Here is a 121,490-nt window from a genome sequence, read left to right on the forward strand (position 1 = left end):
GTTACTGATATTTAATGGGTTAAGTCCAGGGATGCTGCTAAACATCTTATAATGTACTAGACAGCCCCCTACAACCAAGAATTATCTGGCCCAAAATGTTAATAGTGCTGAGTTTGAGAAACCCTGCAATAGAGATTTTCAAAGCTATATTTGTAGGACTTTTTACATAGACCCTTAATTTTACGTTGCTTGCTTTATAAGCCCCCCTTTTTAGACAGCTAGTACACCTGGGAGTTTACTGGCTCACAAAGGCACCCAGTGGGACTCAATGATCAGAGAGAATCAGGGAAGCTCTATCTCAGGGGTTAAGGGTTCAAACCACAGTAAAAACAATTTTTTGAGCTAACTCAGAAAACTAATCTTTACTTATAACTTAGAAAAAATACTTGCTAAGCATTAATCTTGGAGTGAACTTTTGGAGTTCACTGCCTGGCTTGTGTTTCTCATTGCAGATCGTGGGATAACATTTGTGTCTGTATGGTTCAACTTCATGCTCCTCAGCTCCTGGAAATCTTAAAGAATAGGCATTGCCAGTAGGACCTTTTGTTAAAAGAGTACAAAGTACCACAGAGTGGTAGTAAGATGATGGACTTTGGATTCAAGTGTCATCATTTTTGGATGTGTGGTCTTCTTTAATGTAATCTTCAGGACGCTCATATGAAGATATCAATCTTAACACACTTCGTCAAATAATATGAAATGGCTCATCCATATCATATGCTCTCCAATGCCTGGCATACAGTATATGTTCAATTAATGCCAATTGTCTTCTCCCTGCTTATCTCTCTTAGGTAGAACTCTTCCCTTCCTTTCCTAGTTCATAAAAATAAAACTTGGACTCTTTTGCAAGTATTCGGAAGGGAAGTTCTGGCCTTACTTCCAGCTATGATATTCCTCTACAAGGGAGTAGAAAAGATTTGATTGGTGAGATTTGGGGAAAAGAGCCCCATGAGTTCACATGGAGCTTTTGTACAGATGACACAAAAGGGCTCCCTCTGGGTGGACACAGCCCTCTGTCCACATGGCTTGATGGACAGATGGTATCTTTATGTAACATAGATTCAAACCAGTGAGTATAGCTTAGCTAGTGAAATGTGTGCTGGATTTCAATCCCTACCTGCTCCTTGGCTGGCACCCTGTGCAGGCAACAACCCACATTGACATAGGCATTCTCATTTTCAGAACTGCCCTGCCTGCAAAGGGCATATTTTTTCCTCTGTTCCTGATTCTATGGGGTAATCACACCTGGATCAAGATCCAATGACAGGCTTCCAGAGGCAGGCTTGTTTTTTATTCCATGCTAGTAGGTATGAGGCAGGTAGCTGTCTGCCTAGTGGGAAGGTGGTTGCTGAGCAAATCTTAGCTGATTTACAGGGTCAAGAAATCTAAACCTTGGGGAAGGAATAGGAAGCTTGGTCTTGCCTGAAGGTCCATGTAGCAAGAAAAAGGTCTTTTTCTTTCTTTCTTTTTTTGAGATGGAGTCTTGCTCTATCACCCAGACTGGAGTGCAGTGGTGTGCTCTCAGCTCACTGCAAACTCCTCCTCCCAGGTTCAAGTGATTCTCATGCCTCAGCCTCCTGAGTAGTTGGGATTACAGGTGTCTGCCACCACGTCCAGCTAATTTTTGTATTTTTAGTAGAGATGGGGTTTCACCGTGATGGCCAGGCTGATCTCAAACTCCTGACCTCAAGTGATCCTCCTGCCTCAGCCTCCCAAAGTGCTGGAATTACAGGCATGAGCCATCTCACCCAGCCCATGTAGCATTCTTCATATCATTCCTGACTGTTGTTCAATTGGTTCAGAATCTATAGAGGAAAGGGGTGAGATGAACATTTAAGAAACTCCAAGCCAGGCACTATGACACACGCCTGTAATGCCAGTGCTTGGGGAAGCCGAAGTAGGAGGACTGGAGGCCAGGAGTTTGAGACCTGCCTGGGCAAAGTAGTGAGATCCTGTTGCTACAAAAAAATTTTTTTTACATAATTAGCGGGGAGTAGTAACACACTCCTATAGTCCCAGCTGCTGGGAAGGCTGACCTGGGAGAATGGCTTGAACCCAGGAGTTCCAGGCTGCAGTGAATTATGATGAGGCCACTGCACTCCAGCCCAGCGACACAGCAAGACCCTGTCTCTAAAAAATAAATAACAAATACATAAATACAGCTAAAATAAAACAAAAGAAACTCCAATACGTTTATGTGGTCATTGATTCATTTATACTACAAATGCTTTCCAGCATTTTCATGTGACAGGTACAATGGTATAACTTAGGGATAAAACTTTGGATCACATATAATTCTATGCTCTAAAAGTACTTACAGCCCAGTGGGAAAGAGAAACAAGTCACAACAACATGGTGTAACTAGCTGTCTAATAGACATATATATGGGGCGCTTGGGAACATGAGAGTAGAACAAGAACTTAGTCTGTGAGGGGCAAAGAAATCCAGAACTCCTCTCCCAAGAGAGGTGACACCTGAACTGTCTTGAAGACAGAGGAGACGTTTTGCAAGCATATATGGAGGTGAGTGGGAACATGGAATCTAGGGTGATGCTCAAACTTATGGCTTGGGCAACCACGTGAATAGTGGGGGTAGTCATTAGGGATGAAGAGGTAGAGAGAGAGTTTTGGATGTGCAGCTTGGAAATGATGGCCTGTGTGTGTCACCTGGAGTTGTGTAGTAGCCATATATGGCAGATACTGTATTAAATGATTTCTATGTTTTATTTCATTTACTTTTTCCCAAACTGTATGAATTATATACAATTATCTCCACCTTACAGATAAGGAAAGCAAGGCTTTTCTCAAGGCCATACAGTGGCAGAGCTGCAATTTGAATGCAGGTGTGTCTATGCCAAAGCCCATATTCTTTCCAGGATCTGAAGCTGCTTCTGGACTAGATAATAGAGGTCAGGGCTGAAGAATCTGGTTTGGCGATACTTAAGCCAGAAATGATGGGTCACTCTGCATTTGCATTTACCTTGTTACAATTGCGTCTAGATGTTCTTGTCATAGTAATTTACATAACATAATTTAATTTATACTATTCTTTCTTCTTTTTTTTGTAATATAAGAGCTAATTGTACAGTGGTATCTTTTTATTATTGTTTATTTTTTCTTACTTTATAAGTCAAAATTCAAGCCATAATTCAGTCAGTTTTAATGCTATTAACAGTTTGCTGGCTGACTCCCAACCAACCACAATTTAATCTGCTTTGATAGGAGCATACCATTTTCACAGGCAGAAGAACTGATCATTGTAGTCAACCCAGCTCACAGCTTAAATGTGGTCTCAAGAAGATAAAAAGTTTATCCCATGAGCTAGAACTAGCATATGCATTATAAAAACTGCAGCTGGTGATGCCACAAAGAAAGCATTTGTTTGAGTTTATTTTTTGAAGCTGCCAAAGTAGAAAAACAGTCTGCTTTCACTCTGACCAGAACTGACCCTCTCTTCTATATCTCTCTCTCTAGCTTTTCCTCATCTCTATCTCCATCTCTTGGTCTCTCTGACTCTGTCTTTTCCTTCTTTGTTAACACGTTGGAATTTATTGTTTAAACTTATAATTCTCAAAACTAGAAAATCAAGGCCTCTTTTGGAAGAGGAAAATGTTATCTGACCAGATTAATAGGCATAGGGGAATATCCAAACAGCTGGAATGTCCTGGTTTTCATGTACCTTTCATTGAAATTAAGAATAAACATCCAAAATTCTTCGTAAATCATGTTGTACGCAACTATTGAGTAATAAATACAAATCATCCAGTAGAGGGCGATGCTGACTTATTTATGGGTGCCTTCAGTAGAAAATGCAAATTAAGTAATAAAAGACTTTTCTAGATGTAAATTGTTCAACCCATATGCAGATCAGATTATTCTTAATGCAGTAAAATCATCTTAATTAACATTTAATTGAATCAGATCTTGTGATAATTTGCTCAAAGACTAAATTAAATAATAGTTTTTAAAAGCCCTGGGCTGAGAATTAATGAATCCGCTTTCACTTTTCCTCTAAACCTGGGGCTCTGTGGCCTTTAGATAGCCTTTTAAGCTCTCCGAGCCTCATTTTTCTCACCTAGAAAATGACACATTTGGCCCAGATAGAGGGTAAATTCCCTTTTGCTTTAAGAAGCACTTATTCTATGAACCAGTATGTTAAATATATTAATTCTGTAAAAGAGATTTTCTGGGGAAGTTTGAAGGGGTAATTTCCAATCCTCACTCATCATCAGAATCACTGAAGTAGTCTCATTCCAAAGCCTTTGCAGGACTTTCCAGGAAATAAAGAGGACTAGATTGTAAGTGGTGTGAGAGAACGCACATATCACTGGCTCTCCTGAGACTTCAACCTTTATATACTTATGAAGAAGTTCTGACATCATACCAAGAAAGCAGTTTGAGTTCAAGATAGACACTTGATGTACATCAGGACATCAGAGGGCAAAAATTATCTAGTGCTCATGTAGCTCATCTAGTTACGAGTGCTCATGGAGCTGGTTCTTCCCTCCTTACTGAGTCATGGAAGACTATACCTGCCAGCCTCCTTGCTTGCATTCTCACACAGAACTTTTTCTGTAAAAATCCAGATAGTAAATATATTATTCTTTGTGAATCATATGGTCCCTGTCACAATAATCAACTCTAGTGTTGTCGTGCAAAAACAACTGTATCATTTTTCTATATCTTGTAACAATTTATGCAAAATTTAGTGGCTTAAAACAGTACACATTTATTATCCCAGTTTCTGTGGGACAAAATCCTGGCATAAACTCACAGGGTTCTCTGCTTCATGGTCTCTCGCAAGGCTATAATCAAGGTGTAGGCCAGCGGTATGGTCTCTTACAGAGGCTCAACTGGGAGAAGATCTGATTTGAAGCTCACTTACGTGGTTGTTGATTGGATTCATAGAGCGTTTGACTGAGAGCCTTGATTCCTTGTTGGCAGAGGCCACTTTCAGTTCCTTGCCTGTGGGCCTTGCACACATGGCAGCTTGCTGCATCCATGCTTGCAAGCTGAGAAGGCGAGAGTGAGAGAATAATAGCAAGAAGAGGTCACAGTCTTTCCAAATTGAACCACAGAAATGACACTCCATCATTTTTTTTTCCTAGATGGGGTCTTGTTATGTTTCCCAGGCTGAAGTGTAGTGGCTATTCAGTGGTGTTATCATAGTGCACTATAGCCTCGAACTACCTGGCTCAAGAAATCCTCCCACCTCAGCCTCCTCAGCAACTGGGACTATAGATGCATGCAGCAATATCCAGTTTCCCATCACTTTTGCTCTATTGTATTTGTTAGAAGCAAGTGACTAGATCCAGCCCCCATTCAAACAGGAGAATTGCATAAGGATGTAAATATTAAGGGAGAGCGATCCATGTCAGGAGATACCTGACACAGCAGCCATGGACAGTATAACAATAAGTGGGCAAAGATGTGTTCCTATAAAACGTTATTTATAGAAAAAAGGCAGATAGAGTAATGTCAGCAAAAATGGTAGAGTAGGTAGCTCCCAGAGCATGTCTCTCCACAGAAAAATCAAAAACTCAAGCAAAAACTCTCAGAATCAACTTTGTGAGAATTCCTTAAAACAAACAAAACAATGTACAGCTCCAAAAGTGAATACTGAATGAAGAAAAAGGGAACTAAAAGTGGTAAGTTATCAAAGAGAGTAAAAATGTAACCAGCAAATGGAAGAAAATATTTGCAAATCATATATCTGATAATGGATTAATATTCAAAATATATAATTATTATAACTTCACAAGAGCAAAACAACAACAACAAGAGTACACATACAAAACAGCTCAAATACGGGCAAAGGACTTGAAACAGCATTTCTTCAAAGCAGATGTAGAAATGGGCAATAAACACATGAAAAGATGCTCAACATCACTAACTATTAGGAAAATGCAAATCAAAACCATAATGAGATACCATGTTATATCCGTTAGGATGGTTACTATCAAAACCTAGACAATAACAAGTGTGGCTAATAATGTAGAGAAATTGAAACCCTTATGTGTTGCTCATGGGGATGTGAAATGCTACAGCCACTGTGAAATACGACATAACAGTTCTTTAAAAAGTTAAGCATAGAATTTTAATATAATTACAGTAATTACACTTCTGGGTCTATACCCAAAAGAATTGAAAGCAGGAACTTACACAAATATTTTTCCTTTTTAGTTGACATGTAGTAATTTTACATATTTATGGGACACAGAGTAATATTTTGATACACGTATGCGACGTGCATTGATCAAATCAGGGTAATTAATATATCCATCACCTCAAACATTTATATTTTGTGTGTGTGGGGAATATTCGAAATCCTCTCTTCTAGCTTTTTGAATAATTAATACATTATTATTAACTATATTCGGACTGTAGTTCTTACAGTACTATAGAGTCTGATAATTTATTCCTCCTATCTAGCTGTAATTTTGTGCCTGTTAACTGACCTTTCTCTATCCTTCTCTTGCCCCTACCCTCCCCAGTCTCTAAGAACCGTAATTCTACTCTCTACTCCTATGAGCTTACGTTTTGACTCCCACATATGACTAAGAGTATACAATATTTATCTTTCTCTCACACAAATATTCACCAATATTCATAGTATTATTCATTAAAAGGTGGAAATCACCCAGATTTCTATTGACAAAAGAATGGATAAACAAAATGTAGCATATACATACAGAGGAATATTATTCAGCCTTTAAAAAGCAATGAAATTCCAAAACATGCTATGACATGGATGAACCTCGAGGATATTATGCTAAATGAAATAAGCTAGACATCAAAGGACAAATATTATATGATTTCATATATATGAGGTACCTGGAATACTCAAATTCATAGAGAAAGAAAGTAGAATAGTGGTTACCAGGGCCAGGGGAAAAGGATAGGGAGTTATTGTTTAATGGATACAGTGTTTCAGTTTGAGATAATGAAAAAATGTTTGCAAATTTGGATCACATTGGCACAACAATTTGATTATACTTAAGGCCATTGCATTGTATATTTAAAAATAGTTAAAATGGTAAATTTTATTATGCATATTTTACCATGATAAAGAATAAATGGAAAAAAAGAGTAATCTCTAGCTACAGAGATGAAATACAGCACAGTGACAAAAATCACAGATTCTAGAGTTCCACCTCCTACAAATCCCGGCCATGCCATTTACTAGCTGCATGACATTAACTTCTCTATCCCTCAGTTTTCTCACTTGTAAAATGAACATAATAATAACACTATCTCAAAGGGTTGTTCAGAAGATGAAATTATTTCATATTCGTAAAACATTCAGAAAAATACCTGGCTATATAAGAGTTTATTAAATAAACATTATAATACTGTTCTTTATCTTGCTTTTAAGTTTCAATTTTTGACAAAAAATTATAAAGCATGCCAAGAAACAAGAAAGTATGGCCCATTCACAGAAGAAATGAACAAAAACTATCTCTGAGAAAGCACAGACATTGGACTACCTAGTGAAACTGTCTCAAATATGCTCAAAGAGCTAATGGAAACCGTGGACAAAATGTGAGAGAAAATCAGGAAAATGATAACTGAATAGAAAATATCAATAAAAAATATAAATTATAAAAAGAAACCAGACAGAAATTTTGTACCTAAAAAGTAGAGTAACTGAAATAAAAATTTCTCTAGAGAATTTTAATAGCATATTTGAGCATGGTGATAGAAAGATTAGCAAACATGATGATAGGTCCATTGAAATTATTCAGTCAAGGAATGCAGAAAAACAAACAGTGCCTGAGAGACCCATGGGATGCCATTAAGCAAACCAAATACACATATTGTGAATCCCAGAAGGAGAGGAGAGTACAAAGTGGTCAGAAAAAAATATTTGAACAAATAATGGCTAAAAATTTCCTGAATTTGATTTTTTAAAATTAAAACATGAATCTAAACATTTAAGGAGCTCAATGAACTCCAAAAAGGATAAATGCAAAAAGAATCATGCCAGGACACATAATCAAATTATCAAAAGACAAAGATGGGGAAGCAACTCATCATGTACAAGTGATCTTTAGTAAGACTGATGGTGGGTTCCTCATTAGAAATCATAGAGGCCAGAAAGCAGTTGGGTAATATTTTTAATTTTTAAGATTATCTTGTTATTGTTTCTGTTTTGTCTTTTACAAGATGAAAATTTAATAAAAATTGTTCAGTGGGTATGTGTAATCCACAGGGCTATATAGTTACATGGGATTGTGATAGGAATTTAAAATAGAATAGATGCTGGAGTAAATGTTACATATTATCATCATCTGATTTGTCTTCTTCATTCAAAGATTCTTTAGCATATTTATCTGCTTATTCCCTTATACCTTTTGAAACAATTTCATGTCTTCCTTTAGTTAAACCACTAACCCCGCTGAGTTCTTAAGCTTTATCCTTAACTTCATCAGGTACTATGTAAATTACTTGAGCAACTTCTTTAACAGTGTCATAGCAGGTCATTGCTTTCATTGGAAGCTTTTCTATTTCTGTTTTACAGCTTGCCTGGCTTTGCCCATGGCACAGCCCCAATAACCATATAAAACACATGATGAGTCCATCATGGAAAATTGTGCACTGTCATTCATACTGTAAGACCCTAACATGAAACTGAAGGCAAAAGATCTAACGGCACTATAGAGTGTATATGCATGTATATACATGTCCACTGTGTTTGCAAGATGTTTTAGTGGAGTGTTATAGCCAAAGTTAGATTTAAAGTTGGAAACTTCTTCTCTTGCTATGTCTGCTAAAGAGCAAGCAACTTCCAACAAACCTGCTGCCAGCATTCCAACATTCCAATCCAATGTGCTGATCAACATTAATAAGTCATTTGTTGGAAACTCCTTCACAAAGTTTTGAAAGCACTAATTTTTTTAGACCCCAAAAGCAATGCTATGTTTATATATGATTCCAATCACTATACTATTTCCCACAGCTTTCATAGCATATTCAACTTGAAAAGCTCTTTCACCAGAAGAGAATGTAGAGGGTGACAGGTCATACTTAGGGCCTGATGGGAGGTGATTGGATCATGAAGGTGGATTTCTCATGAATGGTTTAGCACCATCCCCTTGATGCTGTTCCTGTGATAGTGGGTGAATTGTTGCAAAATCTGGTTATTTGAAAGTATGTAGCACCTCCTCTCCCCTCTTGCTCTCTCTCGCTCCTGCTCAGGCCATGTGACATACCTACTCTTCCTTTGCCTCCTGCCATGATTGTAAGTTTCCTGAGGCCTCCCCAGAAGCCAACCAGATGCCAGCATCCAATGCTTCCTTCACTCTCTGTCCCGCAGGAGAGACTAGGCAATTACCCATTTTATAACTTCAAGTCAACATGGTATTAGAAATTCCTGACAGTGCGCAAAAAAAAAAAAAAAAGAAATTAAGACATAAGAATTGGGAAAAAGAAATTAGACTATAATTATATTATAAATAATAGGTTTAATTATATAGAAAACATATAGAATTTAAAAATAGGAGAATTTAAAAATAGTAGAATTTAGCACAGTGCCTTGTTATAGAAGCAATTTATAATAGTTAATTTCATATTCATATACCAGCAGCAAGCAACTAGAAAACATAATTTAAAAGAACATAAAATTTGAAATAGCATGAAGCAATATTGAGTACAAAGGAACAAATACAGCCATGTGTTGCTTAATGATGGGAATACATTCTGAGAAATGGGTTGTTAGGTGATTCTGTCATTGTGGGAACATCATAGAGTATACTTACACAAACCTAGATGGTATAGCTTACTATACATCTAGGATAGATACTATACCCTAGGCTACAAACCTGTGTAGCATGCTACTGTACTGAATACTGTAGGCAATTATAACACAATGGTAAGTATTTGTGTATCTAAACATATCTAAATATAGTCTTAATTTAGCAATTTTACTCTTAGGAATTCATCTCATAGAAATTCAGCTCATAGAAGTAACAGCATCAGTATAGAAGGAACACACATACACAAGGATATAAACCATTGGTTGTAGTTATTTAATACAAAAAGGAAAGAGTTTTAATGCCCATCAGTAATGGATGTGATTGAATAATTGTGATATATCTATTCAATGAGGCAGTGGATAGTGATTAAAAAGAAAGTGCCAAATCTATTGAATCTATCTGGAGGGATGTTCATGATATTGGTAAACTGGAAAGGCAAGTCTCAGTGTGAAGCGTATAATACAATACTGTTTTTATAAGTTCAACCAAAAAACCATAGGGATATTGCTGATATTTGATCACTTTTAAATCTACGAAAATGGAAAGTTCGTATAATTCATTATAATATTTGAGAATGTTTATATGAGAAAGGGAATGTTGTAGGAAGGCTCATCCCAGGCGCTGAGCTATGGTTAGCCTACTGTGGTAGGTGAGAGTTCACACAGGGAAGATCATCTACTTTTCCTTAAGCCTTCCTGCATCATTTATTTACATGGATTGCAATAAAGTTTTGCTATTTTTGAAATTTTTAAAAAATCTATTAAGGTTAATTTATAAAAATGAAAAAGTTTTTTATTTGAAATCTTTTTTTTTTTTTTTGAGACAGAGTCTCGCTCTGTCGCCCAGGCTGGAGTACAGTGGCCTGATCTCTGCTCACTGCAAGCTCCGCCTCCCGGGTTCACGCCGTTCTCCTGCCTCAGCCTCCCAAGTAGCTGGGACTACAGGCGCCCGCCACCGTGACTGGCTAATTTTTTGTATTTTTAGTAGAGACAGGGTTTCACCGTGTTAGCCAGGATGGTCTCTATCTCCTGACCCCATGATCCGCCCGCCTTGGCCTCCCAAAGTGCTGGGATTACAGGTGTGAGCCATCGTGCCCAGCTGAAATCTTATTTTCATCATTTCAAAGCAAGTGTTTCATTATACTGGCAACTGACTTCTGAAAAGGTAAGTTTCAGAATGTAATATGCACTTCCTAATTTACTGCCTAATGGATAACTAAATGAATAAATGAGTGATAGCATTTTGATGACTTTCCCCCCCACATGCATACTTCACAGCATTATTTTAATCTAATCATTAAAGTAAAAGGCTCATTCACCAGAATGTAAGTTCCATCAGGGAAGGAATTTTTGTCTGTTCTATCCATTGTTGTATTTACAGCTCATAAGCTGGTATATAGTGAGTGCAATTGTTTTTAAATGAATAAATGAATGCTTTGGTGGGAGTGAAAAGGAAGACGAAAATTCTCCAGTAGTTTGTGTGATTCTGTGAGATGGTAGACAACGGTAATGATGGTTTTGTATCAACTTGGGTGAGATAAGGAAATTGGTACTTTTACAATATGGCACAAATTTTTCTGTACCTAATCAACAAAATGCAACAATATTTTTCTTTTCCTATTTGAATTAGATTTCTCTTTAATTACTCATCACTGTTGATTAATATAATAGGTTACTGATACTCTACAGAAATACAACACACCAGCTGCTGCTCCCTTTGGCAAAGTTCAGGGGTTTTGTTTGTTTGTTGGGAACAGGATCTTGCTCTGTCGCTCAGGCTGGAGTGCAGTGGCCCCATCAAGGCTCACTGCAGCCTCGATCTCCTGGGCTCAAGTGATCCTCCTGCCTCAGCCTTCTGAGTAGCTGGGACTACAGTTGCATGCCATCACATCTGCCTAATTTTTTACCGTTTTGTAGAGACAGTGTCTCACCATGTTGCCCAGGCTGGTCTCTAACTCGTGGGTTCAAGTGATACTCCCACCTTAACCTCCCAAAGTGTTGGGATTACAGGTGTGGGCCACCATGTCCGGTGAAAGTTTAGGTTTCATTCCAAATATTTTGAGTAGGTAACTGACTTAGGCTTTTAAAAGAGAACTCTAGCCATTGAGTAGAAAATAGACATGGGGGAGGAGGAGTGGAGAGTGACAGTCGTGGGTCCAGTGAGGAGGCCATCGCAGTGATTAAGTGAAGAGGTGATGTTAGCTTGGACCAGGATAATGGCAGGATTTGAGATGTAGTCAATTAGAAGAGAAGCCTATTTAGAGCTAGAAATAGTAACTGGCTTATTTGACCATTTCAATCCCACAGGGGTATACATTTGAAACAGTTTTATTCTAGTTACTATTAAATCTTCCTTTCTTGTCCCTTTACAGTATTTCTGATAGGTGGCACAGTTATCTGATCATGTGCAAGCATTATAATGCCTGATCTAGCCTATTTCAATGTAAAACTTTATCTCAATTTTAATTTCATGTTCATCTCTTCTCTACCCGCTACCCACACATGCTCACTCCCCATCTCCCATTGCTACCCATGCAGGCCAATTTTGGAATGGGAGAGGGGAGATGAAAAGGGACAAGTCACTTTTTTTTTCCTTTTTCAGATGAAGTCTCACTTTGTCGGCCAGGCTAGAGTACAGTGGTAAGATCATAACGCACTGCAGCCTCAATCTCCTGGGCTGAAGCCATCCTCATGCCTCTCCAGTGTCTGGGACTACAGGCACACACCACCTTGCTGGGCTAAGTTTTAAATTTTTTTGTACAGATGGGGACTTGCCATGTTGCCCAGGCTGGTCTCAAACTCCTAGGCTCAAGCAATCCTCCCAGCTTGGCTTCCCAAAGTGCTGGGATTGCAAGCGTGAGCTGCCGCGTCTGGCCTTCACTTTTATTTAAGTGGTTGTGCGATTAATTGCAAACCTCTCCACTTTGTTGATGCCTTCTGTGCAGCGGACATCCAAGTTCTTTGGTCTTTTGAGTGGTCATATGCAGGCTGTCAGAATGATTCCAATGAGACCTCCCTCTGCCTAGTTTTCTGCCAGGGTAGATCGGACCTCTTCTAATCCAACCTCTTCTAATCTCTCAGCTCCATCCCCATGGTCTTACTGTCTGGTTCCCTTTGTCATGCTGCCAGTCCCCTGATGTGGTGACATAAGTCTTGTTACCTCCCATCACTTTGGTCTCAGGGAGTTCTAGAGTCCTTGCCACACCCAGTAATGGTCTTACAGGCAGCCCCACTGTGGTCCCTCTCTCTGCTCTGCCATCTCACTTCTCCCTTCTCTTTTCCCTGTTGAAGTCTGTTGCCTGAGCAAGAGCTAATATCAGTCTCCTTTCTCAACAGTCTCCGTTCTCTCGGGTATCCCAATTCCTGTGAGCTTCCCTCCTTTGCATGAGGAAGGAGGAAAAAGCCACGGCCCTTCTCTGAGGCTGTTGACTCACTGCCTCATTTCCCATGACTCTTTCTGACATTTCCTTCTGGGACAGGTTAAAAATGGGAGAGGGAATCACTGGGGCCATGTTTAGGAGTGGCATGACAGGTTCTTTTCCTATGAATAAGTCTGAGGAGGTGTCTGGCTGTTTTTAGAATATGGATTGTGCAAGATGTATCTTTTTTCTCAGAGCTGGATTCTACTGGCCAATTCTGAGGCCACAAGAAAATTTCCACTCAACATCTTATTAGGGATGATTCTGAGGTTTGGGGCTGCACAAATAGAGTATCATCTACTGAGGTGGGAGAACACTGCAGGTAGAAACAGTTTGGAGGTAGGAATCATGAGTTCTGTTTTAGATATTTTAAGATTAGATGAGGATTAGGCAACTAGTCAGGATGTGAGTTTGGACCTGAGGGGAGAGGTCAGTGCCAGAAACACACTTTTGGGACTCAGGAGAGTACAGAGAATGCCAGCATATACGAATAGATAGAGGAGAAAGAGAAGGTCAAAGACTGTCCTGCGGTACTCCAAATTCAAAGGCCAGGAAAAGGAAAAGGAGAACCCAACAATGCAGACTAAGAAGGAACCAGCACCTATGAGCTAATGAAGTAGCATCGCTGTCTGGGGTACACACCTGGGGTTCATTGTCTCACGCCAAGGAAATCAAGGACACCGACACAAGAAGTGGGTTTAGGAGCTGAGGTTTAACAGGCAAAAGAAAGAGAAAGAACAGCTCTGCCTCTTGCAAGAGAGAGGGACACCTGAATCAGACTTCCAGCCCACAGCTCAGTGCACCAGATTTTATAGACAGGCTGATTTACATAGGGCCCACAGATTGGTTGGACCAGATGTGACATTCACATAACACATGGGGAAGCTGGCTACTCCACCCTAATCTTACTATGCAAATGGGGTCTTCACCTGGCTGGTGCCATGTTTTCTCCTCCTTACTGTACACGTGGTTTGGCAAAGAGAAGGGAAGATGGAGCCGTCATTTTGATCATACCTAGTCCCAAGTCGCCTTTTCCTATTGACAGAACTGCTGGCATTCACCCATGCAGGCTTCCAGCTTGCTTGTCTATATCTGCAGCTCGATTTTACAGGCTGCTCTTTGTTAGAAAAGAAAATGATTTGGTGGCTGCTTTTCATTAAAAGGAAAACCTTACCGAGGACTTCCTTACCCTATCTGCCTAAATAATTTCTTTTTAACCTCTATATCAGTAAGAGGGACATCACTGGAAATGAAGTAAAAAAAAGGGGTTTGAAAAATGGAAAATGGAAAATGGAAAAAGGAAATGACCAACTGTGTCGAATGCTGTTGAGAGGCTGAGTAAGATGAAGACTGACCACTGATCATTTAATATATCAAGATGGGGATCACTGGTGACAATAAGAAGAGTGGTTTCAGTGGAATAGTGGGGACAAAAGCCTGACAGGTGTAAGTTGAAGAGAGAATGAAGATGATGAATTGGAAACAGTGCACATAGAAAACTCTTGAATTTCAATTTAAAGGGGCACAGAGAAAAATGAAACAATAACTGGAGGAGAATGTGGGGGATCAAAGAAATGTTTTTTCTTTAAGATGGAACATATTGTGCCTGTTTTATACTGATGCAAATTTATAGAGGAAAAAATTTATGATGGAGGAGAGAAAATAACATGAGTAAAATTGCAATTATAATTAAGGTCAAAATTGTAATAAAGCCATAATTATGATGATCTTTATAAAAGTAAAAAGCACTATATCATGTAGGACTCTTGGTTGCAAGTAATAGAAATTGAATTCAAACTAGTTGAAAAAAAAATCAGTTGAGTTAAAAAAAAAAGGAAAGAATTTATTGACACAAATATCAATTGGGAGAATACAGAATGGGTCATAAAACTAGGGGAGAAGCCTCAAAAACTAGGGATTTAACAGTGACCAAGCTCTCCTCATTCATCTTTCATGTCTGTTTCTGCTTTTCTTTGCATGTTGTTCTCATTCTTTCATAGTTCAAATGTGCCTCTTCCACCTGGTCAGTGAGTTTGGTCACATTTTCCCAAAGCAACAGAAAAATCTTCCTCAACAGCACTAGCCAGTGAGTCCTTGGAGGGATGCTGAATGGTTGGCTGGGCTCATGTGTCCATCCCAGAACTCATCGGTTAGACTAGGGGGATGAGCATTCTTTGGCCAGGTGTGGGTGACATATGCAGCCACTGGCTGACTAGTGCTTACACACTTACTTCTTCCCTTGCATTTTTTAAAGTGCCCCTTACTGACAAATGCAACTCTTCTGTATATAGTCCATGCATTGCTTCCCAAAGAAAGACAACCTGAAGTCACTGGCATTCACCTTCAAGTCTGGTACCTCTTGTTGATGTACATTCCTTTGATGCAGATGTGGTCCAAACATATTTAAATATATTAAATAATACCTGTAAGAACCTCCAACACACACAATATCCAATGTTAGAGGGAAAGACAACTACAATGAGACCTCTCACTGATCCATGGCATAGTCATGTCTTGCGCTGCAGAGACAGGAAGGCCTCACTCCTTGACAGCAAATTGCCAATCCGGTTATGGTAAGCTCTGTACACCAGAAGGAACAAAGGTAAGGATTTGTCTTCCCTTCCCTGCACTGTTATTGGAGCCAGTGAGGGATATAAGAACTGCCTCAGCAACTGTGCCATGTAGGCCCGAAGTTCTCTGACAACACAACTCTCTTACCAGGCAGTCCACTCTGTTTCCTGGGAACCCTGTGATTGGTGAGGGATGCTGATGAGGGAAAGAGTGCAGACCTGGCCTAGCTAAGGGAGTGTTTCCTGGAGACACAGGGGGAGACATTACACAGCGGGCACAGCCTGTCATGTGTGCTTTTCAGCAAAACTCCATTAAAAAAAAACAATTTTTTTTTTATTCCCTCAATCCATCTTCCCAAGGACAACTATCCAGGACATCCTCTTTGCTACATGCCAGGTAATGAGTTTATCCACAGATTGTGTGAACAAGATGTATTGTTTCCTGGCTGCTTATACTTTCATCTCTCTCTTTACCCTTTTAAATAATGCTTTGCTTTTTTTTACTTGAATCTTCTCTTTCATATATATAAGTAAGCTGAAGAACTGTAGTTACTTGAGTGAGAATAACTAACTCTTTCTGAAGTATTATTTTTTGAGACAGGCTCTTGCTCTGTTTCCCAGGCTAGAGTGCAGTGGCACAATCGTAGCTCACCACAGCCTCAACCTCCTGGGCTCCTGTGATCCTCCTGCCTCAGCCTCCAGAGTAGCTGGGACTACACATGTGTGCTACCATGCCTGGCTAATTTTTTTGATTTTTAATAGAGATGAGATCTTGCCATGTTGTCCAGGCTGGTCTCAAATTTATGAGCTCAAGTGATCCTCCCACGTCTGCCTCCCAAAGTGCTGGGATTAGAGGTGTGAGCCACCATGCCCAACTTAAGTATTATTTTTGACACTAGTGAAAACTTTTAAAAGTTCCCACACTCCTAGGAAAGATTTACAGCCAGTATACAAGATCAACCACCAGAAATGATTTTAAATCTACTTAATCAGTCAACAACTCACCTCTGCAAGCATGCTTCTGGAAGCCATCCCAGCAGCGACAACCCCTTGCTTGTGAAAGCAAACCAGCTGGGAATGGACTGCTTCAATGAACATACCACTGAGTGCCAACGAATCTACTAAAGTCTCACTCAAGTAACTACAGTTCTTCAGCTGACACTGACCTACTCTGCCAGTCACCAAACTCCATGCTTCTGCAGAACCGTATTAAGATCAGTTCCCTGACCTGCTTAGAGAGACTGGGCCTGGTCAGCATAGCTCTCCCTTATATAACCAAGCAATAAATTCAGCTTTATTTTTTGTTTATTGTGATGGTCTGAATGGTGTTCCCCTGAAATTAGTATGTTGAAGTTTTAACTCCTAGTACCTCAGAATGAGACTGTATTTGGGGATGAGGTTGTTAAAGAGGTGGTTAAGGTAAAACAAGGTCATGTCAGTGGGCCGTGATCCAATATGATTGATGATGCCCTTATAAGAAGAGGAGATTAGGACACAGATGCACACAGATAAAAGACTATAAGAAGACAGGAGGAAGACGGCCATCTGCTATAGCAGGACGAGCCACAGACAAAACTCCTTAGATATTGGGTTAAAGAAGGAAGGAGCTTTATTCGGCCGGGAGCTTCCGCAGACTTGTGTCTCAAAAGCCAAGCTCCCTGAGACAGAAATTCCTGCCCCTTTTAAGGGCTTACAACTCTAAGGGGGTCTATGTGAGGATCATGATCGATTGAGCAAGCATGGGGTACAGGACTGGGGCTGCATGCACTGGTAATCAAGACAGAACAGGACAGAACAGAACAGAACAGAAAATTTTGCAATGCTTCTTCACACAATGCCTGGAATCTATGGATGATACAAGCAGCTAGGTCAGGGGTTGATTTTTAACACCAGGATGGAGGTGCTGCGCTGGGCTATCTGACTATTGATCTTATTTTTGCCTTTCTGTAACTTTTGCTTCCTCTTTCTTTTTCTGAGGTATGACACAAGGAGAGAGGGGTGGTCTTCCTTACTTCAAGTCAAGGAGGAGGACCTTAGAGGAAACCAGCCCTGTCAGCTCCTTGACCTTGAACTTCTAGCCTCCAGCACTGTGAGAAAATAAATTTCTGCTGTTTAAGCCACCCAGTCTGTGATACTTTGTTATGGCGGCCCTAGCAAATTAATATAGTAATGTTTATTTTGGATATTGAGGTCTCTAGACACTAGAAATCAACATCAAAATTCTTACCGAATGAGGGTAATGACCCTGGGCTTTGCTTGAGCACTTCTGTCTCCAAGTAACAGGCCTCATTGCTGTGCTCGGGTTCCTGGCCCTCAGGTTAGTGGTTTTCACTTGGACCTCAGGGTGGGGGCAGAGGCAGGCCACATCCTTAGGGTACGGGGTTTACCTATGGAGGCACCAATACATTCCTTAATATTTCTCGTAAGCTAATTTGAGTGGGTCTCTGCCATTTGCAGTTGAGAGTACCGACTGATTAAGATATTAGTACCCAGAAGTAGAGTGCTAGAAATGAAAGATCCTAAAATGTGAACTGTTGTGTCAAGGTGGGGTAGGAGGCAGTGAGGCTCTCTCCATCTCCCTCCATCCCTGGGTGGGAAGTGGGCAGTCTTTATGATATGGTAATGAAGCAGCTAATTAAGATGTTATTGTAGTTTCTTTGGGATTCAGACCTGTACCTACTAAGGTGGAAGCTTCAGGGAATCCAGCAGAACAAAGTTAGGCTGCTCTGGTGTGAGAGGCAGTATCATATGGTGGTTTAAGAGCAAAGACTGAAATTGGACTACCTGGGTTCAAAGACCCTATCTCCTAGCTGTGTGACCTAGGGCAAGTTACTTAATCACAATTAAGCTTCCTCATCAGGGAAATGGGAATTAAAATAGTACCTAACTAACTGGATTATTGTGAGGATTAAGGGATTTAATATATATGAAGCACTTAGAATAGGCCTGGCACTTAGAAAGCATATGGACAGGTTAACTCCTGTTGTGTTGGTTACTTCTTGTGGCTCCTGCCAAGATCCTACTAGAAAGAGATGAGCCTTGGTCTTAGCTGGGAACAGCATACAGCTTTGTTAAAACAGATCATGCTCCTCACTGCTCTCATGCACCATCTCAGCAGACAGCAATCCAAGACTGCTTAGGGTTCGGAATTACAAAATCAAACTCCCCACTAAGGCTAAATTTGGTCTGAACAAAAGTAAGGGCAAGGCAAAGAGAATAGACATTAGACAGGGACCTGAAAGGATCCAGAAATGGGACTTTACATCCCACAGAGGAAACAGGTAAGGTGCTTCCATACAGTGACAGAGAATAGACCAGTGGCTGCCTAGGGAAAAGGTAGAGGAGGGGTGGATTTCAAAGGGTCACCCCATTTGGGGGTGACGGAAATGTTTACCTTGATTGTGGTGATGGTTTCACAGGTGTATATATTTGACAAACTCATCAAATTGTATACCTTAAATATGTGCAGTTTCTTGTACTCGAATCATACTTTAGTAAAGGTATAAACAAGAGAGAGCCAGAGGTAGAAGCTGCAATATCTTCTGTGACCTATCCTTGGGAGTCACACACTCATCATTTCTGCAGCATTCTACTGGTTGCAGTGACCAACCCTGATACAACATGGGAGGGAAATACATGGTGGTTTGCACACAGGAGGTGAGCATTCGTGGATCCATCTGGGGGATTTCTGGCCATCCCTCTATGTAGAGAGAACAATATGTACAAGGCCTTGAGGTGGGCTGGCATTCCAGAAAGCCTTAACTGATTACTCACCTCTGCTGAAAAGTTGACTGTTACTTGGTGCAATGGCTTTTTTGTTTCTTGGTTTTGTTTGTTTGTTTGTTTGTTTTGTTTTGTTTTTTTGAGACAGGGTCTTGCTCTGTTGCCTAGGCTGGAGTGCAGTGGCACCGTCAGTCTCGGCTCACTGCAACCTCTGCCTTCCAGGCAGTCTCAAGCGATCCTCCCACTTCAGCCTCTGTGCAATGTATTTTAACACATCATCTGTCACATCTTCCAAAATTTGAGTCCCAGGTTCTCCAGAACCTCAAGGGGTTAGTTAGACTAACCACTTTCAATGCCTAAGTCTTCTAATATGTCAAGTTCTCCTCTGACCTTACGCTTTGGTTTATGAAGAGTGAAATTATGAGAAGTGTCAGCATGTTTGCAAGTTGATGGGATGGAGTATGATTTAAGAAGCAAGAAAGAATCTTGTTTTCCTTAAATCTGAGAGCATAAATTTCTGTTCACTCTGCTTATCTCCAAGGCTGGTTCTGGCTGGAGAGGGGAGAAAAAAGAGAAAGAGAGAAAAGCATCGAGCAGTTTTAGAATTTTAAGAAAATATTCGCATATTTTAAGAAATTTAACCTAATTTTTTTAACTTTTTACTTTAAAATGATTATAGATTCACAGGAAGTTGCCAAGATGGAACAGATGTGTACCCTGTACCCCGTTCCCCCCACTAGTAATTTTACATAATTTTAAAACAATAACAGAACCAGGGGATTGGTATTGGCAAAATCCACAGACCTCATTCAAATTTCACCAGCTTTGCATGTACTCATGTGTGTATGAGTGTTCGAAGTTCTAGATTCGAATAACCACCACCACTACTAAATCATATACCAAGATATATAAAGGGAAGTTTGAAACATGGCATTTAAGGGAGAGAGAGAGTGAGAGCCATAAACTGCTTATGTTTAAGAGTCTCAAGATACTGTGGAAATTGGCTAATCTAAACAAGCAATCGATGCACTGATATGGGGAACTGCTTGTGGTGAATAGTGGAGTGAGATATTCTTATTGAGGGATCCCATGAGATTACTAAAGATAAGAAAATAACTTATATTTTCTTGTAAATAAGACTCTAGGTAAGACCTTGTCTGCCTGAAGAATATCAGAAAACTAGACAATGACCTGAATGCTTGTACCTGGGGTATAGCCAGGCAGGTGTAAGCCAGAGCGTGTGGTGGGAGGCAGCTAATAGATTGCAGAGCTCCTCTCCACTGTGGCCAGCCAGGTTGCAGGATTTCTGAGTAAGGGTGCTGTGAGTTTTTGGGGCAGGGCAATTCTTTGTTGGGTATGTCTTTACATAGTGCCCAGACCTTTAGCACTCTGATGGCACCCTGGCTAGCTGGCACTATGGCAACTGTTCATCCAATACATTTCCAAAAGCATCTAAGGTATGTGAAAACACCCTCAATCAAAAACCACAAACCCCTTCTTGTTCTTGAGGAAAAATATTCCCTCCCTAGACTTCCTCGGTTCCTGTTTCCACTCACAGCTTCCACTCACTTTTTCTTTTTCCCCCGCCCAGGGACTGCCGATCTTGGAGGATCTGGATTTTTAAAGTTATTTTTGTGTAATTCTTTTGTTATGGAAGGTGGCAATTGCTTACGCACAGCTGCCTTCATCTTAGCTGACCTGAATGGGCCTTAGCTGCCATGAATGGGCCTGAGCCCAGACCATCAAAAGTGGCCATTACTAAAAGGAGGGAAGGGAGGGTACCATTCTATTACACCTGCAATTAAAAATGAAGGTTACCAGTTATAGAAAGACTTTAGGACCCCTTGGTTGTGACTTTATTCAAAGCATTTTAATAATACTCAGAGAAGACTGACATATTTAATGCTAGCAACTCTTATTTTAACATTGACTTCGGAACTTCAAGGAGGTTTTAAAAAATTGAATTTTAATTTTTAATTTTTGTGGGTACATAGTAGGTCTATATATTTATGGAGTATATGAGATACTTTGATACAGGTATACAATGTGTAATAATCACTCATGGTAAATGGGGTATCCATCCCTTCAAGCATTTATCCTTTGTGTTACAAGCAATCTAATTTTACTCTTCTGGTTATTTTAAAACATACAACTAAATTATTATTGACTATAGGCACCCCATTGTGCTATCAAATACTAGGTCTTATTCATTCTTTCTAACTATAATTGTACCCATTAACCATCTCCACTTTCCCCCAACCCTCTCACTACTCTTCTTAGCCTCTGGTAACTATCCTTCTACTCTCTCTGAAGGAGGTTTAAATTTCAAGGAAAAGGAGAATTCAATCAATGTGGGCTTATTGTTTCTCATGTCAACACTAAGCTATGTATTGCAGACTCTTCAAAAGGAGCATCAGATTTGCTACTCTATTTCAAGGATTCTAAAGTTCTATTGCAACAATAATATATTAACCCCAAAAATAATTAAAAAACAATATCAGACATAGTTCAGAAGTAATTGTGGAAAGAGCTGAGATTTGGGTAGAGATGACTGTGAGTCCAGATAACTCCAAAAAGCTTTTTAGAGAAGGATGAGGGTGGGGAGGTTTATAATAGGATTAAAAAAAGAGAAGGAAGAGCTGTTTAAGGAAATTCGATTACTGCAAGTAACATTCTTCAAAACATTTGAAGAAAAACAAAAGTTTGGCACGCAAGACTGGAAAAAGAAAACAACATTGGGGAAGGAAGTCACTGCTTCTTTTATTTCCATGACTGTTTTAAAGTCATATTTAGTTTCAGCCAAGGAACAGCCTTTGACATCAGAGCATACAAGGTATTCTAGGACATAAAGAGGATGAAAGTTCTACTGCATCAACGTCCAGAACTTTCTCCATTTGGTCACAGGTCGTTCTCATACATGGCCTAGTATCTATGCACTCTAACTGGGTCCCTCTGAGGCTTGTGAATGGAAAGCCCTCTTGCTTTCAAATGCTTGAAAACAAGAAAGATGCTACTGTTAATGCCTTAAACACATGTAGGTATTTAGTGGGAAGTAATGAAATGTTTTGAAGCTCATTTCAAACGGAAATTAATCAAGAACAGTAGTTTACTCTTTTGTGTATTAGAGTAGGCAAGACCTTGGTATTTTCATTACGTTCTCTGTTTTTATTTGCTGTTTATATTAGGATGTGAATCATGGCTTGGGTAAGGGGAGGATTTGGTACCAAGCTAGGCTTTGGTTGCCAAACAGCCACTTTAGCTGAGAGTAAGTTTGTGTGTGGTCAGAATCAGGTTGTAAGGTGCCAACACAGCACATGGCTTCAGTCTTTTTTTCTCTAATTGTAAAAGGTCCTTGTCCCCATGGGGGGACCATTGCCTTGACTTGTGGGGTCTTGAGTGATAGCCACACTCTTCGGCACTCTCTCGACCTCATGAAAAGATACTGAAACTTGAAAAGGGAATGTTCTTTCTGAATAGGAATGGAGAAGAGGGGCCAGGCAAGAATGATTCTTTGTCTCCTGGCTGTTGCTAGTTTTCCTGTACAGAAAGGAAATAATGTAGTATATAATATGTAGCTTCTGTTTGAATCAGCTTTTTAAAAAATACTGGAATTTTATTTGTTTATTTTTGGTAGAGACAGGGTTTCCCAATGTTGCCCAGGCTGGTCTTGGAAACCTGAATTCAAGCAATCTGCCTGCCCCGCTGGGTGTGGCGCAAGAGGGCGCGGGCAGCCCCAGGGAGGCGAGTGCGGCCGCGAGTGCTGAGCCCGGGGCGCCCGAGCGGCTCCTCCTCCCGGCCTGCTCCCTGGGCAGAGCCGGGGCGGTGCCGCTCTGGGCTGGCCGAAAGGGTGGCGCTGCGATCCCGCAGGGCAGCGACGCGACTCTGGTGCGGGCTGTCTTCTTCCCCCGGAGCTGGGCGTGGGCGGCCGCGATGAACTGGGAGCTGCTGCTCTGGCTGCTGGCGCTGTGCGCGTTGCTCCTGCTCGTGGTGCAGCTGCTGCGCTTCCTGCGGGCTGACGGCGACCTGACGCTACTATGGGCCGAGTGGCAGGGACGACGCCCAGGTGAGGAACGGCCAAAGCCGCTCCCGACTGGGAGGCCGGGCTCGGAGCTGCCGAGGCGTGTCCGGGTCTCCGGGGGTTCCGCGGTGATCCCGGGTCCTTTGCGGGTTGCGTGGAGCTTCCCGAAGGCCTGGCTGCGCCTTACGCTGGGCTGCGGGTTGGGGAGGAGGACGCGAGGGCTGAAAAGCCCCTTTGTCTTCTGTCCTGGTCGGAAGATGGCACGGACTTGCCATTCAGGCTAGGAAACCTCTCCAGGGAGTGCCAAACTATAAGAGAGCACTGGAGTCGGCGGGGCCTCTGAGGACTCTGACATCCTACTCAGGATTCAAAGGATTCTAGTGTTGCCTCAGAGGACGATACTTTGAGAACAGTGAGCGTCCCCCTGCGTTTGTAAGGGAACCTCCTTTGTAAGTACTGGAAGCCCCGTCATTCTACTACCTGAAGTTGTCTAGCCTCCACTTCTCACTCCTGCTGTTTTGAAATAAAATCTGAGATAATCCGAAGTCACTCACCTACCTACTTATTGGGATGAAAGTTGAACACTAGAAAGAATTGAAATGGCAGTTTGCTGGAGTGAGATCATTGTTGGCATACTGCCCATCTCACTTTATCTGTGTCTTGCTTCGTATTTGACATTGTGTTTGTTTGCTATATGTAGGCTGTGTGCTCAGCGCTTTATACCCATAACCTTTAACGTTTCCAACTCTTACAAGGTAGGCATTATTAGTCTTATTTTCCAGATAGGGAAACTGATGTTCAGAAAAATTAAATGACCTACCAAAAGCTAGGCTTTGGATCCTTAAGGACTTGGGGAAGTGGGGTTTCCCTAGACCAAGTTTCTGGTATAAAAATACTCAAAGCATGTTACAAAGTTTGCTTGGAAAAGATAGTAGCTCAAAAGATAGACTATGTTGTGGGGGCACTATGAGTTGGGCGTTGAGGGGGGTGATATTTATCCCAAGGTGAGAATTGGTTCTTGTGGACCAAAAAAAAAAAAAAAAAATCTGATACAGTGGGTTGTGCCCCTCCAAAGCTTAACCCCACCCGAGAAAATGTTATTCCTTAGTATTTCATTTTTCTGGTTGGGTTTTCTTGGGTATAGCCTGTGCAGCACTGACATTGAGTTCACGAAAAATACACAACATAGACGCGAGAGCAGTGCTAAGAAACTATGGCAAGTGATTGGGCTTTCTCCTTTTAAAGCCGGAATCCCAAATACTGCACAACTTCATTAACCAAGGGCTTTCTCTTGATTGATTGTTCCATCCCAGTGGGGGAATATGTGTGCCTATTGGCTGCCATTGGCTGCCTTGCAGACGTTGTTTGTGTTTGATCCTTAGTGCTTTTGTGTTCACTTGGACTTGGAGAATTAAATGAAAATAGATTATATTTTATAATTTAATCCTACAAAAAATATTCAACCCATCAAATTATGTCAAGTGCTAAAAAGGAAAATTGTTGACAACATCTGAATGAATATCTCTAAGCTACTAAAAGTTATTTTCTTATATTAAGGAAAAGTTAAAAGTTAAGATCACTGACAATTTTAAGAAATTCATTTAATATTTTCGGTTATCTTTTGCTGGAAAAGAACAGTTTGAAGGATTTTAAATTTAATTACATTGTTATTAGGTAGTTATATAATTTGCAAATTTGCACATGTAGTTTGATAAATTGCTATTTATCTAAGTAAATAAGTTACATAAAAGTTATTTAGCAAAAATCTGGTGTGGAGGCATGTACCTGCAATCCCAACTACTCTGGAGGCTAAGGTGGGAGGGTCATTTGAGTCCAGGAGTTCAAGACCAGCCTGGGCAGCATAGTGAGACACTGTGTCAAAAACCATAAAAATGTTTTTCAGCAAATACAGTTATAAAGTTAGGTGTTAATAACTTTTAAATTTTAATTTAACGTTTAACTTAATCTTAAAATTTAGTCATATGCTTATTAACCAAAGAGTAAGCTTTTTTTCTTTTTCTTTTTTTTTGAGACACAGTCTTGCTCTGTTGGCCAGGCTGGAGTGTAGTGGTGTGATCTTGGCTCACTGCAACCTCTGTCTCCTGAGTTCAAGTGATTCTCCTGCTTCAGCCTCCCTAGTAGCTGGGATTACAGGTACATACCACCACGTCTGGCTAAGTTTTGTATTTTTAGTAGAGCTGGGTTTTCGCCATGTTGGCCAGGCTGGTCTGAAACCCCTGACCTCAGGTGATCCACCCCATTCAGCCTCCCAAAGTGTTGGGAACACAGGCATTAGCCACCATGCCTGGCAGAAGTAAACTTTACAGAACTCCTTTTATGTATAAAGCACAGATATATGTACAGTACATAAATGATATACCGTATATCTGTGGAATTAACATTTCACAGGAGAGTTTTAGGGAAAAAAAATGTCTAAAAAGATTCCTGGTGGAGGTAGGGAGTGAGAAAGAAGAAAAGATTAAAGGAAAATTGAAATAGACTCAGATTCCCAAAACAGCTCAGACTGGAGAGATGGGCAGACTCTATCAAGATGGAAAAAGAAAAAAAAAATTATCCTTCTTGACTTTTCTGTAGGTTTATTATTTTTTGTCCCTTAAAAAAATAGCACACTTGGCCGGGCGCGGTGGCTCAAGCCTGTAATCCCAGCACTTTGGGAGGCCGAGACGGGCGGATCACGAGGTCAGGAGATCGAGACCATCCTGGCTAACACGGTGAAACCCCGTCTCTACTAAAAAATACAAAAACTAGCCGGGTGAGGTGGCGGGCGCCTGTAGTCCCAGCTACTCGGGAGGCTGAGGCAGGAGAATGGCGGGAACCCGGGGGGCGGAGCTTGTAGTGAGCCGAGATGGGGCCACTGCACTCCAGCCTGGGCGACAGAGCGAGACTCCGTCTCAAAAAAAAAAAAAAAAAATAGCACACTTACGTAATACAAAAGTAAAAAATACAAAAAGATATATAGTAAAAAGTAAAGAGCTTTCTCTGACCCTTGTGCCCTAGCCACCTAGTATGCCTCTCTAGAGGCAGCCACCATTTCCTGCCTCTGCTGTATTAGTCTAGAGAAATTCTGTGCATTTCCAAGCATGTATCTCACATGGTGATATATATATTTTTTAATAGAGAGACAAGGTCTTGCTTTGTCACCCAGCCTGAAGTGCTGTGGCATGATCATAGCTCACTGCAGCCTCAAACTCCTGGGATCAGGCAATCCTCCCACCTCAGCCTCCCCAGTAGCTAGGACTACAGGTACAAACTACCACACCTGGATATTTTTAAACTTTTTGTAGAAACAGGCTCTCACTATGTTCCAGGCTGGTCTTGAACTCCTGGCCTCAAGTGATCCTTCTGCCTTGGCCTCTCAAAGTGCTAGGATAACAGGTGTGAACCATCAAGCCCAGCCACACATGGCGAAATTTAAGGGTGACTAATTTTAGACATTAAAATGGTCCAGAAAAATCCATGGCAGAAGTCTAGAGGAGGAAAAATTTCAGCAGCAGCACATGTGAGCAAAACTTGTTTTTGTTAACAGTAACCTCAATAGGAGTCAGCTGTGAAGTGGCTGCCAGAAAAGATTAGGCAACCTTGGGTTGCACTTGTAGGCTTCAGTGTCTGAAGCAACAGCTGCAAACAACAGAAGTCTCCTGACTAGCTGCTTGTATGTGCCGGCCTCTGTGCTGGGCACTGGGGACACTGCAGTGACTGAATCAGCCACAGTCCAGGCCCTCATAGACCCTACCTTCTGGGGGACAAGGGAAGTGATTTTTGTCATCTCATCCTGCTCTGCGCTGTCCAGACCCTACCAAATCATGTGTCCTGCCCTAGCCAGTACCCTTTAATAAACAGGAACATTGACCAACTAGCATTGGTGCAGGTGGGCGTGAGCAGAAGAGCGAGGAAACCTGATACCATGTCATGTAAGGGAAGGTGGAGAAATTGGATAGGTTTATTTAGCCTTAGAGGAGTAAGAGATGAAAGGACTTAGGGAAGACATAATGGTTGTCTTCCCTAACAACTGTGAGGGATTGTTATTTGGAAGACAGGTTTGATTTCTTTTCTTTTCTTCCCTAAAGAGCTTTTTGTAAAACAAGACAGCAGAATTGCAACACAATTTAAGTGTCTGTGTAGGTCACAAAAGAGATGCAAAATGTTTGCAGTATGATTAATATGTATTCATATAGTGAGTCATTCTTACACCTATACGTAAGATACTTCCATAAATTAAAAGTAGCCCAGCTCTAATAACCATAAGCTATATTAGTGGATCCCTTTTCCTAATATAACATTTAAGTATTCCTTCTGATATTGATTCCTTTAACAAATGGAGTCTACAAACTGAATTTTTAAAAGTTGTTAAAGGTGACAAACTCTTTAAACGGAGTCGTTCAGTTTACAGAAAATTCTGGGAGAACAAGCAGGATAAAACTGAGCAAGATTTTCAATAAGTATGCATCTGAAACTCTCCCATTTTTCACAATTCTGATACTAATACATTCTTAAGGAATTTTGCAAAAGTTAATCTGCTGACGAGAAATAAACCTTAAGACCAAACTCTTTGTAACTGTTCTCTTCCAGATGTGGTATATTAAGATTAGTCAAAGTTGGCCAGGTGTGGTGGCTCACGCTTGTAATCCCAGCACTTTGGGAGGCTGAGGTGGGCAAATCGCTAGAGCTCACAAGTTCGAGATCAGCCTGGGCAACCTGGCAAAACCCCATATCTACAAAAAAATACACACAAAAAAATTAGCCAGGCGTGATGGTGCACGCCTGTAGTCCCAGCTACTTGGGAGGCTGAGGTGGGACGTTGGCTTGAGCCTGAGCCGTGGAGGTTGCAGGGAGCCAAGATCATGCCACTGCACTCCAGCTTGGGTGACAGAGCCAGACCTTGTCCCCTCCCCACCTCCCCCCCACGCCCCCCAACCCCCGCCAAAAAAAAAGCTTAGTTGAGCTTAATCTACTCTCATGTATTTCCCAAAAGATCTACTCTGTGCCAGAGATAACACAAATCTGGAGTGAAAATATTTGGAGTTGGTTACTAGTATTTTACCAAGTACTTTCCTACCCTATTTCTATTTTCCCTTAAGCTTTTCTATTTTAAACACACACGACCATAATTTATATCTTTTCAGATACCAAGTAGGTAATTTTGTAAAGAAAAGATTTTTTTTTTTTTTTTTTTTAAGATAGAGTCTTGCTTTGTTGCCCAGGCTGGAGTGCAGTGGCACTATCTCGGCTCACTGCAACCTCCACCTCCTAGAGGTTCAAGCAATTCTCCCTGCCTCAGCCTCCCAAGTAGCTGGGATTATAGGCGCCCACCACCATGCCCAGCTAATTTTTGTATTTTTAGTAGAGACGGGGTTTCGCCATGTTGGCCAGGCTGGTCTTGAACTCCTGACCTCAGGTGATCCTCCTGCCTCGGCCTGCCAATGTGCTGGGATTACAGGCGTGAGCCACTGCACCCGGCCAAAAAGAAGTTTTTGACAACAAAAAATTATCTTCCCAGATTGACAATTCAGTTTCAATGAAAAATCTTCATTTTTATAGCCTCTTTTTGTTTTCAATAGATTAAAGAGAAACCAGCAATTCTATCTTAGTATTAAATATCACAAATGAGAAGCCCTAGCTGAGAAAATGTCTTCATTTGGTTAAGTTTCAACAATTAAAGTTCAGGTTACTCTCAGAGATGATTAAGTATTAAAATTGCTTTTACAAATGTGAAACCAATTTTTCCCTAGGGGAGGGGAGATAGGAAGGAAGAAGCCAGTGGAGAAGGGGCCCAAGAAGACGGATAGGGTACATGAAGCTGTACAGTCAGTACCTGATTTGGGTCACTTTTTCAGTGTGATGGTTATTTTCTTGTATATCTTACTAAGCCTGTAATAAAAGACAGGGCTAAACCCACAAATCAGGGCAAATTTTAAAAACATTCATCTTTAAGTTTCATAAATGTGTGCTATTCTAAATCACGTCTCCAATACATCTGCACATTCTCATAGACTAACAGAATACACAAACTTATGGAAGTCTCCCGTTATGCTATGAATGTTGCCTACATCTGACATTAGCTTTATAAATATTCAATGGAACCACAAACAAAGGTACTATCACTTTTGAAATCTGTCCAATATATAAAGAAAGATCAGCCGCAATTCCATAAAACAGAAGGGCTTCAATTCTATATTTCTTTTGCTTTTTGTGTCAGTTGTTTGAAAAACACTAGAAGCTGACATGAAATTTTCTGTGTATTGTCCAAGAACTTGGTTTTCTGATGTTAGCTTGAGATTTTCTTCCATAACTGCATCTCCTCTGACAGAGAGATCTTCAAGTGTATGTTGGAGTTCCAACACTTCATTAATAAGCTGTGTTTTTTCCTCCAGTTCCAATTGATTTTCAGCATCAACTGCATCCATGTCAATATTCGTCATCTTGGGTAACAAACTTCTGGGCCTTGGATACAAAATCCTTGATGAATGTTTGAGGTGCTGGGAGAGGGAGGGATGGAGAGGATGCCTCAGGCCGGACACTTGGACCCACCGACACCAGAAGTTTGACTTCTTCTTTGTCAAACCACAAGGCAGGATTACTGCACACTGCTACCAGTTGATAGCATTTACAAGCTTATCACATTAGTATAAAATAGATCCCTTGAATGATTAGACTTCCCCAAAAAAGGAGCTGAAGCTTCAGAGATAATTAGCTTCCTCATCCTGTGAGGGAATTAGAGATGGGTCAAGGGCTTGAGAAGAGAATTCTCAAACTGGAGTGGGAGTTGCACTGTCACTTTCCTTTCAACTCTAAGAATCTACTTTCAGGGGCTCCTAAAGGGAGACCATTATGTATACCAGATTCTGTGGAATCGGGAAACAAATGGTGCTAAATAAAAAAGTTTCTTTAGGGTGGGAGGAAGAGGCCAGAACTGTGATTGCATTAAAGGTTTACACCATCAGCTTTAAATATTTGCTTAGTTGTGTACACATCAAGAAGTCTTTGTTAGCTCAAGGCTGGTTAGTAAATCCTGTGTCTAAAACAAATGATATTCACTTTAGAGTCTGATGATTGCAGAACTTGGGAACAACAAGTAGTCAATAAATGAATAAATGATTATCTGAATAGATGTTATATTGTTCTTCATAAAGTCCTATAGGAAGGTTGCCCAATTGTGCCTTTTACGAAAGCACATTATATGACAGGAAAGCATTGTAGCCCAGACATAGTATTTGGGATGTTTCCATCCTTTGTTTTTTTTTTTTTTTTTTTTTTTTGAGACAGAGTCTCACTCTGTCACCCATGCTGGAGTGCAGTGGAGCAATCTTGGCTCACTGCAACATCTGCCTCCCAGGTTCAAGTGATTCTCACACCTCAGTCTCCTGAGTAGTTGGGATTACAGGGATGCGTCACCACACCTGGCTAATTTTTGTATTTTTTGTAGAGAACAGGTTTCATCATGTTGGCCAGGCTGGTCTCGAACTCCTGGCCTCAAGTGATCTGCCTTCCTTGGCCTCCAGGCAAGTGCTGGGATTACAGGTGTGAGCCAACGTACCTGGCCTTAGTTGAGATATTTACATGAAACCTTTTTCCTAAGGACAAGTGGTATTTTCTTGAATGTCTAAGAAACAGTTGGGCTTTAAATTATTGATCATATTTAAACGTATATCATGAAATAGTGGACAGTGTGGGCTTTGGAGCTAGATATACCTGGGCTTATATCCCGGCTCTGCCAGGATTCTTGGGTGTTTGTTTATTCAGTAGTTATTTATGGAGCCTTTTCAATATTCCAGTCCTTGTTAGGCACTGAGGCCACACCAATGAACAAGGAAGACAAGGTCCTACCCTTAATGGAATCTACTGACTAGTGGGGACAAATTAATCTCTGTAAACCTCAGTTACCTTTTCTGTAAAACTGAGATAATAATACATTTTCATACAGTTCTGGTGAGGCTTTTAATAGATAATGTGTTAAGTACATAGGAAGTAATGTAAAATGTTAAGCCATTAGAATTTGTAACCCCGTTTCCCTGGCTGGAGAAGTTAGGAGACATAGGTTATTAAGTGACTGTTCTATGTTTTGCTGTAGCGAAGTCCATCTATTAAAAAACTTGAGCAATAATTATAATTGATGTTTATTAAACACTGAGTATGTACTGGATATATCCTGCCCTGAGTGCTTTCTATGTTTTAACTCATTTCTCAACAATCACGTGAAGGATGTGTTCTTATTCATTACATTTTCAGTTGTGGAAAATTAAGGCACCGAGTTCTCACCTGGGAACATTTCAGTGCTGTGTGTGTTGGAGCTGGCATTTGAACCCTGGCAGTCTCCAGGGATGGTACTGTTAACATCACAGTTAGGATTTAGAGCTGTTTAAAACACTACAATCATTTCCTGATTTTAACTTTTCTGATCTAAAATCAGAAATGTGATGTTAAGTGATACCTTGTTTAATATTTTTGATAAATAACATCTATTTTATTAAATAAGGTACACAGGAACTTTGCATAACAGTGACTTTACGAGTTCAGAGAGACACTGAATATCATCTCCTGCAGTGCTAACAAGTTTTTCATTGGAGAAAAGAATAAACCATTTGTCATTGCTTTAGTACTGTAACATTTTTAGTTGTTAAGAGGAACATAATTAGAGAAGCAGAGTACAATATTTCATCTCTCTGTAATATGCATTTGTTCTTGGGTGAATTACTATATTCTCCTAAGATGAAAGCTCAGGCATCGGGGGAGCATTTTTACAAAATGACCTTGAGCTGATAGGCATCAGGCATGATTGGCAAATGGGGAAAATATTACTTTAAAAATCTAGGATGTTTCCATCAACAGCACAGAACTTGGTATATTTAGATTCTTCATCAACCTCCATTGCAAAATATTAGAATAATATAATTAAAAACTGGATGGGACCTTCAGCCATCATCTAATCTGAATGGCTCATTTAATGGCTAAGGAAAGTGAGTCCAGGCAGTGATTTCCTGTTTAGTTAGCCTGTTTATCTTATCTATCATATTTATCTTATCTGTTTGTCATAAATAGAGCCTTGGGGTGAAAACATGGGGTTACAAGGCTTACCTTGAAGTAAAGTCTGGAAAAGTCATGGAGGTTCTGTAGTCTAGGAATACTATGTTGATAACTGTTATTATATGATTTGTATTAATGCTTTTTTTTTAGTTAAGGAGATGCTTTCTTAGAATAGTTCAAATTTTAAGCTCCATACATCATGCCTTCATATTTAGTGGTATTGTTTAAGGCTTTCTTTTCTTTTCTTTTTTCTAATCTTTGATTTATGATTGTAATTCATTGCTTATTTTCTTCCTTCCATTGTCATTCCTTCCATAGAATGGGAGCTGACTGATATGGTGGTGTGGGTGACTGGAGCCTCGAGTGGAATTGGTGAGGAGCTGGCTTACCAGTTGTCTAAACTAGGAGTTTCTCTTGTGCTGTCAGCCAGAAGAGTGCACGAGCTGGAAAGGGTGAAAAGAAGATGTCTAGGTAAGCAGATCTGAAATAGCAGCGGTGCTTCCTAGAAATAAATCAGAATCTAAACTCAAATACAGTTTTGGGACTTTCAGAGAAGAGTGAGATTTCCCCCTGGCTCCAAATGCTCTAAGTGCTTCGTCTCAGATCCTCTCCTTTTTGTCTTAATTGGCTGCCCTTGCCTTTTCTTCTTTTCTGCCACGTTTCTGTGCTTTTTTTGCACTGACTCTTGGCATTAGGGAGTGACCAACAATTGTATCAGATGCTGGTGGATTTTTAGTGACCAAGTGACTTAGATTTTTGTCTTAGAGAAAAAACAGTTGCGTTCTTATCCATGACATACATGTATCTGATCATAGAAAGTAGGAAGAATCCTTACTCATTTTATTAATGTATCAGATATTAAAATCATATGGGATAAGACTTTTATTATATAGGATAAAAGAACAGGAATGGAATTAGGTTTAAAAAATACAACTTGAGGTAATACTTTCATGTTCACATAAAGGGCAACAGTGTTAATATTTTTGTTTGAGTTTTGGTGTAGTTATGTTCACTTTTTTCTTTTTGAGATGGAGTCTCACTTTGTTGCCCAGGCTGTAGTACAATGGTGTGATCTTGGCTCATTGCAGCTTCCGCCTCGCAGGTTCAAGTGTTTCTTGTGTCTCAGCCTCCTAAGTAGTTGGGACCACAGATGTGCACCACCACACCCAGCTAATTTTTGTATTTTTAGTGGAGATGGGGTTTCGCCATGTTGGCCATGCTTGTCTCGACCTCCTAACCTCAGGTGATCTGCCTGCCTCGGCCTCCCAAAATGCTGGGATCACAGGTGTGAGCCACCGTGCCCAGCCATTATGTTCACATTGAAAGCAACCTCAAGTTATTATTTTTCATGCAACATTTATTAATAGTACCTAAGTTATTTTTTTCATAGAACAGGAAAGTTATTATTTTTCATGGACCATTTATTAATAGTACCTAAACTGAGATAATTTTGAATTTTCCAACAGACCATTTTTTGGGCCATCTCTCTACCTGTCATTCTTTTAAATATTTAACTTTGCTGATCAAGCTAATCACCCAGAAATGAGAGTTAGTTGCCACAGTAGTGCTCAGCAGGGCCATGGGCCTCTTTCATGATACTTCTTTCAAAGGCCTCTTGTGTTTTTGCACTGGGCCACTTCTTTTAGTAGTTGTTCCTCTGCTGCTGTGACTTGCAAGTCCTGTACTGGTGGAGTAGATGAACCAGGTCAGCATTTCTTACCTGGCACAGGCTGTTTCCTTTTATCTTGCAGATCTGTAGTGCCCACTTTCTCATTTAATACGGTTGATGTTTCACAATTAACTCTTTTGCCCATGAAGTCTTTTTACCTCTTGTATTTTCTATATTTGCTTGTTTTTCTTACTGATGTTACTTGTATTTCAAGGTTAGAGTCCAGGAAAATTAGTTTCAGTTGTTCTTTTCATGAACAGAAAGAGCCAATCACAACTCAGCAGCATGTTTCTTGGATGGGAATTTCAGGCATGTGTCCTTTTCCCTGTTTACTTCCAGGAATCCTTAGCCTCTGGAGAGAAGCTTCTATATGTCATTTGACTGTAGGACTCTAAGCTTCTTACTGATTTTAAGCACAAATAGCTGTTTTGGGTGTAGAAGAGCAACTCATCTTTGTGAGCCTATTACAAAACAAAGGTACCTCTGTACTTCTAAAGAAATTGCTCCAAAATTTTTGCTCTTTTCTAGTTTGTAGTTTGTAGTATAATCTTGATTTCTGCCAGAAATCAAGTTGTAAAGTTAGACTGCATATTCAAGTTGCCATTCTACTTCCTGTGAGGCCAGCCAGCATTTTGTCTGGTAAGACATCATCATTTAACCACTAGTCCTCTTCCTGACCACTGAGAGGAACTCTCACAGGGTCACCCGGAAATGAGTTTGTTGCCAACTCCTTTTGCAGGGTGGATGTTAGTGGGAGTAGCAAGGAGCTTGATTGAACTATGGCATGACTTCCACACAAATTTTTGTCTTTATTTAGAGAATGGCAATTTAAAAGAAAAAGATATACTTGTTTTGCCCCTTGACCTGACCGACACCGGTTCCCATGAAGCGGCTACCGAAGCTGTTCTCCAGGAGTTTGGTAGAGTAAGTAGCATCTTATATTGATACAGTCTTGCTTTGAAGTAACTGCAGAAGAGATTCCCATCCATGGTGCTGTCATACAAAGGGCTTTAGGCAAGTGGGGTCCATGCAGTGAGATAGGACCCATGAGTTGGGCCCCTTAATCTCTGAGTCTTTGGCGTTATGGAATTAGTACTTTTCATGTCTTAACAAGTACAAATTCCTCCATGTAGAACAAAAGAAGCTAAAAATTTACAGCTGCTTTTATTTATTTATTTATTTTGAGATGAAGTCTTGCTCTGTCGCCCAGGCTGGACTGCAGTAGTGTGATATTGACTCACTGCAATCTCCTCCTCCCGGGTTTAAGTGATTCTCCTGCCTCAGCCTCCTGAGTAGCTGGGATTGCAGGCGTGCACCATCACGCCCAGCTAATTTTGTTATTTTTTAGTAGAGACAGGGTTTTCCCATGTTGGTCAGGCTGGTCTTGAACTCCTGACCTCATGATCCACCCTCCTTGGCCTCCCAAAGTGCAGGGATTACAGGCTACTGCGCCTGGCTGGCTGCTTTTATTTTTATGACAATTATTAACTTTCATAAAAAGTCACCTAAAATGGGAATTTAATTCCACAGGTAAATTCGGGGTTTTATCTTTTTAATTTCTGACTTCTGGAAATATACCATTGTTCCATTGATTCTTCAAGTTAACAATATAACCAACCATCTATAGGAATTCCATCAGTCTATCCACAGGACATCCCCCAAACACCCCTTTTCTGATTTTATTTAACTAGATCGACATTCTGGTCAACAATGGTGGAATATCCCAGCGTTCTTTGTGCATGGATACCAGCTTGGATGTCTACAGAAAGCTAATAGAGCTTAACTACTTAGGGACGGTGTCCTTGACAAAATGTGTTCTGCCTCACATGATCGAGAGGAAGCAAGGAAAGATTGTTACTGTGAATAGCATCCTCGGTATCATATCTGCACCTCTTTCCACTGGATACTGTGCTAGCAAGCATGCTCTCCGGGTAAGGCTGCTCAAACTCAACTCTGATAGAACTGACTTAAATGTGTATGTGGGGGATATGGCCATCACTGTGTGAGGTCCTTGGAGCTGGGAAGTGATGTGGGGAGACAGAGAGACCCAAGGAGACCTTTGGTAGAGGACACCCCCAGTAGATGCTAAAAAAGACTTGATCCACACATGCCTCTAACTTGTTGAACAAATAAATATGTATCAAGCACTGCATTGTGCCATGCAGTACAACAGACCCTGGGGATATAAAGATAGTAAGATGGGGTCTCTGCCCTGAAAAAGTGTATCATCTAGTTAACATGTCACTCTTCACCTTGTCCTTATTCCTACCACATCTTCATGGAAAATTGGGGGTCCACTTCTCCTTTCGTCTACATACACTTCAGGATGTACTTTTTCCTCCCCATTTCTGTGACTTCTTTTCTTTGCCCCTTGTAGTTGGTGTGTGTTTTGCCTGGTCTAATTATATACGCATGTCAGAAATAGGTACTTTCCACAGGATGATTAGTCCTGGTCTCATATCCTTACTGGGAAAAATTTTGACTGTATTCACTCTGGTTTCATTGGAAGAAGAAAATCTAGTCAAGGCAGAGGCAAGGAGAAAAGCTTGATTTGGACTGCGTAAGTTATAAGGTATAAATATTAGAAATGGATGAATTTTTAATGGTGGCTTAAGACTGGATATAAAGAAATTATAAGGCCAATAGGAAAAGAATGATTAAAGAAGACACAAAATTTATATTTAATGCTGTTGAAGTCAGTTTAAGTAGAATGTTTCACTGTTGGAATAATGAGATGCAATAGCTACATGGTTATCATGGTTTCATGAAAATTTGAAGCTTTGATTCTTTAGGACATCTTTTTTTCTGCTGCAAAGTGCAGACAACTGCAGACAGTGATGAAGCAGAATGCTACACTGATGATTTCCTCATATTTAGTAACAGGCATCAGTCACTTCCTGGAGAGCAGTTGGGCAAGCCTTAGGCAGGCAGATGGGGGAGGGCGGCCACCCATCTGTTTGGCACCATGTATCTCATAAGATATGCCGGATGCTTTCAGTAAACACAGATGAGCTGTCTGGCCTGCCCTGCAAGACTCATTATTTTATTACTGGATTTGATCCTATGATAAAATGTGGCAGGTTGAGACTGTAGTTACCAGGAAACTCTTTTTGAAGAGCACATTTCCTTCTCAGATTCTCAGTAAGCTACAGAATTAACTTGTTTATCATTGAAAAGTTTACACACAATGCTAGATGTGATTTCAAACAAGGAGAGGTTTTAGTGTTTGATGTATTGGCTTGCTTGGTGTCCTCTCTCCTCTTTTGCTACAGAGAGGCAGAAGGTTAAAGTTATGGGAGTTTTCCATTAATTTACCAAGGGTTTTTTTTTGTTTTGTTTTGTTTTTTGGTTCATCTCTGAGTCAGGCACTGTATTGGTCTCTGATCATAAACCCTCATAGCCCCTCTGTTTGTTGGGGTCAGCATTCAGGGCTGATAGCGTTTTAACATTTTTGGATCATATACAGATGTACTGTGGGTTAGCTGTTTAGGCTTTTCAATAGATAACCCAGCCTTATAACAATGTAGTCTTGGAACATTTCCTAATTTAGGAAGAGATGAGAGGCAGTAGATTTCTGTTTACTCCCCATTGGTTTAGAAATGGTCAGTATCTTTAAGTCTAGAAGGTCTAGTCTGTTTTACACAAGTCATTCAGTAGGCAATCATATTACATTTTTAATTAGCCATGTACCCTCTTATTACCCCAAAAGATAAATGTTTGCTGAAATGAATTCATTCTGTTAAATTAGCAATATACATGGGAAAAGTGGAAATCATTCTTTGTGATAGTTTCTGCGAAGTACTACTCCCATCTTCCTCACCTTTGTCCCAAACATTTGCACTTTAGACTACTTTGGGGAATAAACAGAAACCTGACCTAAGTGATTCTCAGTGAAGGACATACACCCCTTTTGGAGTGGGGAGAGGAGGACTGGTATGAAGAGGGTATATCAGAATCTTCAGGGATAGTTTTTTTTACCTATCCAGTGCATGCCTACCATAAAAATCATTGATGGCAAGACCCATCACTATCAAAGGGGGTGAACCATTTATACCTGGAAAGAGCTGAGAATGTCTGTTCTAGATTGCCTCCAGTCTACGGTTAAAAGTGCCTAATAAGCTTGCATGATTACACTCCCTGTTCTTTACTCACACATTTTAGAACATATTTTGATAAGTCATGAGATACGTGTCTGTATTTATTTGCCTTCTTTTCCTCCTTTTTTTTTTTTTTGCCTGTTAGGGTTTTTTTAATGGCCTTCGAACAGAACTTGCCGCATACCCAGGTATAATAGTTTCTAACATTTGCCCAGGACCAGTGCAATCAAATATTGTGCAGAATTCCCTAGCTGGAGAAGTCACAAAGGTAAAAATTTCTGGTTGGGAATAATTTGAATGTTTACTAGTTACATATTGGCATTATATATTGGTGTTGTATCACTGTATATCAGAGTTTTTGTCTTAGAACTGCTTTTGTGTGAATTATTCACAAAACAACTTCTGCCATTATGAAAATTGTTTATGGAATTTCATTTGCTAAATGCATTGTCTTAATAGTTTGATTTTTATTACAAAAGTAGTAATTGTCTTTAAGCACATTAGGGTGATGCAATTCTAATTAAAAGCAAAGAATCTTCACCTTTTAGTTAGCCTGCGCTGTATTATCTAGTAAGCATATGGTTTCTGTTGGGCTTTTTGAAATATTACAAATAGTTTATAAACTCCCATTAGTACTTATGGAGACTCCTAAGGGGCATGAAGCTCCACTAAAGGAACCACTCAACTAGATGGCATTTGAGTCCTTTCCAGCTTAAATTTCTGTGAAATTGCTTGGATAAATTCACTTAATTTTTAAATTTTCTTAGACTATAGCCAATAATGGAGACCAGTCCCACAAGATGACAACCAGTCGTTGTGTGCGGCTGATGTTAATCAGCATGGCCAATGATTTGAAAGAAGTTTGGATCTCACAACAACCTTTCTTGTTAGTAACATATTTGTGGCAATACATGCCAACCTGGGCCTGGTGGATAACCAGCAAGATGGGGAAGAAAAGGATTGAGAACTTTAAGAGTGGTGTGGTAAGACCAATTTCTAAGTTTCTTAATAATATGTATCGATCTTGCAGGAAGGTACAGAATTTTCCAGTGGTTAAAAAACTTTCTGGCTGGGTACAGTGGCTCATGTCTGTAATCCCAGCACTTTGGGAGGCCAAGGCAGATCACTTGAGGCCAGGAGTTCAAGACCAGCCTGGCCAACATAGCAAAACCCCGTCTCTACTAAAAATACAAAAAGTAGCCGGGCATGGTGGTGCTCACCTGTAATGCCAGCTACTCGGGAGGCTGAGGCATGAGAATTGCTTGAACCCGGGAGGCAGAGGTTGCAGTGAGCCAGGATGGTGCCACTGCACTCCAGCCCGGGTGATAGAGTGAGACTCTGTTTCAAAAACAAAAAAACCTTTCTAGCCTTCCACCAATCTCATGATATAAAGAAAAATAAATAAAAAATATTTTATCACCATGCTTATCTTTTGGTTTAGTATAAATTATTACTAGTCTTGGAGAAAGAAGTTTTTTTACAAGGTAAAATCAAATCAAAGACTGCCATTTTTTTCTTCTGTACATACTGTTTGGCCCGTGTGTGTGTCAAAATGTTCTTTCCCTACTGTTTCTCCCCACCAACTCCTACCCATCCTACCAGTCTCAACTCCCATGTTACCTCCTTGGAATGGTACCTGGCCTTCCCTCCCACTTCTCCCCAGGACCAGGTGCACCTCAGCCCCTGTGCTTTCCTGTCAAAGCACTTACTGCATTGTTAAAACAGACGCATGTGCTTTTACCTCATTCCTGAAGTACTCAGCACATCTAAGATGTGCCTATTCCCCTGTCTAAGGAAAATGCTGGTGATCATTCTTTCAGCACTCATTCTTTATAGCAATTAGTCGGGGAATACTATTAACCATTTCTGAGAAATTGTGACCCTCAAAAGAATTTAATTTATAGACAGTATAGGAAATGTAATGAAGTAAACAAAAAATTATAGATGATTATGCAGCAAAAGATTATTGCTGAGGATAGTTTTTATTGTTAGCCTTTGATATACTTTGTTACCACCTTCTTTTAGAAATGAATCAATAGGGTTTGATAGATAAAAAAAGAATTATAAAACAGGATCATACTATACATACCTGCAAATATTTAAGTAATCCACTAATTGTTAGACATTTAATTTATTCCAACTCTTTGCAGGACAGTGAAAATGAATTAGGGGGTAAAAAGTTACAAACACAACAAAATGCTTAAGAGACATAAAAGGTTATCAGACTGGGTCATGACACACTAAAATGTCCAGAGTGTGAACAATCACAAAGGAGCTTTTCATTTTCTACCAAGTAGTAATGTGGAACAGTTTGCTTTGGGCCAAATCGCTTATGAGTGTTTTGGTATTGTTGGGACTTGGTAGTGTGGGTAGAAGCTCTAAAGGTAAAGTTTCATCAAAGATTAAACCTGAGTTTTAAACATGGAGGACAGCTGATGCAGTAGCTTTGTGCCCAGTGATGGAAAGAGTTGAGAGGGACTACAGAGGAAGCACAGTCTCCTGGCAAAGAGCATGCAGCCTGGTGCTAGGCTACCTGGGTTCAAATCCCAGCTGTGCCCCACGCTCTTAAAGCAGGTTACTTCTCTATCACTCAGTCTCCCCATCTATTAATATAAGATGGAGATTAGTGATAATAGTGCCCAGTCACAGGATCGTATGGGAATTACATGAATTTAATATATGAAAAGCACTTAAAACACAACTTGGAGTGTTCTAAGTGTTAGCTATTGTGCTTTTTTTCCCCTTCTCATCTTGAGTTAGATATAGCAGGATATTCAGCTTCCTTAATGATCAAAGATTTTCATTATAATTGACACATAAAATTATATATATTTAAGGTATACATTGTGATGATCTAATACACTGTAAAATGATTACCATGACCAAACTAATTAACACATCTGTCACCCACAGTTACCTTTTTTTTGTTGTGGTGAGAACACTTAAAATCTACTTTTTTAGCAAATTTCAAATATGCAATACAGTATTATTAACTATAGTCACCATACTATATATTAGATCCTTAGAATTTGTAAGTTATAATAACATAAGTTATTTATCTTATAACTGAAAATTTCTAATTTTTTTTTCTTTGAGACAGGGTCTCGCCCAGTTGCCCAGGCTGGAGTCTGCAGTGGCGTGATCGTGGCTCACTGCAATCTCCACCTCCCAGGCTCAAGCAATCCTCCCACCCTAGCCTCCTGAGTAGCTGAGGCTACAGGCACACACCACCATGCGTGGCTAGGTTTTGTAGTTTTGGTAGAGATGGGTTTTTGCCATGTTGCCCAGGCTAGTCTTGAACTCCTGGGCTCAGGCGATCCACCTGCCTTGGCCTCCCAAAGTGTTGGGATCATAGGTGTGAGTCACTGTGCCTGGCCAAAATGTGTACCTTTTGACCAAGATCTCCCCATTTCCCCCATTTTTCTGGCTCCTAGCAACCATCAATGTACTCTGCCTTTCAGTACGACTTTTTAGATTCCACATAAGTGAAATCACACAGTACTTGTTTTTCTGTATCTTGCTTCTATCACTTAGCATTAATGTCCATTATCCATGTTTTCACAAATGCCAGGAATTCCATCGTTTTATGGCTGAAAAATATTCCATTGTGGAATAGTATTCCATACACACACGCACACACACACTACGTTTTCTTTATCCATTCATTCACTAATGGACACTTAGGTTGTTTCCATATCCTGGCTATTATAAGTAATGCTAAAATGAACATGGGAGTGTAGATATCACTTCAAGGTACTGATTTCACTTCCTTTAGATTTATATCCATAAATGGAATTGCTGGATCAGATGGTAATTCTATTTTTAATTTTTTGAGGAATTTCCATATTTTCCATAATGAGTGTACTGGTTCACATCCTCAATTTAAATAATAGGGCAGATAAAGAATATATTATAGAAGTGATTTTTTCAGAGGAAAGAGGGACCAGGGACTAGAGAATTTCAGTCCCACTGTAATAGTATTTTCAGAAATGTCCATATGAAGGGTATTTTGTTTTGTTTAGAGAACATCTAACTGTAAAATATAAACATCATTTAGCAAATCTCACATGTTTTTTACACCTAGGCTTTTCTAAAAAAAAAATGACAGCCTTTTTCTTCCTACCACCATCTTTGAAATATTGCTTATTATATAGTCTTACTACTTTGTTGCTCTTTATTATGATAAGCTGGGCATTCTGTCATCTCCCAAAGCAATTTGTAGGACATAATACCTCATTCTTTATAGTCTGTACTGTTCCTCTCTCCCATTATTTTATATTTTACATATATGTGTGTATATGTATTTTCTTATTGATAAGCATCTAAGAAAATGCTAGTATAACTTATTTCAAGCTAATAGTACTTGTTAACTAGAATTTGCTTCTTTAGTCTAAGAACATTATGTCTGGAATTTTGTTTTTAATGAATCTTTATTATTTTTAGGGATCAAGAACAGTGGCTGCACTGACTTTTGTATTATCATTATTATTATTTTGTCTTTCTTAGTGCAAAGTTTTGGAAGTAGTAAATGCATTTCTTCCCAAAAGAAACATCACATCTTGGGGATTATCAAGTTGCCTTGTTTTATTCCTTAAGCAATATACAAAAAGTTCACAAATAATTTTTTTTTTCTTTTTTCTTTTTTTTTTGAGACAGAGTCTCCCTCTTGTTGGCCAGGCTGGAGTTCAATGGCGCTGTCTCAGCTCACTGCAACCTCCGCTTCCCGGGTTCAAGCAATTCTCCTGCCTCAGCCTCCCGAGTAGCTGGGATTACAGGCACACACCACCACGCCCAGCTGATTTCTTATTTTTAGTAGAGATGGAGTTTCACCATGTTGGCCAGGTTGGTCTCAAACTCCTGACCTCAGGTGATCCGCCCACCTTGGCCTCCCAAGGTGCTGGGATTACAAGCTGCGCCACAGTGCCTGCCTGGCCACAAATAATTTTAAAGCGTTATCTCCCATATATTTCAGTTCTACATAATCTGACTTATTGTTTTTATTTATTAGGGCAAAGCAGTGTAGGTATGATATGCTGATCCATAGAAGTCATTATAGAGAATTTAGCATTACAGTCCCATGCTATTTATGCCTCCTCTAAACCAGAGATGATGCTCAACACATTAGAGGTACTTTTGTGTGCATCTAAAATTTTGGCTATGATTTTTTAATTCTAATTTAAGCGGTTTCTCAAATTTTGTGAAGATTCTTAATAGTGAACCATAATGATATAGCTCCTCAAAACAGAAGGACTTAAAATGTTAAAAACTGGGGTAAATAGGAGTAGTTACTGATTCATGTTTCTGTCCCTCTTTTACAGGATGCAGACTCTTCTTATTTTAAAATCTTTAAGACAAAACGTGACTGAAAAGAGCTCCTGTACTTTTCAAGCCACTGGAGGGAGAAATGGAAAACATGAAAACAGCAATCTTCTTATGCTTCTGAATAATCAAAGACTAATTTGTGATTTTACTTTTTAATAGATATGATTTTGTTTTCAACATGTAATGAAATAAAAAATAAATAATAAAAGATTGCCATGAATCTTGCAAAAAAGATATTAATTCATACTATATTCTTGGATAAAATAACCTTTTAAAATACTTTAGCACATATGCTTAAAATCTGAGTTAACAGATTTGTCTTAGTCCGTTTGTGCTGCTATAACAAAATACCACAGATTTGGTAGTTTATAAACAATAGAAAAATCTGTTTCTCATGGCTCTTGAGGCTGGGAATTCCAAGACCAAGGCACCAGCAGAATTAGTGTCTGGTGAAGGCTAATCTCTGCTTCCAAGATGGCACCTCATTGCTGCATCCTCCACAGTGGAGGAATGCGTGTCCTCACATGGTGGAAGGGACAGAAGGGAAAGAGGGCAAAAATGCATTTAAAAGATCATTTAATCCCATTCATTACTCAGTCACCTCTTAAAAGCCACATCCTTTTATACTGTTGCATTGGGTATTAATTTTCAACATGAATTTTGGAGGGGACAAAAACATCCAAACCATAGCAACATAAATGTATAGAATATTTCACACACAGCAGAGTGCTGGGTAATGAGCAGATATAAAGAAGTATTTGAAATGACCTTACCTCCAGGATGCTTATATTCTTAGAAAAGTTGACAGGTATAGATGGCTGTAATTTGAAGCAGTAGGTAGGATTCATTGTACCTATTATTTATTAAACACCTGTTGTATGTCTTCTGCTGTACTGGAGTGCTTAGTATTAGTTAATTAATTCATTCCTCATAACGGCCCACTAAGATGGATGGTATTATCTACCTTTATAGATGAAGAAAGAGCAACAAGGTTTTATTTTTCCAAGGTCAAGGTCACAAAGCTAGTAAGGGGTAAAGCCATGATTAGATTCAGCTCAGGAAGATTCCACTGGCAACTCCTTACTTCTATAATTAGTTTTACTTTAATGTTTACCACCTTACAGCAGAAAACATGCACAGGCACTAATAGAAAATCAGCAGGAGTAACAGGTAAAGAAAAACATGGTCCTTATCTACAAGCAGTTCACAACTGAGCTGGAGCCAAAGTAACATACATAAAATAACTAGAATAGTTGTTGGGCAAGTCGGAAGTCACCCAAGTAGCTGTCCTTGGAAAAGAGGGAAGATGACATGTGGTAGAGGGACGACATGTGGTAGAGGTACACCATGAGGTATAGCGGGTAGAAGCAATGGAATAAATGCATACATAACAACATGGATATGTACTAGAGGCATAGTAAAGAGTGAAGACATAGAGAAGCAATGCTAACACAATACTGTTGACATACACAAATATATATGCATAGAAGATAGTGCTCGTTTTGCAAGAAAACATACAACCTAATTAGATACATATTTAGGTATTGTAATGGTTACTTAGGATGGGGAGGAAACTGGGGGTGCACTATGGGGACAAAATATAATGAAGAGAGGACTCTTGCGTGACCAGTGATGAAAATTGGAATAACAACATTATTTATTGAATACAACACACCAGTTATAAAAATGAAGAGATTGGAATAATTCTAGAATGCCACAAAATAACATATGTCATGTGGCCTGGTACATACTATAAGCATAATAGCTCAGAAAAGGGAGATTTGCAGATAGAATAGTGTGGAAGCTCTTTCTGATGGTGTCACTTGCACTGGGCCTTGAAAGAAAGGAATTTAGACAGATGAAGAGAAGCTTCAGGAAGCCAGGTTTCAGGTCAGTTTTGTTTTATTCATCACTGAATCTCCGGTGCCTGCCTAGCATTGTGCCTGCTGATGTCTGTTCAACTACCACAGTCAATGCATGGTAGAAGAGGTATATATAAATTAAAATCTTTAAAGATTCATCTGTATAGCTTTTTTTTTTTTTTTTTTTTTTTTGGAGATGGAGTACAGTGGCACCATCTCAGCTCACCGCAATCTCTGCCTCCCGGGTTCAAGCGATTCTCCTACCTCAACCTCCCAAGTAGCTGGGACTGCAGGTGTGCACCACCATGCCCGGTTAAGTTTTGTATTTTTAGTAGAGATGGGGTTTCCCCATGTTGGCCAGGCTGGTCTCAAACTCCTGACCTCAAATGATCCACCCGCCCTGGCCTCCCAAAGTGCCACCACCCCTGGCCTGTGTATGGTATTTTTTTTTTTTTTTTGAGGCGGAGTCTCGCTCTGTCGCCCAGGCTGGAGTGCAGTGGCCGGATCTCGGCTCACTGCAAGCTCCGCCTCCCGGGTTTACGCCATTCTCCTGCCTCAGCCTCCTGAATAGCTGGGACTACAGGCGCCCGCCACCTCGCCCGGCTAGTTTTTTGTATTTTTTTTTTTTTTTAGTAGAGACGGGGTTTCCCCGTGTTAGCCAGGATGGTCTCGATCTCCTGACCTCGTGATCCGCCCGTCTCGGCCTCCCAAAGTGCTGGGATTACAGGCTTGAGCCACCGCGCGTTTTCTGTACACACCCTCTTTCCTTCTTAGGCTTTTTTGTCAACAGCCCAAGATGGAAAAGGCAGCTTTATGTCAAGGTTTGTCAAAGACAGTCAAGAGCTATGAAAGCCAAATGTTCACATTTAACTTTTTTGAAAGTATTTATTATTCACCATCGATGTATTTCTTAATCATTATCCTGAGTGGTCTTTTTAAGTAGGAAGAAAATGGTGTGTTCATTAGTCCAAAGCTGAAACACAGTTGGGGTTGTGTAAGGTGACAGTAGGTGAGTTGGTAAAAGAGTTAGCAGAAGTGACAGCTTTAGTCTGCTCAGCTACTGGATTCACCAGTAAGCCACATGAGACCTCGGTCACAATCAGTAACTCAAAGGCAGATTTAAATATAAATATCCTGTTACTTCTGACACCTTCTGAGGTATAATTGATATATGATAAATGGCACATATTTAAAGTGTACAATTTGGTAAGTTTTGTCATATGGCTACACTTGTGAACCATAACCACAATCAAGAGAGTAAACACAGGTATCAGCCCCAGAAGTTTCCCTTTGCCCTTTTGTAATCATTTCCCCTCACCCACCCCATTCCAGGCAACCAATGATGTGCTTGCATTATTACGGATTAGTTTGCATTTTATAGTTTTACATAAATGTAATTACAGACTTTGCACACATAAACTGCTGGCAGGAATGTCAAATGGTACAATCAATTTGAAAAAGACTTTTAGCAGTTCCTTAAACATTTAAATATACACTTATCATATGATTTAGCCAGCCCAGTCCTAGGTATTTGCCCAAGAGAAATGAAAGCTTATGGCCACATAAAGACTTGTAAATGAATGCTCATAGCAGCTTTATATAATAGCCCAAAACTGGAACCAACAAATGTCCACCAACAGGTGAATGGTATAAACAAACTGTGTTACATTCTATACAGTGCAGCACTACTCAGCAATAAAAATAATGAATGATTGATACATGCAACAACATGGAAGAACCTCAAAGAAGCCAGGGCATCTGGGTCTGGAGATTTCTTTTATCAGGAGATTTTAAATTATGAATTTAATTCTTTAATGGTTATAGGATATTCAGATTATTTCATCTTGGTTGAGTTTTAGTAGTTTGCGGTTTTCAAGAATCAGATTATTTATTCTAAGTTGTCAAGTGTATAAGCTGAAAGTTACAGTATTTTCTCATTATCTTTTTAATGACTGCCTGATTTGTAGTGATATTTGCCATTTCATTCTTGATGATTTGCGTTCTTTTCGTCAGTCTTTCTACAGCTTTATGGATTTTCTTGATGTTTTTTCGAAGAACCAGTTTTTTGTTTATGTATTTTTCTATTTTCAGTTTCATAGATTTCTGCTGTTTGTTATTTCCTTTCTTTTGCCTGCTTTGGGTTTATTTTGCTATTCTTTTTCTTGTTTCTTGTGGTGGGAACTTAGGTTATTGTGCTGAGATCTTTCCTCATTTCTAATATGCTATCTTCCTAGGGATGTAGGAGACAGCTCTAGGAGACACATGGGGCTGGCTATCTGGCTTTTGGAGAGACTTTGTCTACCACAAGACTAGAGTAAAAGGAGACCCTTTCAGGCAGGGAAGAGGACAGCTGCCTCTTTCGTCTTTATAAGCAGGGAAAATTAATTTTCCCTGTCCCTTGCCTAGGCAGTATTTGGCCACTTACACAGCCAAAATCCCATAAGTTCTTATCAGGTTGCTCTGGGGGATATGGACTAGTGTGAAGGTGGGCAGGTGCACTTATTTACCCTGAGTAATAAGAAATCTATCTCAGACCCAGAACATCTTATGTGCATACTCAGGATAAGAATAATAAAGATGAATATTAAAAAGCAAACTTTTTATGAGTGGATACTGGTTTATCAAATACTTTTTCTGGATCTACTGAAATATTATTTTTCTCCTTTCATTCTGTTAATGTGTTGAATTATATTGATTGATTTGCAACCATCACACCAACTTCACTTTTTCAGGAAGAAACCCAACTTGAGTGTGATTTATTATTCCGTGTGTGTAGGTGTGTGTGTATGTGTGTAGTTTAGTTTGCTAATATTTTGTTCGGGATTTTTGCATTGATGTTGGGGGGAATGAAATAGGTCTCTTTCTCAGGAAGTCTCTGCCAGGTTTTGGTATCTAGGTTTTCTGGCATCATAAAATGAGTTGGGGAGGGTTCCTGCATTTCTGCTGCTCTTTGTAAGAATTTAAGATTGTTTTTCCATTGATGAATCAGTCCATCTAGGCTTGTTGTTTCACTATGGAAAAGCAAATAAAGTAACTATAGGTTCCATTTCTTTAACAGATAGGGAACTACTCAAATTTTCTATTTTTTCATTTGTCAATTTTGGCTCTTCCATATTTTAAAAAATTTGTTCACTTCATTTAAAATTTCCAATTTATTGGCTTGAAGTCATGCACATATTTTGTCAAATGACCGTAGGATTTGTAATATCCTTTCATTCCTGATATTGGTTGTTTCTTCCTTTTTCAGTCTACCAGACACTTATCAATTATCCTTTCAAAGAATCAACTTTTGGTTTAGTTGATCCAACTTTATCTTCATTTTCCACTCTATTAATTCTTGTTCTTTATTATCTTATTTCCTTTATTTTCTTCAGGTTTAATTTGCTATTCTTAGAATTTTTTGAGATAACTACTAGGTTCATTTTCAATCTTTTTAAATGTGCATTTAAGACTATACATTTCCTTCTAAGCATGGCTTTAGGTGTCTACCATAAGTTTTGACATGTAGCACTTTTACTATTCAGTTCAAATATATTCTAATTTTCATTGTAATTTATTGTCTGATCCATGAGTTATTTAGAAGTGTATTTCTTAATTAATGGACTTAATAGAATTTTTCTGTTTTTGAAATTATTATTGATTTCTAAGTGAATGAACATGACCAAAGAATATATTCCATCTCTATGACTTAGAATATGGTCAGTTTTGATAAATATTCCACCTGCATTTGAAAATAATGTGTATTTTGCAGTTGTTGGGGGGTATTGTTTTATATATGCCAAGTAGGTTAAGTTTTAAAATATTCCAATCTTTACATATTTACATATTTTTGCATGGCTGCTGTTCTGTTACTGAGTATATTAAAACCTGGGAATGCAGATTTGTCTTTTCTTATTTTAGTTCTGTTCATTTAAGCTTATATATTTGAGGTTATATTGTTAAATCATTAAAATATTAGACCTGTTGAAACTTTCTGGTGAATCAAATCTTTTATCATTACAAATTGTCTCTCTTTACAATACTTTTCACCTTAAGGTCAACATTAAATAATCTTGCAATAGCCACCATACCTCCTGCCCTATCGTTTTTGTTTCTGTATTTCATACGATAACTTTTTCCATTCTTGTTTACTTCCAACCCTTGTACTCCTATACTTAAGGCATCTCTTGCATAAAGGTACTTTGTGGGTTTTCTTTCTTTTCACTTTGATAATCTTTGCATTTAATTGGTACACTGTCTATTCATATAAACGTTGTAACTGATATTTAGGTTTAAACCTCCTAATCTATTTGATTTCTATTTGTCCTATTTGTTCTATATTTTCTCTCCCTTTTCGATTATTCCACTTTCGCCCTGTATTAGCTTTGTAGTTATATGATTTATTTTGCTTTTTGCTGTTCTTTTAGTGGTTACCCTATAGATGACACAGCAGTCTAATATTACTTATAATCTTTCTGATAACTGTAAGGACCTTAGAATTCCTGGACCAAATGTATATATTATTGTCACGTTTTAACATTATTTATTTTAACCTTGAAGACTATTTTATATAGTTAATATTCCTTAAACTGTATATTATTTTTTAAAATTACTGTTCATTCCTACCTTTATCCATAACCCTTTTCTGGGATCATTTTCCTTCTGTCTGAAGAATCCCCTTTACTATTACCTTTAATGACAATCTGCTATTAAATTTGTTGTGTTTGAACGTGTCTTTGCCTTCATTCTTCAAGAACTGTTTTTGGGGAAAGGCTGGGTATTGAATTCTAAAATTGTAGATATTTTCTTTCAGTAACTTGAAAATATCATTCCATTGATTTCTGGTTCCCATATTTTCTGTTGAGAAGTTAGCTGTCAGTTTAATAAAACTGTGGCTCCTTTAAAAGTAATGTCTTTTATCACTGTCTGGCTCCTTTAATGATTTTCTTTTTGTGTTTTATTTTTTCTTAGGATGTGCTAAGGTGTAATTTTGTTTTTATTTATCATGCTTTGATCTTGCAAGTCTTCATGTCTTTTAAAAATTTGGAGAATTCTCAGTCATTATCTCCTCACAGGTTGCTTCTGTCATATTCTCTCTTCTCCTTCTGGAAATCCAGTTATGTGTATGTTAGATCTCCTCATGTTAAGTCTCTTATTCTCTCTACTGTATCTTCCATTCTTTTGTGTCTTAGTTTTTCATATCTGGTATTTACTTCTGACATAACTTTTAGTTCACGAATTCTTACTTCACTGTATCCAGTTTCTATCAAATCTATTCACTGAATCCTTTTATTTATTTATTTTGAGTCTTGCTCTGTCACCCAGGCTGGAGTGCAGTGGCATGATCTTGGCTCACTGCAACCTCCACCTCCTGGGTTCAAGTGATTCTCCTGCCTCAGCCTCCTGAGTAGCTGGGACTATAAGCACCTGCCACCACGCTCGGCTTTTTTTTTTTTTTTTTTTTTTTTTTTGTATAGATGGGGTTTCACTGTGTTAGCCAGGATGGTCTTGATCTCCTGACCTCGTGATCCACCCACCTCAGCCTCCCAAAGTGCTGGGATTACAGGCATGAGACACCGCGCCCGGCCTATTCACTGAATTCTTAAACTTGATTAAAGTACTTTTAAGTTGGGGACTTGATTGATTCTTCTATATAGTTTCTGATTTTCTGCTGAAATTCTCAATCTTGTGTTTTAGATCTTTAAACACACTAAAGATAGTAATGTTAGACCCTGTGTTGTGTAGCTCATTATCTGGGTCCCCTGTGGCTCGGTCCTATCATCCGTTGCTTCTTTCGGATTTTGATCACGTTGCCTTGTTTCCTCAGATACCTTAAATAACTTTCCAATACTAAACGTGAAAAGTTATAAAAATAACTCAAAAGATCAGAGAGGATTTACATTTGCTCTGGGTAGCGGACAAAGGGTCACCTTAATCCAGTTTTGGGAAGTGAGAAGATCCTAACTGCATCTGGTTTTTCCTCACCCTTACGATTTGGATATGGTCCTTGGGGACACAACCCAATGTATGGTCAGTTAACTAGGGTTCCTTTCCCCTTCCCTACTTCCTTGGAGAGCCTTGGTCTCCAGTTTTTGTCCCTCTAACTCAGCAGCAAGGCTGTCATAAGTGTTACTTAGTGTCTCAGACTCACAACCACCTTATCCTGAATTGGCATATCTCCTACAAGAAAAGCAGCCCAAATGCTGAGCTCAGGTATCTAAGTTTCATTCTGTCTTAGATCTTAGTGATGTTATTCTTCACTGTCTTTTGGTTTTCTAATGTCTTTAAGCAGATTTTAAAATACTATTTTGCTTGGCTTTTCTAGCTCTCTGAAATAGTTGGTATGAATGCACCAGTAAAGTTGGAAGTAGAAAAGGTTTGGCCGGGCGCGGTGGCTCAAGCCTGTAATCCCAGCACTTTGGGAGGCCGAGGTGGGTGGAGAATGAGGTCAGGAGTTCGAGACCATCCTGGCCAACATGGTGAAACCCCATGTCTACTAAAAATTCAAAAATTAGCCAGCATGGTGGCGCGTGCCTTTAATCCCAGCTACTCAGGAGGCTGAGCCAGGAGAATTGCTTGAACCAGGGAGGCGGAGGTTGCAGTGAGCCGAGATCGTGCCACTGCACTCCAGCCTGGGCGACAGAGTGAGACTGTCTCGAAAAAAAAAAAAAAGGTGATAATTACAAAGTACTTTTAATGACATGAGAAAATATTTCTACATGACAAAGATATAAAGGTATACAGCTAGTAAATCTCAATCATGTAAATTAAATCATAAGTCTGAGATGTGAACTCAAGAGTAATATAAAATCTTATCTTAGTAACTGTACTATATTACCTCCAAAAAAAAGATAAACATACAAATCTCTTGAATTCATTAACTGAAAATTGGTCCAAAAAGTTATCCTTTAACATTGTTAGAGTGAACTGGTCCACATACTAAATAAATGGAATATTAATAGCAGCTTAACTGGTACATTTCATATAATTTGAATGATTTCTAAAGAGAATACATTATTATAAATCTAGGGGGCTCCTACCGATTTCATTGGAAATTAAGTAAGAAGTAGAGGAAACTGATCTCTCAACTGATGTGGATTCATTGTTAATTCCCCTTACATGTATCTGTAAAACGTTCCTAAGCAAGAAGAGAATGAAAATAAAATTCAGATCATATTATAAAAATTTTCTTCCCATCTCCTCTTTAGTTCATATACCTTAAGACATTAGTAACTGGTAGTCCTGTTGAGTGAATCGTTTTTCAGAAGCAGTAAATTCATTTGAAAGAAATATATGAGTCAGATCTATGCTTTAGTAGTCATATGCAGATTACCCTAACATTGCTCTTCCTGTGAATATTCACATGATGAATGGGATGAACCCTGCTTCTTTCACATATATCAAAAGGATATTTGAAAAGGAAAGAAAATATCTTATTAAAAGTTTTTTAAAGTTTGTGAATTGAAGTCTATGAAAACAAACTATATAAAAACATTCAGATAATATTAGGTGTTAAAACAGCACATTTGAAAATACTATAAATTATATTAACCTTCAACAGGATCCATTATCACTACTTAGAACACTGATATGTCTATCTTAAGTATGTAAAAATTACATAGCTGTTAACTTTATATGGCAATTCACCTATTACACATTTAAGAAAGCATTACAAAATTCATTATATAATAATTACACAAATGTTTTCTCATATTTACCAAAGTCTACTAAAGTCCAGAGGGCACAAGTATTGGCCAAATAGTTCTAACTTTTACATTAGACAAAAAGATGTTTTTGTTGTTTTTTAAAACCATTAAGATGGCTAAGAGAACCAATTTTATGGAGCTTAGCTGTTCTCAGGCATCTGAATGAGGGTGGGGAGAAGACCTGAAGTTACAAGAATCAGTTACTTTTTTAAGATGAGAAAATAAAAACATTGCATTTGATGACATTACAGTCAAAATGAGCTCTAATACAAATGTATATGGAGAGGTTTTGAAGAATAAATCGGATACCCCAGGGGAGGATCTGCTGCTTGTACTGTAAGATTTCTTAAAAGTAGTGGATGAGCTTGTATACTATAACGTTCTTCATCATCGTTTGTGGCATAAAGTAATTCCCACGAAAGATTGGCCCACTGACCTCTAACAGCTTCAGCATTCAACTTTCCCACTTGGATCAATAATTCTTGAAGGCTAAGTACTCTTCCAGTGTAAATTCCCTTTACAGTAAAAATGGTAGGAGGAGAAAAAGAAAAGAGATTACATTTAGGTCTTCATATTTTATTTATAAACTTATAGAAAAATTGCATTGTAATTAAGCAAACTTTTCCCAAGTTCAAAAAACAGAAAGTTTTAAAAATGTACACAATGAGTTGCTTGTATTCAGAATCAAGAATTACCTCTACTTCCTTTGTTCTTTAATAAAAGAAAGTTTCCTGGCAGCCATCTCAATCACCATTAGGCAAAATCTTAGTCACTTCTCTCTGTCTTCCTTCTCTGATCTGTTGCCTCAGCGACGCATAGTCATAAATACTATTTGGTGGTGAATGATACAATAGGCTCTTTTTAAAGAAACAGCTTTGTTGAGGTATAATTCACATTCCATACAATCTATTTATTTACTGTATGCAATTCAATGGTTTTTATTATAGTCGCAGATACGTGCAACCATTACCACAGTTAAGTTTTAAAATACCATAACCTCAAGAAGTATCCTTGTGCTCTTTAGTTATCACCATCCTATCTCCTCATTGACCCTTCCCTAAGTAACCACTAACATATTTTCTATCTTTATAGACTTGCCTCTTCTGTAAATTTCACTTGTATGTGGTCTTTTGTGACCGATTTCTTTCACTTAGCATATTTTCAAGGTTCATCTATGTTGTACATGTATCAGTACCTTATTCCTTTTTATGGCAGAATAATATTCCATCATATGGATATACTAAAATTTGTTTTCAGCAATTGATGTACAGTTGGTTTGTTTCCACCTTATAGCAATTAAGAATAATGTTGCTATAAACATTCATGTACAAGGTTTCATGTGGATTTATGTTCTTATTTCTCTTAGGTATATGTACTTAGGGATAGAACTGCTAGGTCGTATGTTAACTCTATGCTTAACTATTTGAGAAACTGCCAGAATGTTTTCCAAAGTGGCTGTACCATTTTACATTCCCAAGAGCAGAAGAGGGTTCCAATTTCTCCACATCTTGTTAACACTTATTTTCAGACCTTTTGATTTTAGCCATCCCGTGTGTGTGAAGTGTTATTTTACTGTAGTTTTGATTTGCACTTCCCTGATGACTAATTATACGGAGCACTTCTCATGAACTTACTGGCAACTTGTACATCCTCTTTAAAGAAATGTCTATATAGATCCTTTGTCCACATTAAAATCTATTTACCTTTTTATTATAGAGTTGTAAGAGTTCTTTTATATATTCTAGTAACAGTCCCTTAACAGATAAGTGCAAATATTTTTCCCATTCTGTGAGTTGTCTACTTTTTTGATGGTGTGCTTTGAGGAACAAAAGTTTTTACTTTTGATGAAGTCATATTTATCTATTTTTCTTTTGTTTCTCATGCTTTTGGTGTCATATCTAAGAATCTATTGCCAAGTTTAAGGTCATGAAGATTTACCCTTATGTTTCCTTCTAACATTTTTATGGCACTTATGTTTAGGTCTTTGATGTATTTTGGAGTTGTTTTAAAAATATGGTATATAAAGTAAGGTCTGTAGTGGGTTGAATAGCATCTCTTTGAAGTTACCTGTGAATGTGACCTTATTTGGAATGGGTACTTTGCAGATGTAATTAAAAATTTAGAGATGAGATCATCCTGGATTTAGGTGGGTCTTAAAGCCAGTGACTGACATCCTTATAAAAGAAAGTAGTAGGAGAATTAACAGAAGAGTATAGAGAATAAGGCCACGTACATATGGAGATAGAGACCGGAGTTACTCAGCCATAGCCAAGGAATGTTAAGGGCCACCAGAAGCTGGAAGAGGCCAGGAAAGATTCTTTCCTAGAGCCGTTAGAGGAAGCGTGGCTCTACTGGCACCTTGACTTCAGCCTTCTAACCTTTAAAACTATGATGACAGAATACATTTCCATTTTTTAAAAAGTCACCCAGTTTGTGGTAATTGCTACAACAGCCCTGGGAAACTAATACTAGTAATCCAACATTATTCTTTTGAATGTTGCTACCAAAAGATGATTTCCCCAGTGAATGGTCTTGGCATCCTTGTTGAAAATTAGTTGGCTAAAGACCCATGGATTTATTTCTGGATCCTCAATTCAATTCCACTGATTTATATGTCTATCATTATGCCCGTACCATACTGTTTTGATTATTGTTTCATATACGTTTTGAAATTTGGAAGTATGAGTCAGCCAATTTTCTTTTTCAAGATTGTTCTGGCTATTCAGGGTCTCTTGAAATTCCATATTAATTTTAGAAAATCAGCTTGTTCAATTTCCACAAAGAAGCTAACTGGAATTCTGAAAAGGACTGTGCTAATCTGTAGATAAATTTGGAGAGTATTGCCATCTTAACAATGTTATCTTGATTTATGAACACTAGATGTTTATTTATTTAGATATTTAACTTTCTCTTTTAACAATGTTTTGTAGTTTTCAGAGTATAGGCTCTGTACTACTACTGTTCCATTTTCCCTAAGTATTTTATTATTTTTGATGTTATTTTAAGTGGGATTTCCTTAACTTCATTTTTGGTTTGTTCGTTGCTAGTGTATAGAAATTCACCAGATTTTTTAATGTTGATCTTATATCTTGCAACCATCCTGAATTTGTTAATCAGTTCTAAGCTTTTTAGTTGATTCCTTAGATATTCTATACATCATCAAGATCATGTCATCTGTGAATAGAGATAATTTTACTTCTTCCTAATCTGAATGCCTTTTATTTCTTTTTCTTGCCTAATTACTCTGGTGTCTTAGCTTAGGCTGCTATAACTAAATACCATAGACTAGGTGACTTAAAGAAGAGACATTTATTTCTCATGGTTCTGGAGGCTGGGAAGTCCAAGATCGGGGTGGTTTCATGTCTGGGTTCTGATGAGGGCTATCCTCCTGGCTCATGGATAGCCATCTTCTTATTCTGCTCTATGGCAAAACAACAGGAAGCTCTGGGTGTCTCTTCCTCTTCCTATAAGGGTACTAATCCCACCACAGGGCTCCATGCTCATGATCTCATCTAACCATAATTACCTCCCAAAGGCCCCACCTCCTACTACCATCACATTGGTGGTTAGGCTTCAACATGTACATTTGGGGTGTAAACATTCAGTCCATACCACCTGGCTAGAAGTTCTAGTACAATGGTTAATAAAAGTGGTAAGAGTAGACATTTTTATCTTCTTGATCTTAGGGGTAAGCATCCAATCTTTCACCAATAATTATGATGTTCACTGTGAGTTTTTCATAGATGTTCAGGTTGAAGAAGTTCCCTTCTTTCCTAGTTTGTTTTTACTATGAAAGGGTGAGGGATTTTGTTAGTTTTTTTATATCTACTGAGATGATCATATGGTTTGTGTCTTTTATTTATATATTTTATATATTACATATTTATATTAATAAAATATTATATAGTTTATATATCCCTTCCTGTGCTCAAGCAATCTTCCCACCTCAGCCTCCAGAGTAGCTGGGACTACAGGAACACACCACCATGTATGGATAATTTTGTTTATTTTTTTTTTTAGAGACAAGGTCTCACTGTGTTGCCCAGGCTGGTCTTGAACTCCTGGACTTAAGTGATTCACCTGTCTTGGCCTCCGAAAGTGCTGGGATTACAAGCATTTTCTTAAATCCAGTCTGATAATCTCTGCCTTTCATCTGGATTATTTAATCCATTCCCGTTAATTTTATTACTGAAATAGCTGAATTTTGTCTGTCATTTTCCTTTCTGTTTTGTCTCATATCTTTTTTTTTCCTTTTTTTTTTTTTGAGATAGAGTCTTGCTCTGTCGCCCAGGCTGGAGTGCAGTGGCGCGATCTCGGCTCACTGCAAGCTCCGCCTCCCGGGTTTACGCCATTCTCCTGCCTCAGCCTCCCGTCTCATATCTTTTTTATCCCTCTATTCTTTCTTGACTTTCTCTTGTCAAGAAAGTGACTATTTTGCAATATGCCATTTAAATTTCTTTAATGACGGTTTTCACTTTTTTCCTCAGTTATTTCCTCAGTGGTTGACTAAAGCTTACTATCTCTGTGTTACAAGAGTCAGTCTTAGATTTATACTAATTGTGGTGAAGCAGAAATATTACTCTTACAAAGTTCTAGTCCCTTTTCTTCCCTTCTGTGGTACCGTTATACATATCACATTACAAATGTTACAAATCCAACAGTACATTGTTTTAATTATCACTTTATATAATTTTATGCCTTTAAAAGAAGGTAAGAGAAAAGGGAGCAAGTATGCATTTATTGTGTTATATTAATTATTTTTATTTTTTTAGAGACAGGGTCTTGCTCCATCACCTAGGATAGAGTGCAGTGGTGCAATCATAGCTCACTATAACCTGAACACCTGGCTCAAGTAATCCTCCCACCTCAGCCTCTCAAGTGGTAGCTAGGACTACAAATGCACACCACCACACCTGGCTAATTTTTATTTTTTGTAGAGATAGGATTTGCTATGTTGGCCAGGCTGGTCTCAAACTCCTGGTCTCAAAGCAATCCTCCTGCCTTGGCCTCCCAACTTGCTGGGATTATAGTCCTAAATTACCATGCCCAGCATTGTTATGTTACCTTTTTTTTTTTTTTTTTTTGAGATGGAGTCTGGCGCTGTGGCCCAGGCTGGAGTGCAGCGGCCGGATCTCAGCTCACTGCAAGCTCTACCTCCCGGGTTTGCGCCATTCTCCTGCCTCAGCCTCCCGAGTAGCTGGGACTACAGGCGCCCGCCACCTCGCCTGGCTAGTTTTTTGTATTTTTTAGTAGAGACGGGGTTTCACTGTGTTAGCCAGGATGGTCTCGATCTCCTGACCTCGTGATCCGCCCGTCTCGGCCTCCCAAAGTGCTAGGATTACAGGCTTGAGCCACCGCGCCCGGCACCCTTTTTTTTTTTTTTGAGATGGAGTCTCACTCTTGTTGCCCAGGCTGGAGTGCAGTGGTGCGATCTCGGCTCACTGCAATCTCCGCCTCCTGGGTTCAAGTGATTCTCCTGCTTCAGCCTCCCAAGTAGCTGGGATTACAGGTGCCCAAGTAGCTGGGATTACAGGCACCCACCACCACACCCAGCTAATTTTTTTGTAGTTTTAGTAGAGACAGGGTTTCACCATGTTGGCCAGGCTGGTCTCGAACTCCTGACCTCAGATGATCCGCCTGCTTCGGCCTCCCAAAATGCTGGGATTACAGGCGTGAACCACTGCACCCAGCCTTATGTTACCCTTTAAAAAAATGCTATTTCTCTATCTTCCTGTAGATTCAAGAATCCAGAAATGAATCATCTGGATTCACTTCCTTTATCCAGTACAGCTTTGCCCCTACTGGCTTCCTCTGTGCAATTATTAGCAAATTACATTCCTATATATTACAGGCCCAATAATACATGAATACATTTTATAGAATTGCTTTTCAAATCAGTTAAGAGAAGAAATATGCCTTTTTACTCTTTTTTATCATTACACAGTTACTTTTATTGGTGCTCTTTGTTTTTGTGTGTGAATCTGAATTATTGTCTGTGGTCACTTACTTTCAGTCTGAAGAACTCTAGTGTTTCTTGTAAGGTGGGTCTGGTAGCAACAAATTCTGTTTTTGTTTATCTGGAATTTCTTTATTTTGCTTTCATTTTTGAAAGATCCCTTTGTCAGATACAGGGTCCTTGGTTAAGCTTTCTGTTTTGGGGTTAAGGGGGCACTTTGACTATGTCATTCCATGCTTCTGGCCTCCATTGTTTCTGATGACAAATCAGTTGTTAATTTTATATGACTTTCCTTAAAATGTACAAGTAGTTTTTACTTGGTGCTTTCAAGGTTTTCTCCTGGTCTTTGGATTTCCACATTTTTACCATGATGTTATTTGCCTGCGGATCTCTTTGCATTTATTATAAAGTTCACTGAAGTTCCTGGATGTGTAGATTAATGTTTTACAATAAATTTAAGAAGTTTCAGCCAATACTTCACCAAATAATTTTTTTATCCCTTCTCTCTCCTTCTGGTATTAAGTATATGTTGGAGCAGTTAATGGTGTCCTACATTTCTCTGAAGCTCTCTTTCTTTTTATTCATTCTTTTCTCTTCTTTGGATTGCATAATCTCTATTGATCTAGAATCTTCAAGTTCACTAATTATTTCTTCTGCCAGTTCAAATCTATTGTTGAGCTCCTCTAGTGAATTTTTCATTTGGTTCTTTTTTATAATTTCTTTTTTTTTTTTTTTTGAGGCGGAGTCTCGCTCTGTCGCCCGGGCTGGAGTGCAGTGGCCGGATCTCAGCTCACTGCAAGCTCCGCCTCCCAGGTTCACGCCATTCTCCTGCCTCAGCCTCCCGAGTAGCTGAGACTACAGGCGCCCGCCACCTCGCCCGGCTAGTTTTTTGTATTTTTAAAGTAGAGACGGGGTTTCACCGTGTTAGCCAGGATGGTCTCGATCTCCTGAACTCGTGATCCGCCCGTCTTGGCCTCCCAAAGTGCTGGGATTACAGGCTTGAGCCACCGCGCCCGGCCTTCTTTTTTATAATTTCTATCTCTACATACATTCTCTATTTGATGTGAGATTGTCACCATACTGTCCTTTATATCTTCAACCATAGTTTCCTTTGGTTCTCTGGATATATTTATAATGACTACTATGAAATCTTTATTAAATCTGACATCTCTTCCCTCTTACAGGCAAGCCCGGTTGTCTACTTTTTCCCCCCTGGTATATGGGTTAGATTTTCCCATTTCTTTGCATATCTCAACTTTTTGTTGAAAATCAGATATTGCAGGTAACACTGTAGAAATTCTGGGTGCTGGTCCTCTTCATTCCTAACTCCAGGGCTTGTTATTATGATGTACTTGTTTAGTGATTGGCTGGCTTACTGTAGTGAAGTCAATCCCTGTCTGCTCCCTACCATCCCCCGCCCAGTTTGAAGTCTCAGATACGGCCTCTCATAGAGTACAGTCGAACTGAATGCATACAATTACCTTGGGATGGTTTTGGCAGGGTTATCTTGTCTGTTAAGTGTTCATACCCAGCTATTAAGCTCCACTGATTGCCAGCTGATTACTCTGCTTTCAACAAAGACCTGAGGCATACATTGCTCCACAGACTGATCCAATTAAATGTGAACTCCTTCAAAGGAATAGCTTTTCATGTGTTTGATCCCAGGAAGGCTCTTTGCTGTTTCTTCCCCTGAAAAAAATCTAGCCAGTTTACCGTTTAGCTTAATGAACCTACCAGTCTCCTAGAAATTAGTTCTCACCACGACCTCCATTGTTTATGTTGTTTTCTTTTTTTGACACTATCATAAAACAGGAAGTCCTCCACTGTTTTTAAGAACATTTTGGGCTTCAATGTGTCTACACTCTGTTGCAGATAAATCAGTTCCTCTGGGAAGAAGAGATTCAGAGCTTTTGTTGCTGTCAGTAATAATTTGCTTCTTCCACTGGGCAAAGTCTCTGAGCCAGAGTTCTGGGTGATAGCATGCTTCTCTCTTGAGTGACCCTTCTGCTTTAGGAGATAAGCACTTGGTGGAGGGAAGGAGTAGCCTCATGTCTTTCCAGCTTGCCTCTCCCAGCATAGGATCTCCACATTATGAGCGGGCAAGAGTGAGCAAGGCCCCAGTATTTTCAGTGGCACCACACCCAAGATAAAGTCTCCATCCCATAAGTGCAGTGGGCCAGAAGGGAATCTTTGCTTGGACTTCACATGCCTGGAATGTAGCCTCAGCAACAGGTAGCTGGGACAGGATTAAAAATGTTGAACTCCTGCCGTTCCTAGGAAAACAGTCCTCCAACTGGGAGTTGACAGAGAAGAGAGCCTATATTCTGGGTTGTACCAGTCTGAGGGGAGGTTCCATCTTGCTGAGGTTCAGGTAGGGTAGGTTTTGGTTCAAATACTGCAGTCTCTTACTATTCTCACTGGGTTTTAGCAGATTTTTTAAAATAAATTTATGTTCATTTGCTGTATGCCCATAGGAGACTTTCTAAGACTTTAAGTGGTTATTTTAAAAAAATATAATTTTCATCAGTTTCGCTGGGGAGTGCATTTGCAGAGCTCCTCAAACCATAATGCCAGACAGACAAAAGCACGATAAGCTCATAACATTGAATCTTTCATATTGTGTAGACTTGATGACATTTTAAATGTGATAAGAACAAGTACTAAATCTTAAAGAGTCATCCCCTATTTTAAGTCTCTGGATTTTCACAGGTTAGGTTTGCTTCAATACAGTATAAATGTCAGCAAAATACTTTGCCACTTACAAATAACTTTTTCTAGGAGTCAAATCCAAGTGATAATTCATACATTGAACATAGGAATACAATCCATTTAGTCAAATATGTTATAGCATACTACACATACTTGGCTCTCTTATAGGTCAGGTATTGCACTATGGCTACACATTTTTAATTGGCTCCTCTTCAGTTGGCAAAGGAGAGAAATCAGCTAGAGTTCGTCTAGCTTCGCCATAAAGTCATGATTATAAATGCCTTAAAACTGTATCACAACTATAATGTTATATCATTTATCACTTAGTTCAAATACTTTATAACTGACATCCATTCTCTAAGGTTAGTATATATATGCTTAAAAATTTTTTAACCTTACCATATTAGAATCATACCCCAGAGAAAACAAGTATGGCTTTTCTTGTAAAATTGCTTCCTTCCACTTTTCATCAGATACCAAACCAATGTACCAGTCACATTCATATTCTTCAAGGTACTTAATCAGTTCTCTGAAGTCTTCTATTGGACCTAAACTTGCTTTATCAATCATTAGTTTCAGAGTATACCTAAAAAATGGAGAACCGAAGAATTTTAGAATATTTGTTGTCAACTTTATGGATCAAATAGATTTTGTTAAATCAATATTTTAAGACATTGAACTGAAATCGTATCTATCTCAGCTAAAAAGTGGAGGGAGAAATGATGCAGTTAAGGTGAAGAAATCAGTAAGCCATAAAAAAAAATAGATTTTCCAGATTAACAAAACCAAAGGAAGCACAAATTAAAGCGTACTCTTGATATAATCACACTACACATGAAACTTTTTTTTCATTTTGAAGAAAGTAAATTTTAAAAAACTAGAAACAACTGTCTTCTTGTACGTGATTTAGAAAAATCAATATTTTTCCGCCAATGTTATATCTTACATATGATCTAAATGGATTACCTGAATGCTTTCAGTGCTAGTTGAAACAGCTCTGGCTTTTCTGTGAGCCAGTCCAAAGCAACAGACCAAGGCAAAACACCACTGTAAACCCTCAATATATGACCAGGACTAGGAGCCATATTGTCTATTCCAAAAAAACTAAAATAACAAGTCATTACTGTATGAACATAAAAGTCTTTTAAAACTTTGTCGTTGGCAATTTCTTCCAATACATTTGAGGCCTTTTCTTCTGAATGAAAACATTCCAATTGCCTTAAAACAAATTGGTACCAGTCTTCTGGAAATAACGAGCTCAACTCCTTCATTTTGGAATTGGGCATACAGCTAGTCCTCCACTCTGCAGGTAAGCATACTAAGTGAGAATGTGAACAACTGAATTCCATGAGAGGAATATATGGCATGTCCTCTTGTTTTCCTTTGTCAACAGCAGGGTATCCTAATAGAACTGCTTTGTAAAGATCGTTTTCAGGAACAGTGCCTGTAGAATGATCACCAACCCTCTGTGATTCTACTGATCCTGGAATAAATGAGTTTGTACCTGGCAAATCTTTCAACTGTTTTTCTTCTATTACTTTTTTGATAGTTGGCTCATCATCAAAAATATTGTCATCAGACCAGTCATCAAAAGTTTCTGAATTTAAACTATCTATGTCTTCTGGGGATTTGGGAGGTGGCGAAGTGTTCGAAGCAGGCAAGATTAGAGGTGCTTTCCCTTTATTTTCAGTGTTGTGAACATTCTCTTTCATGCCAGGCCTTTTGGAGCAGTATTGAACAAGTATCCACACAAGTACTTTAACGAGGTCACCTTTAAATTCTTTTAAGTTTTCATGAGAATCAATTATGCCTGATAGAACATTCCTGGCATCAGAATACAATTTCACAGGCAAAACAGTACAGGGTGTCAAGACATTTCCAAAGTGTTCATTAAGGGAACATACTCCTGTGTATTCTTGCTCAAAAGCATCTTCAAAAACTTCATCAACTCTGCGAGCTTCTGCAGTATGACAGGATGTTTCCTGCAATTCTAACCCCTAAAGAAGAAATAAAAAATACTTGTTTATAATCATTTATTACACAGAATACAGCAACTAGTCTTGAAAATGCCCATAGATTCTCATCACAAAAATATGGAAAGTGACAAAAACAATTTCTTTAACTCAAGAGCAACATCCTGACTTAAAGTTAACGGCACTTAACACATTTGATTCTGGATAGGATTAAAAATAATGCTACTATTTTTTTGAAAATATTATGGAAATTCTACTAGAAATTGGGCAAATTTATTAGGTATGAATATAATTTTAAAAGACTATATCCATAGTTAAGAGTGAGCCACACAGTAAAAACTTTCAAATTATAATCCTGGAGGAGAAAAAAGCAAAATTAGAATTCTACAGTATATACAGTAGTATTATATCCTTTCCATCTCACTTTATGAGACTAACAGCATTATTCAATGTATGGATGTGCCAGAATTTATCATTCTCCTGTTCCAGATTTCTAACATCATAATGCAGATTTACTTCTTTGATTACTTTGGTTACTGCTATGTCAGTAGTGCCTAAACCAGTATCTGGTACACAGTGGGTATGCAATAAATATATGCTGAGTGAATGAATATTATCAATATATCCTTACATAAATTTTAAACACATTTTGATTACCTTCTTAGAAGGAATCACTTGAAAAGGATGTATCAGGTCACTATTTACTATTATAATTGCTATTGCTAATTTATATATTTTTACAAAGCTGTCAGTGCCTTCAGAACTTGTTTTTAAGTCACAGTTCTACCAGGTGGCTGGCCCACAACTTGAGCAGGTCACCTACCCTCTGTGAGATTCCTTTTTCCTCTGTTTCAAAGGAAAATAATCCTAGTGCATATGGTTGTGACGGTTGCATGCTTTGTAAATTTTAAAGTATTAATTGTTAATAGATGGCATGGCCTAACCCAGCTTGCATCAAAAAAAGACAGAAAAAAAGAGTACCATCAAAAAGTATATTTTTAAACCACATATGTCACAGAGCACAAAGGATCAATCAACATTATTAGGTATTATTAAACCATATCATTTTTAAATAGAATAAAAATAAGTAATCAAAATGTCCTCAATATTTTTTGTCTTCTCGTATGGGTTAGACTAGAACAGAGGTTCTCAATCTGTAGGTGAGTCAGCATCACTTGAGAGTGCTCTTTGAAATACAGATTTGCTGAGCCCACTCCCAAAGTTTCTAACTTAGCAAGTTCAGGGTAGGGCTCAAGAATTTCCACTTCTAACAAGTTCTCAGGAAGTATTACTAATACTAGTCTGGGCACTGCATTTTGAGAATCACTGGACTAGAGAGACAGCTTTTTAGTCACTAGTGATTTTATCCAATCTGTGCTAGTACAAGAAATTAACTTATAATTCATTAAAAAAAAAATTTTTTTTTGTTAAAGGCCTATTGTGTGCCAGGCACTGTTTTGGGGGCTTAGGATGTATTCCTGAATAAAAACAAGAGATCCCTGTGCTTGTGATACTTATAAAGTGAGGGACATGGGTAATCAACAGTAAAACTAATAAGTAAATTATATAGTTTGTGAGAAGGTATAAGTACTATAAAAATAAGGAAAAAGTAAAGAAAGGCAAGGGGGATTGGGAGTGCTGGGATAAGAGTGGGAGTGTAACTTTAAATATGATGGCCATAGGAGAAGTCACTGAGGAGGTGACATTTGAGCAAAAACCTGAAAGTGGTGAGGGAGTTAGATGATTATCTGAAAGCAGAGTGTTTCAGGCAGAGGGAATAGCCAGTAGGCTGGAATAGAGTGAGAGGGTTAAAGTAATAGAGAAGGCCAAAGAGGGAATAGGAAGTCTGGCCATTTAGAGCCTGGCTTTTACTCTGAATGAAAGAAGAGATCCACTGCAAGGTTTTGAGTACAGAAGTGACATGGTTTGACTTAGATTTTAAAGATCATTCTGGTTGACAGTATACTGTAGGGGCACACAGGTGGAAGCAGGACAACCAATTAGGAGGTTATTTCAATTATCCAGGTAAGGGATCAAGGTGGCTGGGACCAAGGTGGTAAAAAGAGATGGGATACAGAATATGGTTTAAAGGCGGAGCCCACAGGATTTCTTGTTGGACTGGGTGTGGAAGTATACAAGTAAAAAAGGAGTCAAACACGACTCTAGTATTTTTGGCCTGAACAACCAGAAGGACAGAGTTGTCATCAAGGACTGCTAGGCTCTGGGACACACTGGTGTTAAAAGGTCAAAGAAAAGAGAAGGAACCACAAAGTAGAGAAGTAACCCACGAAACAAGTGAAGAGAAGAGAACAGCTGTGTAAAATGCTGCTGATGGTTCAAATAAGACTCGTTCTGAGAGTTGATCACTGGAGTTAGCAATGTGCCAGTGACTAGCGACCTTGACAAGAGCAGGTTGGGTGGAGTAGCAGGGTCAAAAACCTACAGTAAGTTGAAGACAGAATGGAAGAAATTAAATTGGAGATACAACTATAAGCAGCTCTAATAAGGCCATTTGCTCTTCAAGGAAGGAGAGAAATATAGTATAGCAGGTAGGGGCAGTAGGATTAGAATACAGTTTTTATTGAGAATGCTTAAATGATATAGGAGTTAAAAAACGTTACTGATTCACACTTTTGAGATGCTCAGCTAGAGAGAGGTGACAAGAATAGGACCGGAAGGAATGGAAGCAGGTATATTTTGTTATCATGCTCTATTATACAACTAACAGTCCACCCATCAACATATGCTTATTGAAATATACTTTAAAAATCGCTAGGTGTTTTCACAGGTAATTGAAAAGATATTCTTCTTTGAAACTGAGTGTTTGATGTGAACATAACAAGTAAAATTTTACACATGAACTATAAAAATACTAGAAATGTTTTAAATGCACACTGACCTTAATGTTAATACAGCAGTAAGTATAGCCACATTCCAGAATCATTATCCATATTAAACGATCCTGAAAACGGCCCAAGTAATGAGATCCAGGTAGGAGGAGACCTGCAACAAATTAGAAAAAAAAGAAAATCATTTTTCAAGCTTCTTTTATTTTTGCCATGTGAATCTTCAAAACTGAAAAGACATCTAGAACTGATTCACGACTCCTACCCTATCATTAGGTCATGAACAGAAATAACTACTCACTGCGTATCAAGAGGCATTAAATTAACTCTTTACAAGAGCAGCTGGAACAGACAATCTGCAGGTGATAATACATAAAAATTCAAGGATTTTCCAGAAAAACAAATTAGAAGTTGTTGTATAAAATCTTAAATACGTGTCAATTATATTAGGAAAAGTATTGAGTTTATAAAAGTCAGCTTGACAGTCATGACTTAAAATATCTTTGACATTTTTATATACATGCATATGAACATATAAAAGTATTTTATGGTTTAAAAAATGTACATAAAATGCTACCACACTGTATACTTTTTAAATTTAGTTTTTCTCTTTTATTAATGAAATTCGCCCACATCTATGGCAAACAGCTAAAATTTATTATAACTGCTGTCGAAAATACACTGTATCAATTTAATTGAATTTGAGTATTCATTTCCTCATTGATAAACTTTTCAGATGTTTCCAACTTTTCACTATAATAAGTAATGTTGCAGAAATTATCTTTGTGCAAGTCTGCTTGTACAACATGTGGTTCAGAACAGTGTTAACATACCAGAACCGACTGCTATTCTTCAAAAGGTCTGCTTATATGGTTGGTCCTTGCCTGGCATCTGGGAACCCCCTACCTGGTAAGAGTCTCCCATTGTGTCTACCTGTACAAACAATACAGTATATACTGAACACCTGCTCTCCTTTTGGGATTCTGGAGTATTGGTATGTGCTAGGCAGAGAGTGCCTGCAGGACCAGCCTGCAATAAAAGCCCTGGGCATTGAGTCTCAAATGAGCTTCTCTGGCAGTCAACACACACTTGTTGCCAGGGAATTAAGCACATTCTGTGTGACTCTGTGCAACTCCTGGACACTTGCACCCAGTCTCTTTTACTCCTTGTGATTTTTCCCTTTGAGGATTTTGCTCTGCATCCTTTTGCTGTAATAAATCTTAGCTGTGAGTTCTAGTGAACCGTCAAACCTGGAGTAGTCTTGAGGACCCCCAAAACACATGTACTAGAATTTCCCTAGAACTGGGATCACTAAATCATGGAATCAGAAATGGAATCCCTCAGCCACGGGATATGTACATCTTTATTACAGACTACCATTTAACTCTTCAAAGTGGTTGTAAAAATTTACATTTCCTTCCAGAAAAGTCTGAAAGTTCTTATTCCCCATGCCCTAGCCAATAGTTGGTAGTGTCAAATTGTTTACATTTTTGCCACTCTGATGTATGTGAAATATTATCTCATTGCTTTTTTCCCCACCAGAAAATACTGTATAATACACTTCTTGGTTGAATATAATTGGTTTGATAATAAAGTATAATTTTTATCTAATTACTATTTCTGATGGGAGTTTAACCTCACAGGTGTTTTAAAAAGTAGAATAGCATTCCATAATGAAAATTAATTAGCACTGGATAAAAGTATTATAAGTATAGACTATTTTCTGTAAGAAAAATGACTATTCATAAAACATTTGTACTACAAAGATAAAATATTTTTCTTCTCATAAATCATCTCACATAATAATTAGAAAAGTTCAACCCCAAGTAAGCATTTTATTAAAACTCTAATCTTAAATTGCTACTCTGACTAGAATGAGTTTGTCAGAAAGTTATCTGTCATTTTAAAAACAAGTTTCAGGGGTTAAAGCACAAGGTAGGAGATGACACACTAGTGTCATCAATTTTATACCTTATCTAAAACCAACCTTGAGAAGTACAATACAGTTAAAATTTATAGTTAGTGTTTGACAAAAGCATTAAAACTCATAAAATTAGTTTACTGTCATCAAAAACCTATTTTCTTGCTAATAACTGCATAGCATTTCATTTTGGGAGGCTACCTTACCTACTGATCACTGACCAAAGTTTTTGTTATCCTGTCCAGTTATCTTGTCAGACTGCTTTAAAGTCTCTATAACTTGTAAAGTATGAATAAAATTCCCTCTGCTCCTCAAGCGGATATTATGTAAAGCTAGTTTTCACTAAACTTTATGAATGTATGCTATTGCATCTACTTGACATGAACTCATTATAAATTCATGGAAATCCTGGGGGAAAGGTGTTTCCATGTTTCAATGATGCAATTGTAATCTGAATTTATTCAAGAAAATGTATTTAAAAAATTATCAAATCACTTTAATAAAAATTTCCCCAAGTATTTTTATTTTGTAACTTAATTAGGATGAAAACAAGGAGCAGGAGATAAACTTCTAATTTCATATTTAGTCCTTCTGCCTACACATCAAATTGTTACAGTTGCTATGCTATCTTATGGTTGGATAAAACTACACATCAAATTGTTATGGTTGCTATGCTATCTTATGGTTGGATAAAACTACACACCAAATTTTTATGGTTGCTATGCTATCTTATGGTTAGATAAAAAGATTGTTTCCTGTTTGTTATTTTTTTGTCCTTTAAATACATCAGTAAGAAATTCTTGAGCACAACTCATTTACTTACCTAAACTTCCAGCTGCCATTGCAGTCTGCAGCACGGCAGTCAACCTGGGCACCATTTGGTAGTAGTACACTGTATCTGCACACACACAGGCTGTGGTGCCCGCTGCTCCTGGCCAACTCTGAATAGGTCGGGGAAACCCCACCAAGAACACAGGAAGGGTGAAAAGGGGGAGTAAGGGAGAAGAGAGTAGTGTAGAAAAAACTATGATGACCAACACGAATGGAGAAAAGATAATGTTGAGTATACATAAAGTGGCAGTTGTTTTTCGACGTTGTTTTTTCTCTGTCCATGATGTCAAAAGTACAGTCACGGCAAACTGCAATTTAGAGATGAACCGAATCAAACGATCACGTATGATACCAACCTGTAGAAACGTAAAAATTATTTTTATCTATCCTTAAAGATTTTTCATGAATTTTCAAGACCATATAAGAAAGACTATACAGTAATTTTATTATTGCCCCAATATTTTTGAAGAAATAGATCTTATTCTTTGATTCTTTGTTAATTTTCTCCAACCTCACAATTAATAAACAAGACTACATTTTAAAGTTTGGACTTTCTTAAAAAAAAAAAAAAAAAACAGTAACAGTAAAAAGAGCTGACAGTGTACTAACTATGTTTTAAGGTTGAACCACTGTAGGCCACAAATTAGATAATGCAGAAATTGACAAGTTCCTAGAAAGACACAAATTACTAAAACTGGCTCAAGAAGAAATAAAAAATCTGAATAACCTACAAAAAGTAAAGATATTGAATAATTTAAAAACTACCCACAGAGAGAAGCTGAGGCTCAGATGGCTTCAATACAAAATATTACATACCACAAAACATTTCAGATACATATTGAATACTACAGAACACTTACGAATAATCAATACCTATCCTTCACCACCTTCTACCAGAAAATAGAAGAGTATGGAACATGTCCTAACTCATTTCAGGGAATCAGTACTACCCTGACACATAAACCAGGCAATGATATCACAAGGAAAGAAATCTAGATAAACACATCCCTCCTCCCTCCTTAGCCTCCCAAAGTGCTGGGATTAAAGGTGTGATCCACCACGTCCAGCTAGACAAGCATATGTTCTAAGAAATGTGTTTTGCAGTATCTTGAAGTATTAAACATGGAGTTCCTATATGACCAGGAATTCCAATCTTAGGTACATATACCCAAGATAAATGAAAACATATGCTCACAAATAATGAGATTCGTCATTGAGTGAATATTATACAGCGTATATACACAAACCTAGGTGATATAGCCTACTACATACCTAGGCTATATGGTATAACCTATTGCTCATAGACTACAAACCTGTACTAAATGTTACAGTACTGAATACCGTAGGCAACTGTAACACAATGGTAAGTATTTGTGTATCTAAACATTGAAATTGTACAGTAAAAATACATTATAAAAGATAAAAAATGGTACACTTGAATAGGGCACTTACTATGAATGGGGCTTGCAGCACTAGAAGTTGCTCTAAGTTAGTGAGTGAGTGGTGAATGAATGTGAAGTCCTAGGTCATTACTATACACTACTGTAGATTTTAAAAACATTGTACTCTTAGGTTACTCTAAATTTATTTTTAAAATATTTTTGATTCTTCAATAATAAATTAACCTCAGCTTACCATAACTTTATTTTATAAACTTTTTTACTTTTTGACTCTTTTGTAATGACACTTAGCTTAAAACACATTGTACAGCTACTCAACATTTTTTCTTTATATCCCTATTCTGTAAGCTTTTTTCTATTTCAAAATTTTTAACTTTTAAAACTTTTTTGTCAAAAATGAAGATACAAAAACACACATCAGTCTAGGCCTACAGAGGGTCAGATCATTAATATCACTGTCTTCCACCTCCACATCTTGTTCCACTGGAAAGTCTTCATGGGCAATAACATACATAGAACTGTCATCTCCTGTGATAACAATGACTTCTTCTGGAATACCTCCTGAAGGACCTGTCTGAGGCTGTTTCACAGTCAACTTTTTTTTTTTTTTTTTTTAATACATAGGAATATACTCTAAAATAATGATAAAAAGCACACTAAATACATAAATTGTAGTTGCTTATTGTCAAGTATTACACGCTGTACACAACTGTATATGCTATACTTTTATATGACTGGCAGCCTAGTAGGTTTGTTTAAACCAGCATCACCACAAACATGTGAGTAATGAGCTATCCTACAAGGGCTATGCCACTAGGTGATAGGAATTTTTCATCTCGCCGGGCGCGGTGGCTCACGCCTGTAATCCCAGCACTTTGGGAGGCCGAGGCGGGCGGATCACAAGGTCAGGAGATCGAGACCACGGTGAAACCCCGTTTCTACTAAAAATACAAAAAATTAGCCGGGCGCGGTGGCGGGCGCCTGTAGTCCCAGCTACTCAGGAGGCTGAGGCAGGAGAATGGCGTGAACCCGGGAGGCGGAGCTTGCAGTGAGCCGAGATTGTGCCACTGCACTCCAGCGTGGGCAACAGAGCGAGACTCCGACTCAAAAAAAAAAAAAAAGGAATTTTTCATCTCCATTATAATCTTATCAAACCACCGTTGTATACGTGGTCTGTCATTGACCAAAACGTCCTTATGCAGTGCATGACTGCACTGATACATGCTATAACATGAATGAACCTTGAAAACATAAAAGTGAAAGAAGCCAGATGCAAAAGATCACATGCTGCAGAATTCCATTCACGGGAAATATCTAAAATATGCAAATCCATAAAGACAGAAAGTAGATTAGTAGATTCTGGGAGTAGGCGAGATGGAGAGGGGAGATGGGAAATAACAGTTGAGGTTTCTTTTTGGGATGTTGAAAATGTTCTAAAATTAGATTGCAGCGATGACTACAAAACTGTATATACACCACTAAATGGATAAATATTACAGTATGTAAAAGATACTTCAGTAAAGCTGTTAAAAGACACATTTACCAGTAAGAGTCTGATTCCTGTATCCAGGTTTCTGTTCCACCATATGTCTGTACTGGAGATCAAATGTACTGTTGATACAATGACTGTCTCCAATAAAGCATTTTCTGTATTCTGCCATACCTGCAGTATACAAATTATTCATTTTTATCAGGTAGAATTAGATAATCTAAGCAAACTATTAAACAAAATTACAATAAAACTTAGCAATAGGAAAATACTATTAAACACATATTAGGATTACCATTCTAAAGGCTCTTGTGAATCCAATAGAGACAGACACTGACTGGAGCCCTTGTAAGGAACTGTCCAATGAGAGAAATGCCATCATAGCAAAAGGTGATACTAAAACAAAACAAAGAGAAATTTAATTAAGGCAAAACAGCTCCTTCTACCATATTTTATTTTGGCAAATATACATTTTTTCTGAGCACATTTAAGCAATGAACTAAAAAAGCTAATAAACAAAAAACCAAAACATAAAAGAACACTTGTATGTGGTATAATACCACACAAATATGGGAATTCAGTAACATTTTTGAATACTTCCAGGATATGATTTGTAACACAAGGTTAATAGACTTTATTTTCCTACCTAAAGTTAGCAAAATCCGTCTGACAATACCAATCTTCATGAGCCTAGTTTGCTTCTCAAAGAATACAGTCACAGTTTGCACATCCTTCGGATAAAAAGGATTTCGGAAAATTCCAATGATATACACGCTTTGAATTTCTCTAAGTATCCACAGTATTATAAGTAATATCATCAAACCATAGCCCACAATAGCCTGGGAACTGCTCTTAGAAATCTGTGAGAAGCCAGCAAAGTGATGAAGCAAACCAGTTTCTAAAAGAGCGAAGACTAATATAATGATGTAGAAAAGGCATTCCTTCCATGAAAAATGTTTTTCTGGACCACTGGGTAAATTCTTAGATTTGGTTCCAATTTTGTGACCCACATCACTTAAGTTCAGACTCAGCAAGAAACCAAATCCAGTCATGAAAAGAACCACACCAACAGTGCTTGGAATGAAATATGATGTTATAGCTGTTCCAGCAGACATGATGAACATTACTAATAACCTGTAGAGAAAAAAAAGAAAAAAAGATTTACTTGAAAAGAAAAATGTTCTTTAAGAATAAGTTACATATAACATCAATATTTAAAAATAAATACCGTAGGTGGGTTGACATAGATGAGCCTCCAAGGCCAAACTCTAAAATCTGCTCCATTGCCCATAAGAAAAGTGCATCGGGTGGGGGCAGAATCCCAAGTGCCCACAGAAAGGGTAAGAATACAAACAAGATGTGTAAAATCTGATTCATTTGTTCTAGAGCTGGCATATTTACCATAAACCTATAAAAAAAGAACATTTAAATCACACAAAATATATAGAAGAGGATCTTTTAAGGAAAAGCAAAGCAACACAGAATAACAACACACTCCCTTCCAAAAAAAAAAAAAAAAAAAAAACCACACACACACGCTACACACATAGTCTTAGTCCCAACTTTTAAATGATCAATACATACAAATTGTGACAAGTGTCCTTCTACATCAGCAACTACCCCTACACAATTGTGTACAAGCTTAGCATTTAGAGAATATGTGAACTCAAATGTGTAAAGGAGGAGGAAGTAATTAAAAGCCATCATTGAGTAGTAAGTAAATTGAATACAGGAATTTGTAAAACTGAACAACTGAGGCCAGAGCATAAACATTTCTCCCCTAAATGTCTAAACTACTACATTGGCTGAAATTCTACCAATGATTCTTCAGAGTTTTAAAATTTTATAATTTAAAATTTCAAGTAACTTTGGAAAGTCAAAGCCTTACTCACATTCATACATTAGCAGCTAAAAAAAAAAAAGGGGAAAGCTCTTCTCTTCCTCTTTGTCTTGTACTGTCCTGCTCCCAGAATTTAACATTGGAATGGTTAATATCAGAAATGAGCAACTCAGGTTATGACTGTATCTCTGCAGGTTAACCTAACAACTTAACTAGCATTTACAGCACTGTTCCATTTTGCATAAGCAGTGGTATGAATTTGAGAACACAAACTTACACATTACAATCTCCTCATAAAGGAGTGACTACCTCTACCTTAAGTGGAAAAACTCAAACTTGGCACAGCACTTAACAGTTAAATGTACCATCATCAAACTGCTTCAAATAATTTAATTTTAAAGCACAGGACTATACATATTATCAATATATTATGAATTTTTAAAAAAATAACGCTAATCAAACACTGTGTCCAGAGACCAATAAGGTCAGAGTACTTCTGGGGTTCCAAAGATAACTTTCAAAAGACAACAAAATCTCAAAACTTACGGCATAATTGTACTTGAATACCCGAACTACTGGGAATCCAAGTTGAGGAGAAAGACAATTTCTGGGGCCGGGCGCAGTGGCTCACACCTGTAATCCCAGCACTTTGGGAGGCCAAGGTGGGTGGATCACCTGAGGTCAGGAGTTCGAGACCAGCCTGGCCAACATGGCGAAACCCCATCTCTACTAAAAATACAAAAATTAGCTGGGAGTGGTGGTGGGCGCCTGTAATCCCAGCTACTTGGGAGGCTGAGGCAGGAGAATTGCTTGAACCCAGGAGGCAGAGGTTCCAGTCAACCGAGATCACACAATTGCACTTCAGCCTGGGCAACAAGAGCAAAACTCCGTCTCAAAAAAAAAATAATAATAACAATAAAGAAAGACAATTTCTGAAATAATTATCCACTTAAGCATATGCTGACAATCCCAAAGCAAATGTACAGCAACTATGGATATAATATAGTAATGGCATTGTATGTTTGCTCACACAGATGTCAGGACTATGCCAACTAATATGCTCTGCCTCATAATGTATGCCCTTCAAATTTTTATAAGCAGAGAATTAATGAACACAAGATTAACAATGTGATACTAAATTAGAGGACAATACTTTTTTATAAAATAAAATTCATTTCATTCTGAGTAGAAACCATTCAAGTAACAACAAAATCAAGAAAATCAAACCATACATACATAGTAAGCCACAGGAAGGTCAAGGAAAACATGGAGATTGGTACAGTCTTTTTATTTTTTCCCCAAGACAACACCCCTCTATCAAGAATAGGATAATTTGTGTAAAAAGAACGTGCGCTCATGAAACCTTTTATCAAAACTAGATTCTACCCCTAAATCTCTTTTGGTCCTTTAACAATAAGCAATGGCAAAGTAAAGTATTTATATTCAAGGATAACATAATTGAAGTAATCAAACATTGTGATTATTTTCCTGTATATAGGACTTAGCTCCAAATGGATCATTATTGTGGTTAATTCTTTGATATGGAAAAACATTTAAATTATAATATTTCTGATAATGTAATAAAAATGTTCTAGGGTAAAAAAAATCTCAGCCCTTAAGATGACAACTTAGTTTGGAACCTAACAGCTATAAAAATGTTTCAAATTCTGCACACTCACTAAGATCCACATGTCAAGAAAAAAGATGTTTTCTACAGTGGCTAAGATGATGTACATGTGTATCATTCATTCAAACAATTCCCGAGTGTCTGAGCTAAGCACTGGAGATATAATGTTTTTGATAAAAATTAAAATGCACAGAAAAAGTCATTTAAAAGTATTATTACACAACTGTACTAGGTAAAGAATGGGGAAGGAAAAGATTACCACGTTGTGGGGTTCACCTCTTCCGCTTCCTTTCGTATCTTCTGAAATAAAACTAAGAAACAATTTACCTGTCAACTGGCCAAATTTGAAGAGTCCATGCATTTCATACATCATTTGGCTGCAGTATCACACCTATTGTCTAGAGATGATCTCAATTCTATTATTTTCTGAATCAAAAGTGAAACCGGAGGTAATTTTTCTGGATAAAATAGTCATTTTCTTCTCTAAAAATAGATGTGGGGACTGGCTTTGTCTTTTTAGTTACAGTTAAAAACCAAATAACTCTTTGTAATTATCAAATCTTAAACATTAAAACTGTGTATTAAATCCAACAAGATTTTAGTAAAAAACCTTTTATGTACTTTTAGAAATGAGTAATGCAGAATGTCAGGAAAACTAAATTAAAAGATTCTTTTTTAAAATTAAAGAACTTAGGACATCATTTTGAATCCAAAGATTACATCAGGCATTCAATTTCTGATCTCAGAAATGGGATACGGAGACAGTAACTCAGTAATTTGTATTCTGAAAATAACCACCTTGTAAATTTTAAATATTTTAAAGGCAATCATGTATACACACACACTTAAATTCAATTTTACTAACTTTCCAAAACAAGTATTTAACTGGAATATATTTTATAGTCAGTAAATGGTGGTGGTATTAAGAAACCAATTATAAATGGATTTCCTGTTTATTAATCCTCCCCTTACAGTTTTGGTTAGGTGAAGAATTACATGGGCATTACACCGCCCTCTGGTTCATAAATGCAGTGTAACTAGAAGAGATTAAAAGTTCAGAAATTGGCCGGGCGCGGTGGCTCACGCCTATAATCCCAGCACTTTAGGAGGCCGAGATGGGCGGATCACGAGGTCAGGAGATCGAGACCATCCTGGCTAATACGGTGAAACCCCGTCTCCACTAAAAATACAAAAAATTAGCCGGGCGCGGTGGCGGGCGTCTGTAGTCCCAGCTACTCGGGAGGCTGAGGCAGGAGAATGGCGTGAACCCCGGAGGCGGAGCTTGCAGTGAGCCGAGATCGCGCCACTGCACTCCAGCCTGGGCGACAGAGCGAGACTCCATCTCAAAAAAAAAAAAAAAAAAAGTTAAGAAATTGCAAACAGACACCCAAGAAGAGGTCAGTTTCAGTGCCCAAACTGACTTAATATTTTAAAATGCCTTGTCTTAATCAGCTTGGGCTGCCATAGCAAAATACCACAGACTGAGTGGCTTAAACAACAGAAATTTATTTTCTAACAGTTCTGGGGGCTACAAGTACAAGATCAGGCTGCCAGTATAGTCAGGTTCTGGTGAGGACTCTCTTCCTGGCTTACACATGGCTGCCTTTTTGCTGTGTCTTTATGTGGCAAAAAGAGAGACACCAAGCTCTTTGGTGTCTCTCCTAAGGGCACTATCCTATCAGACTAGGGTCTCACCTTCATAAACTACCTCCCAGAGGCCCATCTCCAGATACCATCACATTGGGGGTTACGGCTTCAACGTAAACATTTTTGAGGGAACACAATTAGTCTATAACATTCCATCCCTGGCCCCTCAAAACTCATGTCCTTTTCAAATGCAAAATACGTTCATTCCATCCCCATATCCCCCAAAGTCTTCACTCATTCTAGCATTAACTCCGATGGCTAAAGTCCAAAGTCTCATCTAAATCAGATATGGATGAGACCTACGTACAATCCATCCTGAAGCAAAATTCCTCTCCAGCTGTGAACCTGTGAAACCAGATGAGTTATGTGCTTCCAAAATCTAAGGGTAGGGCAGGTATAGAAGAGACATCCCCACTCCAATAGGAGAAACAGGAAAAAAAGGGTGATGATCCCAAGAAAGTCAAAACCTAGCAAGGCAAATTCCAATAGATCTAAGAGCTTGAGAATAATTCTGTTTGGTTCCATACTCTGCCATCCAGGCCACTGGGGTGGCAGGTCACTGCCACTGCTCTAGGTGAGGGTACTGCTTCTGTGGCTCTGAAGTTCAGTACTGCTCCCAAGGCTTTGGGTAGAGGCTATCTGACTTGTTGAAACTGAGGTGGTAGCCCTCAAGACCCTTAAATCACCTTTGGCATCATTTTCTCCTTTTCTAGAAGAATACTGCACGTTTGTAGCTGAACAGTTCTATCATTACATCCTGTCAAATCGAAGAAGTTTGACTGTCGGCCTTCATTACTTCCTGTCTCCAACCACTTAAATTCAAACTGGCAGTGTTCCTACTCATATAATGCCAAAAGCTCTTTACTGAGTGACAGTCCAGCCCCACACTTTTGGTGTTCTCTTCAGAATATGCTTTCTCATGTTTTACAATGTGGATAATCCAGGCTGAAAATTTTCCAAATCTTCAAGTTCTGGTTCCTTTTCTTGCTTAACAATCCCTTCTTCAATTCATCTCTCTCCTTTCACATTTTACTAGAAACCGTCAGGAGAAGCCAACTGCTCCTTTCAACACTGCTTTGAACTCTCCTTACGTAGGTATCCAACTTCATGGCTCTAAAGTTCTACCTTCCACAAAACACTAGGACACAGTTCAGCTAAGTTCTTTGATACTTTGTAACAAGGACTGCCTTTCCTCTGGGTTCAGGGGACTTCAGACTTCATCAGAATCACCCTTCATGTCCATATTTCTAGCATGCATATCAAAACTCTTCCAGCCTTGGCTGGGCGTGATGGCTCAAGCCTGTAATCCCAGAACTTGGGAGGCCGAGGCGAGTGGATCACTTGAGGTCAGGAGTTTGGGACCAGCCTGGCCAACATGGCGAAACCCTGTCTCTACTAAAAATATGAAAATTAGCCAGGTGTGGTGGCGCATAAACGCAGCTGTTCAGGAGGCTCAGGGAGGAGAATCACTTGAAGCCAGGAGGCGGAGGTTGCAGTGAGCTGAGATTCTGCCACTGCACCCCAGCCTGGGCGATGCAGCAAAGACTCCATTTCAAACAAAACAAAACAAAACAAAGAAACAAAAAAATCTCTTTCAGCCTCTACCCATTACCAACAGTTACAAAGCCATTTCCACATCTTTAGGTATTTGTTACAACGGCATCCCACTTCTTAGTAGCAAAATCTTAATCAGCACAGGCTGCCATAACAAAATGCCATAGGCTGAGTAGCTTAAAGAACAGAAATTTATTTTCTCACAGTTCTGAAGGCTGGAAGTCCAAGATCAGGCTGCCAGTATGATCAGGTTTTGGTGAGAGCTCTCTTCTTTGGCTTGCAGGTGGCCACCTTCTTGCTGTGTCCTTAGATGGCACAGAGAGGGAAAGATCAAGCTCTCTGGTACCTCCTCTCACAAGGGGACTAGTCCCATCATACCAGGGACCCACCTTCATGACCTAATTACCTCCCAAAGGCCCCATCTCCAAATACTATCACATTGGGGTTTAAGACTGTAATATATGAATTCTGGAGAGGCACAAATATTCACACCGTAACATGCCTGAACATATCTACCTGGACACTAACCTAAGAAAAGAAAGCTGCAATCTATAGAGACAGAGAAAGAAAAGTCAAACTTGAAAAGGCAAGTAAAAGGGGTTATCAAACAATTTTGTGAACAATCATGTTTGTTAAAAAAACTATTTCTACTTTTCTTCTGTAACAAGTTGGTTTTTAAAAAATCAATATTACTTCTACTATTGTTGCTATCACAAAATTAGAAATAAATTTTCTATTTGTCTTAAAGTCACTCAATTTTTATATAATACTTATGTGTATAAATTCTAAATTCTTCCTTTCCCCCCCACAGGAAAGTTCCATCTCCTTACACAGGTTTCAGCCAGGCTATCCTAAAAACTCAAAGCTCCTTATTTAAAGTGAAACACAAAATTGAAAAGTTCCTTATCTCAAAAAGGGTTTTTTAAAAAACTCTTTAATAAATTTCAACTATTGCTTTAGTATGTTTTACAGAGATTAATCCTGAAAGAATAATTATCAAAATAACCTGTCATCCAATGGTTTATTTTTAATCCATGGATTCATTTTTTTGTAACACTAAAAGGAGAGCTCTCTTACTCTGTATACTTAAAAACAAAGCAAGTTACAAAGTATTTGGTAGGTTTTTACCTGTGTGCCAGATCCACAGAAACAAAGAAAAAAATATAAAGAGGTCTCATAAGAGGAGTAATTTCATAAGTATCCTGTGTTTGGAAAGTTGCAGTCTCTGTAGCTGTGTTTACAATTAATGAATATTCTCCTATACATAATGTCATCCATCCAAAGAAGAATAGTAGAGCAGTGCCTCCCGTACTGCCATACAGCAAGGTTATTCTATTTGGGAGCAGATACCATGTTCCAAGACCACACGCTAATCCAGCAAGAACAGAATGAAAAACTGTATTGACTACATATTTCTTGCCAGGAATGAGAAATTTGACAGTCTCAGCACCAGCACAACTTGTAAATTCATGTTCATCCTCCTCTGCTAAGATATCCGTGGCTAATATTCTTTCTACTGTTGCTGATTTGTTTCTGGCGTATAAACTTGTGAACTGGATGACAAATGCAGTAAAAAGCATTAATCCACCTGAAAGTGCTGCTGTGTAATAGTCTTTCAGGATGCCTAACTGGTACAAAAGTGTTCCGACTCCGCCCCAAACCCATGGCATTAGAAAAAGAATAATTTGATTAACATATATGTAAGGAGGGGCACAATAGCCTAATTTGAATCGAGGGCCTCCAAGGACAGTCTGTGGAAAGCGCTTCAGAAAGAAGTCCTGCTTGTAATCATTCAGTAGAGGCACATCTGGACTCATCCTCACTCGGGATTATTCTGAAAGTCACATGCTTTTCTGTAACACAGCAGTTTCTAAAAAATAAAAATTAAAAAAAAGTCACTGTTTGAAAATGTCATACTTAAAACCTGTGAGGAAAAACCTCACACTACTATTTTATCTCCTTACTTCCTTCAAGGGTAGGATTTATAACTGTACTTCTCAGACCCCTTCCTGACACATAGTTGACAGTGTTTTATAGCAACTTAGTGTTAGTTTGTTTATAACATATTATAAACAAAATAAATATGCTCAGTTATTTTATTTTTTGAAAGAGGGTATCACTCTGTCACCCAAGCTGGAGAGTACTGTTGTGATCACAGCTCACTGCAGCCTCCCAAGCTCAAGTGATTCTCCCACATTAGCCTCCTGAGTAGCTGGGACTATAGGCACATGCACCTATGCCTGGCTAACTTTTTATTTTTTGTAGAGATGGGGTTTTGCCATGGTAGCCACCAGGCTGGTCTTGAGTATCTGGGCTCAAGTGATCCTCCTGCCTCGCCTACCAAAGTGCTGGGATTACAGGCATGAGCCATTGTGCTCAGCCTTATTTCTTTTTTAAAAAAAATCATATTCTTTATTCATTTATAACCTAATATTTGGAATTAGACTTTAACTCACATATTTAAATTCTGAGGTCAATGGAAAGTCCAAAATGTCAATACTTTCAACTCAAATCAATTTAGGCTACTTTTATTCAATAGCCATAAAATCTAAGTATCAAATAACATAAGTTATCTTCAGTTCAACTTTTCCTTAATCTTTGCAGCTTATTCTGAAAAACAGTTACCCTACACAAAACCAGCTAGCAAAGTATTACTTTGGTGGATCATGTTAGGCTAGAAAGGAAAAATTAAATTTAAAGCTATCTTAAAATAGCCTTTCTTTCAGTCAGTTTAAACATAATCTTTCCTCTAGTCAGTTCTACCTAACCAGTATCAATTCTGGAGAGAAATTTGGGGCAGCATGAAAAGTTTGGGGGGTCACCTTTAAGAATTAGTACCTTAGATCACCTCTTTGTTATACCGCTATGGAGTTTTAAAAATTGTAAACATCTATCTTCTTACATCTTCCAGTCATTGGTCTTAGTTCTGCATAGAATGAATCACAGCTTTTAACTCACAGGACAGCCCTGCAAGTACAGCTGGCCCTCTGTGTCTGTGGGTTCTGCATCCATGGATTCAACCAACCACAGACAAAATAGGAAAATAACTGTATCTGTACTGAACATGTACAGATTTTTTTCCCATTATTATTCCCTAAATAATAAAGTACAGCTATTTATATAGCATTTATATAGTATTAGGTATTCTAAGTAATCTAAAAATGATTTAAAGTACAGGGAGGAAGTGCATAGGTTATATGCATATACGATACCATTTTATATCAGAGACTTGAACATCCTTGGATTCTGGTATCTGAGAGAGGTCCTGGAACCCATCCTTCACAGATACCAAGGGATGACTATACTCACAAAATAACAGAACTACAGGGCCAAATCGAACGTTAGTGGTCTACTGGTCAATCTTAGGGAATGGAAAGAGTGCCTCCTTCCCCTTTGTACGAGCTTGTCTCGTACGCTCAGTGTACAATATTCCACTTTGTCTTATAGAAGCCAATGGGTAAGGAGGGTCACACTCCTGTGGGAGGGGATAAACATTCTGACATAAGTTATCTATGGAACATGCCATCAGACAGGAAAATGAACTTGGATGGATGGCCTGGATTTTGAAGAATGTGGATGTGCCTGAAATTTCCCCAAGGAGTTAGGTGAAAGTTGGCCCTTCTGGCTCTACTGAGATAACTCGGAAACAAGGTAGAGTGGCTTCCTGGGAAAGTAAAGATACTTTATAAACCAGATTATCTATCGGCATGTTAGTATTTCTGGGTCTTTTGTAAAGTTTTGTTTAAATGTTTTCATCCATTTGATGAAATAATCTGTGATCATATTCCAAACAGTGCAATATCTGAAGCGTTATTATTATGGAAACATGGAAAGATGCCCATGATATACTGAAAAGTAAAATAAACACACTACTGATACCATTTGTATCCAAAAAAGAGTACACACATCTATATATATAGATTGCTGTATATGGCTTGCATATATATAAAAAGTTTCAGAAGGAATATTAACTAAGCTGTGTGTCTTTTATATGTAACATTTAACATCTCTTCAAATTACCAAATGTCCTCCAGAACTCTCAACCTCACACCCTGTATATACGTTCTGTGTTTTTCTTCCTGGGTACCACTGAGCTCATACTCTCTCCTTTGCCTAGGATGATGTCCTCTCCTCCCTTCCCTAATTCGTAACGTTAAACAACTTTTAAGACATTTCTGAAAATTTTGCAGAGCAGTTTGGTGTAGCTGAGTATCTCTTCTCTCTGTATACCAAAACCACCGCTTGTTCTACATACTACAAGTTGGACATCACAAATCTGAATATCCAAAATCCTCCAAAAGTTGAAACTTTTTAAGTGCCAACATGATGCTCAAAGGAGATGCTTAACGGGGCATTTCTGATTTTTGGATTTGGGATGCATAATTGGTATAATGTAAACATTCCAAAATCTGGGGGGGGGGTGGGAAACTCAAATCCAAAACACTTCTGGTCTCAAGGATTTTGGATAAAGGATACTCAACCTTGTAACATGTATGAGTATACGGCATTCTTGGAGTAACTTCTTGTATTGTTCACCTCTTTACATTTTATCTTTTCAGGTTTATTTATTTTCTCTACCAATATGTTATTGGGCATAGGGGCTGATACGGTTTGGCGGTTCCCCCACCCAAATCTCATCTTGACTTGTAGCTCCCATAATTCCCATGTGTTGTGGGAGGGACCCTGTGGGAGGTAACTGAATCATGGGAGTGGTTTCCTCCATACTGTTCTTATGGTAGTGAATAAGTCTCACAAGATGTGATGGTTTTATAAGGGGAAACCCCTTTCACTCAGTTCTTATTTTCTTTTTTTTGTTGTTGTTGAGACGGAGTCTTGCTCTGTCGCCCAGGCTGGAGTACAGTGGCCGGATCTCAGCTCACTGCAAGCTCCGCCTCCCGGGTTTACGCCATTCTCCTGCCTCAGTCTCCCAAGTAGCTGGGACTACGGGCGCCCGCCACCTCGCCTGGCTAGTTTTTTCTATTTTTTTTTTTTTAGTAGAGACGGGGTTTCACTCAGCCAGGATGGTCTCGATCTCCTGACCTCTGTGATCCACCCGTCTCCACCTCCCAAAGTGCTGGGATTACAGGCTTGAGCCACCACGCCCGGCCTCAGTTCTTATTTTCTCTCTTGTCTGCTGCCACGTAAGACATGCCTTTCACCTTCCACCATGATCGTGAGGCCTTCTCAGCCATGAGAAATTGTGAGTACATTAAACCTCTTTTTCTTTATAAATAACCCAGTCTCGGGTATGTCTTTATCAGCAGTGTGAAAACAGATAAATACAGAGGCCACATCTTGAGATTCTTGATTCCCCATCTTTAGCAAAATACCTTTCCAGGGAGAAGCATGTAATACTTTAATGACACAGCCTAAATAAGACAATTAAAGTTGGAAAATATGTCATATTGCTGTCTTAAAAGGAAGCTGGGAGTATTTCCCATTTTCTTTCTTTTTTTTTTTTTTTTGAGATGGAGTCTTGCTCTGTCACCCAGGCTGGAATGCAGTGGTGTGATCTAAGAACACTGCAACCTCTACCTCCCGGGTTCAAGCAATTCTCCTGCCTCAGCCTCCTGAGTAGCTTGGATTACAGGTGTGTGCCACCACACTTGGCTAATTTTTATATTTTTAGTAGAGATGGGATTTCACCGTGTTGGTCAGGCTGGTCTCGAACTCCTGACCTCATGATCTCCGCCTACTGGGATTACAGGCGTGAGCCACCGCGCCTGGCCGTATTTACCATTTTCAAAAACTTGCAGCATATCCTACTCTACTCAAAATAGTAAGCCTATAAACTGTTTATTCAGTTTTAAAATGTTTGGAAAGTATCTTATTTTTTATGGAGCAAATAATACTATCTATTCATAGTATTACTGGTTCAGGGAAGATTCTGGCTAGATCAATATACCACATAGCGACACAGGAGCAGGATGAGCCTGAGGGAGAAATATGGCTGGGTTTCTCCTGTGAAGGAAATGACTGGAGAATTTTAAGATGTCAGAAGTCCAATTTTAATTTGCTTCCTGTCCCATACTATGCTTTAACCTGCATCATCAGGAAAGGAAGAACTAGTTCATACTGAGAAAGAAGGGCAGACATAGAACAGTAGGCATAAGAGGCAAAATAAAGTGGGAGAAATCAAGAATTGAGTGAGACCAGACCAAGAAGTACAAAGAGAATGTATGTTCCCTCAAGAAGCCTAAGAAACATGGGAGAGGACACTGAGTGTGGTGATTTGAGTGAACAATTTTTAAAAGGCTGAAAGATACAGGATCATGTGTCCCACAGAATATATGCTGAAAAGGGGTCTGTAGTCAAAGCAGTTTGAAAAATTATACACTATACTGTCATCTTGAAGAGTCATAATGGATATTAGCAGATTAAAGATTTTGAGATCTTTGATATTAAAAAACACTTCTGCAAGTCTGCTTAAAATGTGTCATTTGAGTTTTCCAAATTCATTTGACCTTGGAACCCACTTTTTCCATGATATCTAATAACAGATCACGTAACTGATGTTTTATCGAAACTACTTTAACACTGGCCTGGGATTCCACAGGATCTTAAAGATTGAGCCAAACCGAGAACTGAAAGGGTATGCCAGTTAAGGAGGAATGTCATGAACAGAGGTACACAAGCAAAAAACTATCAGGGAAATTTGACAGGCAGCAAGCATATCAGACCTAAAGACTGATTTAAAGTATGGGTGTTTCTATTTTCTTTTTAAGGATAAAAGAGGATTACATGATGGATACTAACAACTCATTAAGGAAGTATGAAGACAAAAATTATGATTCACTGGTACCCGTTGACATTTAATTTTAATTACAGATCCTGGAACATTTAAAAATATTGAAGAATTTGAAAATACTTTATTTATAGGGGACAACAGTTTCATTTATATAGAGAAATCTTCTAAATGCTAACCTGAATTACTAGCATAGAAAACAAACTCACAATAACTAAAATGTACTCCCCCAGTGAGAATTTGGCACGTAGTTCTGAAAGACAAATAATTCCCAGAAGAACTGACGCATTGGTATGGATGCCACCTCTACAATATTCAAATTAAAAACGGCTCAAGACTTAGGAAAAAAAACAAAACTATGAAAAGAGAACTGAAGGGATAAAGATGACATTGCAACATTGATTTAAGCCATAGGCTTTCTTCATATACTACTATGAAAGTGGACCAACAAAATAGCCACAGTAATGTTGCTTTATTTGGGAGTTGTATTTCTTATGCATTACTCAGAAGAATAAGAAACAGAGATCAATTTGGCAATGTACTGAGAGGAATTCTTAGTTACCAAAACTGTATGTAACTCAGACATATATAATACCACGCTAAAAATCTGTTAAACACACACACAAAAAAGTGGCCACATTTTTGGATTAAATATATATTTCTCTAAGTTCAACAAAAAAATTTTGAGAAGTTGTAGTGATTGATTTTTGTTTAGTAAAGTTTTTTTAAATCTATCATTTTATTGATTGGTTGATTTCATTTATTGAATCCCTCTTTCTTCCTGTTTGTTAGGATTTTGATTTTTTATTGTGGTAGGAACACTAACATGAGATCTACTGTTAAACATTTAAGTGTACAATACAGTGTTGTCAGCGACAGGCAAAACATTGTAGAGCAGATCTCTAGAACTTGTTCATTTTGCATAATTAAAACTTCATACCTGTTTAATAGCAACTCCCCATTTTCCCTCCCCCAATTCTCTGCCAATCACCATTCTACTCACTGATTTGGAGTTTGTCTATTTTAGATACCTCACATAAGTGGAACGTAGTAGTTGTCCTTCTGTCACTGGCTTCACTTATCATAATGCCTTCAAGGTTCATCTGTTGTTACATATGGCATGGTTTCCTTCTTTTTTTAAGGCTGAATAATATTCCATCGTCTGTCTATACCACATTTTCTTTAACCATTTATCTGTTGATGGACATTTAAGTTGAATAATGCTGCAATGAACATGCGAGGGCAAGTATCACTTTTATCTTGATTTCAATTACTTTGTATAAATACCCAAAAGCAAAATTGCTAGATTTTTTTTTTTTTTTTTAAAGAAACCTCCATACTGTTTTGGCATAGTGGCTGCACAATTTTGCATTCCCACCCAGCATACAAGGGTTCCAATTCCTCCACATCCTCACCAACACTCATCTTTTGTCTTTTTGATAGCAGTCATCATAACAGGTGAGGTGATAGTAAGGAGTACTTCTGCACTGAGGCACTTGTCTTAACTATATTTTTGTTGTACTTTCAGGAGACTATCTTCTAACAGATGTGTAGAAATTTATCAAATCTTTGTTCACTTTAACTTCTAAGAGCTCTTCTTTAATCTCTGAGTGTTCCTTTTTATGAAATTGTTGATGAAAAAAAGTCGAACTATATAGAATATTTTAAGAGATTTATTCTGAGCCAAATATGAGTGACCATAGCCCAGACACAACCCTCAGGAGGTCCTCAAAACATGTGCCCAAGGTGGTTGGGGTACAGCTTAGTTATATATATTTTAGAGAGACATAAGACATCAAATACATTTAAGAAATACATTGGTCTGGTTTAGAAAGGCGGGACAACTCAAAGCAGGGGCTTCCAGACTATAGGTAAATTTAAACATTTTCTGGTTGACAATAGGATGAGTTTATCTGAAGACCCGGAATCAACAGAAAGGAAATGTTCAGGTTAAGATAAAGGACTGTGGAGACTAAGTTTTATTGTGCAGAGGAAGCTCTCAGCAGACTTCAGACAGCAGGTGGTAAAATGTTTCTTATCAGACTTAAAAGGGTGCCTGGCTCTTAGCTGATTATCTCTTGGAACTGGACAAGAAGGAAGGAAAACAAAGGGGAAAGGGGAAAAATCCTCATTAAAGAATGTGGATTTTTCCCACAAGAGACTTTGCAGGGCAATTTCAAGGTATGGCAAGGAAATATATTTTTGGGTAAAACATTTTGATTTTCTTCCTTATTATGCCAGAGTCAGATTGGAAAGTAAGTCAAGATATATAGGGTTAAATAAAACCCATCTGATGAGAATTTATGATTTGTAGGGCATCACTCTCTAGGCCCCTTAGACAGGAATTTGGGCAAGATTTAAGAAATCAGAGCTGAGTCCTCAAAATCCTATCATTGTTTCATGAATATGGTTTAAGAATATTAATTATGGAGGGCACGGTGGCTCAAGCCTGTAATCTCAGCACTTTGAGAGGCTGAGGCAGGCAGATCACCTGAGATCAGGAGTTCAAGACCAGTCTGGCCAACGTGGCCAAACCCCATTTCTACTAAAAATACAAAGGTTAGCCAGGCGTGGTGGTGGGTGCCTGTAATTCCAGCTACTTGGGAGGCTGAGGCGGGAGAATCACTTGAACTCAGGAGGTGGAGGTTGTAGTGAGCCAAAATGGCGAGACTACACTCCAGCCTGGGCAACAAGAGTGAAACTCCATCTCAAAAATTTAAAAAAAAAATTAATTACATGTATGTATATATGTTTGGGCGTGTGTGTGTGTGTGTGTGTGTAGATAAATGCTATTTTTTTTGTTTGTAAATTGGCTCTTCATGTCCTTTGCCTATTTTTCTATTGAAGTGATCATTTTTGAACATTTTTCTTATGAACTTGGAAGAACTTTTCATATATGAAGGGCATTAACTCTTTGACATGACGGTTTTTTTTCCTATGTTACCTTGTCCTTTTCTTTCCTTTTCTTTTTTGAGACAGTCTCAGTCTGTTGCCCAGGCTGGAGTGCAGTAACACGATCTTGGCTCACTGCAACCTCCGCCTCCTAGGTTCAAGAGATTCTCATGCCTCAGCCTCCCAAGTAGCCGGGACTAAAGGCATGAGCCACTACCCCCAGCTATTTTTTTTTTCCCAGTAGAGATGGTGTTTCACTATATTGGCCAGGCTGGTCTCAAACTCCTAACCTCAAGAGATCCGCCTGCCTCAGCCTCCCAAAGTGCTGGAATTAGGGATTACAGGCATGAGCCACTGCACCTGACCATTACCTTTTTCTTAAAGCACTGTTAGAAGATGCTAGAAAAGATTAAATATTTAAATTTTGATAGTTATTAATTATAGGCCAAATGTATTACTCTTCCTTCTATGAAGAAACAGCTAAAAGATAAATTATTACTTCCCACAATTTAAACTTCTAGTTACAAACTTTTGAGTACCTACAAGGTGCTCAGTGATAATACTGCTCTCTCTAACCCAAAGGTTACAATCCAGTAAGTATCATTTTCCCTTCAAATAATTGTTGTTGGTAGAAGCAATTCTGGAAGTCTTTCCATTTTCATTATTAAGCAAGAAACATAAAGTTAATTTATAAATAACCTAAATTAAACAAACTCAAACTTGTCAAGAAAAACTAATTTCTGCTTGTTTAAAAATTAGACAAATTTTCAATAATAAATACAATGTATTCATCCATGTTCCTAAAAAATATTTTACAAAATCTGCAAGGAAATATACTAAAGTTTTACATTTCCAAGCATTACCACATTTTGTAATTCGAAAAACAGAAAACTTTATACCTGGCAAAGAAAACAAACTGGCCTATACACCTAAGTACTCAAAAGCATGATATGAAAGAACTTAATTTTCAGTTGCTCTGGATAAAAATCACTTGCTACTACTAGCGCAATTCTAAAAAGTATGCACGTATGAAGTCTGTCTGACAGCCAAGTGCTATCTGTTGAGGGTACCAGTAGGAATCCAGAGATGCAAAGATAGCTACCATTATAATCCTGAAAATACTCTATGGAATCTTAACTGAATGCTATTCCATGGATAAACAGCTAAATTCTGGAGTCTTTTGAAATACTTTTTTTTTTAGAGATGGAGTTTCACTCTTGTTGCCCAGGCTGGAGTGCAACGGCATGATCTCAGCTCACTGCAACCTCTGCCTCTCGGGTTCAAGTGAATTCTCCTGCCTCAGCCTCCAGAGTAGCTGGGATTACAGGTATGGACCACCAGGCTCAGCTAATTTTGTATTTTTAGCAGAGACAGGGTTTCACCATGTTGACCAGGCTGGTCTTGAACTCCTGACCTCAGGCGATCTACCCGCCTTGTCCTCCCCAAGTGCTGGGAATACAGGCATGAGCCACCGCACCCGGCGAAAGACTTTGGTGTTTAAACCGAAACATACATTTCATGCTTTGGTTTACAAGTTATATGGTAAGCACCCTCCTCCCCAACCAGTGAAAGGAAAGTCTACCCAAGTACTAGAAAAGACTGACTGAAAAGGAACAAGCACATTAACATCTCTTTGGATCTATAAAATGGTATTCAAATTCAAGACTTTTGGAGGAACTTTTGGAGCGTTTTTGAATAAGAGTGTTCTATAAGATCACAGTGTAAGTTAAAGAGGAAAGAAAAACAAAAAGTGGCTCAACAGTCAAAGACAGGTTTGTTTTGGAGAATAAACCTGAGAGAGGCTTCTGGCCAATTTCAGTCAGGAAAGCTCTCTCTTACAGACTAGGAATATTTATTGGTGACAGAGCTTATTACAGGCTTGGAATGTTTCTACATCGGGGAGAAGCTTATGACAGTGTTGGAATGTCTCTGGTCGGAGGGGAGGTTATCTTGGGGCTGACATCTCTCCAGCCAGAGGGAAGGTCATGTCGGGGCTGGCATGTCTCTGGTCCAGGAGGGGTTTGGAATGTTTCTGGTCAGAGATGTTATGTATGATTTATGGTCATGCTGACCTTAGCTATAAGGCTAATGCCCTTTGGATTTTGGTGGATTTTGATCAAGGTGAAACTTAAAATGTTGGTCTTCGTCCAAGATGGCGATGCTCCTGCTCTGTCAATCCAGACCCTGTAGTTATAAAAAGGATGAGGGGCGGTGTGTTCTTTCTGGCTACTTCCTGTTGACAAGGGGATAGACAGTTTCTGAGTCTTGCATTGACTGCAGAAGTAACACCATCTGTAGATGTTCTTGGGTAGTTGTCTGTGAAATGGCCATGATTCTGTCAGTTAAAAATCTTTGAAAAAGGTTAACTAGGCAGGGTAAGAACATTAGTCCTAGGCATATGAGGAGAGGGCCCAGGAATGGGGTGACCCATGCTATGATTCTGCTCCCAAACAAAGAATCTATTTGGTTGTTTTGGTATTCCCTTAGCTTTTTAGCCCTTTCTTTAAGTTTTTCAGCAGAGTCTCTTACTAGGCCTGATTGGTTGAGATAGAAACAACATTCCCTACCTAATGAGAGGCAGAGGCACATGTTTGGAAAGGCCCATGTATTATTTTTTGTTAGTAACCGTTATTCCTTCTATGAGGATAATAATTAAGCAAAATGCTACAGCAATTGAGATTCCCTGTCAGATATTCCACCCTGAGGGTGCTACAGTATATAGTCCTACTGCAAACAGTACAGTGAGTAAAGCAATTCCCACAAGGGTGGCGTAGTAAATAATTTCCATCATATTTAAGACGTTCCTTTGGGCTGTCAGGGGTTGCTTCCTCAGCTTTCCAGGCTTTGACTCCAGTGTGATGTATCCAGGAGTTGATTCCTGTAAAAGATACTGTCTCAATTACCCTGGTTCCGTAGACTCACTAGACATGGGGGTGAAGGATTCCGGGCACCCTCAGCTATTAGTTGTCAGTGCCCAGCAGTGAAGAGATTTCTTCCTGTGATGGTTGGGGGGCTTAGAGGCAGCGCCTGATAAAACATCTAGTTTTCAGTTCATAGGGCTTTAAGAAAGCACAACTTATTTAGAAACTTGTAGCCAGAAAAATTAGAATTTAATTTAAACTGTAGAAAATAATAAAAATTGAAAAACATTAGGCAAGACTAGAATTTAACAACAGGTGTGCTACAGTTTTTGAAACATAATTTTCTCTCTCCAGTTTCCCATTTATTAAAAGCCAAGTCATGGCAGGACTGGCTTGCTTTATTATACTTGGCTTAATTATTTGGATACAGTACAGCAAGAACAATTATTTGTTACACAGGACTTTTTTTTTGAGGTGGAATCTCGCTCTGTTGCCCAGGCTAGAGTACAGTGGCACCATCTCAGCTCACTGCAAACTCCGCCTCCTGGGTTCACGCCATTTTCCTGCCTCAGCCTCCTGAGTAGCTGGGACCACAGGCACCTGCCAGCACGCCTGGCAAATTTTTTGGATTTTTAGTAGACACGGGGTTTCACTGTGTTAGCAAGGATGGTCTTGATCTCCTGACCTCGTGATCTGCCCGCCTCAGCCACCTGTAAGTGCTGGGATTACAGGTGTGAGACACTGCGCCCGGCCAACACAGGCCTTTTAAATTGGTATTGATTTATCTGGCTCACCGCTTCATTTGGCCAACTCAGCCAAAATGCTTTGTGCTGGGGGCAAATAAATCACACCAAGGACCTATGTCCAAACAGTACAAGAGATATGGGGTAGATACCTGGAAAACGATGTGACCACACTATCATATTACAAGACATTGAATGGCATGCCACCCATTGGGTGCCAACGACCAGGTATTTATTGGCTAGCTCCAAATGGGACATATTGGCTATGTGGCACTAACTTATGGCCGTGGTTACCTCCAGAGTGGTTAGGACAATGTTCCCTAGGTTATGCTTGGGCACAAGGATGAGTAATTCAGACCCTGCCAAAACCAGCAAACCTTTTTCATTTACAATCTTGTTGGACACATTTGGTATTTCAATGGTATGACCACTTAGCTTGAATCTTTGTACCACAGATAGGTATTGAAGATGTTATATGGCATATAGAGGCTTTAATGAATTACACCCAAAAGGTCCTGAATGATTGCTGCATGAGTATCTCCTCGCTAAACAAGGAAGTCATGCTTATGAGGAAAGTTGTGCTGCAAAACTGTATGGCTTTAGATAGACTTACGGCAGCACAAGGGAGGACCTGCGCCATCATAAAAACGGAATGTTGCGTTTATACTCCAGATGAATTGAAGAACATAACCTGACTTATGACTGATATGAAAACCCAGAAAACCCAGATACCTGTTAGATCCAAAACCCTCGTTAATCAACTGGTTGAGTGGTGGGTTTGGATCCTGGGGAACTTGGTGGCAGAAGCGTATTGCTTATATTAGTAATATTAATTTGTGTTGTGTCCTGTTTCTACTTACAGTGTTGTTATGGGATATGCCTGTAAATATGTCAACTGAAAGGGCTAGGGTAATGATTCCCTAGAAAATTGCTCTAATTGAGAAGGCAGTAATATAGCCTGACCCAGCTTCCAGGTGTGATTTCCTTTTGTTGCTATAAATCTGGCCTACATATTTTTTCTTTTTTTCCCTTTCCTTTTTTACTTCCTTCCTCTCCCTGTTGTTTTTAATCTTCATGGGGCATGACTTCCTAGGAATGAGCCTTCCTAGAGACTGGGGACCTGAACTGCTAGGAATAAACCATCCTAGCAGTAAGAAAGCAGCTTGAAAAAGGGAGGAAAAACCAACCTGAGGCCAGGAACTCGTATTCCTTTTAAAATGCTTTTTCCAAAAGATTTTACAGAAAAAAGAAGGGAAATGTGAAAGGAAATTAAATTTTGGGACCCCAAACTCATTTAGCCAAAGGGAAGAAGTCAAGCTGGGAACTGGGTCATGCAAATCTGTCTCCCCCTTTGGTTTCTAAACAGGATGGCTACAAGATGGAAAGCTACACACTTCCCCTGTATTTTGCCCACAAGGAAATTCCCAGTGAGCTAAAATTTCATCATGGCAATGCCAATTGATAGCTTACAGGTGCAGTACCCCGGCCCACCAGACGTAAATGCATATCTGATTGTTTCCCACCCCATTTTGTCTGTTATCTTACGTAAAATGCAGATTCCCCCCATTTTTTCCTCTGCCCCTTTTATGTCATCTTATGTAAAAAATGCAGATTCACTGAGCCAGACAAAGGCATAAACGACTATTTGCCCCTACCTACCTCTTACATGACAATTGTGTACTTCTCAATATCCTGCCCTTTCCCCTTTAAATTTGGACACCTCAAAATCATCTTCAGAGAAAGGCATAGACTTGTCTCCCGGGCACGTCCTTAACTTTGGCAAATAAATCCAAAATGATTGAGACTTGTCCCATCATTTTTCTTGACACCCACTACAAATTCAATTGGGTTGAAACACTTTTCTTTTAAAATCAAGTATCAGGTGAAAGTCTGCTACTCACATGAATTACCAGAAAGAAATTAATTAACTTTACAAAAAAAACTGAGAACTAGTGATATTAAGTGACTTAACCAAGATACAACGTCAGTCAGTGGCAGAATGAGTTTTTAAATCATACCATGCTATTGCTGTTAGGTTTTCTTAAAAGGGAAGGTGGGGGTTAAAGAAAGATGGGGTGGGGGGGGCTCTACAGCAACACAGGTATATTGCAAAAACCTGCAGAGATGGGGGAGCAGCTTAACGCCAGAGCCTACCGTTCACAGGCTGGGGACTTACAGGTATGGGCAGAAGGGGTCTGGGCTGTCTGGTTCACTGCCCAGCAGGATATTGATAAGATGTTCCTATGATCAGGTGGTTTGGCCCCTTTTTCCGGTTGCAGGGTATGATAGGGATGTTCCTTCAGTCGGGCCTTTGCTTAGCAGGGTATGATAAGGATGTTCTTGTGCACTGTGGTCAGGTGGTTAGGCAGGATGTTTCTCACAGCCCAAACTCCCGTGGAATGTGTTACTTTGACGAAGGTCTGCAAAATGGTGGGGGGAGTTACAAAATGGTGCAGTTTGGACTAACAATTGCCAAATGAAAGGGAATTTTATTTTGAAGCTAGAGAACTGGAAGGATAACTTGGGGGAAGAGGGTTCTTTGGAGAAAAGTGGGTCCAAGAGGAATCTACAAAGTGTAAAAATGGGAAGCTTTTGAGAGCTAAGCCAGCATGAGGGGATTGGTATCCAGTACCCTGTAACAAGTGAGAAAGTGTTTAAAAAACAAGGTCCTCACCACTGTGAAAGTGAAAACAACCTATAGGATGGAAGAAAATTTGTGCAAATCATATATATATACATATATGACTTACAACTGGACTATATAAAGAACTCTTACAATTTAATAACGAGAAGTCAAATAATCCAATCTTTAAAAAATGAGCAAAGGATCTGAATAGACATTTAACCAAAGATGATATACAAGCGGTTAATAAGCACAGAAAATATAAAATGATGCTCAACATCATTACTCATTAGAAAAACACAAGTTGAAACCATAATTAGGTACCATTTCAAATCCTCTTGACTGGCTACAATAAAAATGGCAGACAATAATAAGTATTGATGAGACTGTGGAGAAATCAGAACCCTCAAACATATCTGGCGGTTATGTAAAATGATATAGCTCCTTTGGAAAACAGTCTGGCAGTTCCTCAAAAGGCTAGAGTTACCATATAACCCAGTAATTCTACTCTCAGGTATACACCCAACAGAAATAAAAACATGTATGTATACACAAAAATCTGTACACAAAACATTCATAGAAGAAATATTACTAACAGCCAAAAAAATGAAAACGACCCAAATGTTCATCAATGAATGGATAAAATGTGATATATCCACACAGTGGAATTAGGCTATAAAAAGGAATGACGTACTCATACATTCTACAACATGGCTGAACCTTGAAAACACACTAAGTGAAAGCCCGTTACAAAAGGCCACATATTGTATTATCCTATCTTTGTGAAATGTCCAAAATAAGCAAATTTATGGGGACGGAAAATAGATTAGTAATTGCTTATGGCTGGTGGGGTAAGGTTAATGGGGGAGGTGGTGACTGCTGAGGGTAAAGAGTTTCTTTTTGGGGTGATGCAAATGTTCTAAACTTGACTGTGGTAAGGGTTGCACAATTCTGTAAATGGGTGAACTCTACTGAATGTAAATTACATCTCAATAAAGCTCTTAAAAAGGAAAAAGAAAAGGTTCCCCGATTGGTATTTTCCACAGCAGTTAATAATTAGAAGGCAGCTCTTTAAGTAGGAAATTTAGGAGTAGCCAACAGATGCTCCAAACAGTTAAATTTGTAAACAGGCAACATCTGAACTGGATGCTATGCTAAAGGTTTGGGGATCTGGCGTGAGTGGCGGTGGATACCAAATAACATGGATAGTCTTTGCCCTAACTGCAGGAATGATTTAATGAAGAAAACAAACACCTAAAAATAGTAAAAAATGAGTAAGTGAAAAATGATGGATACGGAGCAGATAACCAATGCAGCGGCATGAAAAACAACTTTCGATTCACTGGAGTAAATTCTGGTCCTGGACAGACAGGAGGTTGTGGGGATCAGAGATCGAGATCAGTGGGGGAAGGAGCGCTTCACGTTCAGGGGCCCATGAGTTGAACAATTCGGACAAAAGAGGTTTAGCTGGAGATAAGGAGTGAGAGTACAGTTCTATCTAAGGGACACAGCTCCGGGTGTGCCATTTTCCATTTCGTACGAGTCTCTTAGAAACAAAATGCTACAAATTCAACAGACTAAAGTAGTCTTTCAAAGTAAAGTTAAAATCACACTGAATTACTATCTCTAATGACTGAGTTCATTAAGCGCAATAATTGCACTTACAGGTTTTGTAACTAAAAAGGAAAAATGTGTTTCTTGTGGCAATGAATACTCCAAGAACAACTTGGCTCTCCGCACAGGCTTGGACATTAAAGCGCCGAAGAAGTCCCAAGGTGGACATCGGACAACGAACGTACCTCAAGTCAACCGAGGGAAGCGAAGACGCGAAGGCATCCCGGGGACTGCATTTTTGCAGGTAAACCCGGGCTAGGCGCTCCCGCCGGGAGGTTGGCTATTGCCCGAATGCGGAGGCAGAAAAGCTGCGGCGTCCCAACAACAAGCTCACCGTGGCCCCGCCCGGGCGAGCTCTCGGTTTCCATGGCTAACGTCAACTCCGGCGACCGCCACCCGGAGCTGAACAGAGCGCGTGCGCGCTCAGGACCTGGCCGGCGCCCGGCTGGCCTCGCTGCCCCGGTCTATGCTCGCTCCGGAGGCGGGCCCTGCCGTACAGCAGGCTTGGCCTAAAGGAAGCAGGGAAATAGCGCGCTTCGTTCGCGCCAAGCTTAGGCCAACATTTGCCTGGCCAGGGACGACGGGAGTCGCTCATGCTCTGGTCTGGCACTGGGCCTAGGAGAAGCACCAGCGGCGAGAGCGGGGACGCCCTGAACTTTCCACTGGGCCGGGCCTTTACGCAGGAGCGTCGTTGCCCTGGTGACGTGACGTCCTTCCTCAGGATTGTGCGCCGGGGTCGGAGAACAGAAGTGCAACCGCCATTTTGCGCATGAGTTCCCCAGAGGTCGGGTCAGGTTGTCTTAACGCAAGCAGAGGGGTGTGGCAGGGCTCCAACCGCTCGGGGTCCCGCGACTTCCATTAATGAATTCGCACACTGGCCCTCACCACTCAACACACCGACGGTAATGAATGTTTTTTGAGTGATACTACATGCAACCTATTCGGCTTGGACGATTGGGGGACTGCATATACGTGATCACTATCGCTTCAGTTTGTGGCCGCGTCTTAAAATACAAGGAACCAACATGTCCATCATATAAACGTGTTATTAAGATATTAGTAAAACAAGGCAGAGTTCCGGCGTTCCAATTAAAAGGCCGTGGCTGATTCTTATTAGTGTGGCGGGAATCTTTACAGCCTGGCCGCAAAGACCCCAATTAAGGCTAGTTAAAAAGTTATCCCTACATCCAGGGCTCACCTCCCCCATTCTCCACGAAATATGAGCCCCCTTCTCCCCACCAAGTTCTGGAAGCGTTCCAGATTGCCAATTGGGAGTCCTCAACACGGCCCCGGAGAGCATTAACAATAATTGGTCTCAGCTGATTTAGAGGCTAGTGTAAGGGAATTTTGAAGCTAACTTGTCGGTATCAAGGTACCCGCAACTCCCCCATGTGATTGGTTAGATACTGTAGCAGTTCTGCACACTTCAGAGTCCAAGATGACTTGTGGACTGTGTTGTTTGGATCCCCATTCCTCAAAACTATAAACGCGGCCTTAATTTTTTTTTTTTTTTTTTTTTTTAGTTCTTGGCTCTTGGCTATCCTGGAAATGATGACTTTGTATTTAAGTATTCAGGTTTTCAGGTCATAATAGAAAAATAATTACTGTGTGAATAGTAAAAGAAAGCCAAAGTTGTATTTATTTATTTATTTTTAAGATATTCTGTTCAGAGGAAAAGTGTAGTTTGTTGAAAGCGTGTGGAAGAAAACCCGGGATATACATATACTTGTCTTCAAGGACTTAATTTGCAGGTAGACCCTTTCATAGTTTGGTGTCTTCACGATTTGATAGAATATGGGAAAATGTGCTGTTGGTCCATCCTAAGTTTTTCTCATTGAAACTCACTTATTGCGGGTCAGAGTACCACATTAAGCATCTTGGAAGCACCAGTTACCGCTAAGAAGTCTGTTTCATGTGGTTAAGAGTAGAGGCTCCAGAGTCAGGAACTCTGGGTTGAAACCCTGGCACCACTGCTCACTACTTGTGTGATCCTGAGGTTATGTAATTTCTCTAGTGCTCAGTTTCCGCATATCTTGTAAAATAAGGCAAACAATAGAACTTAACCCACAGAGAGTTATGTCATTGGATTAAATCAAATAATTGTAAATTGCTTAGCAGAGTAAATGGCACAGCATAAATGCTTAGTAAGGATGAGCTATTATCTTTATGTAGAGGGTGTATTTATGCTTGTTCTTCTCATGGCCTTTGGGTATGACCCAACCAGAATTAACATGTTTATTGTTGAAATATCTGCTGTTTTTCAAATATATTTGAACATCACACTTTCTTAGAATAAAATTAGTAGAGCATATGGTAGAAGCCCTTTGGTTAGCTGTGTATAAAATATTCATTCAGCATTTATTGAAATAGTGAAGGGAATAGTGGTTCCTATTTGTCAGGAACTACACTAATTGCTGTAGAAAGTCAAATAAAACATGATCCTTAAGGAATTTATCAAAACGTAACTTGGACATCAAGGATATAACTTGAACAACAGGACATCAGTAATTACAGTGTGTGTGATAAACAGGTATGCGCTGAAGTTCAGAAACAAAGTGGGACACATAATTCTGGGGAAATTAAGGATAGTTGCAATCCGTTTTTAAAGGGTGAGTAGACAGCTGGGCCAGGTGTGGTGGCTCATGCCTGCAATCCTAGCACTTTGGGAGGCTGAGGTAGGAGGATCGCTTGAGCCTAGCAGTTCGAGGCCAGCCTGGGCAACATGATGAAACCCTGTCTCTACAAAAGATACAAAAAATTAGCTGGATGTGGTTGTGTGCGCCTGTGGTCCCAGCTACTCTGAGGCTGAGGTAAGAGATTGTTGCAGTGAGCCAAAATCACCCCACTGCACTCCAATCTGGACAACAGAGTGAGATCTTGTCTCAAAAAAAAAAAAAAAAAAAAAAAAAAAAAAGAGTTAGCTGGGAGAAGAGATATTCCAGGTAGAGGAACATTTATTCTTTAATTCATTTAACACATTTAGAGCATACATAGAATCAGTACTTTGTGTACCTCGTTTAATCTTAACCTCATGAGGTAGCTTATTATTATTTCAAATGTAAGGAATCTGAGCTTGAGAAAAGTAAAATAAGTGATGACATCTGGAGTTGAGTCCATATCTGTATGTCTTCAGAGTTCATATATTTTTCCTGCCCTGCGATTCACATAAAATGAAACAAATAGTGAAAAATCTGGAACTGCTGCTTCAGCCAGAGAAGATGTTTAGTCAGGCATTATCATGACATACATGTTATTGTGTAATGGTAATGCCAGTTTTCAGTTCATACCCAAGTTACTTCTCTTGCTAAAAAATAAAACAAAAACAAAACCCACCCCATAAACCCTCACTCTGCCCTGTTCCCAGAGACCACTGGCCAGAAGTCTCTGAAAATAATCAGAGCTGCAGCACCAAGTATGGGCTAAAGGGGAGGCAAAATCAGGCCCACAGTTCCGGGTGCCTTTAAAGAAGCACAGGAGGAATAATAGCTTTGGGAAGAAAGATAATGAATCTACTTTGAGACCTGTGTGTAAGGGATTGATGGGATATGCAGGTGCCTACGACCAGTTGGAAATACAGAATAGGACCTATATTACATATTGACCTTGGGAGAGAAGTTAAGACATAGAATATTCTATATTTTTTTAAAAAAAAAAGATAGTTGCAGTAATAAGATTGGAAAAGAATGCCAAAGTTTATATTTTAATGGGACGAGAAGAAAACTGAAGAAGAAAAGGACTATAAAATAAAAAGATTGACTTGTTATATGGCTTATTGAAAGTCACTGTATCATAGATCATGATATGCATCAAAGATCATGTGAAAGAGCATGTGGTGGGTAGAAATTTTAGAGTGTCTCAGCATGTTCGTGAGATTTGGGTTGGGCAAGTTATGAGTTATGAGAATATTGAAGACAGGAAGCACCCAATGGTTAATTACAATGTTTCATATTGAAATTTCCTTTAATATAGAAACTTTCATATCCCATAAACATTCATAAATAGAACCATCAAATAAACAATATATAATGTAATCATAGCTTTGCCATTGGTTGGTCTCAAACTTTACTCTAAGATACAATATGTGTCTTTTAAGTTCCAGTACTGAAAAATTTACAGTAATTACTGATGGGGAGTGTATGATAAAGATAGTTTCAAATTTTGGTTATGATAAAGAATTTTTAGTTTTCCTGTATAACTGTTAAATTTCACTATTATTCCACATCAATAACTTCACAGATGAGACTTCATTTTAGGGGTGTTCCAATGGATATTATTTTGGAACATTGTAACTACTGGAAACTTATTTTGGATAATCGTTTAAAAAAACAGGTGTTTAAGAAAGAACACAGTAGAATTATTAGTGGACTGGAAATCAGTAAATTGAAATATTCAAAAAGCAAGACTTTAATTTTTTAAATTATGTTACAATTTGTAAAAATTTTTAACTTCACCGAAAGATCAAATTTTAATGGTAACAAAACTGTAAATGTCTGTCATGCCGGACCCCATTCACTTCAGTATGGATGGCACCAGGTTCAAGAGGCCAAATAGAGACCCAGAGCCAGCAAATGAGATACTGGGTTTGTTGAAGGGAACTTATGTACAGAGCAGTACAGTGGCAGTGGGCTGGACAGGAGAAGTACCACCATGTGCAGAAAGCATGCAGTTTAGATAGTGCTTGCACTTAACACCCTCCCCCTAGCAACCTCCATCTGGCAACCTTCATTTGACCCAAAACAAAGGACCTCAATCTTCTGTAAGGCCCACGTTCCACAGGATGGGATGGGGCTCAGATGTTCTCATAGATAAGGATGAATCTCTGGGTTGGCCATGATGGGAAGATCGAACCTACATTGAGGTGTGTCTGCCATACAGGGTCATTCTCAGGATATGTTTATGTTTTGCTGTCTGGTGTGTCTGCCATACACCATCCACAGGCATACTTAACAATTTGATTCTACAAAAATTAAATTACACACATCTGAATTAAGTACAATCATTCTCCTTTATTTTTGCAAACATTATTGATAGTTGATGATGCAGATTTCATAGTCTTTCTCCCAGCATTTTACACTAGATTGGAGCATCAGTTAACTTACTGACAGTAACCAAGGATATGATGCCTTATTAATTTCTAAAGCTATAACTGAAGTTAGCAACCTCAAGTAGATGCCCCTTTCCTGGCATTTGCCTGCCAAGTTCTCCATTTATAAATGTACTAACCATTTAGAATTTTGTGAAAATTATCTTCACTTTCCTTTTGAATGAATATGTAAATGGAAGTGCCATGTGCAAGTTAACTGAGAGAATTTCTACTGAGTAGGAAAGTTATGATTACATAAGAGTAGGGGGGAAAAGTTAGGTGTAATTTGCCTAATGTTGGAGGAAAGCCTGTTGACCCCTCTGCAATCTTTCCAGCCTCATTATACTGTTGAGTGGAAAAGTCCACATTTGTTACAATTACTTCCTGCAGTTTACATTGTGATGCTCTCTTTAGGTTAATATATTTTAAAACACAAAAACTAGAGGTTACTCATATTAAATAATTATTTATGGGAAATGAAACCACCTTTAGCAAATACAGTTTATGCATAAAGTAACAAAAACCAGTTTTGGTGGGATGGTAGATTAGAGGTACATTTTTGAAACTTAGCTTGGCTGTGTTTAACAAAATTTAAAATGCAGTTCCCTTGACACAGAATTTCATTTAAATGTATTGAACCTATTCCTTATTGAAGACTGTTCAGTGTTTTTGCTATTACAGGTGTTTGTACTAGAAAATTTGTAATATCAAAAAAGCACAAAACAGTCTTCAATAGGGGACTGATTATGTAAAAAGATTATGTAAAAAGGAGATATATTGGCATGTACATCTATGCAAAGATGTCCAACTTACATTAATTAAAACAATTAAAAATTATGATTTGCATGGTATGATTTTATGTTAAACTGGATGTAAGCATGAGCATGTTTTACATATGCATATTTCTGAAGGACATATAAGAAACAACAGACCTTAACCTCAAGAGATTAACTGGGATTTGACTGGAGGGGGAACTTTCACATTTTACCTTATACTCTTTTGTGCTGTTAATACATTTTTAAATAATATATATTATTTTATAATCTTTAAATAATAAAAAAATTAAAAACAAAAGCATTAAATTGGCTGCAATACTCCTACCCTCCAAAAAACTCACCAAGCCGTTAAGTGATTTAGCCACTGTATAACCAGTATAGAGGTGTAGTGGATTTTTGTTTTTATAATAGTACCTTTATCCAGAATATATTTGGAAAAATTGTTGTTTTTCTGAATAAAGAAATTAAAGTATTGATGCTTTCATAGGAAGACAAGTGCCATATTATTTTTTAAAGTTGTATTACAGTTGAAAATTACTGTAATTTATTTGGTATATTGGTAAATTTTGAGCTTTGATAATCAGACAGTGGGATACTAGACCGCTGTAGTATTAGATTAATAGGTCATCTTTTGAAATCTTTAAAATTAGTTCATTTTATATAGTAAATGAGAACATTTACTGAATTTATGTATACATTCTGAAGCTTGTTTGATTTTTTCAAATGTTGTCTATAAAATATAAATTTTAGCATATGTGTCGAAATATGTTAGTGTATATATACAGATATGTATATCTACAAAAATTTGTACAAATGTAAAGTATATGTTATATATAACATGCAAAATAAAATATACTCTATTTTGTTGAATCAGCAATGACTAAGTATTACTGTAGGAAATTTTTAGATGTGGTTTCTTTTTAACAGTATAGTTTTGAAGTGTAATCATTTTAATAACATTTATGCTGGTACTTTAAAATATTTTTATTTTACCAGAGCTGTGTTTTAGACTCTTAGTTTAAATTAAAACCAATATATAGAAATAAATATTAGAATAATTATTAATCCCATGGAATTTAAAAAATTCTGTTATTTATGAATTCCAAGCCAAATATCTGATTCATGTTTTTATTACATATCAGTTTTACTCCTATAAGACTTTGTAATTGGTAGAAAATTCATACACATTTAAAGAGCAGTATGCACAAAAGAGATGCATATACTAGTAGAGATAACCATGTAGTAAGAAACAATGGATGTTTTTATTTGTGACTTTTATATAAAACTAGCCTATGGATCATTTTCCCTGTGAACTTTTTCCCTGATAATTTTTCTCCTGACATCATAATAATGAAAATAATAAAATTTTAGAGGCAAGCTTTAAGAGCATGTATGCCCTGCCTAATACAGCTAATAAAACCAAAAAACTTACCCATACTATGTACTGCAAAAATTCAATGACAGTTTTTTTATTTTGAGTGGTCAAATTCGTGTAGAAGCATACACCCTGAATTGCACAATTCAGTATCCCTGGGCAACTTGTTTCTGTATCATTCATATTCCCAAATGTACTCTGGGCTGTAAGAGTGGGCTGTGAAAACCTAAAAGTTATATTTACTCTTACGAAAAGACTTCCTTTTTTTATGTTTGCCTTCTTTCCCCATGTACAAATTCTTTAAAAATACAGTACATCTTAAAAGTACTAACCTGAATATAGTGTGGACTCTTCTAGAATTTTTATTCCACTTTCTTCTGATGCACAGAATGAATAGTATTTGCTTTATAAGTCAGTAAACAATCTTTAAGAACAAGGAAGGCCTGAAGCCCATTTCCCTTTCTTTTGATTATATCCAAATACCCCATCCACTGATGCCTCCTTCCAAAGACAATGGAATGATTCCTTCCTTTCATAAGCAAAAGCAGCCCTACTTAAGAAGACTCTGAAATATGTTGTCCTCTTTGCATGATCTCCATTTACTAGACCAGTTATTTTCCTCATTCCTCGTCAAAGCATGAACTCTATAACTGATTAAGAAAACAGTGTTCTTAGTGTGAAAGAAAAAGATAATGATGTTCATAAGGTGATGGAAAGCATATTTAACAAGAAATAATGAGATCTGAATTACCATTTGAGCTCTGCAAGAAACTTGGTAATTTTCTTTTGGGCAAGTCAGTCTCTAGGTTTCCTTTTCTCCTCAGTGATATTAAGGATCGGTCTGTCTCTAAATTTTCATGTAACTGTATATTTCTACTTCTATATTATTTTTCTGTTAGTTTTATCATGCTATTGGTGGAAATAAAGATAGTCTATACAATTTTATTTTTTATGCAAATACATTTTTAAAAGTGCGTAAATTTTTTAAATAACATACTTAAACATAAGAGTGAGGTTTATGCTAAGCAGACCTAAACAAAACATGACTATCATTAGAAAACTAACTCTCTTTACTTCAGTATTGACCGCTTTTCTTGGGACAGTGATTTCTGTGAATATTAGCATCAGGTAATGTGTCACCTTAATCAGTATTCATTAAGTACCAACAGTTTACCTTCTGAGGGCTCTTTCTTTAAGGTCAGTTAAGTAAAAATGTTAAAGCCAGTTATTATGAGGATTTCTGCCATGTAATAGTCAAATTATTTTATACTTTGCCTCTTTTTGATTAAAAGTAGTAGTCAAAGATGTTGAAGCCCTCAAAGGTGATTTTGAACATGAAGTGCTGGAGCTACCCAGGCAGCAATCAGAAACAATTAGGAAAAATGTGCCAAATGCTTCATTCTTTCTCTAGGCTGCATGGCAAATTACATTTAATATTTCAGGCTTGTTGCATTTTAAAATAAGGCCTCCAACTAAGCAATTTTCAAGACAACTCCAATCAAAAGATATTTCTTAAAATTTTCTTATTGCCATAGAAATGAAAAGAGTGATTGTCTATGTTGATTAGCCTTGAAGATTGCTTTGGGAAAAATTTGATAATTCTAGTACCATTACCATTATAATTTACAATCTGTAAAGAATTGAATACTACATTGACTACCAGGATAGTTTAAGGCTTCCTTTTTATCTCCTAATTTTATTCTACTACCTTAACATAAAGAAATCCTTGTAATATGTATTTAATGCATATATAATTTATTTTTATCATGATTCTTGAAAATTATTCTCAATTAGATCAAACAAAAATCAGCCATAGAGCATAATAAATATGCCTGAAATATTTATTGATGCCTACTATGTGCCAAATTTTGTGCTAATCAACTTGGCAGATAGAGATGAAAAAGAAAGATTTAACTTCAAAGAGCTTTCAGCTTAATGGGTAGGAAATTCACAATAAAAAGAAACGAACAAAATAAGAAAAATTTAGAGCCAATTGCATTTCAGTTATGATGAGTTGTGTATGGTTGATACAATTTCATTTTCTTATACCAAATGCTAAATAGAGGTTACAGTTACCTGATATGGCAAAACCTGGCAAGTTAGAAAAGTGCTCCCACAATAATGCTTTTATGCTTAGAAAGAAAAATTATAATGGAATGAAATTACATTACACTTGGCAATGTATAGAAAAATGTTTAAATACCAAGAAAGACCTTTATTCTGGCAAGGAGATTCATTTCTTATGGACCTTCTGATTCAAAGACCAAGTTTTTAATTATCTTAAATAGTTTTAAAATAGCTAAAATGTACCAGCTGTCTTAAACTAGAAAACAAAATAAGATTCAGTGATAGTGAGGATTCAGTAACATGGCATTCTCATTTATTCACTCATGAACTCAATTAGTGAACATTTATTGTGTGTTTACTAGGTGATAGACAATTTGTTAGAGGACTAGTGATGAAAGAGTACCAGTACCTCTTGTTATGGGCCCCACTGGTGAGAGTGCTGAAGTAATACACATCTATATGATCACTTTGAAAATAAATGTATTCATATTTATCAGCAACTCTAAAAATGTGCATACTTTTAACTGATTAATACTTTTCTGTGCAAAGGATTCAAAAGAAGTAAAGATTTATGTACATATGTATTGCATGTTTCTAATATTAGAAAATTGGAAGCAACTTGAATGTTCTATAGTTCCATGATTAAGAAAATTATAGTATTTCCCCTTGGTTGACTATAACATAAACATTAGGATGATAATGATAATGGCTTTGTAATGCCATGGAAAATGCTTAGATACATAATATGAAGAAATCAAAATTTTATAAACTATTAAAATTCTATGAAAATATACAAATGACAAAACTTGGAATTTTACAAAATGATAGTTGTATTTGCATGGAGGTGTTCCAGATGATCATCTCATTGTGTTTTTGAAATATCATGTACTATTTAACAATAGTTAATAAAATATTTTAATGTATAAAAGTCCCGAATGGCATACAACCTTTATGCATTGCTGATGAGAATGTAAAGTGGTGTAGCTGCTGTGGAAAACAATATGATGGCTTCTCAAAAAGTTAAACATAAAATTACCGTATGATCCAGCAGTTCCACTTCTAAGATACCCAAAAGAATTAAAAGCAGGAACTCTAATAGATACTCATATACCCATGTTCATAGCAGCATTACTCACAATAGCCAAGAGGCAGAACTAAACCAAGTATTCATTAACAGGTGAATGGATATGCAAAATGTATATACATACAATGGAATATTATTTAGCCTTAATAAGGAAGGAAGTTCTGACACGTGTTGCAACATGGATGATAAACATGTTTTTTTTTTTTGAGACAGGGTCTTGCTCTGTTGTCCAGGCTGGAGTGCAATGGTGGGATGCTCACTGCAGCCTCAACCTCCTGGGCTCAAGCAGTCCTCCCACCACAGCTTTCCAAAGGCCTGGTGTTATAGGCATGAGCCACTGTGCTCAGCCCTGGATGAACCTTGACAACATTATTCTAAGTGAAATAAGGTATTCACAAAATTATTGTACAAATATTGTATGATTACACTTATATGATGTATCTAGAGTAGTCAAATACATAAAGACGGAAATTAAAATGGTGGTTTCCAGGGACTTGGGGGAGGAAGGATGGGGAGTTATTGTTTGATGGGTACAGAATCTCAGTTTTGCAAGATAAAAAGAGGCCTGGAGATGGGTAATAGTGATGGTTGCATATCAATGTGAATGTACTAAATGCCACTAAACTGTGCACTTAAAAATAGTTAAGATGGTAAATTTTATGTGTATTTTACTACAATTTGAAAAATAAAGGTTAAAATGGTAGATTTTATGTTTAGTGTATTTTGCTATAATAATAATTTTTTAAAGTAGTTCAGAAGCTGTGGATGGATTTCTATATATGTATCAGAAGTTGAAAAGGGGACAATTTATAGAGTAAGAGTATAATAGTAGTACAATGAAAAAAAAAAGAAATGCATAAAGCAGTTTCAAAAAGAATTCGGAAGATAAATATCACCAAATTATATTCTGTGTTAAACTGAAATGCGTGATTTGAAATGTTTTGCACAAGTATTTCTCCTGCCTTTTTTTGTCTAAGCTCATAACTATAGGTGGTAGTAGAAAATGTATTGTTAGACTGAAATGAACTTTGAATGTTGTCACAATTTCAGAGGTGAAAGAGATGCTTGCTATATTAGGGTTCTCTAGAGGGCCAGGACTAATAGGATAGATGTATATATAAAGCAGAGTTTATTAAGGAGTATTGACTCACAAGATCACAAGGTGAAATCCCACAATAGGCCATCTGCAAGCTGAGGGGCAAGGAAGCCAGTCCAAGTCCCAAAACCTCAAAAGTAGGGAAGCCGACAGTGCAGTCTTCAGTCTGTGGCCGAAGGTGTAAGTCTAAGAGTCCAAAAGCTGAAGAACTTGGAGTCCAATGTTTGAGGGCAGGAAGCATCTAGCACAGGAGAGAGACAAAGGCAGGAAGACTCCACCAGTCTAGCCACACTGGCAGCTTATTAGATGGTGGCCATCCAGATTGAGGGTGAGTCTACCTCTCCCAGTCCACTGATTCAAATGTTAATCTCCTTTGGCAACACCCTCCTGGACACACCCAAGAACAATACTTTGCATCCTTCAATCCAATTAAGTTGACAGTATTAACCACCACACTTGCTTTAGAGGTAAGACACCACAGGTTCAGATAAATTAAGATTATATGGATATGTAGTGAGAGAGCTGTCTCGAATGGCTAGATTCTAATCTTTTAAAAAATAATGAAACATTCAATTATTTCTTCTCTATTAGGAAATTCCTATATTTTTAAATTTAAAAAATTTATTTCAATAGTTTTGGGGGTAAAGGTAGTTTTGTTACATGGATAAGTTCTTTAGTGGTAAAGGAAATTCTTAAACATGAATTTCCTGTGGTATAGTTTACAGCTATGTCTTTTATTCATGCTTTTGAGGTTTTTTATATTCTCAAGGAATTGTTAACTTCACAGCTGTCTTCTCAAAGCATTGTTCCTTTGATTCTAAGAGAGGTTGCATTGTCTTAGCTTTTAAAAATAATCTACATTATGAATTGTTGTTCAAATATCTTTCCTATCCCACTCTTATCTTGAACTGTATTTCTTCAAATATTTGTAACTGTGGGACTCAAAAAAATGATACTGACCTTATTATCTCCTAGATCTTATGCATTGCACAAAGTCAGAATACTTGGTTGCAAGTGACCGAAATTCAACTCCTCCAAAAAGGATCTATTGGTTCATGTAATTGGAAAGTGCAAGAGTGCATCTTAAGGCAAGAGTGCATCTGGAAACTCAAATACTGCTGTCAAGACTGTCTCTCCAACTCTTTGTTTGCATTGCTTTATTCTTCTAGAGTCTCTCCTAGTGGCAGACAAATGGCTGCCAGACAAACTCAAATCTCCAGTTAAGCAATCGCAATGGAGGAAATAAACCAAATAACTCTCTACCGATGTCCATATCTCAATTTCAGGTTCTGTGTACATGCTCCTATGATTAGCAGCCCCAGCACTAATGCATAGAGGAGATATTTCCCAAAGGATTCTGAAGAAAGGGGGGTGAGAACATTAGGCAGAAAAGAAGAACAATTCCCATAGTCTATTATACCAATGTTTCCCCACTTCATAGTGAAACAACTTTTTAAAAACTTCTGGATACATTACAAATCAATGTTTCTGTCCATTTAAAATCATTTAATGTGCTACATGTTTGTCTCTTTTTAGCTGTGCAGCATTTGAATCCCTGTCCTTTCTGGAATTTGCCACTGTGAGAGTCTTAGTGGGAAGGCAGGCCACATCCCCCATCACAGATGTTAAAAAATACATATGCTTTTATTTATTTTTTTGCTGTGAAGGTATTATTATTGTTATATTTTTTATTATACTTTAGTTCTGGTGCAGGTTTGTTACATAGGTATACATGTGCCATGGTGGTTTGCTGCACCCGTCAATCCATCATCTACATTAGATATTTCTCCTAATGCTATCCCTTGCCCACCACCCCACAACAGGCCCCAGTGTGTGATGCTTCCCTCCCTGTGTCCATGTGTTCTTATTATTCAGTGCCAACTTATGAGTGAGAAAATATGGTGTTTGGTTTTCTGTTCCTGTGTAAGTTTGCTGAGAAGGATGGTTTCCAGTTTCATCCATGTCTCTGCAAAGGACATGAACTCATCCTTTTTTAAGACTGCATAGTATTCCATGGTATACATGTGCCACATTTTCTTTATCAAGTCTGTCAGTGATGGACATTTGGGTTGGTTCCAAGTCTTTGCTATTGTGAACAGTGCTGCAGTAAACATACATGTGCACATGTCTTTATAACAGAATGATTTATAATCCTTTGGGAATATACCCAGTAATGGGATTGCTGGGTCAAATGGTATTTCTGGTTCTAGATCCTTGAAGAATTGCCACACTGTCTTCCACAATGGTTTAACTAATTTACTCTCCCACCAAAAGTGTAAAAGCATTCTTATTTCTCCACATCCTCTCGAGCATCTGTTGTTTCCTGACTTTTTAATGATCACCATTCTAACTGGCATGAGATGGTATCTCATTGTGGTTTTGATTTGCATTTCTCTAATGACCAGTGATGATGAACTTTTTTTCATATGTTTGTTGGCTGCATAAATGTCTTCTTTTGAGAAGTGTCTGTTCATATCCTTCACCCACTTTCTGATGGCGTTGTTTTTTTCTTGTAAATTTTTGTAAGTTCCTTGTAGATTCTGGATATTAGCCCTTTGTCAGATGGATAGATTGCAAAAATTTTCTCCCATTCTGTAGGTTCCCTGTTTACACTGATGATAGTTTCTCTTGCTGTGCAGAAACTCTTTAATTTAATTAGATCCCATTAGTCAATTTTGGCTTTTGTTGCCATTGCTTTTGGTTTTTAAGTCATGAAGTCTTTGCCCATGCCTATGCCCTGAATGGTACTGCCTAGGTTTTCTTCTAGGGTTTTTATGGTTTTAGGTCCTATGTTTAAGTCTTTAATCCATCTTGAGTTAATTTTTGTATAAGGTGTAAGGAAGGGGTCCAGTTTTTGTTTTCTGCATATGGCTAGCCAGTTTTCCCAACACTGTTTATTTAATAGGGAATCCTTTCCCCCATTGCTTGTTTTTGTCCGGTTTGTCAAAGATCAGATGGTTGTAGATGTGTGATGTTATTTCTGAGGCCTCTGTTCTGTTCCATTGGTCTATATATCTGTTTTGGTACCAGTACCTTGCTGTTTTGGTTACTGTAGCGTTGTAGCATAGTTTGAAGTCAGGTAGCATGTTGCCTCCAGCTTTGTTCTTTTGGCTTAGGATTTTCTTGGTTATACAGGCTCTTTTTTGGTTCCATATTAAGTTTAAAGTAGATTTTATAATTCTTTGAAGAAAGTCAATGGTGGCTTGATAGGGATAGCATTGAATCTACAAATTACTTTGGGCAGTATGGCCACTTTCATGATATTGATTCTTCCTATCCATGAACGTGGAATATTTTTCCATTTGTTTGTGTCCTCTCTTATTTCCTTGAGCAGTGGTTTGTAGTTCTGCCTGAAGAGGTTCTTCATATCTCTTGTAAGTTGTATTCCTAGGTATTTTATTCTCTTTGTAGCAATTGTGAATGGGAGTTCACTCATGATTTGGCTCCCTGTTTGTCTATTGTTGGTGTATAGGAATGCTTGTGATTTTTGCACATTGATTTCGTATCCTGAGACTTTGCGGAAGTTGTTTATCAGCTTAAGGAGATTTTGGGCTGAGACAATGGGGTTTTCTAAATATACAATCATGTCATCTGCAACCAGAGACAATTTGACTTCCTCTGTTTCTATTTGAATATCCTTTATTTCTTTCTCCTGTCAGATTGTCCTGGCCAGAACTTCCAATACTATGTTGAATAGGAGTGGTGAGAGATGGCATCCTTGTCTTGTGCCAGTTTTCAAAGGGAATGCTTCCAGCTTTTGCCCATTCAGTATGATACTGGCTTTGGGTTTGTCATAAATAACTCTTATTATTTTGAGATACGTTCGTTCCATCAATACCTAGTTTATTGAGAGCTTTTAGCATGAAGGGCTGTTGAATTTTATTGAAGGCCTTTTCTGCACCTATTGAGATATTCATGTGGTTTTTGTCATTGTTCTGTTTTGTGATGGATTATGTTTATTGATTTGCATATCTTGAACCAGCCTTGCATCCCAGTGATGAAGCTGACTTGAACATGGTGGATAAGCTTTTTGATGTGCTGCTGGATTCGGATTGCCAGTATTTTATTGAGGATTTTTGCATCAATGTTCATAGGGATATTGGTGTGAAATTTTCTTTTTTTGTTGTGTCTCTGCCAGGTTTTGGTATCAAGATGATGCTAGCCTCATAAAATGAGTTAGGGAGCAGTCCTTCTTTTTCTGTTGTTTGGAATAGTTTCAGAAGGAATGATACGAGTTCCTCTTTGTACTTCTGGTAGAATTTGGCGGTGAATCTGTCTTGTCCTGGGCTCTTTTTGGTTCGTAGGCTATTACTGCCTCAATTTCAGAACTTTTTGGTCTATTCAGGGATTCAGCTTCTTCCTGGTTTAGTCTTGGGAGGGTGTATGTGTCCACGAGTTTATCCTAGATTTTCTGGTTTATTTACATAGAAGGGTTTATAGTTTTCTCTGATGGTAGTGTGTATCTCTGTGGGATCAGTGTTGATATCTCCTTTATCACTTTTTATTGTGTCTGTTTGATTCTTCTCTCTTTTCTTCTTTACTAGTCTAGTTAGCGGTCTATTTTATTGATCTTTTCAAGAAACCAGCTCCTGGATTCATTGATTTTTGAAGGGTTTTTCATGTTTCTATCTCCTTCAGTTCTGATCTTAGTTATTTCTTGTCTTCTGCTAACTTTTGAATTTGTTTGCTTTTGCTTCTCTAGTTCTTTTAATTGTCCTGTTAGAGTATCAATTTTAGATCTTTCCTGCTTTCTCTTGTGCACATTTAGTGCTATAAATTTCCCTCTAAACACTGCTTTAGCTGTGTCCCTGAGATTCTGGTACCTTGTGTCTTTGTCCTCATGGATTTTGAGGAGCTTATTTATTTCTGCATTAATTTCGTTATTTACCCAGTAGTATTCAGGAACAGGTTGTACAGTTTCCATGTTGTTGTGCAGTTTTGAGTGAGTTTCTTAATCTTGAGTTCTAGTTTGGTTACACTGTGGTCTGAGAGACTGTTTGTTATGATTTCTGTTCTTTTGCATTTGCTGAGGAGTGCTTTATTTCCATTTATGTGGTCAATTTTAGAATGAGTGCAGTGTGGTTCTGAGAAGACTGTACATTCTGTTGATTTGAGGTGGAGAGTTCTGTAGATGTCTGTTAGGTCTGCTTGGTCCACAGTTGAGTTCAAGTCCTAAATATCCTTCTTAGTTTTCTGTTTCATTGATCTGTCTAATATTGACAGTGGGGTGTTACAGTCTCCCACTATTATTGTGTGGGAGTCTAATTCTCTTTTTAGGTTCCTAAGAACAGCTTGCTTTATGAATCTGGATGCTCCTGTATTGGGTGCATATATATTTAGGATAGATAGCTCTTCTTGTTGCATTGATCCCTTTACCATTGTGTAATGTGATTGTCTTTTTTGATCTTTGTTGGTTTAAAGTCTCTTTTATCAGATACTAGGATTGCAACCCCTGCTTTTTTTTTGCTTTCCATTTGCTTGGTAAATATTCCTCCATCCCTTTATTTTGAGCCTATGTGTGTCTCTCTGTCTGTAAGATGGGTCTCCTGAATATAGCACCCCAATGGGTCTTGACTCTTTATCCAGTTTACCAGGCTGTGTCTATTAATTGGGGCACTTAGCCCATTTACATTTAAGGTTAGTATTTTTATGTATGAATTTGATCCTGTCATTATGATGCTAGCTTGTTATTTTGCCCACTAGTTGATGCAGTCCCTTCATAGTGTCAGTAATCTTTACAATTTGGTATTATTTTGCAGTGGCTGGTACAGGTTTTTTCCTTTCCGTATTTAGTGCTTCCTTCAGCACCTCTTATAAGGCAGGCTTGGTGTTTACAAAATCTCTCAGCATTGAGGCTTGAGTAGGTAAACAAAGCCAGGAAGCTTGAACTGGGTGGAACCCACCACAGCTCAGGGAGGCCTGCCTGTCTCTGTAGGCTCCACCTCTGGGAATAGGGCATAGCTGAACAAAAGGCAGCAGAAACTTCTGCAGACGTCAACATCCCTGTCTGACAGCTTTGAAGAGAGTAGTGGTTCTCCCAGCACGGAGTTTGAGATCTGAGAATGGACAGACTGCCGCCTAAAGTGGGTCCCTAACCCCCCAAGCAGCAAGGCTGGATCAACGAACGCAAATCAACGTAATCCATCATGTAAACAGAACCAAAAACAAAAACCACATGATTATCTCAATAGATGCAGAAAAGGCCTTTGACAAAATTCAGCAGCCCTTCATGCTAAAAACTCACAATAAAGTAGGTATTGATGGGACATATCTCAAAATAATAAGAGCTATTTATGACAAACCCACAGCTAATATCATACTGAATGGGCAAAAACTGGAAGCATTCCCTTTGAAAACTGGCACAAGACAGGGATGCCCTCTCTCACCACTCCTATTCAACATAGTGTTGGAAGTGCTGGCCAGGGCAATCAGGCAGAAGAAAGAAATAAAGGGTATTCAGTTAGGAAAAGAGAAAGTCAAATTGTCCCTGTTTGCAGATGACATGATTGTATATTTAGAAAACCCCATCGTCTCAGCCGAAAATCTCCTTAAAGTGATAAACAACTTCAGCAAAGTCTCAGAATACAAAATCAATGCGTAAAAATCACAAGAATTCCTATACACCAATAACAAACAGAGAGCCAAATAATGAGTGAACTCCCCTTCAAAATTGCTTCAAAGAGAATAAAATACGTAGGAATCCAACTTACAAGGGATGTGAAGGACCTCTTCAAGGAGAACTACAAACCACTACTCAACGAAATAAAAGAGGACACAAACAAATGGAAGAACATTCCATGCTCATGAATAGGAAGAATAAATATTGTGAAAATAGCCATACTGCCCAAGGTAATTTATAGATTTAATGCCATCCCCATCAAGCTACCAAGGACTTTCTTCACAGAATTAGAAAAAACTACTTTGAAGTTCCAATGGAACCAAAAAAGAACTCACATTGCCAAGACAATCGTAAGCCAAAAGAACAAAGCTGGAGTCATCATGCTACCTGACTTCAAACTATACTACAAGGCTACAGTAACCAAAACAGGATGGTACTGGTACCAAAACAGAGGTACAGACCAATGGAACAGAACAGAGCCCTCAGAAATAATACCACACATCTACACCATCTGATCTTTGACAAACCTAACAAAAACGAGAAATGGGGAAAGGATTCCCTATTTAACAAATGGTGTTGGGAAAACTGGCTAGCCATATGTAGAAAGCTGGAACTGGATCCCTTCCTTATACCTTATACAAAAATTAATTCAAGGTGAATTAAAGACTTAAATGTTAGACCTAAAACCATAAAAACCCTGGAAGAAAACCTAGACAATACCATTCAGGACATAGGCATGGGCAAGGACTTCATGTCTAAAACATCAAAAACAATGGCAACAAAAGCCAAAATTGACAAATGGGATCTAATTAAACTAAAGAGCTTCTGCACAGCAAAAGAAACTACCATCAGAGTGAACAGGCAACGTACAGAGTGGGAGAAAAGTTTTTCAATCTACCAATCTGACAAAGGGCTAATATCTAGAATCTACAAAGAACTTAAACTTACAAGAAAAAAATCAAACAACCCCATCAAAAAGTGGGTGAAGGATATGAACAGACACTTCTCAAAAGAAGACATTTATGCAGCCAACAGACACATAAAAAAATGCTCATCATCACCGGCCATCAGAGAATTGCAAATCAAAACCACAAGGTGATACCATCTCACACCAGTTAGAATGTCGATCATTAAAAAATCAGGAAACAACAGGTGCTGGAGAGGATGTGGAGAAATAGGAACACTTTTACACTGTTGGTCGGACTGTAAACTAGTTCAACCATTGTGGAAGACAGTGTGGCAATTCCTCAAGGATCTAGAAGTAGAAATATCATTTGACCCAGTTATCCCATTACAGGGTATATTCCCAAAGGATTATAAATCATGCTGCTATAAAGACACATGCACACGTATGTTTATTGCGGCACTATTCACAATAGCAAAGACTTGGAACCAACCCAAATGTCCATCAATGATAGACTGAATGAAGAAAATGTGGCACATATACACCATGGAATACTATGCAGCCATAAAAAAGGATGAGTTCATGTCCTTTGTAGGGATGTGGATGAAACTGGAAACCATTCTGAGCAAACTATCGCAAGGACAGAAAACCAAACACCACGTGTTCTCACTCATAGGTGGGAATTGAACAATGAGAACACTTGGACACAGGATGGGAAACATCACACACCAGGGCCTGTTGTGGGGTGAGGGCATGGGGGAGGGATAGCATTAGGAGATAAACTTACTATAAATGACGGAGTTAATGGGTGCAGCCCACCAACATGGCAGATGTATACATATGTAACAAACTTGCACATTGTGCACATGTACCCTGGAACTTAAAGTATAATAATAAAAACTAAAAATAAATTAAAAAAAAAATTTCTCAGCATTTCCTTGTCTGTAAAGGATTTTATTTCTTCTCCGCTTATGAAGCTTAGTTTGACTGAATCTGAAATTCTGAGTTGAAAATTCTTTTCTTTAAGAATGTTGAATATTGCCCCCCCCGCACCCGTTTCTTCTAGCTTGTAGGATTTCTGTAGAGAGACCTGCTGTTAGTCCGATGGGCTTCCCTTTATGCTGGCTGCCCTTAACATTTTTTCATTTCAATCATGGTGAATCTGACAATTATGTGTTTTGGTGCTGCTTTTCTTTGTGGTGTTCTCTGTATTTCCTGAATTTGAATGTTGACCTGTCTTGCTAGGTTGGGGAAGTTCTCCTGAATCATATCCTGAAGGGCGTTTTCTAACTTGGTTCCATTCTCCCCATCACTTTCATGTATACCAGTCAAATGTAGGTTTGGTCTTTTCACATAGTCCCATATTTCTTGTAGGCTTTGTTCATTCCTTTTTATTCTTTTCCCTCTAATCTTGTCTTCATGCTTTATTTCATTAAGTTGATCTTCGATCTCTAATATCCTTTCTTCCGCTTGAACAATTTGGCTATTGATACTTGCGTATGCTTCACAAAGTTCTTGTGCTGTGTTTTTCAGCTCCATCAGGTCATTTATGTTCTTCTCTAAACGGTTATTTAGTTAGCAATTCCTCTAACCTTTTTTCAGGGTTTTTTGCTTCCCTGCATTGGGTTATAACATGCTCCTTTAGCTCAGATGAGTTTGTTATTACCCACCTTCTGAAGCCTACTTCTGTCAATTCGTCAAACTCATTTTCTGTCCAGTTTTGTTCCCTTGCTGGCAAGGAGTTGTGATCCTTTGGAGGAGAAGTGTTCTGGTTTTGGGAATTTTCAGCCTTTTTGTGCTGTTTTTCCCTCATCTTCGTGGATTTATCTACCTTTGGTCTTTATCTACCTTTGGTCTTTGATGTTGGTAACCTTCAGAGGGAGTTTCTTGTTGTTGATGATGATGCTATTCCTGTTTGTTTGTTAGTTTTCCTTCTAACAGTCACACCCCTCTGCTGCAGGTCTGCTGGAGTTTGCTGGAGGTCCACTGCAGACCCTGTTTGCCTGGGTATCACCAGCGGAGGCTGCAGAACAGCAAAGATTGCTGCCTGTTCCTTTCTTTGGAGGCTTCATCCCAGAGGGGCACCCGCCAGATGCCAGCCAGAGCTCTCCTGTATGGGGTGTCTGTCTACCCCTGCTGGGAAGTGTCTCCCAGTCAGGAAGCACAGGGGTCAGGGACCCACTTGAGGAAGCAGTCTGTCCCCTTAGCAGAGCTTGAGCACCATCCTGGGAGATCTGCTGCTCTCTTCAGAGCCAGCAGGCAGGAATGTTTTAAGTCTGCTGAAGCTGCGCCCACTGTCGCCCCTTCCCCCAGGTACACTCTCCCAGGGAGATGGGAGTTTTATCTATAAGCCTCTGACTGGGGCTGCTGCCTCTCTTTCAGAGATTCCCTGTCCAGAGAGGAGACAGTCCGGCTACAGCAGCTTTGCCGAGCTGCGGTGGGCTCTGCCCAGTTCGAACTCCTGGCAGCTTTGTTTACACTGTGAGGGAAAAACTGCCCACTCAATCCTCAGTAATGGTGTACGCCACTCTCCCCACCAAGCTCGAGTGTCCCAGGTTGACTTTAGATTGCTGCACTGGCAGCGAGAATTTTAAGCCAGTGGATCTTAACTTGCTGGGATTCATCAGGGTGGAATCCACTGAGCTAGACCACTTGGCTCCCTGGCTTCAGCCCCCTTTCCAGGGAAGTGAACGGTTCTGTCTTGCTCTCATTCCAGGCACCACTGGGGTATGAAAAAATAACTCCTGCAGCTAGCTAGGTGTCTGCCCAAACAGCCTCCCAGTTTTGTGCTTGAAAGCCAGGGCCCTGGTGGCATAGACACCCAAGGGAATCTCCTGGTCTGCGGGTTGCAAAGACTGTGGAAAAGGCCTGTATCTGAGCTGGAATGCACCGTTCCTCAAGGCACAGTCCCTCAAGGCTTCCCTTGGCTAGGGGAGGGAGTTCCCTGACCCCTGTGCTTCCCGGGTGAGGCAACGCCCCACCCTGCTTCTGCTTGCCTTCCATGACTGCATACACTGTCTAACTAGTCCCAGTGAGATGAGCCAGGTACCTCAGTTGGAAATGCAGTAATCACCCACTTTCTGTGTTGATCTTACTGGGAGCTACAGACTGGAGCTGTTCCTATTTGGCCATCTTTCCAGCCACCCCCTGCTTTTCTTTAATAACTAAAGTTGTGGCGGGCAACCTAAGTTTAGCCATCTTATTCCTGGTCCTTTCAATGTAGAACATGGGAAGCAAAGAAGCAGGAATATTTAGAATTCATTTTGATGGCAACAGGAACATCAAGGCCTTATTGCACTCATGTAGTGGCACCCATGCCTGGGGCAGTAGCATGGCACTGGCACCATAATTAAGGTGATCCTGTGGCATGATACTATCTGGGGTATTGGCCGCTACGCTCCCCTTGTTCTCATTCTATGAGCCTGGTTTCCCAGCCTTTCTGTTCTGTGAAGTATCATATAAGCTATATCCCAGAGTAATTTTCTTTTGCTGCAACAAAAACCACTGTGTGATACACTCCACTAATAATTTTTAGCCAAGATATTTTGAGGTACAATTATTTTCTCTAAGATGCTAATAATTGGTGAATATAAGTATGATTTCTTTTTCATCTTAAATGTATTTAACAGCTTCAAATTCTAGAGTTTATTCTTTCATGACCCCCTTTTTATACTGACATTAAACCACTTCCAGTGACTTTCTTTTATGATTCATTCAGAACTAATTGCTGCCTTCATTTTGCCATTATCTAGTTTATGCTCTTCCATAAAATCTACTTTTGTTCTTTGCTTTTTTATTTCTCATTAAGTTGTATCTTTCTGCTATAATTTTAGTACCAAAGTCCTTCAAATCTCTTTTCTGGGACCATTTCTGTATCAGTTAGGATTAGGTTGTACTTCTTGTAACAGAGAAACCATAACAACAATGGTTTAATAAGATATAAACTTATTTCTTGCCATATAAGTTAATTATTCCAGGGTTAGAATGGCGGTTCTATGGACTAGTGGGACAGTCCCATTTATTATGCCGTCATCTCTAAGGTTTTTTTCCTCCTGGTCCAGCCAGACTTCCTCCATCATAATCTTGTTCCAAGCTACAGTATGAATAGAAGGGAACTTTTTCTTCCTTTCCTTTTTAAGAAGACTTCCAGTAAGTTTCCATATGACACTACCACATATAAGTCATTTGCCAAAACAAAGGGCCACATTTAACTGCAAGAGAAGCACTATTCCTAGCTAATAATCAGGGTTCTTTTACTAAGGGAGAATGACAGAACAGGCCCGGGAGGCAATTGGCTGTTTCCTCCACAATTTCTACTTCTTTTGACTATCTCTAAGTAATTTACCATCTTTCTAGATAAAACAGTTTATTTTGTGTTTTAGGACTACTTTGTAAATTTTTAGTTCAACTAATAAAAGTTTAGTTCAACTAGTAACAATTTGGAACAAAAATAGTGGTCCTAATGCAATACATATTTTATTTAATAATTATACAGTTTTTATCATATTGTTACACTCATTCTAATTGCCTGAATAAAGTGGTTTTCTTACAAAAATTCCTACTTAGTTATTTTCAAGATGTGATGGCTTCAAAATGAGTTAAGTTCTTACTTATAAAAGGATTGTGTATTTTTAAAGTAAACTAACTTATATTACTTTTAGATTGTGATATGAAAATAAAATATGGAAGATTCCTAAGACTTTCCAGAATTTGTTAAGAATGTGTGAAATAAAGTGATGGTTGGGCTCACTCCCCTATAGTTTTGCTTCTACACCAGTAAAATAACAACTTGAATCAGGAACACTTTCAATAATTTATATTTCAAAATTTAAATTCTTGTTTTTAAAGAAATAATTTTGAACATGCAGAAAAGTTTTAAATATGGTGATTGCCGGGCGCGGTGGCTCACGCCTGTAATCCCAGCACTTTGGGAGGCCGAGACGGGCGGATCACGAGGTCAGGAGATCGAGACCATCCTGGCTAACACGGTGAAACCCCGTCTCTACTAAAAAAATACAAAAAACTAGCCGGGCGAGATGGGGGGCGCCTGTAGTCCCAGCTACTCGGGAGGCTGAGGCAGGAGAATGGCGTAAACCCGGGAGGCGGAGCTTACAGTGAGCTGAGATCCGGCCACTGCACTCCAGCCTGGGGGACAGAGCCAGACTCTGTCAAAAAAATAAAAATAAAAAAAAAAAAGGGTGATTTCCTCACCCAGCTTTTCCTAATGTTAACATTTTATATAGCAATGATTGAAACTAAGCAATTAACAATTATACTGTTAACAAATCTATAGACTTTATTTGAATTTCAACAGTTTTCCCACTAATACCCTTTTTCTGGTTCAAGATCCAGTCCAAGATCTTGTGTATTATACTTAGTTGTCATGTTTCTTAGTTTCTTCCAATATGACTTCCTCAGTCCTTATCATGCAATGCCCTTGATCCTTTTAGAGACTTATTGGCCAATTATATTGTAGAATGTCTCTTAGTTTTGGTTTGTCTGATATTTTCTCATGATCAGATCATTCTCATTCTCATGATCATGTGGTATTTTTGGCAGGAATACTACAGAATGATTTTGTGCCCTTATCAGCGCATCATATCAGGATATTGATATATCTTATTTTTGGTGATATTAAATTTGATCTCTTGGTTAAGGTGTTTATCAGTTTTTTCCACTGCACAGTTACTATATTTTCTATTTGTAATTAAAAAGTATCTTGTAGGGAAATTCTTAAGAGACCATGCAAATACCCTGTTTATACTGTCATCTACTAATTTTAGTATCCATAGATGATTCTTAACCACAGCAATTATTACTTTGGTGTTTTTCATAGTCATCAATATTCTTTACATGTTTATTGAATGCAGAAGAAAATTATGTTCATAAAAAACATCTATAAATGTGAACTTGAGGAAATTCTTTTGATCAGTAGGGTTAAAGATACAGCCAAGAAGTTCTGTGAAAGTTACAGGGAAAAATGTGTTTAAATGTTAAATTATTTGTGGCATTTAACTTCAGTTGAGAAGAGCACAGTTATATAATCCAGCTATCT

General features: G+C 38.5%; 2 protein-coding genes, 1 long non-coding RNA gene and 1 pseudogene across 13 annotated transcripts; 2 read left to right on the forward strand and 2 right to left on the reverse strand.

The window, feature by feature from the left end:
- Positions 1-6,285: 6,285 nt before the first annotated feature.
- On the reverse strand, positions 6,286-9,046 carry LOC110743649 (annotated as a pseudogene).
- A 13,845-nt stretch (positions 9,047-22,891) lies between these two features.
- DHRS7 (dehydrogenase/reductase 7) lies at positions 22,892-43,845 on the forward strand. 2 transcript variants are annotated; one of them, XM_009211647.2, is made up of 7 exons: positions 22,892-23,528; positions 32,844-32,996; positions 35,012-35,118; positions 35,886-36,125; positions 38,437-38,559; positions 39,059-39,274; positions 43,610-43,845. In XM_009211647.2, exons 1-7 carry the CDS (start codon positions 23,396-23,398, stop codon positions 43,655-43,657), a joined length of 1,020 nt encoding a protein of 339 aa, XP_009209911.2. In that variant the 5' UTR covers positions 22,892-23,395; the 3' UTR covers positions 43,658-43,845. The 2 variants fall into 2 exon arrangements, with proteins under 2 accessions (XP_009209911.2, XP_009209912.2); XM_009211648.4 differs by lacking the exon at positions 22,892-23,528 and adding an exon at positions 23,565-23,932.
- Positions 43,107-97,108, reverse strand: PCNX4 (pecanex 4). Of its 10 annotated transcripts, XR_004185393.1 has the most exons (14): positions 96,617-96,728; positions 86,730-86,892; positions 80,082-80,823; positions 73,514-73,693; positions 72,932-73,419; positions 72,581-72,681; positions 72,340-72,459; positions 69,389-69,752; positions 66,698-66,801; positions 62,792-63,822; positions 62,225-62,411; positions 53,597-53,675; positions 44,387-44,577; positions 43,107-43,219 (listed from the first exon to the last, which is right to left on the reverse strand). XR_004185393.1 is itself a non-coding variant. In XM_031669134.1 (13 exons), the coding sequence occupies exons 3-13, from the start codon at positions 80,768-80,770 to the stop codon at positions 44,570-44,572; spliced, it is 3,351 nt and encodes a 1,116-aa protein (XP_031524994.1). In that variant the 5' UTR covers positions 80,771-80,823; positions 86,730-86,892; positions 96,617-96,728; the 3' UTR covers positions 44,224-44,569. The 10 variants fall into 10 exon arrangements, 8 of the variants coding, with proteins under 8 accessions (XP_031524994.1, XP_021797570.2, XP_017816705.2 ...); XM_031669134.1 differs by lacking the exon at positions 43,107-43,219 and having other exon boundaries at positions 44,224-44,577; XR_002523645.2 differs by lacking the exons at positions 43,107-43,219; positions 44,387-44,577 and adding an exon at positions 53,856-53,988 and having other exon boundaries at positions 53,562-53,675.
- A 92-nt stretch (positions 97,109-97,200) lies between these two features.
- Positions 97,201-109,563, forward strand: LOC108586887. The gene is made up of 2 exons (XR_001904840.2): positions 97,201-97,333; positions 108,888-109,563. It is a non-coding gene; the product is annotated as an uncharacterized LOC108586887 (long non-coding RNA).
- Positions 109,564-121,490: the final 11,927 nt, after the last annotated feature.

Source organism: Papio anubis, chromosome 7 (genome assembly GCF_008728515.1).
Source record: "Papio anubis isolate 15944 chromosome 7, Panubis1.0, whole genome shotgun sequence".
NCBI classification, from domain to species: domain Eukaryota; kingdom Metazoa; phylum Chordata; class Mammalia; order Primates; family Cercopithecidae; genus Papio; species Papio anubis.

Bases quoted from the DNA above. Each gene is read 5' to 3' on its own strand.
- DHRS7 (XM_009211647.2), top strand. From the start codon at position 23,396: ATGAACTGGGAGCTGCTGCTCTGGCTGCTGGCGCTGTGCGCGTTGCTC. The intron at 23,529-32,843 runs GTGAGGAACGGC...TTCCTTCCATAG, and splicing joins GTGGCAGGGACGACGCCCAG to AATGGGAGCTGACTGATATG. The intron at 38,560-39,058 runs GTAAAAATTTCT...AAATTTTCTTAG, and splicing joins TAGCTGGAGAAGTCACAAAG to ACTATAGCCAATAATGGAGA.
- PCNX4 (XM_017961216.3), bottom strand. From the start codon at position 80,770: ATGAGTCCAGATGTGCCTCTACTGAATGATTACAAGCAGGACTTCTTT. The intron at 66,802-69,388 runs GTAAGTAAATGA...AATTTGTTGCAG, and splicing joins AATGGCAGCTGGAAGTTTAG to GTCTCCTCCTACCTGGATCT. The intron at 62,412-62,791 runs GTAATCCATTTA...TCCATTTTTTAG, and splicing joins CTAGCACTGAAAGCATTCAG to GTATACTCTGAAACTAATGA.